The sequence below is a fragment of the Schistocerca piceifrons genome, chromosome 7 (genome assembly GCF_021461385.2).
Source record: "Schistocerca piceifrons isolate TAMUIC-IGC-003096 chromosome 7, iqSchPice1.1, whole genome shotgun sequence".
NCBI lineage: Eukaryota > Metazoa > Arthropoda > Insecta > Orthoptera > Acrididae > Schistocerca > Schistocerca piceifrons.
Genome location: NC_060144.1, coordinates 21,880,305 through 21,998,826, shown reverse-complemented (window position 1 = coordinate 21,998,826; position 118,522 = coordinate 21,880,305). Strand labels below are relative to the sequence as shown.

Below are 118,522 nucleotides of genomic sequence, written 5' to 3'. Positions count from 1 at the left end.
TTAGCCCGTGGTGACCACTCTTAGTTCTCCGAGGTTGGCAGCGACCTGAAAAACAATAGGTTCCGGACGAAGCATTCCGGGTGACGCCGAAGTTCAGCGGGAGATTATTTATGTTGTAGATCGGTCCGCACGTGTTTGCGTGCTCCGCCGAGGTCCGTGAACTAATTTGCTTGGTTTACTTAGCAATGCAGCCGACTGTTAAAAAACAAAGTTGTCAATTCACGAATGAATTGCAAAAGGGGTTCCCTTTTTTTTACAGAAGTCTACAACACCTTCAGAAGTGGGGTGCAAAAAGTGTAATGGGGTGTTCTCCGTTGCTCCCGGCGGTAAACACTATATACAACGTCATTCAACATCCGACAAACATAAAAGAGCGCATACTGCTGCATGTACTTCACCACTCTCAACTTATTTCCCCGAGGAAAACGTCACTGACTACAAAGAGCTTGCAAGAGCTTAAGGTTTGTGGCCTTTCAATTCGGTTAAGTCACAATCAGAGTTTTAGATCGGTGGAATGCACTTCTTAATTGATTCAAAAAGTGTTTCAAACGAATTTTCGCTCGGGGAAATTAAGTGCGAAGCAATGATATAGAATGTGATTGGGCCTTTTTCTTTAGATAACCTGTAGACAGAACTTGACGTTCCATTTATCTGTATGTGTAAGGACACTTCAAACCACAAAGACTTCAAAATATTTCCAATACTAGTGCGGTTCTTTAATCTAAAGACTGCAACTATTGTAAAAGTATTAGATATCCTGAAAATCCTTTGTAAAACTGCAGTTCTTATATACGATTCTTTAATGGACATTCGGGAAAAACATGGGCTTAAGGAGAAAGTCATTGGAATTTGTGCAAATAATGTCAATACAAATTTTGGCAGAGTTTAACGTGAAGGACAATGTAATGTTTTCGTCAAGCTTCATGAGATCTTAGGGAGAAAAATAGTTGGCGTGGGGAACGCAGCGCGTATTGCACACAACGCTATACAAACATCAGCAGATTCATTACCAATGGACGTCGAATGTATTGTTTCGAAAATTTATTCGCACTTCTGTGTATACACAGTACGTGTAGAAGCTCTCAAAAATATTTGAGAAGAAGCAGAAATATAGTACAAAAGAATCCTGGGATATAGTAAGACACGATAGCTTGCACTTTTGCCAGCGGTGGGGAGAGTCCTGCAAATGAATGTACCATTGAAATATTACTTTCTATCGCAACAAAAATGCCCAGATGTGCTACACGAATACTTTTCTAATGAATGTTCGGAGCTTCGGTTAAAATTTGTGCGTGTACAAGCCGCTTTGTTTAATGACTCTGTGAAGATGATGGAAGAAGATAAAATTTTCTTTACGGAAGTTTACCACTTGTTTACGGATCTCAAAAACAAGTACACAATGTGCTTGGAAAACGATTAAATTCCTCTGAGCATACGAAGTGAGTTAAGAAGTCTTGTGGAGAGTGGGAAAATCGATAAAAATTATTTTATCGGACATATACGTAGCTTCAAATACCTGCAGAAGTATATTCATCAGTACAATGAATTCAAAGTATATAACTCGAATGAGTTAAAAAATAGTATGAAATGGGTTGATGTGGAGCAGACATACCAACATTTAATTGTGCAGATGCCAACGATGGCAACTACAATAGCTGAAAATGGACTGTTTGACGAGGTAAAACGACATTTCGGATTACGTCAGTAGGGCGACAAGATTCGTGCCATCCCACTCTCCATTGTTGCCAAATTTATTCAAGTTGGGAGCGATGACGTCATCCAAGATGGCGGCATGTAGACTTGGCAACATCGCATCACGTCATCCAAGATGGCGGATTTTGGTGGGAGAATAGTCCAATTGTGCTACATCCACTAACCTAACCTCAAGAAAAAATGGCTGGAAGTTTGAATTTTGGCGGGAAAACAGGCCAATTGTGCTACGTCCACTAACCTAAGCCTCCAGAAGAAAAATGACGGCAAGTTTGAATTCCAACATGATAATGCATGCAAAGACTGCACTTGTCTTTATTATTATTATTCATTATTATTGATTATCATTATTTAACATTCATTTATCATTTATTATTATATATTATCATTCATTATTATTTATTATCATTTATTATTATTGACCTGCATCCACTAGAAAATTCCCTCCAAATTCAAATTCCAATGGCTGCAAAACCTTACTTTTGTTTACTAATCCTTAATTATCATTTATTAACATTCATTATCATTCATTGTCATTTATTATCATTCATTATCATTTATTATCATTCATTATCATTCACCATCATTTATTATTATTATTATTATTATTTATTATAGACCTACATCCACTAGAAAATTGCGCCAAATTCAAATTCCAACACGATAATATATCGAAAACTGTACTTCTATGCATTATTATTATTTATTATTTATTCAACATGTGCGATTTTCTCGGCGAGAAAGCCAGTTTCCTTATATCCACAACAAAAATCTATCACAAGTTCAAATCCCGACACCATAATTGATCACATGTACGAACTTTCTCCATCACTTATCTTTTTTCACTGGTAGCCTATTACAAACGCGACAAATAATAAACTGATCTTATAGTAACGTAAGTCATGTCCTTTGATTTTAAAGGGGGGGAGGGACTGAAGACTATTTCAAGCAGTACGGTCATCACTTGTTCTCCAACACAGTCAGCACACACAACTTTGATATCGCAGTGCAGTCACCACGACGTCCGCACTCCAACTGAATTATTTCAAATCCTCGCCACCCCCAGGCCAGAACGCGGAGACACTGCCTATGCCTGTCACGTAAGGCGGCTGGCCATTAGCGCGGGGGGCGAGCCCAGCGATCACTCCCACGTCGTAAACGTGTTTTTGCTGGACACGCTGGAACTTGTCGAGTTTGACGTCACAGCGGCCCCTTGTCCGCTCACCACGTGTATTCGTCGCCTCCGCACGTTTCCCGCCAAACTTGTCTGCCTCGGAGCTGAATCACACAACGGTCAACCGTTCGCTGCCACACTTTTGGCGCCACGTTCAAACCTGTCCGTGCCGACCGCTCACCGTCCACCACGTGTCCCTGTGCGAGCGAGAACGCAGTGCTACACTAATGGTGGCAAAGTCTGCTCGACAGTGGAATCTGCCATGACTATATAACAGCACGTTTGGACCGCACTAGAACCCCTGCTAATTGACTTGCTCTAGCGTGCGCGTAATAACTGTAGAATCACTGCGCCGCCGCGCCGCTTACGTCACACACCCTCCATACACGCGACGGACATAGCCTTCTGTAAATACCTGGACAATGACTCTTTATTTCAGACATTACGGTCATGCAGGTGTGTTCCAACTGACTTCTCCATGCTCACACAGCGAAACTCCAGAGGCCAGCTGTCGTACGCACGGCCGGCTGAGCCCGCTCCATCGGCAGCTCATTGGCCAGCTGACGTCAAGCGACCAACGGTGCCCCCACAGCCCCACGGCCAGCGCGCCAGCTAGGCGGCGAGCGGCGCCTAAGGGTCGCGCCACAAACGGCCAGCCTCAGAGTCCGACTACGTAAACATCTTTGCGCGCTCGCGAGCACTTAACCTCGAATACGATGGAACCTGCCGACCGCGTGCCGGACAAAGGATACGTTTGGTGCCAGAGTTTGACCGACAGTGTAATCCACCATGACCGTATAACAGCGCGTTTGCTCATCGCAAGAACGCTCACTAAGTCAATCTCACCACCCCGCTCTATTAAATAATTCAATTTACAATTTCATATACGTATGCAAACGTGTTCAACTCCGTAATTTCATCTACTTTTCGAGGACCAGACCGCCTCCTCCTCCTCGTAGGAACCAGCGCCAAGTTTGAAATCTGCCAGTAAACAAAGCTCACTTGCGCTTCCGCCACAAACCTAAGAAAATTGTTTCAAACTAAGCCACCGGCACTCAACCTCTTCCTACACGTTTCTGGTAAACGGACTCACCCTGCACTAGGTCCATGGACCGAGGAACGAATTTACTTTATTTAGGAATGGAGTAATGTGTCACACCGACATGTCGCACATCATACAGCCCTGCAAAACACTCCTACATAACTCATTTATAATGTTCTAGACACACGCTTGCTAATTGTAAACACTTAAAAATAACTCACAGCACAGCCTACAGACATGCGAACCGCTCGTAAATAATGCAAAACATTTACCTCCAAATAGGCAAACAACTGCCAATTTTCGGAAATATTTTCAGTGCATAGGCTGATGGAAGGAATAACGAGTGTACTTTATTTATTTGCGACATATCTTTTTGAAACTTTTACTTCTCATAGGTTTCGATATGTAAGGCTGACATAAGGCAGTTTCTGAACTCCAGTAGTGCACTACACTTGGCAACACAACCACACCCATCAAGATATTCATTCCAATCCAGACCTGTAACTCCTCTACAGATAAATTTGTCCAGTTATTTCTCTACTCACTCACATTCTGACCAGATTGCCGTTATTGCGCAAAAACAGCTCACACTGCGCTGTGCTGCTCGGGGAAGCAAGGAAGGGCTGCACTGTATTTATTTGGAGCCTTTTATTTAGTAGTGGAGTATATTTGTCACAAAACACAAGCACTGATACGACTGTGGTCATCTGACACAGGCCACAAACACGTAAACAACTCATAATTTCACCACACAATAGCAAACAGTTCTTAAATAATGCAGTACACAATATCAGCAGACAAGCTCTGTACTCTTAAACCCCCCAAAATAAAGCTCCGCACAGTGCAGAGACATGCTCGCAAAATAGTGCAACCGGCGCGCCCAAACACCACCAGCTGCCAAACCGACCAAAAGTCTCTGCTCGGCCTCCCCCAAACATGACCTCAACACAGTCGCATTCGCACCTATCACCGAAGACATTGATATCGCCTATGCTCCTTAGATTACGCTTCAAGGCAGGCGGCGCGCGCGTGCGGTCGGCGGGGAAGGGGATTCCAGAGTCTCAGGCCAAGTTCAGCTTCCGAGCGCTCGTGACAGCCGACACATTTCAAAGCTGCATTGTTCTTCTCATGTATATCGCCGGCGTCTCTGGTCTGGACCTGCCTTCACGTCTATTGGTAGAATAGCTCATAGCTCATTGACACACTCGATGAGTACTCGTAAACTATCCTAATAACGCATAGCAGAGCCTGCAGATCCGCTCGCAAAATAACTCAGCAGACGTGCGCAGGTAACCCCGCTGTCCACCCTGCCCACAGGATCGTCAAGTCACCCATCCGTCTGATTTCAGACCTCGCACAGCCCCTGCTCGGCTTCCGCAAGCGCTAGTTGGCGCGGTCAACGCGCTCGTCAGCGGTCAAAGCACACACATACGTCCGTCCAGGACCGCGATCCCGAGCCGCGACCACCGAACGTGGGTGAAAGTCAACTTTATATCAACGTAACATAATTCCAAAGCGCAGCCTCCATTCGCTAGACACATCATAGCAGCACATGTCTTTACCTCCTATGACACTGTAGCACACTGCGCATTGCTCCTCACACGACATTACACAGTCCTTTAACTAAACCATGCCCTTCAATCAATTTACCATTCTCATCCCCTCTTTTCGAATTACAAACGTAGCCTCTATCTAAACACCAATCAACTCATCTTTCTCGCACTTTCAACAGTAAAATTAATTTTACACACACACATCCCTGCTCTCGCCTCGTCGTGTGACCAGCCATCTAAAAACATTCTCGAAATTATTTTTACTTTACAACATTTTTTTTTAAAATAAGATCTAATTTACACCTCCCACCACACCTAACCTCACACCCGTCCCACCATCAACATATGCAAACGTCCTCAACCCTATCTTGACACTCATATATCACCCCACAAACCATGCCCTTCAATCAATTTACCATTCTCATCCCCTCTTTTCGAATTACAAACGTAGCCTCTATCTAAACACCAATCAACTCATCTTTCTCGCACTTTCAACAGTAAAATTAATTTTACACACACACATCCCTGCTCTCGCCTCGTCGTGTGACCAGCCATCTAAAAACATTCTCGAAATTATTTTTACTTTACAACATTTTTTTTAAAAATAAGATCTAATTTACACCTCCCACCACACCTAACCTCACACCCGTCCCACCATCAACATATGCAAACGTCCTCAACCCTATCTTGACACTCATATATCACCCCACAAACCATGCCCTTCAATCAATTTACCATTCTCATCCCCTCTTTTCGAATTACAAACGTAGCCTCTATCTAAACACCAATCAACTCATCTTTCTCGCACTTTCAACAGTAAAATTAATTTTACACACACACATCCCTGCTCTCGCCTCGTCGTGTGACCAGCCATCTAAAAACATTCTCGAAATTATTTTTATTTTACAACATTTTTTTAAAATAAGATCTAATTTTCACCTCCCACCACACCTAACCTCACACCCGTTCCACCATCAACATATGCAAACGTCCTCAACCCTATCTTGACACTCATATATCACCCCACAAACCATGCCCTTCAATCAATTTACCATTCTCATCCCCTCTTTTCGAATTACAAACGTAGCCTCTATCTAAACACCAATCAACTCATCTTTCTCGCACTTTCAACAGTAAAATTAATTTTACACCCACTCAGAAATACCAAACGCAATTAAAGACTCAAAAAACTTTTATACAAAGCATCAAGCACATACGACACTCACACCAATATTCAAAGCCTGGTCCATATTTACCACCTCCACCATCAATTAAATATTATTACCATTGTTGCAACATTCTACCAGAGCTCGATTTGTACCAATTTTTCCGCTCTTAACTGTTGTCACTAGCGATCGAATATCACTGTCTATAGATTGCATAAATTTCCACATAAAGAAAAATCTCGCCCCGCCGTTTAGAGACTCCTATATCCGAACACACAGCATCATTCAACTATCACTTGCTCTTATCTAATAACTCATCCATCAGGTCTGGGGGCAAGGTCATCCCTTTCTTTCTTTCTTTCCTTCTTTCAGCAGCAGACAGCTATTTTTTTACAGTGGTAGCTAAACTGCGCCATCAACTTAACATCACCATTCGCGAAACATATCTTCAAATACGTAAACACACTTACTCAATTACACAGCAGTCTCGCTGAGGACGTGACCTTCAATATTACAGTTCTTAATCCAATAACCACCGAAACAAGTACTAAATGCTCAGACTAATCCCATAGCGCCTTACAAAGCGAGTGTCCGAGCGCCGCCGGCGGCATGTCAAAGCCACATATCGATCCGTCTAAACAGCCGTCCACTCAGCCCCAGGACCAGAATGCTGAAGTGGGCTCACCCTATACCTGCTCTCCAGCTATTGTCTAACGACATACAGTGCACAAATGGATTCCTGAATAGCATAGATCTCTATCTTCCCCTTGCATCTCCAACAGGACATGTAAACAGTATCTCCCCCAGCCAGTCAACCCGACGTCATTCACCCTTCTCTGATAATTTCCACTCGCATATATAAAACCATATTCACTCCTCCCAAAACTCACTTAATAATAAAAAAGCATTCTCCCTTTCTAAGCATGGATGAGTGTGCATTTATTTGCACCCATCTGATCTCTGCAATTTAAGTCGGAGAAAGACGTAAGTATTACCTTCTGCAACTTGTCTATAAACAGAACGATCTCAGTTACTACAACAGGACCTTGTTTTGACCATTCGCCGGAAATGTGCGCAATGTTGTACGCCTAAAACTAGGTACAACACATCCTCAACACCCTATCATCTTTATCCTCTAGCATCAAACGGTGAAAAAGTCACGCACCAATGCGATCCATCTCCATCACAGACAAATGGAATTCACAATACTCCCCCCGAATAACTCAGAGTGCAACCATCCAAGAATTCCTAACAGCTCACCAAATCCAACACCTCAAACCACAAATGCCTATATGAACAAGATCATATTAAATATACATACACGCTGCAGAGACCCCTTTAAAGTTTGATCACCCATACTCTAAGTGAATGAGAAGCTGCCTCTGGCCCTTGTTCAAGCAGTGTTTTTTAACATGCTTTTGCACACTACCGAGCATTTCGTCTTTCTGCCGCGACTTCGAAGTCATTGTCTGATTCTAAACAGACATTAACACGGACTGATGCACGGTCTCTCACAGGAAACTATACCTTGCTCCTTATAAATCATATTCTTACAGTCGATAGCATAACATTGAATGATTTTAAATAAAGAACACCCACAACACAAGGAAAAAAGAAGAGCCTGCTGGCATTGTAGCCACTTCCCTCGAAAGTGATTGACCACCTCTACATTTAAACTCATATGTCGTAGTGACCGAATAGTTTATAACTCTGCATTCAATTTCTAGTGATTGGTCATTTTTGCACACAAGTACATGATCACCGTTTCCGGTGCTAGCAACCCTGGAAGTTGGGGTCCATCAACCAAAATTTCTCCCCCAACTCAAGCAAACATTGTCAGTCAATCATTATGTCGTGCCCAATGCACAGATGCGATGGATAAGACACCACTGATCTACTGTAAGATTATCCATCACAGCTGATATCGTGAAAAATTTTACAGTAAGTCCAACACTGGCCAATCATGTGACAGCTAAACCATACATCCTCTACTTTGCAAGTATCATTGCGACCATTCATAGATGACTGCTCAGCACGTCCATTCACACTTAATTGTCGAACACATAAAGACAATCAAATTACACCAGGCAACGATATACATATTTCTAAGACCTCACGCATAGTACTCGATCAATCTCTCTGCATATGGCGGTCGCAGAGCTATCTAGTCCTCTTACATTAAAAGACCATCCTCACCTCGGCATTGACCTACCTACCCCGCAACATCGCTACCCAATTATTCCTCAACCGAGCAGATGAATACAGCTACACTTCACCTCTCTTGACTGAATAGAGCTCTCATAGTCCTAATCCATCCAAGTGCACCACATTTCTGGAAATGTAACCAAGTCTTGGAGCTTAGCACAGCATATCGATCTAGAGTAATAGATCTCAAAGACCCTTAATTTAGTAGCATACAGTTAAGAAGAACAAGAATGGAGCGATATTTATACACAACGTAGTTCGATAGATTTTTAAGCAAATCATCCAATCTATCATGTGTAAAGTATTGTTCTAGAGTCCATGATCGGTGCATCGAAGGTTCCAGTAGGAGAGAGAGAGAGAGAGAGAGAGAGAGAGAGAGAGAGAGAGAGAGAGAGAGAGAGCGAGAGAACATAAACACACACTCCTGAGACTAGAATGTTCAGCACTTAAAAACGGGCAATAACCTTAGATCGCTTATTTTTCCGTCCTGTCAGACATACATCCTTCTCCCCGGTCACCTTACGCTGAGCTATCTCTACCCCAATCGTAAAACTTTTCCTTTCTATCATACGAGCCCAATATAGCCCTGCGGACACGTCTAGTGCCCAATGATCACACCAGATCACGAGTCAGAAGTAACACTATTACTCCATCAGGTCTATATAAAAAATTATAGTTATTAGCAGCCGGTACATCCTACAAGCAAACAGATACGTATAACAGCAGCGTCCAACATGTGAAAATTAAAAGTCATCCCGTCACCGACTGTAAACACCCGTCTGTTAGGTAAGTGTGTACACAATGATTGCAGCCCCTCACAAATACCCACAGCTAACTTAGTTATGACGCTGAAGTCTCGATTTTACACCAAGCATGCGACAGGGTGGGGATCGCGTAAATCAAAGTGCATTTAGAGAAATGTGTCAACCTTCATCACACATGAGATGGAAGTCCTCTGATGACCGACGGATTCACCGTTAACGATAGCAAGTAGACAGCGCTTTTAACCACGTACCAAACACGTATCCGCATACGACTAGAACGCTGGCTATATCACGTGACTAAAGCATCCAAATAGAATACTAGGAAAAAAAATCTACCTTCAGCAACTTGTCTTTCTCTAGAATAAATGAGTCAACGTTTGAATCGTACCTAGTTGCAGCTCTGGCTCAATCGATCATCCCATACACCCTCTGTTATGATTTAACACAGATGTGAGTAAGTTTAGACGTGAATGATTCTGTGTCCTCCTGAAAAGCATCAAATACAGTATTCAACTCGCGTGTATCACTGCTACCTCAGTGAACATTATAATACAAGAAAAAATTGACTGCCTTCCTTATTTGGCTCGCTTCGAAGTCACCGTTTTCCTGCATTCCTCTTGTTGTCACATACTTGACTCCATGTACAAATGCCCCCCTGCGAACCAGAAGATAAGCAAGTACGTTCTCATTGTCACCGCATTTCGGTGTATATTAGGTTAGTTTATATCTATGCACTAATCAGTTTTCGTATTTCTTTCGATTTTATGTCAGATCCGTCCATGCAACCGCGACATACGTTATCGTTCTGTGTTCTAAAATTGTCTCTAAATGTAACCAAGGTGTATCCAGTCACCTCCACATTCGGAGAGCGTTTGCTCTGCTTTCTGTATCTCTTTGCACATGCACGCCTCGCGGTTGGTGGCGGAAGCACAAGTGAGCTTTGTTTACTGGCAGATTTCAAGCTTGACGCTGGTTCCTAGGAGGAGGAGGTGGCGGTCTGGTCCTCGAAAAGTAGTTGAAATTAGGGAGTTGAACACGTTTGCATACGTATATGAAATCGTAAATTGAATTATTTAATATAGCGGGGTGGTGAGAATGACTTAGCGAGCGTTCTCGCGATGAGCAAACGCGCTGTTATACGGTCATGGTGGATTACACTGTCGGTCAAACTGGCGCCAAATGCATCCTTTGTACGGCACCCGGTCGACAGGTTCCATCGTGTCCGGCGTTAAGTGCTCGCGGGAGCGGAAAGATGTTTACGTAGTCGGACTCTGAGGCTGGCCGTTTGTGGCGCGACCCTTAGGCGCCGCTCGCCGCCTAGCTGGCGCGCTGGCCGTGGGGCTGTGCAGGCACCGTTGGTCATTTGGCGTCAGCTGGCCAATGAGCTGCTGATGGAGCGGGCTCAGCCGGCCGTGCGTACGTCAGCTGCCCTCTGGAGTTTCGCTGTGTGAGCATGGAGAAGTCAGTTGGAACACACCTGCATGACCGTAATGTCTGAAATAAAGAGTCATTTTCCAGGTATTTACAGAAGGCTATGTCCGTCGCGTGTATGGAGGGTGTGTGACGTAAGCGGGGCGGCGGCGTAGTGATTGTACAGTTATTTTGGTGGGAAAGGTGCAGAGGCGACGAATACACGTGATGAGCAGACAAGGGGCCGCTGTGACATCAAACTCAACAAGTTCCAGCGTGTCCAGCAAAAACATGTTTATGACGTGGGAGCGATCGCTGGGCTCGCCCTCCCCCCCCCCCCACCGCCCCCACGCGCTAGTAGCTGGCCGCGTCACGTGACAGGCGTAGGCAGTGTTTCCGCGCGCTGGCCTGGGGGTGGCGAGGATTTGAACTAATTCAGTTGGAGCGTGGACGTCGTGGTGACTGCACTGCGATATCAAAGATGTGTGTGGTGACTGTGTTGGAGAACAAGTGATGACCCTACTGCTTGAAATAAAGTCTTCAGTCCCTCCCCACCTGCAAAATCAAAGGACATGACTTACGTTACTATAAGAGCAGTTCATTATTTGACGCGATTATGATAGGCGACCAGTGACAAAAGATAAGTGAGGGAGAAAGTTCGTACGTGTTGGTATTTGAACTTGTGATAGATTTTTGCTGTGGATGTAAGGAAAATGGATTTCTCGTCGAGAAAATCGCACATCTTGAATAAATAATAAATGATAATAATACATAGAAGTACAGTTTTCGAGATACTATTGTGTTGGAATTTTAATTTGGCGCAATTTTCTAGTATATGTAGGTCTATAATAATAAATATTAATAATAACAATAATAATAAATGATAATGAATGATAATGAATGATAATAAATGATAATAAATGATAATGAATAATAATAAATGACAATGAATGATAATGAATGTTAATAAATGATAATTAATGAATAGTAAACAAAAGTAAGGTTTTGCAGCCATTATCATGTTGGAATTTGAATTTGAAGGGAATTTTCTAGTGGAGGCAGGTCAATAATAATAAATAATAATAAATAATAATAAATAATAGTGAATGATAATGAATGTTAATAAATGATAATCAATAATAATGAATAATAATAATAAAGCCAAGTGCGGTCTTTGCATGCATTTTCATGTTGGAATTCAAACTTGCCGCCATTTTTTCTTCTGGAGGCTTAGGTTAGTGGACGTAGCATAATTGGCCTATTTTCTGCCAAAATTCAAACTTCCCTTCATTTTTTCTTGAGGTTAGGTTAGTGGACGTAGCACAATTGGACTATTCTTCCGCCAAAATCCACCATCTTGGATGACGTCATGCGATGTTGCCAAGTCTACATGTTGCCATCTTGGATGACGTCATCGCCGCCATCTTGAATAAATTTGGCAACAATGGAGAGTGGGGTGGCACGAACCTTGTCCCCCTACTTACGTCAGTCACAATGTTCTGAAGACATGGAAAGATATGAAGAGCAGCACAGAGGAACGGTGGTTAGAGGTGTTCAAAAACCTTAATGAACAGCGCATGCCGCACACAAACCGCCTGGCCATCGTCCAATATGTACTCGGTTTGTCGGGGTCAACCGCACCTTCAGAACAAGTGATTTCGTTGTTGAATACTATGTGGACATCGGAAAAAACTTCACTTAAAACTGAAACACTGTGTGCAATTCAGAGTGTGTAATTCAATATGGGAACTTGTGAAAATTTTTATGAAATTCTAAATCAAAACCAAGATTTAGTAGAAAATTTCGCTCATGTCACAAATAAGATTTTAGAAATAAATGTAAAATTATTAAATTATGTTCCATTTCTAATTTTAGCACAGTCAGGATGCATGGTCACTCACTTCACCTCAGTTCCCACCCACATGCACAAAACGTCCTACATTGACCATGGCCGCCTTAGGCAAAAACCATTCAAAAATTACAAGAGTGAAAAATTTAATATAGGCTCTTGCGAAAATGTCTTGAAACTGTAATAAATATCCAGAATTAAAAATAGAACGTCATTTATGTTAGATATATTATTTTAAAAGTAAATGAGTTCTTTTGCCGCCTATGTTTCTTTCCTAGTTTCAGAGTAACCGACACACTGAGTCACGTGTTCATAGTCCCCATCCACATCCTCGAAACATCCCGCAATGGAATTTAAAACGTTGGCCGCCTTAGCATTTCTCAACAACAGAGGGCAGAAACAAAACAAATTTTCAGTAATATATAATTATTTTTGTCGCATTAAAAACATCATATAATTTTTATCTGGTGCAAACTGTCGTCATACGGGCAGATGCAGACAATTTTATGGAGTTTCGCCCTCAAGTTGCCACATAATTATGAGTTATTTAGTTTTATAATTGAAAAAAGTCTGCCACGCAAATATGTCGAACGAAATGATATAGCACTTTTGCGGCCTCGTCATGTAGACTTGGAAACGCTACCTGAGGAAGGCAACGTAGACGTGCTGCACAGTTTTAACGTTAAAAGTAATTGTCACTAAAACTGGAATTACCTTGCAGGTCAATTAGCTGCATGGGCACATGAACAGTGGCGCTTTCAGCTGAAATGGCAAACGGTCCAAAAAATAGCAAGGAAACAGGTGTGAGACTGAGGTTGTCCTCAAAAAGTTTATAAAACTATACTTGTAATTCTTTCAAAACCACAATGAATTCTCCAAATCTCGCGTATTCTTCAATGTCAGTGAATTTGTATTTGTCAAAATGTGTCCATTCTACTACACGATTTTCTTTTTAAATGCGCTCCCATCAGATAAGAACGAAGTTATCTTACTTACTGTGGGTGGTGTGCAGTCAAGTCCTCGTAAAATGCGAAGTCTGCAATCCATTCCGGAAGTTCCAATTTTCGTTCCTTCGTTTCCTTCATAAATTCAACAATATCGAGTTTTACATCGAAAAATCGTTCCAGTCATGCCCCTTGACTTAACCAACGCACTTTGCAGCGACTCACGACGTCTCCACGTTCTTTTCCACCGTAAATGGTTGTCATTAACAATGGAATAATGTGTGCGATTTCAGAAATTTTACTATTCGTTCGACCAATTTCTTCACGTGCTCCAGGCCTGCAAATTTAGCACAAGCCGTTTCTTTTTACTTACAGAACAATGAATTCCGTCTGTCGATCGTTACAATATTTTGTTCTTTTATTGTCTACTATATCTTTAGAATCCTTCTCCATAGTACTGTAATGTCGCTTCATAGCAAATGTGCAGTTCCTGTTGTCATGCGAATTGAGATGTCCCATCCTGTCACTCCCATTCATTTTAAAGGACTGTGACGATAGATTTCTACACTGCCTCTTTTTGTGCAAACAGTCACTGGGCTTCGTCCGTGGTACCACGAATGAATAGCGAAGGTTAAACATCGCTGACAGCACAGTCCTGCCGAATTCGAAGAGCTGTGTCGACTGAAAAGTGGCCATCGCAGTACTCGGTGAAATGTCGAGCTGCTACGGGTACTTCCGAGAAGGACCGAACAAAGGCGAGTGACAGCCCCGACTGATGCCCGCACATACTGCACGCGGCCGGCCCTGCTGTAAGCCAATAGTGGATCGCCAGATCATCCACGAAACTCAAGACTCAATGAGAGACTACTTCTGATTTCATTCAGCCCAACGCTGTACAAAAAATTAGGACGATCAACAACCACATCGAAACGTTGTCAGGAGCACCTTTGTTTGATGTAGCTGTAGCTGCATCAGAAGTTGAGCCGACAAGATTCGAACAGCTTCTACAATATGTCAGAAACTCTGTGAAGTAGCACACACCGATACTGGTAAGTTCTGCAGTCGCTGAAAAGAGGCAGAGTTAATTACCAGATAACCGATATCATGAGATAAGGTCACTGAGGGAGACTGCCAAATTCAATTTCATTCCAAGCGCGCTTCTGTGTATCACTGGCAATACAGACGCTATCCGTGGGACATCAACGAGCCGTTGTCTACAGCACTTAAAAATAACTCACTCTGGGTAGTAACAACAGCGAGTTGTAGCTGTTAGTTGGAACGATATAATGAAGAGCTTTTTTTCTTTTTGTCAATAATAATCCTAGTGGTGACCTCAGTAACCAATTCGCTGACGCACAGCTTAAGTGTACACCTCCTGTTTTCGATATCATAAAAGAAATCCTTCTCCACTCTATTTTGTACATTTATCGGCACATGACCATTTGACGAACAGAATATTATCTCGTTGTCTGTGAACAAAGATGATGATGGGGTAATCAAGCTATTCAAACCGTGTACGTATAGGCCTATATATATATACGTGTATCAGCCGAGAGAGCTGCAAGCGGCTATCGCGATGTGGGCGGCTGTTGTCTTCTCCGCCGCTGCGCTGGCTCTTGGGTATGCGCAGACCGCCGTCAACCGCTTCCCCGATGGCTTCATGCTGGGGACGGGTTCGAGTGCTTACCAGGTGGAAGGCGCCTGGAATGAAGACGGTGAGTTGTGATTCGCCCTCTACTGTCTGTGCGACAGCTCTCCCGATCTGTTTCCAAACTTGTCTAAAACAAAAACACAGGGATATGATTCGAACTATATCTCAAAATTATTTGCGTAGCACAATTCTGCCAAGAAGAAAACTAAAGGTTTACCGTTGGGCAGCCGCGCGGAGTGGCCGCGCGGTTAGTGGCGTCATGTCACTGATTGCGCGGCCTCTGCCACCGTAGGTTCGAGTCCTCCCTCGGGCATGGGCGTGTGTGTGTGTAGTTCTTAGCATAAGTTAGTTTGAGTAGTGTGTAAGTCTAGGGACCGATGATCTCAGCAGTTTGCTCCCTTAGGAATTCAGACAGACACATTTGAACCGTTGTGCACTTCAAATTAGTTAAAATTATCAAAATGGTCAAAATTACTGAAAGTACAGGTTTCGTTGGCATCAGTGTGATTAACTGAACGAATTATAACCGCATCCCCGTAACACATCTATAATGGTTCCAAAATGTTTTAGAAATAGTAACATGCTAAGTGCCGAACCAGGAGCGCCGAACCAGGACGATATATGTTTAACTGAACACGAAGACAAAAGGAAAATTTGGTGATGCGAACTATATGACTCGCTACCATTTCCCTTACGTTTGTAATGAGTGTCACGATTTGTTTGAGCACCACGATGATACACCATATGTACGTGCGAGAGCAGGCCTTAGAACAAGTTTCCTTCGCGATGGATCCATAATACTCTGACCGAAAAAAAAAAAAAAAAAAAAAAAAAAACGCAGCACCAATAATGAGTGCCATAAACGAAAATTGGTAGGCGTTTTCCTGCATCGGAAAGGTGACGTCTATTCAAATTTCGCACCAGACGTATACAGAGAGGTCCAAAAAATGTATCCACTGTTTAAAAGTCCATAATTGGCAAACTAATTGACGGAGTTGTCTCATCTTTGGTAGTGTAATAGTTTGTAGTTCCGGCAATCGCCACACAAGCGTTGTATTGCGTTGTTTTGTTTTGTCAGATGACAGTCGCCAAATAGTCAGTGTTTTGTTCTTAGTTGCACCAGTTACTCGAGTAAACATGGCTGGCGCAAGGCTTACATTCGACGAAAGGAAGTAAGTTTTGAAGCGGTATTTTAAGTAAGAAAACATTAATGAGGTTCAACGGCAATGGCGAAATGAGTATCAAACGGAGCCACCGACACGTTTAACGATTCGTCGCATTCGAGACAAATTTGAAGCCGAAGGCTGTTAACAAGTCCAGCTAACTCCCGTCGTGTGTTACAACAATTCACTCGCTCACCACAGAAGTCTGTGAGACAGTGTGCTCGTGAAACTGGAGTCAGTCGCTCAAGTGTTCGGTGAATTTTGAAGACAGCAAAGTGGAAGTGCTACATCCCACGATTGCTACACACAATGAATGAGGACGACCCATCATGGTGCGCAACGATGAAGAGTTTGCAGAGATGATTGTGTGGTCTGATGAGGCACAGTTCAAACTCAATGGTACAGCAAATCGCCACAGTTGCATCTACTGGCCCGCCGAAAATCCGAACGTCCATGTAGACAAAGCCGTGAATTTGCCAGGAGTAAATGGGTGGTGTGGGTTGTCTTACCGGGGCTTGATTGGGCCAGTCTTCTTTGACGGCACAGTTTCCGGTGAGGTGTACCTTCAGAAGCTTCAGACATCCATTTTATCTGCCATCCGAGACTTGTATGGAGACGGAAGAGTTTACTTTCAGCAAGATGGTGCCCCAGCCCACTACCAAAATCGTGTTAGGGCGTATCTCGACGAAAATCTACCAGGAAGATGGATAGGCCGTAGAGGTGCTGTGGAGTATCCACCACGTTCCCCAGACCTAACTCCTCTGGACTTTTACATGTGGGGAGCACTAAAGGACGTCGTTTATCGGCAAAAGCCACGCACATTGGATGAACTTCAAGAATCCTCGTACATTCATGTGTAAATATCCAACTGAACACGTTGCAGTCAGTAGTTCGTGCTGCAGTTCAGTGGCATCGTTTGTGTGTGGATGTTAATGGTGACCATTTCGAACACCTACAGTGATTTCTTTAAGTTCGACTTTTAGCTACACTTTCACCGAAAATGAGACAACTCCGTCAATTAGTTTACAAGTTATAGACTTTTAAACAGTGGATACATTTATTTTGGACCCTTCTGTAAGAGTGAAACGGGCAGCGCCACTTTGTGGATGTAAATCAGGTTTGCTTTAAATACATGCTGTAATGGCCGTGAGCGTTAGTTACATCAGAGATTCGATGTGGTGAGCTGACATTAGTCACGTATGCCTTCAAGGCGACAAAGACTCTATTACCAATAGGTCACTGAGTTTGAACGAGGTCGTGCAGCAGAGCTACGAGTAGCTGGACGTTTCTTCTGCGATATTACAGAAAGACTCGGCAGCAATGTGGACGCCGTACATGACTGCTGACAGCGGTGTTCACCAACTGTACGGTCGCGAGAAGACCGCGGGATCCGGACTGCCACGTGGGACTACCGCGAGGGAAGACCGTCGTATTCGGCGTGTGGCTCTGGCGCATCGTACTGCATCTAAATAACTGTTACAAATTGGTTACTTGAAGGTCAGGTCCGAGCCAGATACCCTGTAACGTGCGTTCCACTGACCGCAAACCACTGCCATTTGTGGCTTCAGTAGATTCAAGCGAGAGCTCACTGGAGGGCAGGGTGCAGGTCTGTCGTATTTTTCGATGAAAGCCTGTTCTGACTCGATGCCAGCGATGGCCGTGTGTTGGTTAGGAGGAGACGAGCTGACATCAGCCACCAATCTTTTTGTGTGATAGACACATTGGACCTACACCTGGAGTTATGGAGTGGGATGGGATTTCGTACGGCAGCAGGAACACTCTTGAGGTTATCCCACGCACTCTCACTGCAGTCGTTTGTTTCGGACCGCTGCCATTCATCAACAGCATTCCACGGCGTGTTTTCCAATAGGATAACGCTCACCCACATACCGCTGTTGCAGCCCAACACGCTCTACAGGGTGTCGACATGTTGCCATGGTCTGTTCGATCACCACATCTGTTTGCAATCGAGCACATGTGAGATATCATCACATAACAGCTCCAGCGTCATCCATAACCAGCGTTAACCGTCCCTGTACTGACCGACCAACTCCAGCCGCCGGCCGGGCTGACCGAGCGGTTCTAGCGCTTAGTCTGGAACCGCGCGACCGCTACGGTCGCAGGTTCGAATCCTGCCTCGGGCATGGATGTGGGTGATGTCCTTAGGTTAGTTAGGTTTAAGTAGTTCCAAGTTCTAGGGGACTGATGAGCTCAGATGTTAAGTCCCATAGTGCTCAGAGCCAACTCCAGCCCAGAAACTAACATCCAGCACCTGCAGAGCGCAACGCAAGGACGTTTGCATGCTTTCATTCAAGATTCTGCCGGTAACACTCGTTATTAATATACCAGCATATCACATTTTCAATGGCTTATCTCGCGCTTAACCTGTGATCTTGAAGCGTTAATCACTTCAGTATGTTACCTAGACAAATTTGTTCCACAAATTTCGTTACTCTTCATTAACTGTTTTTGTGGTATTACGATTTTTCCTCCGTCAGTATATTTCTCCCTGAATGATGTCCCAGCTCATAAACTATATGTCTCTTAGTACTTTTGGTAAGAGTTTAAAGAATTTAGTAGAACTAAAAATTCGTTAAAACTTAACTTTTTCATATGAGATGTTACTTATTTCTGGTGTTACACAACTTGTACAAACGTCGGAATGCAATTATGAACCGAAGGGTATGTAACGGAGGCAGTAACTGAGAAACGAGTCACACGTGGTTCTAGTGTACCCAACGTCCCCGCCGCTTCGTATTCGCTCCGTACAATGGGAAAGCAGTTATAGAGAAGAAAACTTCGGAAAGGGAAATAAATTTCAGGGAAAAAAAAAACATAAGCTTCTAAAAGTTTTCTGATAACACTACAATTCTAAATGGCTTTGAGCACTATGGGACTTAACAGCAGAGGTCATCAGTGCCCTAGAACTTAGATCTACTTAAACCTAACTAACCTAAGGACATCACACACATCCACGTTCGAGGCAGGATTCAAACCTGCGACCGTGGCGGTCACGCGGTTCCGGACTGAAGCGCCTAGAACCGCTCGGCCACTAAGGCCGGCACTACAATTCTGTGAGACTCTTTCAGTAGAACGACCAATTTAATGTTGGATAAGCTTGTTATTCAGCTAGCACTACAATCTAAGACGACGTACCTCTTCTTCGTCAGGTCGCGAGCGACACCTGTGAAGATCGTATCTCATCTGCTTCCGAAGATAATTCAATGATTACAGATTCTTGTCGCAATCGGATTTGTTAATTTCTCCGTTGCTGTATCAACTCAGAGATAACGCTTAACTGCGGTATTTTTACGATCTGTCAAGTGGGAAACGGAAGAGTCCTAGCGACTGTTCTCCGCGACGGTCGCTGACGCTGAAAAGACGAGCCTATCCTTGGCTCGAGGTGGTGCAGTTTAGACAAAAATTTGTCATTCCTGAGGTTCCTGTAAAAGAGAGAAACATATATTACCGCTCTTGTTGATTGGTCCTGGCTGGTATAACCTGAAATAAAGAAAAACACACTCTGGTGAGGGATTAGTAAAACTTAATCCTTCAGCAGGTCAGGCCAACGCGTGGTTGGCCTGTGATGAGGTTGTTGGCCCAGTCCACGGATGAGTCGGTTGCGGGAGCGTCCCGTCTTCTCGTAGAACTTCCTGGCGATGGCGCGAAACCTGTCTCGGAGAGTCAGGATCCCGGTGTCCTCGTGGAGTTGGCGCGTTGAGAAGCGCCTCGGAAGATGCATAGCAGTCTTCAGGGCGCGGTTCTGTATCCTCTGCAGAGTCACAATGTGAGCAATTGCGGCTTTACCCCAGACCACGGCCGTATTCTCTAACAGTGGGCGAACCAATCTTAGGTAAAGCGTGATGCCGTGTTGCGGTGACAATGACGACTGTGGGTTTAGCAGCGAATACAGGGCGCGAAGGCGTCCTATTGCTCTCCCTTTCACGTCACGGATGTGTTGCTTCCAGGTGAGCCTGCGGTCTAGGGTAACCCCTAGGTATTTCGCCGTTCCACCCCACGGGATAGGTTCTCGCAGGATTTCGACTGGCGTAAGCCCCGGCGGCAGAAGTCTTCGCGTGAAGACGACTGCCTGGCTCTTTGTGGCGCTGAATTTCAGACGCCACTTTGTTGCCCATGAGTCCAAGGCGTCGCACCCGCGTTGGAGGCGGTTTTTCAGCACGTGGGCGTTCATGCTGCTATTGAACAGGGCTGTATCATCAGCATACAGCGCCAGTTCGATTTCTGCCACTTTCGGCACGTCGCAGCGTACAGGGAGTACAGCGAGGGGCCGAGAACCGACCCCTGCGGCACCCCTGCACGTATCTGCCGGTCTGTGGACGTACCGTCGTCAGCCCTCACGTGGAAGGTTCGTTCGGACAGGTACGACCGCAGCAGCGTCATGTGGGACGTCGGTATCCCTTGTTCAAAAAGTTTGAACTCGAGACCGTCGTGCCACACCGAGTCAAACGCTCGGGAGACGTCGAGGAACACTGCCCCAAAGAATTCCCTTGTTTCCAGTGCCCTCATCGCCGGTTCCACCACCCGCAAGAGCTGGTGGGAAGTGGCACGTTCTTCTCGGAACCCGAACTGCTCGTCCGGTATGATGCCCTCCTGGGTAACGTGTCGCATCAGTCTTCTCGCGTACAGCCTCTCGAAAACTTTCGAGAGGAACGGGAGCAGGCTGATGGGTCGGTAGCTCGATGCCTGGCGTGGGTCCTTGCCGGATTTAAGAATGGCCACGACCTCCGCGTGTTTCCACGCAGAGGGGTAGACATCTGATCGGAGAATCTCGTTGAAAACATCGGCAAGTTGCCGGTGTAAGCCCGGCGGTACGTTCTTCAGCAGGAGGTTTTTGACGCCATCGCTGCCTCCAGCTTCCTTGGGGTTCAGCGAGCGAAGGTGCACAGCAACTTCCTCCTCCGTTATCGGCTCGATAACGTCGCCTTCCTCCCTTGCGGCGCGGAAGGTTGGTAGTGGCTCGTGGACACGCCGTATGTGGTCGTCGTCGATGGCGTCGGCCACCGGTGTGAAGTTCGCTGCAAATGCGTCAGCCAGGACGCTGGCTTTCGCGTCGGGGTAGCAGGCGATGTCGTTCCCGACCTGTAAAGGCGGTATTCGCTGTCGCCGGAGTAGGAAGGACTTTACCATCCTCCATCCACTGCCATCCTCAGGATTGAGGGTAGACACAAGGTCTTCCCATTCCTGGTTCCGGTGTTGCTCAACTGCTGCCTTAATTTCCCGTCTCATGCGGTCTAAGCTGCACTTCGTGTCTGGTTGGCGAGTGAGCTGCCATTCACGAAACAGTCGGTTCTTCTCAGTGATCGCGTCCAGGATAGGGCGCGGTAGCTGTCGCGAGAAGTCTCGTGGCACTCGGCGATGCCTCGGCGTGGCTTCCTCCGCTGCAGAATCGTAGGGCGGCGTTTGCCCCTACCACAGTGGGGTTTGGCGCGTCCTCGAGCAGTTGGAGGGCTTTCGTCTGAAAGCGCTCGGCGTCGAGCCTGCGATAGCACGGACGGCTGTCTGGAAGAGAAGCTCCGGCCACGTCGAGGCCAAAAATGAGAGGTACGTGGTCGGAGGGAGGTCGTTACGCGTCTCGGCGGTCGCGAAATGCCCGATGCCCTTCAGAAGAGCAGTATCGAGTACGTCCGGTTGTCCTCGTGCAGCTAAGATCGTGGGGTCAAACTGCCCCACGGTGATCGCGCCGTTGAGGTGAACAACGCAGGAGAGGCGGCGCCCGCTGCGGCTAACAGTTCGAGAATTCCATTCGGTGTGTTTGGCATTGAAATCCCCGGCAATGAACGTTCGCCCCTCAAGCAACAGCAGGGCGTCGAAGTCGGCTTCGTCTAGCGGCCTGCCAGGTTGCCGGTACACCGACACGAAGAGAACCTTTCCGGCGGTGGTGTTGACGGCCACTCCTGTGGCCTCCAGCGCGTTGAGCGCCGGCACTTGAGCCCGGTGGTGGCGCAGTGACTTCTTCACGTAGATGGCAGTGCCGCCCCCGTGGGTTGGTTCTGTCATCTCGGTAGCAGCAAAAATTTGCTGCTCGCACGTCGACCCCGGGTGTGAGGAAGGTCTCCTGCACAAGGCAAATGTCGACCGCGTAGGAATTGGCGAAACTCGCCCTGCTGGGGGTGGAGCCGTTTCGGGAAGGTTTGACTCCTTCGCGACGTTTCCCGTAGTCGGCAGCAGAGCGGCGTGCTGGGAACGCCCTGCGCGGGCGACAACCCTTCCTACAGCCGAGTGCGCCGGCAAGCCGGCATCCCAGACTGCAGGTGGTGCCGCGGGCGAGGGCAGCTGCGACGGCTGCGGTGTCGGTGCGGCCTCCCCTGCCAGCGGCCGTGGCTTCTCGGCGGGGGCGGCCGGCTTCCCCTTAACTACGTCCGCGAAGCTGCGGCTCGCGTTTACGCGGCTAGTGCGCTTCCCGCTCTCGAATGCGGTGCATCCCCGGTAACAGGTGACGTGGTCCCCGTTACAGTTGCAGCACGTCGGTCGGTCTTCTTTCTTCTCGGGGCAGTCCCGGGACGGGTGCTCCTCGGCGCACTTGCAGCAGCGTACAGGCATCCTGCAAAACTTTGCCGCGTGGTCCGTGCGCTGGCAGTTGAAGCACTGGCCTCGTCTGCCTTTTGCGCGGAGTGGCTCGACTTTCACGTCGAAATCGGCAATGTTTTCTACCTGAAAAATTTTCCGGGTACGACATTGTCGACCAAAACCACATGGAACAAGGGAAGAATGTCCCTGAGGGTCCTGGGGGATCTCATCAGGCCGACGTGGCGAGTCTGGAAGCCGAGTTCCTCCAGCTGCCGCTGTAGGAACGCCGGTTCCATCTTCTACATCTACATCTACATTTATACTCCGCAAGCCACCCAACGGTGTGTGGCGGAGGGCGCTTTACGTGCCACTGTCATTACCTCTGTTTCTGTTCCACTCGCGTATGGTTCGCGGGAAGAACGACTGTCTGAAAGCCTCCGTGCGCCCTCTAATCTCTCTAATTTTACATTCTTGATCTCCTCGGGAGTTATAAGTAGGGGAAGCAATATATTCGATACCTCATCCAGAAACGCAGCCTCTCGAAACCTGGCGAGCAAGCTACACCGCGATGCAGAGCGCCTCTCTTGCAGAGTCTGCCACTTGAGTTTGCTAAACATCTCCGTAACGCTATCACGCTTACCAAATAACCCTGTGACGAAACCCGCCGCTCTTCTTTGGATCTTCTCTATCTCCTCCGTCAACCCGATCTGGTACGGATCCCACACTGATAAGCAATACTCAAGTGAAGGTCGAACGAGTGTTTTGTAAGCCACCTCCTTTGTTGATGGACTACATTTTCTAAGGACTCTCCCAATGAATCTCAACCTGGCACCCGCCTTACCAACAATTAATTTTATATGATCATTCCACTTAAAATCGTTCCGCAAGCATACTCCCAGATATTTTACCGAAGTAACTGCTACCAGTGCTTGTTCCGCTATCATATAATCATACAATAAAGGATCCTTCTTTCTATGTATTCGCGATACATTACATTTGTCTATGTTAAGGATCAGATCCACTCCCTGCACCAAGTGCCTATCCGTTGCAGATCTTCCTACATTTCGCAACAATTTTCTAATGCTGCAACTTCTCTGTATACTACAGCATCATCCGCGAAAAGCCGCATGGAACTTCCGACACTATCTACTAGGTCATTTATACATATTGTGAAAAGAAATGGTCCCATAACACTCCCCTGTGGCACGCCAGAGGTTGCTTTAACGTCTGTAGACGTCTCTCCATTGATAACAACATGCTGTGTTCTGTTTGCTAAAAACTCTTCAATCCAGCCACACAGCTGGTCTGATATTCCGTAGGCTCTTACTTTGTTTATCAGGCGACAGTGCGGAACTGTATCGAACGCCTTCCGCAAGTCAAGGAAAATGGCATCTACCTGGGAGCCTGTATCTAATATTTTCTGGGTCTCATGAACAAATAAAGCGAGTTGGGTCTCACACGATCGCTGTTTCCGGAATCCATGTTGATTCCTACAGAGTAGATTCTGGGTTTCCAAAAACGACATGATACTCGAGCAAAAAACATGTTCTAAAATTCTACAACAGATCAACGTCAGAGATATAGGTCTATAGTTTTGCGCATCTGCTCGACGACCCTTCTTGAACACTGGGACTACCTGTGCTCTTTTCCAATCATTTGGAACCTTCAGTTCCTCTAGAGACTTGCGGTACACGGCTGTTAGAAGGGGGGCAAGTTCTTTCGCGTACTCTGTGTAGAATCGAATTGGTATCCCGTCAGGTCCAGTGGACTTTCCTCTGTTGAGTGATTCCAGTTGCTTTTCTATTCCTTGGACACTTATTTCGATGTCAGCCATTTTTTCGTTTGTGCGAGGATTTAGAGAAGGAACTACAGTGCGGTCTTCCTCTGTGAAACAGCTTTGGAAAAAGGTGTTTAGTATTTCAGCTCTACGCGTGTCATCCTCTGTTTCAATGCCATCATCATCCCGGAGTGTCTGGATATGCTGTTTCGATCCACTTACTGGTTTAACATAAGACCAGAACTTCCTAGGATTTTCTGTCAAGTCGGTACATAGAATTTTACTTTCTAATTCACTGAACGCTTCACGCATAGCCCTCCTTACGCTAACTTTGACATCGTTTAGCTTCTGTTTGTCTTAGAGGTTTTGGCTGCGTTTAAACTTGGAGTGAAGCTCTCTTTGCTTTCGCAGTAGTTTCCTAACTTTGTTGTTGAACCACGGTGGGTTTTTCTCGTCCCTCACAGTTTTACTCGGCACGTACCTGTCTAAAACGCATTTTACGATTGCCTTGAACTTTTTCCATAAACACTCAACATTGTCAGTGTCGGAACAGAAATTTTCGTTTTGATCTGTTAGGTAGTCTGAAATCTTCCGTCTATTACTCTTGCTAAACAGATAAACATTCCTCCCTTTTTTTATATTCCTATTAACTTCCATATTCAGGGATGCTGCAACGGCCTTATGATCACTGATTCCCTGTTCTGCACTTACAGAGTCGAGTAGTTCGGGTCTGTTTGTTATCAGTAGGTCCAAGATGTTATCTCCACGAGTCGGTTCTCTGTTTAATTGCTCGAGGTAATTTTCGGATAGTGCACTCAGTATAACGTCACTCGATGCTCTGTCCCAGACTATATCTGATAAATTGAAATCTCCGCCTAAGACTATAACATGCTGAGAAAATTTATGTGAAATGTATAACTAATTTTCTCTCAGTTGTTCTGCCACTAATGCTGCTGAGGCGGGAGGTCGGTAAAAGGAGCGAATTATTAACTTAGCTCGGTTGTTGAGTGTAACCTCCACCCATAATAATTCACAGGAACTATCCACTTCTACTTCACTACAGGATAAACTACTACTAACAGCGACACACACGCCACCACCGGTTGCATGCAATCTATCCTTTCTAAACACCGTCTTTGCCTTTGTAAAAATTTCGGCAGAATTAACTCTGGCTTCAGCCAGCTTTCTGTACCTTTAGCGGCAGGTGACGAAAAACGACCTTCAGCTGCTTCAGCTGCTCCGTGCTCTGCGTGAAGCAGTTCCAGTTCTCGGTCTCACAGAGTTGCACGAGTTCCGCGTGGTCCTCTATGCACTTTGCTCTGACCTTGTAAGTGTCGGTCCCCGCGATCATCTTCCGAGGTTTTGCGACGGAGTAGAGCTTCTCTCTGAGCTCGCTATAGCCCTCACTCCACTGGATGGTAATCAGCGGCGGGGCGTTTTCGTCGCCGTAGTCGGTGTGGTCCCGTCCCCGTCGGTCTCGGCTACTTCCGGCAGATCTGCAAACCGGTTTGCAGCCTCGACCTGTTCCGGTGTCACCGGTCCGAACGGCCTGGCTCTCGCTGTGTGGCGCCGGGAGGGCGCGATGAAGCCTTCTTCGTCGGGCTTCCTCGGCGATGCGGTCGTCGTCCTGCGACCTACCCTCCTCTTCTTCCGCCTGGCGCGACCAGAACTTGCCTGGGGGGAGGGAGTGTCCTCTACGGCCGCGGCTGGGCGCTTCCGTGAGGTTTGCTCGACCTCAGCAGGCACGTCGGGTGTTGCCAGCCTGGACGTCGATGAGGGCGTGGCGGCTTCTGTAGGCACCACGGCTGGTGCGACTGCTGGCGCGGCAGCTGTAGTGGCGACTGCGACAGGCAATTGCCTGTCGCGACCCACAGGCACCAGGGACCGGAGTATCGTCAGTACCTCCACCCTGTCCGCATCGGTGCCCACGGCCAGGCGTTGCATGCAGATGCAACTCTCCTCGGGCGATGGCGGCGGCAAATTCCTCCTTTGTCAGGGGGATCGGCGGCTCGATGCGTCGTCTCGGCACAGAAGTGTGCGGGCGCGGCGCCGTCCGTTCGCGGAAATTTCCACGGCCATCCGGCGGCCGCCAGCAACTCACTCGTCGTCCTCGTCCGTCGTCCGGGAAACTTCCCTTAGACACCCTGCGTCTCGCCGGAGCGATCGTCTCGTTCCGGCTCCTCCTCCATGTCGTAACCCCCAACACGACAACTTTGCCTCTTTAGAAAGACACGACAGTTTCTGCTTTCTCAGAGGGTGGGGTCACGCCACGTGGATTTTGCCGCACCGGTCCCTAAAGGCCCTTGCAGGCTGATGTCGACTCTGAAAGAAAGAGAGAAAACGCTGGTTAGCGAGAACACGCAAGGCTAGTAGCCACATGCGTGAACCCGCGCAACCGATGGCTACAAAATCACGAGCGAGAGGTTAGCCTCGGCAGCGTCAGCACAGGGCGTCCGCACACGTCGGCAGCCATAGCGCAACTGCGTCGCCGTGCGTGTGCCGCGACGGTCGAGAAGCAAGTCCTCTCTTCTCCCGCTGCGCAAAACCCTCCGAAAAACAGCCGTTCCCCCCGAGGTTGTTGAATAAACCTATCGTGGCCCAGCAGTGGCTACTGTGCCAATGACGTCTTCTAGCAAGGAGACCCGACCTTCCTCAACCAATCACTGCAGTGGAGTACACATTCTATTCTATGAAAAAACAGGACACAATGCCTGGAGGTCCTGCAGTGAAACCCCCAGCGCATTTCACAAGATGAGGGAAGCTTCCTAGTGAAAACAAGCTCCGTCTCGTCCATAAAACGATTTAGTGGGCGCCGTTTTGGCGAGGCGCGGCGGCAACTAAGAAACGCGACATCCAGAGAAATTCGTCGTCCCGTCTCACAGGGTACGCTGTTCTCGTAATAAACACATCAGCCGGGCGCCAGCCTGACGCCGCTATACCTGTACCCGCACACGGGATAAGGAGACCGGGCTCCCACATCACGTCCACTCGCTGATAAAGCGGTCAGGCTGGCGCCAGGATGCCCGGCGCCGCCAGTTTCTCGAAAAGCATCATTTCGCATTCAGCGTCGCCGTTCCCACCCTCTTGCTTGGCCGCTAGCGGAACAAGGCCGTCCGCCAGAATGGCGGCCCATAAACCACCGCCCTGCAGCGCCCACCGCCAGTATCGGTGAGTACAAAGGAATCCGCGAACTCGCTTGCTGCTCGGCGAAAGTTCTAAAGCAGGCCTTAATGCAATGGTCCCCTCCATCACATCTACATCTACATACATACTCCGCAATCCACCATACGTGGCGGAGTGTGCCTCGTACCACAATCTCGTTCCAAAATCTGTCTCTATAGCCGAGTTTAATTCTACTACTGCTGCTCAAGTCATGCATGTACTGTGAGGTCAGTCAGTGGTTTACCCTAACCCTAATAGTCCATCAGTTTAACATGAATCTTAGATGCACCAAAGGCGAATGAAATTGTATGATAATCACCGAAACAAAATGAAAGGGGAAGTACCTGACGGCTATTACCACCGGAAGGCATCGCCGTCTTTTAACCTGCTGTTTACTCAAATTACTGACTTATTTAATATCCATAATAATTAGCGGTTGCTTTTGCTGTGGCATAAGTGTCAACAATCGAGATAAAACTGAATTAATTGGCATTGTGTTTAACACTTAATGTGAAGCAGTATGCTAACCAGATTTTGCTTCTGGAATGGAAGAAAGGCTTACAAGAAGTAATAAATACGAGACAAAGTGAAAGCGCGAAACTGTGAAAACGCTATCTAAACTGTTTACTGTACAGGGTGGCCACAAAATCTCGTCCCCCTCCCCCCCCCCCCCCCTCCCCCGTCCTTAAAAACCAATATAATCCCCTGAAATTAAATAATTAACGTGAACAACAGTTCTTTAGATGAGTTTTCTTGAGTTATGAGGAGAGAGGAAATGCACCGTTACCAATGGAGCTCTACAACACTGGGCACTCCGAATCGCAAATGAGATGAACATTGTTGATTTCAGGTCTTCTTCGGTTAGGTTAACCAGGTTTAAGAAATCATACAATATGAGAAGTCGCAAGACAACAAAGTTTACTTCAAGTAAAAACGTAGAAGACACGCCATTAGTTCGTAGCTGATGTGACGACGAAGCTGGCTGTTATCCTGACATCTGTTGTGTCTAACGCCGGTCAGTCAGGTACCGTGAAAGAACTGTAAGCACACCGCACTTCTCTGGTATCGGGCTGCGTGGAATTTGACCGCCCGCGGGAATACACGGACCTCGATGGACGACAGAGGGCACTGTCTGTCGCCTCAGCGCTGCTCTCGCCTGGTGACTGCGCCACCGCCTCGCCACGTGAATACACCGGCTAGTAGTGTCCTTGGCAGCCGGCCGGCATAAACACCGCTGCACACCGACCGCTCACTTCCTTCTCGCGCCCGCCACGCCACACATTTTCTACGTCCTCTCCGTCCGACGGCTCGCCCCTTCCTTTTCCTCTCCTCCCCCTCTTTTCCCCCTCATCGGTCCGGGTCCTCCCACCCCGCCCCCATCTGCCGCCGTGTTTTCTATAGTGCTGTTGTGAGTGAATGCTCAGTGTTGCGCGTCCCCTGTCAGTGTTGCGAACAGCCGCCATACTGTCACTGGTTGTGTTTTTTATCTCGTGCGAACAGCAACCAGACTGTCGCCGTGGTTTTTTTTTTTTCTAATTGTGTCTGTCTACTTATTGTCAATCTTCATCCGCATCGTCAATTCCACAGCTCTCCGCCATTTAACAGTTTTTTACAATGTCACCGTTCTATCGCCTGTTTTTCTTGTTTGTTTATATTCTCATTATGTTTTTTAACTTCTCTGTAGGCTGTAGAGCTGCATATTACGCTGCTGCCAGCCCCCCCCCCCCCCGCCCCCTCCCGAGGAATGCAATAAAGAAAAAAAAAGGACCGCCCACTCAGTCGTGTACTTCATGTGATAGCGTTCATTACTCTCTCCAATGTACTGCTGACTACTCGTCGAGGACTGAGACACATGTTTCCATTCAGCGAAGCAACATTTAATGGGGTTTCATGTCATGAACGACTCATTGTAGCGGTCATCCTTTCTGTCAGATTTTTTTCTCCTCTGAAAAATGGTACCTCTAACCTGTCACCCTCTTCTTTCAGGAGATATACCTTCTTTTGGCTAGTTATTATTCCCAGCGGTACGATGTGGTTGCCTCCTGGCTAGAATTGCATCAATGCTATAAACAGCTCGGACAGTCATGCCATTTGTGAGTCACTGACTTGCAAGGACAGCCGAAAATGTGATTTCACTCGCGCCCATAAGGCTATAAGGTTTCCTACGCCGATGTGATGGTTCGACTGCCACCTGACCAAGGGGTTCACATGACGGCTTTGAAACTGGATAAACCGTCGTCAGAGGACATCTTGCGCATCGCTGATTCGTTCGGAATGACCTAGGCAGCTAACGAACGACACATGGTAAGGCAGTTCACCACGTGCGCCATCCCAGCGTCGTAAACGTAGGACGACCGCTAGGTAGCAGCAACGTCGTGATTCGTCTTTGTCCGATGTCTCTATGACTTCTAAGCCTGCAGTCGTCCCTCAACGATGGCTACATGGGCGGCTCCATGTCCACAGTGTTTTTTCTCTCGCTCCCGGGAAGACTGTATTGATCGCTGGGCGTCCTGTACACCCTGTGGAAAAGAGGGGCACCTCCGCCCAGTATGTTGCAGTCGCACGACCCACTCCACCCGTCCACTACCGCACGACCACACCAGGACACGGTACACATGCTGCAGACAGAAGTCCTCCAGGGCGACCACTCAGAAGCGGTTTCTCACGCTTTGCACGTTTCATCAAGACCAGTTTTCAGATAGACAATGGGGGCACTGTCTCTTCGATGAATCAGGCGACTTATGTCCGACTGGATTCACCTGACTCATCCACGCCCTCCCGATATTTGGTGGCATGTGGAGATAGTGCGATTCCTCTTCTCGGGCAGCTCTCGATTGCAGCAACTTACAACTACGTTACTCGGTTTTTCACGTTCTTTGTCGTCGACCATCCATCGGCTACCAAGATTTTTCGCCTCAACGCCTTTACAGCGTTTGGATTTTCTCTCTCAGATGAAGTCAAGGTGGTTTCCACTGTGATCCCTTTCCAGGAACTTTGGCGCCGTCTCCACAGTGTTTTCGCCTCTCTGTCAACCGGATTTCGGGTGTGGTTCAGACTTTCAGGCGCACATCACCCAGATGCCACGCCTCGTTTTTATCGCGCCAGACCAATTTTGGTGGCATTATGAGCTGCTGTGAAGCAGGAATTCGATCGTCTATAGGTTGCTGGGGTTATCGAACCTGTGGAACCTAGTGCATGGGCCACACTGCTAGTCATCATCCAGAAGCTGAATGCATCTCTTCTCTTGTGTGGGGATTTCCAGGTGGCCATTAATGTTCAATTACAGGTAGAAACCTGTCCCATTCCCTGGCAGGAAGACCTACTCATCAAACTGGCTGGGGGGGGGGGGATATTTATTCAAGACCGACATGCTGATGTATATGTCGAGCTACCCTTAGATGAGGCGTCTCAGACCACTGTCGTCCTTAATATACCATTTGTGGGTTGTGTAAGTACAGTCGACCCCCCCCCCCCTCCCCCTTTGGCATTTCCTCAGCCACTTCATTATTTCAGCGATTTCTGGAACAGTTGATATGGCATATTCCAGCTTGCGTCAATTACTTGGGTGAACTTATAGCCAGAGAACCCTCCCACCAGGGGCACTTGGAAAACCCCTGCACGCTGTTCATGACCCTGCAGGACGTGGGCTTGTGTTCTTTGAAGACGTGCAGATTTTTTTCACCCAGGAGTGGAATATCTGGGGCATTGGCTCACTGAATATGGAATCTGGCCTACTCACCAGAACGAGGCTGCCATCAGTTCTTTACCTTGCCAATGAACTTACAACAATCACAAGTATATTTGGGCAAGCACAACTATTAGGATAAATTCTTAGCCCAGGTAGCCCACATTGCACAACCTCTTAATCAGTTGTGTAAAAAGGGGTCCCTTATATCTGAACCCCCGACTGTGACGTCGATTTTGTCAAATTAAAAACAATGCTGACATGCGCACCCTGCCTCCCGATCGCCCATTGGTTGTTGCAGCCAATGCATCGGCCTATGGTATCGGACTGTGTGGAAGTTGAATGCCCGCTGGAGCAAATGGACTTTGATGGATGATAGAGGGCAGTGTCGCCTCAGCGCTGCTCTCGCCTAGAAGGTGTGCCACTGTCTTGCCACCTGAATACACGGGCCAGTATAAACACTGCCACACCTTGACCACTGAGCCCTCTCTCCCACATCCTCCATGTTATTTCCCAATGCAACTTTCAGCATCTACTCCTCCCAGATGATGAGCTTCCCCATGGTGGCTACCCTTCCTATCAACTCTAACCCCACCTTCCTCCTGCCTAGTCCTCTGGGCTCCCTCTCCTCCACCTCCCTTCCCCTCAGTGGCTTTCCCCCTTCTATGCCCCTCCCTCTTCTGTGCTCCCCTTCAGTGTCTCTGCACTCCCTCCTGCCTTGTCTTTTCATCTCCTGCCCTGCCCGTTTCCTACCTCTTGGTGCACCCCCTTTCCCCTCTTTTCCTCTTCCTCCCATCCCCCATTCCCTCTCTGCTCTTTTTTCCTCCTCTCCGACCTCCAGTCCTTCATCAGGTCCCCACCTGCATTTTTTATTCTTTGTGAGCGTTCTGTCATTTCCAGTGGTTTTGTTATTCAAAGTGTCTTGCTCTGTGTGATTTTTAAGCCAGCCAGTGTGGCCGAGTGGTTCTAGGCATGTCAGTCTGGAACCACGCGACTGCTATGGCCACAGGTTCGAATCCGGGCAATTAATGTGTGTGATGTCCATAGGTTAGTTAGGTTTACGTAGTTCCAAGTTCTAGGGGACTGATGGTCTCAGATGTAAAGTCCCATAGTGCTCAGAGCCATTTGAACCATTTGTGATTTTTATACTGTGGCCGACACTTAACTTGTGTTTGACTCCAGTGATTTTAAGTATGCAACAAATTGCCAGCTGTGTTCTTTTAACTCTGTGTCGAGTTTTTAATGTCCCTCAATGTCCGCATATTAGTGTATATTTTAACTCCCATCATCTCCATTTTCTGTATTTTATGTCCCCCTTTTTACCCCCATTTTTTATGTAAGAGTTCCCCTTGTTCTCGTATTTTTGTTAAAGCTATTTGGCTGAAGAGCGGTGGACTGTGCCACTGCCAGCCCTCCCCTGCCCCTATGGAGCAGGGGAATGAAATTACAATAAAGGAAAAAAAAGACCACTGAGTCCCGCTTTTTTATGTGTCCTCTCCCTCCATTGGCTCCCCCCTTTTTTCTTTTCCTCGCCCCCCATTTTTTCCCCTCATCTGTCCAGGTCCTCGCACCCCTCACCCCTCTGCCTTAAGCCGGCCACAGTGACCGAGCCGTTCTAGTCGCTTCAGTCCGGTTCCGCGCTACAGCTACGGTCACAGGTTCGAATCCTGCCTCAGGCATGGATGTGTGTGATGTCCTTAGGTTAGTTAGGTTTAAGTAGTTCTAATTCTAGGGGACTGATGACCTCAGATGATAAGTCCCATAGTGCTCAGAGCCATTTGAACCTCTGCCTTAGCCTGTGGTGTGTTATCTTCACGTCTACTCTACAGTACTGTGTTTAAGTGAGTGTTCAGTGCTGTGCGCCTCCTTTTTTAAGTGTTGCGAACAGAAACCATACTGTCGCTAGGTGTGCGAACGGAAACCAGTCTGTCGCTGTGTTCTTTAAATTGTGTCTCTCTTCATTAGCATCGCCAACCAGTGTTTTTCTATTTTAATTTCCACAACTTTCCGCCATTTTACAGTTTTTAAAAATGGTCACCGTTTTATAGCCTGTTTTTTATTGTTTGGTATCTTCTCATTATGTTTTTTAACTCTTCTGTAGCCTGTAGAGCGGCGTATTAAGCTATTACAACCCCGCCCCCTCTGAGAAGGAATCGAAATTCAATAAAGGAAAAAAAAAAAAGACCACTCAATCATGTACCTGGTCTGATAACATTCGTTACCGTCTCCTGCGTACTACTGACTACTCGTCGACTGCTTTGCTTTGGTATTGGTTTTCCTCTTTGGCCTCGATTAACATTTCGGCTCGTGCTTGACCTGTTCGCAGCGTTGTGTCGGACGTTCGTTGCACTTTATTACTGCATAGGTTGCTATTGACTTACCGATACTCTTGTTGTGTCGAGGCTGCCGTCCGGCCAGCCCCGTTGCTCGATTTCGACGTGAGTTTGTATTCCGTCCGTAGGCGGCTGTGCGTCGTCATCGTTCGTTCCTCTCCTGTATTTCTGACGTGAGCACCGGTATTCGGCTACTCACGGATATAGCAGCTTCATCATTTCGAGGCGGAGAAGAAGACAGTCTGTTGTGTAATCGATGAATGGTATAACACATCCGTACACAATAATGACAGTGTGATGAATATGAGTGGATTACTGCTTCTGCAGCTGTATTTGTGTCTTCGTGGACCTCAACGCATATTAGGATCAAAAATTAAAAAATCTTATAACAGACCTACCAAAATGTGAGGAGATTTTATTCGACACGGTTTCTAACCAGTTGCAGGAACTGATAGATTAATTCCTTCTGCTCTACCCTTGCCCTGTCTTTCTGCAGAACGAGAAAAAGACTGTTTATACAATTCAGATTCCACCCAGAACAACTAGCGTCTCTGGGGCATGGATGTGTGTGATGTCCTTAGGTTAGTTAGGTTTAAGTGGTTCTAAGTTCTAGGCGACTGATGACCTCAGAAGTTAAGTCGCATAGTGCTCAGAGCCATTTTTGAACTAGCGTCTCTCGATAAAGAATTTTTTCGACTGTAGAAAGTATTGTCGGACAATATAATTTCCGCTAGCTCTGTGTCATTCGATGTTTATCAGGAGAATAGTATCCTTAAAATACAGTCGTTTGTGCATTGTTTCCGTTGGCACATTTTACGAACTGCTGTGGGAATGCTCGGTGTGGAGCACAACAAGCAGAACAATGGGCACGAACATTTCTTACTCCACAACAATATTGTTAAATAAAACTAGTAATTAATGTGACGTGCCTGAAAGCATTTTTCTGTCGTCGGGTCTGCCTGGAATGCGAAAAATGTTTGTTTTCGTCATTCAAATGACACTTCGCTTTATTCTGACGGCTGTCGGGAATAAGTAAGGAACTTTCATTGTTACTAAAACGTACATTATTCAGAAATTATTATAAGAACTGCGTTGCAGGAATTATTGTTAAATGATGTATGTATGAGGAATATTTCATTTGAAAAAATTAAAGTCGCGATTCACGGAAGTCGTCTGAGATGCAAGTCAAACTCTAGCATTATATGTGCAACAGTTTAGCTGACTATATGAAGTGTCTCTCACTCAAAACATTAATGACAGGTTACCTTTCTTGTATGGTTAAGTGCTCCAGATTCGCGTGTGTCACTCTGTGTGTTAGCACTACGCGGCGGTGCGTTCTCTTGTCGCTGCCGAAGGAAGGAAGGAAGGGCTGTACAAACCGCTGTCATAAGCGGTTCTCTGTGCGGCAAAAACGAGTAACTTTAGCAATTGAAGAAAATACGTCTTAGCAGCTAAAATTTTCATAGTTCATTTTTTTCGTTGAATTCCTCCTACATAAAAAATTTCAGAGTGAGTTTCGACATGTCGGATTGGACCATTCCCGTGTGAGAGCTCAACAGCAGCAATAAAATACGGCTTTCAAATACGACTAAAGAACTTACAAGCTAAAATTGTAGACACTTGCTAATTATCAGCGGTGAATTAAAGTAAGTTAAAGGGACTATAACCAACGGAAGGATTTAAAAAAAAATTAAAGGGATTATCTACAGCCTAAAGAATTTAATTTTTTTTCCTTTTCGTAACTATTGACTTTTCTTGAATTCTGCTGTTATTGTCTTGTTTTGTATTTATATTAAAAAAATTAATCATTTGTGGAGTATTTCGTATTTTGTGCTGCACTTTTCCCCGTCCAAAGTACCAGCAACTCAAAATATAATTTTCTTTTGGCTTTAGAGCTCAATTTTATTGCGAAACGACAATTGATCCAATACGCAAATGTGACACTATTTACTGCTTTTTATATGAAACAATTTCAGCCTCTGAGCTTATTACAACGTTGCTGCTTTTCTGCATAGGAAAAGGGGAGAGCATCTGGGACCGGATGACGCACGAAAATCCGGAGTACGGCCTAGGCGACGGAAATGGTGACGTGGCGTGCGACTCGTACCACAAGTACAAGGAGGACGTGCAGCTGCTCAAGGCCCTGAACGTGAGTACCTCCGTACAGTGAGTGTCACTCACGGAATACCTGTTTAAGATTGTAGTTAACGTCTTAATTTCGACCACGGAGTTTCTAAGATTACCTGATTGCATGCTTCACGTCTTTTCTCCGAAGCAGCATCCGCCATAGGACGTTTTTTTGTGAAGTCTTACGTTATGTTATACGTGTATGTAATTAATAGGCTTTCCCAATAAATATCTCCAAAACAACAAAATCGATTAGGGATTCAGTGGTTTAAGAAATAAGCAAATATTTGAATATCCAAAGAGCGATAGTAACTATTTATTTAATCGTATGGTGATTTTATGCAATCACAGTTGATATAAGACAAGTGATTTTATATAATATACATATGATATAAGACAAGATTAAACTTTAAAGTCCGTGTTTTTTAACCAATTAATTAAGCTGGGTGTGAGAGTGAACAAGTCGTCGGGAATTTCAGCCTATGAATGAATTGGACAGCGTTGGACTAGATGTTCAGTTGTCTGCTCTTCTTGATTACATTCACACATTGGTGAACTAATCCAGCCCCATTTGTACCTGAAGTAGTTACAACAACCATGTCGTCCTTAACCTGCTGAGGCGGCACCAGAGGTTTCTCAGTAGGTCAAAACCTTTTGGCTTCTTTCTGGGATCAAGGTCATGGACTCTTGTTCCCAATGTTATTGTTGACCATTCATGCTTCCAGCTTTCATTTAGATCAAAACCATCCGCGATGAGTCCTGCAGTAACACTTGCTAGTGTTCTTGATCGCAGTCGTTGCTGTGGTGGATGACAGAATTCCTGGTGCAGTGGTAGAGAGGGTCATGCACAACTTTCTTGGCCTTCTTCAGTAGAGCTTGTTTCAGCCTTAAATCAGATGGAGGGATGTGACTCAATACAGGTTGGGGTTGGTTTGATGGAACCAGTGACGCAGCGCATTGTGTCGTTCAGTTTTGTGTCTGCCTTCTTCACATTTACACTTTCCAACCAGACACGTGCACAGTACTCGGCAGGAGAGTACACAAGACTGATGCCAGTTAAACGCAGACAGTCAGCAGAAGTTCCCCAGGTGGTACCACTGAGCCTATGTAGTATGTGGTCCCTTCCAGCAACTTTATGAGAAAGCTTGGTGATCTGCTCTTTGTAGCTCAGGGTTCTATCTAGAGCGATTCCGAGATATTTTGGGAAATGGTTGTGCCTCAACGTTTGTCCATTGAGCAGAACTCTTGGTTTGTACCTCGGAGCACGATTCGCTAGATGGAAACAAGTGACTTCAGTTTTTGATGTGCTTGGGATCAACCTCCAGGTCTTAAAGAAAGTTGACATCTTCTACAGATCCTCCGTAAGAATTTGTTCACCATCTTTGAAATTAGTGATCCGTGCTACCAGTGCGATGGCATCAGCATAAATGAATTCAGTTAATGTTGTGGTTCGTAAATCATTAATGAATAAACTGAATAGTGATGGGGCTGAAACAGATCCCTGTGGTAGTCCATTATTTAGTTTCCGTTTGTGGCTTATAGAGCTGCCTAGAAACACTAAGCATGCTGGATATTTGATCCACAATTTCTCAACTTGGTTCAACTTGCAGTAACTTGTAGATCAGTCCCTGTCGCCAGACAGTGTCGTACGTGGCTGTCAGGTCTATGAAGACAGCTGTTGATTTCAGATGGCCTTGAAAACCTGCTTAAATATGGGTAGTTAGGGCAAGAACTTGCTCGGTGCACCTGCGTCCTTTTCTGAAGCCAGCTTCTTCAGGAGGGGTAGCAGCCTCGACAAACGGTGCTTTTCTGGTTAGGAGGACTTGTTCCGAAAGTTTGAATGTACAACTGAACAGTGCTATAGGGCGATAGCTTTCAGGGCTGTCTTCAGCCTTGCCAGGTTTGAGAGTAGCTATAACTTTAGACAGTCTGAATTGTCAGGGAAGTTTGTTCTCTTTGATTGTGTAAGTGAAGAGCGAAGTGAGCCAGTGCATGCAGTGCGGGCCCATGTTTTTAATAAATTCATTATAGATGTTGTCGGGGCTATCAGCCTTACCGACTTTCAGTTCCTTGACAACACTTTCTACTTCCGCTATGGAGAAGGGCCTGGAAAGCGGCTCGTTTCTTGGGGCACTGCGCTTGACGTTAGAGAGGTTACATTTTACTACTCTGGCGTGATTCTTGTCTCTGTTTGCCCTTGTGAGGTCTGCGATCAGGTTGGCAATGAGGTCGGGACTCAATTTAGGATACGGCTTTTTGAGGTGTTGCTTGCCAATAAGCCCATTCAAGACTCTCCATGCTTTCCTACTTGACTCGGTAAAGTTCATTTCTTTGAGTGTTGCTTCCCATTTCTCTCGTCTGTTCTTGTTTAAAGAGTGGAGTAGCTGTGAACCCACTGTTTGATTGCTAGAACTTTGGTATTCTTGATATAAAGCCTCATTTTGTTGGTGGCACATATTCCTTTCTGTAACCTCTGGGAATGTTTGACTTAGCAGCTTCGATAACTAGTGTAACGAATTCATCGTAGTTGTTTGCTGTTGTCTATAAGTTCTTCGCAGCTAAGTTGGAGTCAAGGTCTTTTGAGAATCCATCCCAGTTAGCTCATTGAAAATTCCATGTGCGTAGGGGCATTGAGTTTACAAGGGGAATTTTTAAACCAATTTCTGTCATAACAGGACGGCGTTGGCAGTTTGGAAAGTTAGACAGAACAGTAAGAGTGGCGTTAAGTGGTTGATCTAGCTGATCTTTGGACAGAAATACCAAGTCTGGGTTGTAATCCTTATTCCAGCGCGCAGATTGGAAGGTTCCTTTGTCTTTCACATCAACGACCAAGTGCATGCTGGTAGTTTCTGCCCATTGAGCTAGTGACTCCCCACAGACATCCACGGTGTCGTACCGCCAATCCGTGTGATGGCTTTTAAAGTCTCGAGTGTATATACAAGGCTGATCGAAAGTCTGCAGAACTGTGGAAGTCCAATTCACACTTGGAGGCTTGTACAGGTTGACAATTTTTAAGTCGTTTATCTGGATTACTGTTGTGTAGATGTGGATCACTTCTGTAGAATCAATTACATGCACTCCGTTTAGGCTTGACTTCACATAAGTGGCTATTATATAATGTGGATGGTGGATAGCTTCGACCAGTGTATAACCAGGTATTCGTCCTCTACGCTGAAGATCTTGCTCATCTGTGGTATGTGTTTCCTGAATGTTGACAACATCAGTGTTAAGTTCATGCAGTTGTTTCTGTAGATACATTTGGCAGAGCTTATGCCTTCAATATTAAGCTGCATAATACGAACTAGGGGTTTCTCGTCTTAGTTGGACGATCCTGAAAAGGACGGTTATTAGTTATGTTTGCGGAGATATTGCATATCACCTATGAAACAATAACAATAATTCCGTGTGACCCCAAGGGCTGTCGCAACTCATTCAAACGGAAGTCCTTCGGCTACATGTTTGTCCCTAACCTGCCTAAAAAGTCCTACCAGGTAAGGGCATGCGGGAGCAGCTGCCGGTCAGAAACAATGAGAAACCAGTCCAAAGTTACAAATTGCAACCCTGGACCGATTTTTAGTTCTGCTGAAAGGGACCTACAGTCTTATGTGTTATCCAAAGTTTCGTTCCTGGTGAATCTTCAAATCATTGAGGGGTGAAGTCTAGGTTAAAGGCAGACTGAAATATTGCGTACTCCAATCGAGATTTGATACCACGAATTTTCGGTTTCAGGCACCCGCCTTACCACGAGACAACCAAGCCCAACATTCTGAGACAGGAAGCTGATGCAATGTCTTATCACTTGCCCTTATACTGCTCTAAAACTGTTAATCTCCTGTGGCTGCACAATGGTGTGACCATTGGAAAAAGGTCACAACATATACCGACTTAGTAAAGCGTTTGTAATATGAACCCCAACAAGAGTAAAACAAGAGTAATGGGATGTACTCGAATTAAATATGGTGGTGCTGAAGGAGTGAGATTGGAAAATAAGACACTAAAAGTAACCCACGAGTTTTTTTTATGTGGGCAGCAAAACAACTAATGATGGCCGAAGAAGGCATTTCTGAAAAAAAAAAAGAAATTCGTTAACATCGAATGTAAACTTGAGTGTTAGGAAGCGTTTTGTGAACGTGGACGATACGCTGTTCAGACGACAAGAGAACAGAAGCTTTTGAAATGTGGTGCAACAGACAAACGCTGACGAAACCACTTAACAAATGAGGAGTTGCTCAATATAACTGGAGAGACAAGAAATCTGTGGTACAACTTGACTAAAGGAATCGATCGTTTGATAGGGCATACCCTGACGCGTTAAGGAAGAGTCAGTTTTGTAATGTAGCGAATTGTTGGTGGGGTTCAAAAGTTTAGAGGGAGACCCATGGATGAGCCAACTAAGCAGGTTCAAAGGATGTAGGCTGCGGCAGTTATTCAGAATTTAAGAGGCTTGCACAAGGTTGAGTAGCCGGCCGGGCTGGCCGAGCGGTTCTAGACGCTACAGTCTGGAACCGTGTGACCGCTACGGTCGCAGGTTAGAATCCTGCCTCAGGCATGGATGTGTGTGATGTCCTTAGTTAGGTTTAAGTAGTTCTAAGTTCTAGGGGACTGATGACCTCAGAAGTTAAGTCTCAGTGCTCAGAGCCATTTTTGAAGAAGGTTGAGTAGCGTGCAGAGCTGCCTGTGTCCAGTCTTCGCACTGAAGACAACAACCACAACAATAACAACGACAACAGTAGCGTGTAGTATCCTGGTGACAGCGGCGATCCCACGATACTCTCAAAGTGCCATAGATTAATCCTGATCCAAGAACGCTCACAACAGCAACTAGATCAAAGTGGTACACACATATTGCACGACAACGGACCTAACGTGATGAATAAGGTTGAGTTATTGTGAGCTGTAGGGGACCACACAAACGCCTTCATCTCCGTGAACTATTCCTCAACCACGCTCACACAATTCGTATATAAGCGGATGAAGCATGGTAGAACCGAACATGCGGTTACCAAGAGGGGCGCCGTAGTGGAACAAATGTGTCCACGCGACCGGACCGTTAGGTCCTGTATAGTTCGTCAACGAGAGACGATGGCAGGCGTACCTGCCTACACTTTTCATTCTATTTTATTTGCCTGTACGAGAATACGTAGGCCATCTTCATAAACATTCTTCTGTTGACGGAAGAAATAGATCGCCAGATTTGCCTATCGATGTAGTGGTGCCATGCAGCGCCTGTGTCTACCAGCATGTTATACTACTCACCATTCCTGTTTCCATGCCTAGAGCACCCCGTGCCGACACCCATGAAAACATCTGTGCCCTGTGAGGTACAGTCGTGCTCAAAAGTATCCGAACGACCTCAATTTCATTTCGCCTGATTCGCATACAACCCTCATAACGCAGCTTTCTAGCAGGTTCTCCAATCGCTACTCGGTACAGTCCTTTCACTATTGAAAATGGTTCCAACAAATCACCACTAGAAAACACTGCTCTGTATCGCAACATCTCAAGATGTAAAGCAATACCACGATACTACAAATGTCAGGGAACACCTTATCACAGATAAGACTGTCCTTAAGGCCTGTAAGCTCACATTTATTACAATAAATGACATACCTGAAATGTTACCACTCTCATTATTACGTCAGATAGGTAATGCACGTAGTAAGTTCGTCGTATTCATGATTTCCTCTTCAAAGTAACATACCGTACTTATTATTTAACACTAACTAACATTAAAAATTTAAGTTATTCACGGCCTGCTAGTTGAGAATATGTATGACCTTCAAATGACACGACCAAACGCCTCGTTCTGCATTTGGATTCAAACCCAGGTCACGCAGACTAAGCAAAGATTTCATGACTAACGGAAACTAACAGTCATTCCTGACTAGGCATACAGAAAATGATATACCTCGATTTTAGACAGTATCAGTTAGGAAATATCAACTTTAAATTACCCAATGTAAAGATTTTTAACGGACGCGAATTCCTACCCAGTTAACAAAGTACGTGAGATGTTAAATATTGCTTCTTCACGAGTAATTTACTTGAAATGCCGTGAGGTAAAGCTTTGTGTTGGTCAGGGATTTGAACCCAGAACCTAATCGGATTGTAATCGAAGCACAACCAACTGTGACATATCGGAGTTTCTCGACAGTAACAAGATGTTTTAACTGAAATGACGAGACGAAACAATAATTTTTTCCTTCCCAGGACTCCAACCCAGCACCTATCTGTTATATTATAGAGCAAACGAACGTTAAATATGGGTTTGTTACTCCAGCAGCGACATGTAAGCATGTTTGAACTAGAAATAATATGACGAAGAGTTCAGTGCTGACTGGTAATCGAACCCCATGCATATCGTTGTTCGCTTCACACAAAGGCACGTCAGCTACCGAATGTTTCTCCTCCAGCAGCTCGGAATAACACCCTTGAACTTACAGTGTCTCACTGGGAGCCAAGAACGTCAGATATAGTTAGTGTTGACAACGAATGAAAATACATTAAAAATCAAAATTATTTTCCCCTTGTAGATAGGTGTTCTCATGCTAGAGCTTGATAATACATAATGGGAACTTAAGTGCTGGGGCAGGATTCGAACCCATTCTTGAGCAATATGTGAAGATGTTGAGGAATCTGCAGTTTTGAACAAACAAGAAATTGTCGTCGAACTGTATTGTCACGAAGGGATCCAATTCCGCGTTAAGGGCGGTCTGAGTTGCATTCCCAGTTCAGAACAAATTTATCAACATACAGAAGCTGAAATACGAGGTGGAATAAGCGTCCTGTGACCCTAAATAGCGTTTGTTTCGTCACTAGAAATAGATAACTAGTATAAGAAAGGTTACTGGTGATAGAATTTCTACATGTCGCCACTCCTGGCTTTATTGTGGTTCAACCTAATGTCTACTTGGTAGAGAAGGAATATCATGTTTAATGAGAATTTCAGATCACAATTCCATTATATCTTCTTCACGTGGCGTAGCCAGTAGAGAATAGAATATGTCTCTCGCTATCAAAAATCATCGGCAGAAGTTGGAATCGAGCCCAGACCATGAGCATATGAATCTATCAGCAGTTCAACAGACCACCGAGTCATCTTCTCTGTGGCACGTTTTTCAAGTGTAACGCCATTGCGCCACACTAGATAAGAATTCTGACACACAGGCTCCCTGTAGTGGTTTGCAGCATGTTCAGTACAATTTACTTGGTTGACCGAATCGCAATGAACTAGTTGCCTCAGCTACCCAGTGCATATTTTTGACTGTATTTTGTAATCACCGAGGTAAAATCACCTCACTGCCACCTACACAGAACTGCCAACAGTGTAGGATGCAGAAATTTAATTAGAAAGTGTTCCTTTCCACTTGATCTACTCTATTGCGCTATCTGTTTGTTGAAAACGTCGTGTAGTGTAAAAGAAAAGCTGTAACTGTCTGTCTCTCAGAAGTCTACATCCGGCCTTACGCATTATCTCAAACTACTATGGAATGTGGAAGTTCTGGAGGAATTGTTGTTGACTTCTGGAGACACTTGAGCTAAGGTTAAGCTAGTAGTGTAACAGTAAGTGTAGTGTGCTGTAGACAAAGCATCAAAATACGTCAGAAAAGTATTTTCTACGTTAGCTGTCGTGTGGTAGTGGGATTTTATTTTTTTTCAAACCTTGTTTGACAGCTTTAACTCAGAACAACTTTTCTACATGCATGTAATCAATAAACTACATTTGCATTGTCAGACTGTTATAAACAATATCAGAGAATTTGCATGTATCGTTGATGATTAATTTCTCTCTCATGTTTACTATTGTTTAAACAACACTAAAAATATCCTACGAAAATTGTGCACTGTATTATAAGAAATGAAATAAAACTACCCACAATAACCTTACGACGAAAGTCTGTTTTAATAAAGCTGAGTATCTGTACACAAGCGTGCCTCTATAGAACCAATTTAGTAAAATACTACTCACTCAGATTTCGGTTGGGTCTGTGTTTAATTGGTATGCTGTGTCATACTCAAGAGGTATGCAAATGTAGCATTTCATAAATAAAGTTATGTATTCCTAGAAACCCAAAATTTGCGTGTCAGCAACGGAAAGGGGCGTTACCTGTTGTGTAGCTCTGTAAGTTTTTCACCATTGCACTATGAGCCAAAAGTATTTTCTTGTGTTTTCCATATAGATGTTAGATCTGCCTGCTTCTATCTCTTTCACAGAATGGATAAAAATGTCAGTGATAGCGAGACCGGATCCACAAACCACAACAGACGCTTTTTACACGTCAGCAATGTTGAGTGTTAATTAAGTAAATAAATTAGTGAAATCAAAGTGAACTAAGAAAGTAGAATATAAATGGAAAACTTGGTTTAGTTTAGAGAGTTACATACTGGCATTCAGCGGGCAGAACAGAAGAAACAATGACCGTGGAGTCAGCGGGTTCCACATAAGCGGGCGCTGTCGATTCAGCCGTCAGGGCATCGCCCGACCGGCTCACGTGTTTCTAAGTTGTCGCATGAGCAAAGGCCCTCGCCTACATTCCAAGAGCCAATGACCGACGTTAAGAAGATTCTTCGAGAAGCCTTTCAACGTGACGGAAGAAGCAATGACCGGCTCACGTGTTTCTCAGTCGTCACCTGCGATCAGAGGCCCCCGCCTACATTCCAAGAGCCAATGACCGAGGTCAAGAAGATTCTTCGAGAAGCTTTTCAACGTGACAGAAGAGGCAATGGCCGTGAAGTCGTTCACCCCCAGTGAACTGAAGTGAATAAATACGCGAGACGCGGTGGGCCCGACAGATGAAGACAGATGAAGACAGGCGGAGACGAAGACGAGAGACGAAGGAAGAAAAGAAGAGTAGCAGTAGTTTTCAGTCAGTTTCGGTGCTGAAGACCGTCATACAAGAAGAGACTGCGTCATGCACAGACGCACCAAGTCCGCCGCTGTAATGGAATAGCAAGCAGCAGCCGCGGCGCCAGAAGACAGAAGTTAAAAGGTATTGGAAGTCTGGTTTTTACATACCCGGGTGACTCGTGAGGACGGGAAGGAGACGGCCTCACATCAGTAGTTACCTGTGAGCTGGGATGAAGACCTGACAGCCGAAGACTGGCAAGCGGGAGTCCGTGGTTCGAGTTCGGGACACTGGCCTTCCACCGCCGCGCCGCTCCGCTGGTCGACGCACAACACACGCGGCCGCTTAGAGAAGAGAAACACTGGGACGCCACATTCAAGGTATCACCATCCGATGCACGACGTCGCTCGCAATAATTAAACGGGCCACCTCGCGCTGCGCGTCTCCGGTCAGCTGGGCGAGACGGCGACACGAGATACACACCGCTACGCGTAATCAGACGCCGCCGCCGCCGCCGCCGCCGCCGCCGCTGTCGCAGCAGAAGGCTATGCAAACGACACGGCTGCCGCTCTCCGAACCAGAACGTCCCAGTAAGATACAGTTGTGCGAAACTTTCAATAAAAGTTAACTTATGTAAGAATGATGTTTCATTCGACCTCATACCCGAGCCAAGGAAGAACCCACCCTGCCCACATGTTAAGAGAGAAAAGTTAATTTATTTAATATTTTCACCCTGACAGAATGCTTTAGAATGCTCATCCTGACAATTGACAGCATCAAAAGAGAAAACACAGTTACATTGAGTGACAGAAGTGTCACATTTAGTAACACAATTGTTACATTTAGTGTCATAAGCCGTCAGAGCTAGTGCAGAGGTATGTGTTACAAATTCCTATTATGAGGCTAATAGTAGCTAGAACTCGTAAACCGCTATTTAAAGGACAAGATTAGTTGCGATTTCCACGTGCAATGACTTTCCTGGGCTGAAAACCGTAAATTTACAATCTTTTGTTACACCTCAAGCGATAATAACTGATTATTCAATGGAACTGACAGGAAAAGTCAAGTGAACTTTGAGGCTTAATTCCGTGCACTCCAGGAAGTAACTCGTCGATCACAGAGTTGCCAAACATACCTTGCCTTGTTGCTAAATCTCAGTTACAGTACCAGCAGGAAGAAGATGAACCGATGTGATCCTACAGCGGGCTGGGAACTGACCATAGCTGGTGTCTCAAAGATGCGGTTGCTACGGCCTGGAATACGTAATGCGTCTGATTCGCATTTCTGTAACTAGGTTTAGGGACTGGAGCGTAGTTGCTAATAATACTCAGAACTGACTATAAACTAAGCATCATACATCAGTAACTCTCATAGTTGTTTTTATATTTCTTTCGTAAGTGTACTCCAAACTAAGAAACTCATTCATGGACGTTTTCGTGCCTGGCCGATAGTCGTGCACAACAAACAAATAAAAATAAAAAAAGTTATATATATATATATATATATATATATATATATATATATATATATATATAGAGAGAGAGAGAGAGAGAGAGAGAGAGAGAGAGAGAGAGAGAGGAGAGATAGTAAAAAAATTGCATCATGCTATGTAAAGAAATCTTTCATTAAAATGACACGTTCCACATCATTACAAAATGTCGTATTCATGATCTATGGAACAAATATTAATCTAATCTAATCAAATCTAATCTGACCTAATGATATGAATTACCAAAATTTTCACCAATATCAGTAACGAGAACTAAACTTGAAAATAAAAGACGACAGTTTTTGTAATAAACTGGGACTCCTATGCAGACCCTTTTGTCCCTGTTAGCTAATCACAAAAGATGTCTGATATACCTCCATTCAGAAGTAACAAAGTGTGCATGCATTTAAAGATGAAGCACATGATGTGAAGTTCGCTGGCGGAGATACGAACCCAACACGTAATCATATTGTTAACTAAGTAAAATCAAATGTTACGTATCGGTTTTTCTTACCAGCTGCTAGGTGTTTGAATCTAAAATAAGGATACAAATATTTGAGCCTGAGCGACAATCGAACCGTACACCTACCGTTCTTCTTTATCATCCACGAATACAGCTTAAGTATCAACTTACCAACAGTAAGACGCGTGCGTGTTTGACCAGAAATAACGACACCTATTGCGAATGTTGGCAACACGTGAACAAACCTGAAAAATGCATGTTAATTTTCACTAGCAGGCCGGTGTGCACGTGATAGGGCTTGAAATGAAATTATATATTTTTTTGTACTGGATCAGTATTCGGACCCACATACTTACCTTTGGAGGAGACTTCGAGGATTTCAGTCTTGGGAAAAGGAACGAAATGACTGAACTATTCAGAGCCTCGAAAGAGGAGATACGAAACCAGATCACAGTCCAGCACCAAATTTTTCAACGTCTGTAGTTCAATCAAGTACAAGTAACATAAGAGCCTTGTTCCTTTAAATGGCTGTCCGTTCATCAAATAACATAAAATTTTCCAATGTAAGTAAGTTCACTGGCGACAGTATTTCTGTTTACCATGACTTCCGCCTATGTCATTTCCCAACGTAAACCGGCTCTGCCCAGTCGGTAATGAAGGAACGTGTTGTTTAATGCGGATTCTGAACTATAACGTCTTTCTCTTGAGGTTACCAGAGGTAAAGTAAATCTGTTTGCGCCTCTTAAAAGTAAATGCGTGAACCCACGCATTGCAACTGTGATAGTTCGTTCCACCAGACCACTGTGGCCACATTCCGCAGCCCCAGGAGTGTGCTGTAACGGATCATATGCTTAGCTTATAAAATTAGTCACGGTGGAACAAATGCGAGTCTATTAAATGGTTAAGTAGAAGCAAGCTTCTGACGCGGAGATTATGCTATTCTCATGTGAGCAGGACGTAAAGACTCTTCTAGGCATCATAGGCTCGATGTGAAGCCATTTTGATATTTTCACCAATTCAGCAAATTTCTTGGTTCGAGAAAATCCACTGTGGAGTGTGAAGTTACCGGATAATTCCATTATTACCGTCATTATTACCATCATTTTCTTCATACCGCTGCTGGAACACATGTGCTTGAAAATCATTTAATGCCTTTTGATCATCATAGAAGCAGTTGTCCAAGAACAGGTTCTTTCCCTGTCTACGGAATTCTTTTCATGTTAATATCAAACATCAGCAATTACTCGTAGATTACATTAAAACTAAAGTAATTTATGAAGATGTCACTTGATAACAAAAACTCTGTTTTTCTTCATTTACTTGCGCCTAGAAATGGCTGTCGAATACTGCCAAACCAAAAGCCAAGGGAACTTACTGCCTTCAGATATACGTCACCGTCTGTTCTTCCATATGATTTGGTCGACGTGAAACGTTTCAAGTTATGTATGACAGAGAATGTTTTAGAAAATCAGTTGTTTTTCTTTGCAGTAAACAGAAAGATTTTCGTTGTAAGCTATCCAAGTTCAAAATTTTCGCATTATAGTTAAAATTTAATATTCGCTTCTATAATATAGGAAAGTATTTCACAGTTGCAAAACCCACATCCGACACATTGATCTTACACTTAGTCGCTGACCATAAATTCTAGCTCAGAGTGACACCAGTTTAAGCAACCTACTGTAGCGAAGACTGTTTGCCAGTGCACTTTCTCACCGGAAAATACGCAACCAACCCGTTGCACTACATAAGTACACTGTAACAGTAATTTCTGTGTGCATGCAATTCATATGTATTGTAGGTTTTAGTGATGCTCTGTCTTAAACTTCAGTATACAATATGCCTGGTCTAAACTGACCCTTTATCATTAAAGGCCGTAGCCAGAGCAACACCATACTAACAGTAATGTGCTTTTACTGACAGCCTCATTGTTCGTTTTACCTGATTTTGTAATAATTTAAATGAAACATGACCTTCCAGTGTACGTTTTTTCTCATAAGACGCATAATGGCAATGAAGATTGAGGCATCAAAGAGAGACTGTTTATGGTGTCTAATTTTCCTCCTTTTCTGTTTAGGCCAACTTGAAGGCACTACATTCAATTTAGTTCTCTTTACTTTGGTGCAGGGACACGCCAACTCAGGTACAAACAAGAGATCCTTAATTTTAATGCTAGGCAGAAGCAACAGTGCTGGCTACATGGCGGCAAACACGAAGGTCTCGGGTTCGATACCGGGGCAATCACAGGAATTTTATCTCAGATTTTGCACTTATTTACCCTCGGGCAGCGTTTGTTGACGCGAAAAATGCCGAGTTGCACTGTGGTCCGAAAGCCACGTTAAACTTCCTGGTGTGCACGGAATTAACGCTCACAGTTCGCTTCATTTTTCCTGTCATTTCCATTGAATAATCAGAGTTATTATCGCTTGAGGTGGAACAAAAGATTGTAAATTTACGGTTTCCAACCCAAGAAAGTCGTTGCACTTGGAAATCGCAACTAATCTTGTCCTTTAAATAGCGGTTTACGAGTTCTAGCCACGATTAGCCTCGTAACAGGAACTCGCGACATAGTCCTCCTCACTAGCTCTGTGGTAACATGTTAACCTGTGAAACGCGTCTGTTGTGGTTTGCGGTTCCAGTCTCGCAGACCCTGGCGTTTTAATCCCAACTGTGAAAGAGCTACAAGGAGTCAGATAAAAATCGATAAGGAATACACAAGAACATACTTTCGGCTCTTAGGGCAATGGTGAAAAACTTAAAAAACTGCACAACAAGTAATACCGCTTTCCGTTGCTGACCAGATAATTTTGGGTTTCTAGGAATACATAACTTTATTTATGAAATGCTACATTTGCATACCTCTTGAGTATGACACAGCATACCAATTAAACACAGAGCCAATCGAAATCTAAGTGAGTAGTATTTTACTAAATCGGTTCTATAGAAGCACGCTTGTGTACAGATACTCAGCTTTATTAAAACAGACTTTCGTCATAAGGTTGTCGTGGGTAGTTTTATTTCATTTCTTATAGTACAGTGCACAATTTTCGTAGGGTTTCTTTTCGTGTTGTTTAAACAATAGTAAACATGAGAGAGAAATTAAACATCAACGATATATGCGAATCCACTGATGTTATCTATAACAGTCTGGGAATGCACTTGCAGTTTATTGATTACATGCATGTAGAAAAGTTGTTCTGAGTTAAAGCTGTCAAACAAGGTTTGAAGAAGAATAAAATGCCACTACCACACGACAGCTTATGTAGAAAATACTTTTCTGACGTACTTTGACATGATGCTTTCTCCCCACACATGATACAAAAGTTTCGAGATGCATCTGCTGCCTGGTCGTCTATTGAACCTGAGAAAACAAAATGTCGCAGTACTAGTTGTCCCTTTTTCCACATGCGACTATTTTCGGTTGAGAAGTGAAGGGACTTATGTTCAAAGTTTCATTAGATTGGTAACTTCAGCAGGCAGAGGAACTGCGTTTTAAAAAATGTATTTGAATTCGCGACGCTTTGTCTACAGCACACTACACTTACCGTTACACTACTAGCTGAATCCTAGCTCAAGCGTCTCCAGAAGTCAACAACAATTCCTCCAGAACTTCCACATTCCACAGTAGTGTGAGATAATGCGTAAGGCCGGATGTAAACTTCTGAGAGACAGACAGTTACAGCTTTTCTTTTACACTACACGACGTTTTCAACAAACAGATAGCGCAATAGAGTAGATCAAGTGGAAAGGAACACTTCCTAATTAAATTTCTGCATCCTACACTGTTGGCAGTTCTGTGTAGGTGGCAGTGAGGTGATTTTACCTCGGTGATAACAAAATAGAGTCAAAAATATGCACTGGGTAGCTGAGGCAACTAGTTTATAGCGATTCGGCCAACCAAGTAAATGAATGTACTGAACATGCTGCAAACCACTACAAGGAGCCTGTGTGTCAGAATTCTTATCCAGTGTGGGCAATGGCGTTACACTTGAAAAACGTGCCACAGAGAAGATGACTTGGTGGTTTATTGGATTGCTGATAGATTCATATGCTCATGGTCTGGGTTTGATTCCAACTTCTGTCGATGATTTTTGATAGTGAGAGACAGATTCTATCCTCCTTTGGCTACGCCACGTGAAGAAGATATAATGGCATTGTGGTCTGAAATTCACATTAAACATGATATTCCTTCTCTACCAAGTAGACATTAGGTTGAACCACAATAAAGCCAGGAGTGGCGACATGTAGAAATTCTATCACCAGTAACCTTTCTTATACTAGTTATTTATTTCTAGTGACGAAACAAACGCTATTTAGGGTCACAGGACGCTTATTCCACCTCGTATTTCAGCTTCTGTATGTTGATAAATTTGTTCTGAACTGGGAATGCAACTCAGACCGCCCTTAACGCGGAATTGGATCCCTTCGTGACGATACAGTTCGACGACAATTTCTTGTTTGTTCAAAACTGCAGATTCCTCAACATCTCCACATATTGCTCAAGAATGGGTTCGAATCCTGCCCCAGCACTAAAGTTCCCATTATGTATTATCAAGCTCTAGCATGAGAACACCTATCTACAAGGGGAAAATAATTTTGATTTTTAATGTATTTTCATTCGTTGTCAACACTAACTATATCTGACGTTCTTGACTCCCAGTGAGACACTGTAAGTTCAAGGGTGTTATTCCGAGCTGCTGGAGGAGAAACATTCGGTAGCTGACGTGTCTTTGTGTGTAGTCAATAACGATATGCGTGGGATTCGATTACCAGTCATCACTGAACTCTTCGTCATATTATTTCTAGATCAAACATGGTCACATGTCGCTTTTGGTGTAAGAAACCCATATTTAACGTTCGTTTTCTCTAGAATATAATAGCGAAATGTGCCGGGTTGGAATCCTGGGAAGAAGAAAAAAAAATGGCTCTGAGCACTATGGGACTTAACATCTGAGGTCATCAGTCCCCTAGAACATAGAACTACTTAAACCTAACAAACCTGAGGATATCACACACATCCATGGCCGAGGCAGGATTCGAACCTGCGACCGTAGCGGACGCGCGATTCCGGACTGGAACGCCTAGAACTATTCGGCCACGCCGGCCGGCTGGGAAGGAAAAAATTCATGTTTCGTCTCGTCATTTCAGTTAAAACATCCTGCTACTGCCGAGAAAATCCGATATGTCACAGTTGATTGTGCTTCGATTACAATCCGATTAGGTTCTGGGTTCAAATCCCTGTCCAACACAAAGCTTTACCTCACGGCATTTCATGTAAGTTACTTGTGAAGAAGCAATACTGAACATCTCTCGTACTTTGTTAATTGGGTAGGAATTCGTTTTCTCTGCCTCGTGATGACTGGATGTTGTGTGATGTCCTTAGGTTAGTTAGGTTTAAGTAGTTCTAAGTTCTAGGGGACTGATGACCATAGATGTTAAGTCCCATAGTGCCCAGAGCCATTTGAACCATTTAGGAATTCGCGTTCGTTAAAAATGTTACGTTGAGTAATTTAAAGTTAATATTTCCTAACTGATACTGTCTAAAATCGAGGTATATCACTTTCTGTATGGCTAGTCAGGAATGACTGTGTGTTTCCGTTAGTCATGAAATCTTTGCTTAGTCTGCATGACCTGCGTTTGAATCCAAATGCAGAACAAGACGTTTCATCGTGTCATTTGAAGGTCATACATATTCTCAACTAGCAGCTCGTGAATAACTTAAATTTTTAATATCATTTAGTGTTAAATAATAAGTACGGTATGTTACTTTGAAGAGGAAATCATGAATACGACGAACTTACTACGTGCATTACCTATCTGACGTAATAAGGAGAGTGGTAACATTTCAGGTATGTCATTTATTGTAATAAATGTGAGCTTACAAGCCTTAAGGACAGTGTTATCTGTGATAAGGTGTTCCTTGAGATGTGTAGTATCGTAGGATTACTTTAAATCTTGAGATGTCGCGATACAGAGCAGTGTTTTCTAGTGGTGATTTGTTGGAACCATTTTCAATAGTGAAAGGACTTACCGAGTAGCGATTAGAGAACTTGATAGAAAGCTGCGTTATGGGGGTTGTATGCGAATCAGGCGAAATGAAATTCAGGTCGTTCGGATACTTTTGAGCACGATTGTACCTAAAGAAGAGTTACGAATCATTCTGTAACTCATGGTGACGATGTAGGAGAGTAAGATTAACTGTGAGGAATTTTTTAAACGGCTATAGGTTAATGCAAATACTCTTCTGCTCTGCAGCAAAGTGTGTGCTGTTTTGACTCTTTCTGACATATAATAACTGTGTACTGGGCTGGGACGAAAACTAGAAATACGTGGAGGGCAATGCCTCAGAAAGGCAAGGTTCCGTATTCATGTTTTCGGCACATAGAGTTACTCTGTCAGGGACTTAAACAGGAAATCATTCGTAGCATTTTTGGGTGATCTAGTGACATCGACAATTCTCCACTGTTGATGGCATCTACCCTTCCACCCCTCCCCGCCCCCCGCCCCCGCCCCCCTGTGAGCGATACGTTTTTTCCCCCACAGCAGCAATGTGGCTGCGGCGATTTTTGCTCGAACCGAGGCAGTCACGATAAGACGTCACTCGCTACAACAGGTGACGTTGTAGGAGAGAGTCGGGTTAACTGTGACAAATTTTTAAAAACTGTTACAAGGCTCTTTCTATATGACTCACCTGCATTAAATTTTATAAGAAGTCTGGGTTACATGTTTTCTTTACAATGAGGTGTTCATGGGTTACGTGTTACCTCCAATTATTGTGCAATCTGAATTAATAATCTCATTTCCCAAGTGACAGTTTTACTTAACCGGTAAGGGTAACTAATCCAGTTAGTGAAATCAGTGGAAATACATTAAAACAATATAATTTTAACTTCAAAACATCGTGAAAGTGCATTGCAACAGCGTTTGATAGTTAGTCGTCGATGCTCCAAATACAACTGATTGAAGTTTTAATTGAAATCAGTCTTAGCAAATGCTGTACTCATACAAAACAAAATTGGTATGAAATACGTGTTCAGATCTTTGATGTAACTTCTTAAGATGTTTCGGGGACCATACTGAAGGAATGGAAGCAAGGTTTTACTAGGCACAAATAATTCAGCCTGGAGATCTTGGTTCTGAGGACATCAATGAATGAGATTATTAGCGGAGGTACGACAAACTAAAGGAACTGGATCAGTAGCAGTCGCCGGAGCAAATGGACGGATTTAACTTCTAACTGCAGTAGGGACATTTTCTGAAACTGCTCTCATTCTCGCATGGCTCAAAAGGACGGTCTGTTGCAGGTGAACACAGAAAGTCTAATGCACGAAATGTTTCATACTTATTACAAGTGGAATTACATAAAAGATTTTTTAAATTAAAAAGATATGTAATTCACAAAAGTAAATAGTTATATTGTGGTTAACTGGGCCAGCCTAATCAAGTTAAGTGCTTTTGGTGTCCAGTTAAGCTATCCACAATTTTTTGAGTTCACTGAAACAGTTGTTAAATTATAGTAAATCAAAAACAAAACAAGTTGCTGTAAGGCGTAAACACTTACAATTGTCATGGTTATTTGGCTTGTGCAAAACTCTTCAAGAAGTAACAAATAAACAATAAAGGAAATGTTGTTGTTGTTATGGTCTTCAGTCCTGAGACTGGTTTGATGCAGCTCTCCATGCTACTCTATCCTGTGCAAGTTTCTTCATCTCCAAGTACCTACTGCAACTTACATCCTTCTAAATCTGCTTAGTGCATTCATCTCTTGGTCTCCCTCTACGATTTTAACCTCCACTCTGCCCTCCAATGCTAAATTTGTGATCCATTTACGCCTCAGAACATGTCCTACCAATCGATCCGTTCTTCTAGTCAGGTTGTGCCACAAACTTCTCTTCTCCCCAATCCTATTCAATACCTCCTCATTAGTTATATGATCTACCCACCTAATCTTCAACGTTCTTCTGTAGCAGCACATTTCGAAAGCTTCTATTCTCTTCTTGTCCAAACTATTTATTGTCCATGTTTCACTCCCATACATGGCTACACTCCATACAAATACTTTCAGAAACGACTTCCTGACTCTTAAATCTATACTCGATGTTAACAAATTTCTCTTCTTCAGAAACGCTTTCCTTGCCATTGGCAGTCTACATTTTATATCCTCTCTACTTCGACCATCATCAGTTATTTTGCTCCCCAAATAGCAAAACTCCTTTACTACTTTAAGTGTCTCATTTCCTAATCTAATTCCCTCAGCATCACCTGACTTAATTCGACTACATTCCATTATCCTCGTTTTGCTTTTGTTGATGTTCATCTTATATCCTCCTTTCAAGACACTGTCCATTCCGTTCAACTCTTCTTCCAAGTCCTTTGCTGCCTCTGACAAAATTACAATGTCATCGGCAAACCTCAAAGTTTTTATTTCTTCTCCATTGAATTTCGTACCTACTCCGAATTTTTCTTTTGTTTCCTTTACTGCTTGCTCAATATACGGATTGAATAGCATCGGGGAGAGGCTACAGCCCTGTCTCACTCCCTTCCCAACCGCTGCTTCTCTTTCATGCTTCTCGACTCTTATAACTGCCATCTAGTTTCTGTACAAATTGTAAATAGCCTTTCGCTCCCTGTGTTTTACCCCTGCCACCTTCAGAATTTGAAAGAGAGTATTCCAATCAACATTGTCAAAAGCTTTCTCTAAGTCTACAAATGCTAGAAACGTAGGTTTGGCTTTCCTTAATCTAGCTTCTAAGATAAGTCGTAAGGTCAGTATTGCCACACGTGTTCCAACATTTCTACGGAATCCAAACGGATCTTTCCCGAGGTCGGCTTCTACGAGTTTTTCCATTCGTCTGTAAAGAATTCACGTTAGTATTTTGCAGCTGTGACCTATTAAACTGATAGTTCGGTAATTTTCACATCTGTCAACACCTGCTTTCTTTGGGATTGGAATTGTTATATTCTTCTTGAAGTCTGAGGTTATTTCGCCTGTTTCATACACCTTGCTCACCAGATGGTAGAGTTTTGTCAGGACTGGCTCTCCCGAGGCCGTCAGTAGTTCTAATGGAATGTTGTCTACTCCCGGAGCCTTGTTTCGACTCAGGTCTTTCAGTGCTCTGTCAAACTCTTCTCGCAGTATCGTATCTCCCATTTCATCGTCATCTACATCCTCTTCCATTTCCATAATATTGCCCTCAAGTACATCGCCCTTGTATAGAACCTCTATATTCTCCTTTCATCTTTCTGCTTTCCCTTCTTTGCTTAGAACTGGGTTTCCATCTGAGCTCTTGGTATTCATACAAGTGGCTTTCTTTTCTCCAAAGGTCTCTTTAATTTTCCTGTAGGCAGTATCTATCTTACCCCTAGTGAGATAAGCCTCTACATCCTCACATTTGTCCTCTAGCCATGCCTGCTTAGCCATTTTGCCCTTCCTGTCGATCTCATTTTTGAGACGTTTGTATTCCTTTTTGCCTGCTTCATTTACTGCATTTTTATATTTTCTCCTTTCATCAATTAAATTCAATATTTCTTCTGTTACCCAAGGATTTGTACTAGCCCTCGTCTTTTTACCTACTTGTTCCTCTGCTGCCTTCACTACTTCATCCCTCAGAGCTACTCATTCTTCTTCTACATTTCTTTCCCCCATTCCTGTCAATTGTTCCCTTGTGCTCTCCCTGAAAGTCTGTACAACCTCTGGTTTAGTCAGTTTATCCAGGTCCTATCTCCTTAAATTCCCACCTTCTTTTTTTTAAGAAAATGAGCAGCAAAAAATTCTGACATCAAGAGAAAAAAAACAAAAAGGACATACAAGAACTTCTTGTTGTTTTCAGGTGTTTCTAGTAGTCTAAGTTGCTAGACCTGAAGAGTTTCTTGAGCAACGTGTTGGAGAACATAGAAAACAACTCCTGCTAGAATTTAAGAGCAATGACCTGTCCAGTTGACTTAACCGTCCTCTGCCGGCCGTGGTGGCCGTGCGGTTCTAGGCGTTCCAGTCCGGAGCCGCGATGTTGCTACGGTCGCAGGTTCGAATCCTGTTTCGGGCATGGGTGTATGTGATGTCCTTAGGTTAGTTAGGTTTAAGTAGTTCTAAGTTCTAGGGGACTGATGACCACAGCATTTGAGTCCCATACTGCCCAGAGCCATTTTTTTAAACATCCTCTGACTGTCAAGCGACTTCCTGAATAAACGTTGCCTATCTAAATCGTATAAAAAGTTGTAACATATTGGCATGGGCTTATCACTTCATGAGTGTTTATTCAGTTCTCATTTCGGCTGCCAGTAATTGTGAACTTATCTCTAAAGCTTTTATGTCTACTGGAATTTCCTTTTCTTATTATTAGCAGTTTTTATACGGCTAGCTGCCCGGCCATACCTAATTACAAACTGACATTATCTCCAAATGTAGTACAATGAAATTTAGCTTTGCTTTGGTTTTCTTTCCCCGGGCATACATCATGACTCCTTCAGAAAAGGAGGATTAAAAATACTTTTATTTTACCAACAGGCGGACGTGTACCGTTTCTCCATCTCCTGGACACGCATCCTGCCCACTGGAGACCTCGACGTCATCAACCAGCCTGGTATCGATTACTACAATAACCTCATCAACGAGCTGCTAGCGAACGGAATCCAGCCCATGGTAAGAGAGAGTCACATCGTCTGCCACACCAGCAGAAGTCCTCTACAGAGATAACTATGTATTGTAATACACTGTAGACATTTGGTTGTCCAAAAATAGATGTTATCTGAAACACACTCTCCTGTAAGATGGGTAACGTTCCAACCATTTAACAGTCACATTCTATGAAATTAGCAAGACTTCTTTTACAAGATTTTAGTAAACATTTCTCACGTGAGTGTGTTTACTAATGCGATGCGATTTGGGAATGTAGGGATGAACATGGTTTGAACTGAATGCACAGCGAGAATCTCGTTGCCAACGTATGACCTACCATCATCGAGTGGCACCAAGGTCCACGATCTACACTGTCTTACCTTCTCAAATGTTGCAATACGCCAAAAAAGTTTGACACTTAAGACACAGAGACAAAGTTTGAAGATCGACAGCTTTGTAACGATCCCTTCCTTCTTATGGCCACCAAAATAGTGGCGATGAAAATCTGTTCTGTCAGTGGCATTTAACTGCCTGCTTTCGATCTGATGACTATAGATTGGATGAATATTGGACGTGAAAACTCCTGGAAGATTAAAACTATATGCCGGACCAAGACCCGAACTTGGGACGTTTGCGTTTCGCGAGCAACTGCTCTACCAGCTGAGATACCCAAGCACGGCTCACGACCCGTCCTCACAGCTGCACTTCCGCCAGTACCTCGTCTCCTACCTTCCAAACATCTCAGAAGCTCTCCTGCGAACCTGGCGGAAGTAGAGCAATGAGGACTCGACGTGAGTCGTGCTTGGGTAGCTCAGCGTACATTCGGCTCATGTCGGGATTCTGAGCAGGCCACACCGTTTCAGAAATGTTATTGTCCATTAGCGTTTGCGCCAAAGAGTGGCGGTGTGCCTGTCGGGCAGAATATGCAAAAAGATGTTCTTAGATTGATGGCCTAAATTCACACTTTCGAGATTCTGGCCCCACAACATATAAAGTCTAAACCAGGTGCGGAGCCTGCTAAAGGGGGGCTTCAAATGGTTCAGATGCCTCATAGCACTATGGGATTCAACATTTGAGGTCACCAGTCCCCTAGACTTGGAACTACGTAAATCTAACTAACCTAAGGACATCACACACATCCATGCCCGAGGCAGTGTTCGAACCTGCGACCGTAGCAGCCAAGTGGTTCCGGACTGAAGCGCCTAGAACCGCTCGGCCACAGGGGTCGGCAACAAAAGGGGGCTAATACACATCCCCAGTTTAAGTACAAGGTTCAGTTAAGATGTTGTAAATAACTAAAATCTTATCTGTACTGCGAGCAAACAAACAGCTTCGCCTAAGTCTCGGAAAGTGCAGTGTTCTCAAGAAATAAAATATTCGCTGCAAATTCACGTAATCAATCAGACTTCGAAATAACATTGTTCTACCTACAAAGCTTCAAGCAATAATCAAATCTAAATATTATCACTCAAAAACGTTCAGTCTGCCAAGTTCATATCTAACAATCTTACAAGTGCGAACGGTACAACATAATTCTTAATTTATTCTTCCAGGAAACACTGCAGGCTATGTGCCGTAATATTACTGGCTAACTTCCATTTCAGTAGTAAGTATAGTCTCGGCCTGACGCACCAATCGTACAAGATTACAGTACAATGGAGAATTCCACGTATATAACAATACGACTCATGTTTTTTTTTCACTCTACGGCAACGTTGATGAATGTCTTTGACGATCGCGATTGTAGCCCTGCCGGCGTCGCTCCCACCTTTTGCTATGAGGTACTGTTAACTGCCTGCGCATCAGGATACCATGAGACTCGTTCCTATTCATACCTTCTCTAACATATCTATATAAAATTTAAGATAAATAGATTTCCTCACTAATACCTCATCTGGTTCTTCAGTAGGGGCCATCGATAAAATTTCCATAACTATACGAGGCCTTAAATAAATATTGATGATTCACACTAGGCAAAAAATTACGTTCTTCCTCGCTAAGAGAAAGCGCAAAGCAAGGTAGTCTAACCTGCTCAAAAAACTACGAGGAGGGCGACTTGTAAGTGGCCTTATACACTCCTGGAAATTGAAATAAGAACACCGTGAATTCATTGTCCCAGGAAGGGGAAACTTTATTGACACATTCCTGGGGTCAGATACATCACATGATCACACTGACAGAACCACAGGCACATAGACACAGGCAACAGAGCATGCACAATGTCGGCACTAGTACAGTGTATATCCACCTTTCGCAGCAATGCAGGCTGCTATTCTCCCATGGAGACGATCGTAGAGATGCTGGATGTAGTCCTGTGGAACGGCTTGCCATGCCATTTCCACCTGGCGCCTCAGTTGGACCAGCGTTCGTGCTGGACGTGCAGACCGCGTGAGACGACGCTTCATCCAGTCCCAAACATGCTCAATGGGGGACAGATCCGGAGATCTTGCTGGCCAGGGTAGTTGACTTACACCTTCTAGAGCACGTTGGGTGGCACGGGATACATGCGGACGTGCATTGTCCTGTTGGAACAGCAAGTTCCCTTGCCGGTCTAGGAATGGTAGAACGATGGGTTCGATGACGGTTTGGATGTACCGTGCACTATTCAGTGTCCCCTCGACGATCACCAGTGGTGTACGGCCAGTGTAGGAGATCGCTCCCCACACCATGATGCCGGGTGTTGGCCCTGTGTGCCTCGGTCGTATGCAGTCCTGATTGTGGCGCTCACCTGCACGGCGCCAAACACGCATACGGCCATCATTGGCACCAAGGCAGAAGCGACTCTCATCGCTGAAGACGACACGTCTCAATTCGTCCCTCCGTTCACGCCTGTCGCGACACCACTGGAGGCGGGCTGCACGATGTTGGGGCGTGAGCGGAAGACGGCCTAACGGTGTGAGGGACCGTAGCCCAGCTTCATGGAGACGGTTGCGAATGGTCCTCGCCGATACCCCAGGAGCAACAGTGTCCCTAATTTGCTGGGAAGTGGCGGTGCGGTCCCCTACGGCACTGCGTAGGATCCTACGGTCTTGGCGTGCATCCGTGCGTCGCTGCGGTCCGGTCCCAGGTCGACGGGCACGTGCACCTTCCGCCGACCACTGGCGACAACATCGATGTACTGTGGAGACCTCACGCCCCACGTGTGGAGCAATTCGGCGGTACGTCCACCCGGCCTCCCGCATGCCCACTATACGCCCTCGCTCAAAGTCCGTCAATTGCACATACGGTTCACGTCCACGCTGTCGCGGCATGCTACCAGTGTTAAAGACAGCGATGGAGCTCCGTATGCCACGGCAAACTGGCTGACACTGACGGCGGCGGTGCACAAATGCTGCGCAGCTAGCGCCATTCGACGGCCAACACCGCGGTTCCTGGTGTGTCCGCTGTGCCGTGCGTGTGATCATTGCTTGTACAGCCCTCTCGCAGTGTTCGGAGCAAGTATGGTGGGTCTGATACACCGGTGTCAATGTGTTCTTTTTTCCATTTCCAGGAGTGTATATATGCTCATTTTCACTAAACTTTGAACCTAGTACTCATGTTATCGTCTTCACTCGTAATCACTCTTCCTTGACACACACTACGTTCAAGGCTTACAACTTATATATTTTTCACACTATATCTCACATTAGTCATACAATTTAGCACACTGACCGTGACACGCAAATGTTTTCTTAAACGCTACTTGAAACTAGTCTAAGGTTTTAATGTCACTTAGATATTTAGTATGCTGTACAGTTGCTTCTCCTCTTTAATGTCCAACCATAATACTATTTATTCTTACTTCCTGCCGATGCTTGGGTAACTGTCCCTCAACTAACTTTAAAAATACAACTGGGTGTATATTGCCCCGGAGTGGTATGTAACTTGCTTCAGAAGAAAGCTCATTGTTATTCACTGACTGCAGGTCTAATATAAACAGGTCTTCTACACCATGTTTAAGTTCCTTAGTTTGCGTTACACATGTCTCCCCTACTACCTCATTCATCACATTTCATCTTACTTAAATCAGCGGATTATGTTTGAATGATCAATTGGTGATGAAATTATTGAATTGGTTGTTCACAAAAATTCTCTATTTCAGAAGTTTTACTCTTAATGGCACCAGTAGCGTAATACTGTTCCTTCCTCAACCTATCTAAATGTCCCGAAATATCATTGGTTAATTATGAAGCTCCTCAGAGATTACCTCCTTAAATCTTAAAAAATTCTCATGACATGTATTCAACACTTCCTGCCCCGTCATTTCGACTGCATGTTCAATTACATTAAAATCGGCTTACAATTCATTCCTTACTTCACGAGTTTGAGTTTGTAAATCAGACTTCAGTTGTATACAGTTAGCCTCTGATATCTCCAAATCAGACTTCAGTACCATGTAATTAGCACTATCTTACCTTCAAAATTTTACAGCATTAGAATCTAATTTAGATGTTAATTCAGTGTGGTCAGCTCCCATTTCTCTATGCATGCTTTGTATAATATTACATAGTCCTGGTTTCTCTTCATCCTCACAATAACTTTTCCTTTTAGTAGTCTGCTCCACGAAGGAGACCTTATCAGTGATGTCTTTATCAGTATTACTTCGTGTAGTTCTTGATATTATCGCATAAATATCCTCTGCGCCATACTTGACATCCAGATGTTTCTTATTATCATTCTCCCTTTCCATGTTTACCTTAGTTAATTAGTGAAATAATGTCTTTATGACTACCTAAAATAAAAGTGATAAGACAAACAACGCAGCCAGTGGTGTGATCAGCTGCCAATGGAGCCATGGGTATTGGATTGCAGTCACAGCCCCTATACAGGACAGCCACTCGCAACCCCACCGTTGCTGAGCCGCCCAATGCACTGATGGGGCGACGCCCCGCCAGCTACCACTGACCACCACACACTAGGGATGCCTCCACTAGCTGCCGACAGCTGCTGTGCAAGCCTGAGACTCGCTCTGCGATATTTAGAGGTAGCACTGTGTACCCATGTTGTAGATGGAAAACCCACCACACACAGTACTACCTCGAACGGACCATCGAGAACAAGTGAGCGGGCAAACTTGCTCTAGACTGCTCAGTGAACTCAAGCGCCACACCACCCGCGATTTACCTGCCCACTGCTGCTCAACCTTTGACCTCTACTTAGATTTCCAGCTGCACATCGACTGCCCCAGACTTGGAAATTGCTGCCACAGACACCACGAGGTATGTGCTGCACTGCACCACACCTCGAGATGGGTCTAGCAGCACTTACAGGAGTGGCCACCTACCACCACTGAACACTCAGCACAGAATTAATACATTGCAAGAACGGTCCTGGCAGAAAAGGTCACCAGTGTGATGGTGTGTTGTCGGGGAGTAATGTAAAAAGGTGTTGTTAGATCGATCGCCCAAATTGACACCTTCCTGATTCCGGCCACTTAAGAGCTGAAAAGTGTAAACCAGCTGTGGATGGTTACAAAAGAGAATTTATATTCTTCCCCAGTTTAAGTGCAAATTTCAATTACATTGCTGGAAGTGACTAAAACCCTGTCCCTACTACAAACTATAGAACTGGCTTCGTCGCTGCACGCAAAAAAAAATTTGTTTTTTCCATTCCCAGAGATCACAGTGTTTTCAAACAAATGCTAATCCACATGATGAATCACACTTCCAAATAATACTGTTCAACCTATAAATCTTCAAGCAGTGATCAAATTGAATTACTGTCACTCAAAAACCTTCACTTCCATCAAGTTCTAATCCACCAAACATAAAAGTACAAATGCTGCAGGAAAATTCATCATATATTCTTCCATAAATTACTATTGGCTATCTTGGCATGGTGCACAAGTCGTACAAGGTGACAATACAGCAGCATGTACGTCACACTATTCCTCATGTGTTTTTTTTTTTTTTCGTTATACAGCAACGTCGCTGAACTACTTTGACGGTCGTGACTGTAGCCATATCGTCGCTGCTCGGATCTTACGATACTAAGTGCTGTTATCTACACCAACGCATCTGGATACCGCGATAATAGTTGTAATTTATAGCCTCTGTAACACATTTATACAATCATTAACAGAAACACATTCCCTCACTACTATTTTGCCTGTCCGCTCAGCAGGAGTCGTCGATAAAATTACCCTAACCTCACGACTTACTAGAGGGTTAAATAAACATTAATGGTCGAACTAGGTGGCCCTTACAGCAGATGCTGGTTTATGGCATGGTGTGATGTCACACTTCTACAATGAAATATCCCTCTACTGTGCGGGTACACAGTGCTGTGAAATGTCTCCATATCCTTCTGCTACGTGCGTATTCTTAAGAGCAATAACGGGACCACAGCCTAACGAAGAGAAACGTCCCATATGGTTACAACAGATCTTCTGTACTTCACTGTTGGCACTACATATGATGGCACTTAACATTCTCCAGGCGTTCACTCAAATCCTACCGCCACTTTGCCACAGAATATAGAATGATTTATCACTCCAAATGACTCGCTTCTAGTCATCCATTATCAAGCTGCGTCGTTCTTTAAACCAATTCCAGCATTCACTACAAAAATGTTTGGCTTATGAGGAGCTTCCCGGTCATTTTACACCATTGTTTTTAACTCCTCAAGCACATCCATTGTGCTAGCTGTGTTGTTAGTGGCTCTTTGCAACTCAAGACTGGTTCCTTGCACTGATATCATGCCATTACTTACGGTCGCAATTAAGAATATCAGTAATTCAACAAAAACAATTTTATAAAAGCGAGTTAGCAACTGGCGTGTAGACAGTCTGCTCTGAGCATCAGTACGTAATTGTTGCCTTCGCAACAATGGGCGTCAAATCGTATAGGTCATGGTATGATAATATTTCAATTTGTGAAATAATTGATTTGTATCATCAGTGCAAGTTGTTGTTGTGGCTTCAGTCCTGAGACTGGTTTGATGCAGCTCTCCATGCTACTCTATCCTGTGCAAGCTTCTTCATCTCCCAGTACCTACTGCAACCTACATCCTTCTGAATCTGCTTAGTGTATTCATCTCTTGGTCTCCCTCTACGATTTTTACCCCTCACACTGTCCTCCAATACTAAACTGGTGATCCCTTGATGCCTCAGAACATGTCCTACCAACCGATCCCTTCTCCTAGTCAAGTTGTTCCACAAACTTCTCTTCTCCCCAATCCTATTCAACACTTCCTCATTAGTTATATGATCTACCCATCTAATCTTCAGCATTCTTCTGTAGCAACACATTTCGAAAGCTTCTTGTCCAAACTGTTTATCGTTTCACTTCCATACATGGCTACACTCCGTACAAATACTTTCAGAAACGACTTCCTGACTCTTAAATCTATACTCGATGTTCACAAATTTCTCTTCTTCAGAAACGCTTTCCTTACCATTGCCAGTCTACATTTTATATCCTTCCTACTTCAACCATCATCAGTTATTATTCTCCCCAAATAGCAAAACTCCTTTACTACTTTAAGTGTCACATTTCCTAATCTAATTCCCTCAGCATCACCTGACTTAATTCGACTACATTCCATTATCCTCGTTTTGCTTTTTGTCCTTTCAAGACACTGTCCATTCCGTTCAACTGCTCCTCCAAGTCCTTTGCTGTCTCTGACAAAATTACAATGTCATCGGCGAACCTCAAAGTTTTTATTTCTTCTCCATGAATTTTAATACCTACTACGAATTTTTCTCTTGTTTCCTTTACATCTTGCTCAATATACAGATTGAATAACATCGGGGAGAGGCTACAACCCTGTCTCACTCCCTTCCCAACCACTGCTTCCCTTTCATGTCCCTCGACTCTTATAACTGTCATCTGGTTTCTGTACAAATTGTAAATAGCTTTTCGCTCCCTGTATTTTACCCCTGCTACCTTCAGAATTCGAAAGAGAGTATTCCAGTCAACATTGTCAAAAGCTTTCTCTAAGTCTACAAATGCTAGAAACGTAGGTTTGCCTTTCCTTAATCTAGCTTCTAAGAGAAGTCGTAAGGTCAGTATTGCCTCACGTGTTCCAACATTTCTACGGAATCCAAACGGATCTTCCCCGAGGTCGGCTTCTACTAGTTTTTCCATTCGTATGTAAAGAATTCGCGTTAGTATTTTGCAGCCGTGACTTATTAAACTGGTAGTTCGGTAATTTTCACATCTGTCAACACCTGCTTTCTTTGGAATTGGAATTATTATATTATTCTTGAAGTCTGAGGGTATTTCGCCTGTCTCATACATCTTGCTCACCAGATGGTAGAGTTTTGTCAGGACTGGCTCTCCCTAGGCTGTCGGTAGTTCTAATGGAATGTTGTCTACTTCCGGGGCTTTGTTTCGACTCAGGTCTTTCAGTGCTCTGTCGAACTCTTCACGCAGTATCATATCTCCCATTTCATCTTCGTCTACATCCTCTTCCATTTCCATAACATTATCCTCAAGTACATCACCCTTGTAAAGGCCCTCTATATACTCCTTCCACCTTTCTGCTTTCCCTTCTTTGCTTAGAACTGCGTTTCCATCTGAGCTCTTGATATTCATGCAAGTGGTTCTCTTTTCTCCAAATGGTTCAAATGGCTCTGAGCACTATGGGACTTAACTTCTAAGGTCATCAGTCCCCTAGAACTTAGAACTACTTAAACCTAACTAACCTAAGGACATCACACACATCCATGTCCGAGGCAGGATTCGAACCTGCGACCGTAGCGGCCGCGCGGTTCCAGAATGTAGCGCTTTTCTCCAAAGGTCTCTTTAATTTTCCTGTAGGCAGTATCTATCATACGCCTAGTGAGATAAGCCTCTTCATCCTTACATTTGTCCTCTAGCCATCCCTGCTTAGCCATTTTTGACTTCCTGTCGATCTCATTTTTGAGACGCTTGTATTCCTTTTTGCCTGCTTCATTTACTGCATTTTTATATTTTCTCCTTTCATCAATTAAATTCAGTATTTTTTCTGTTGCCCAAGGATTTCTACTAGCTCTCGTCTTTTTTCCTACTTGATCCTCTGCTGCCTTGACTACTTCATCCCTCAAAGCTACCCATTCTTCTTCTACTGTATATCTTTCGCCCATTCTTGTGAATTGTTCCCTTATGCTGTCCTTGAAACTCTGTACAACCGCTAGTTTAGTCAGTTTATCCAGGTCCCATCTCCTTTAATTCCCTCCTTTTTGCAGTTTCTTCGGTTTTAATCTACAGTTCATAACCAATAGATTGTGGTCAGAGTCAACATCTGCCCCTGGAAATGTCTTACAATTTAAAACCTGTTTCCTAAATCTCTGTCTTTCCATTATATAATCTATCTGAAACCTTTTAGTATCTCCAGGATTCTCCCATGTATACAAGCTTCTTGCATGATTCTTGAACCAAGTGTTAGCTATGATTAAGTTGTGCTCTGCGCAAAATTCTACCAGGCGGCTTCCTCTTTCATTTCTTACCCCCAATCCATATTCAACTACTACGTTTCTTTCTCTCCCTTTTCCTACTGACGAATTCCAGTCACCCATGACTATTAAATTTTCGTCTCCCTTCACTATCTGAATAATTTCTTTTATTTCATCATACATTTCTTCAATTGCTCCGTCATCTGCAGAGCTAGTTGGCATATAAACTTGTACTACTGTGGTAGGCGTGGGCTTCGTATCTATCTTGGCCACAATAATGTGTTCACTATGCTGTTTGTAGTAGCTGACCGGTATTCCTATTTTCCTATTCATTATTAAAACTACTCCTACATTACCCCTATTTGATTTTGTGTTTATAACCCTGTAGTCACCTGATCATAAGTCTTGTTCTTCCTGCCACCGAACTTCACTAATTCCCACTATATCTAACTTTAACCTATCCATTTCCCTTTTTAAATTTTCTAACCTACCTGCCCGATTAAGGGAATTGACATTCCACGCTCCGATCCGTAGAACGCCAGTTTTCTTTCTCCTGATAACGACATCCTCTTGAGTTGTCCCCTCCCGGAGATCCGAATGGGGGACTATTTTACATCCGGAATATTTTACCCAAGAGGACGCCATCATCATTTAACCATACAGTAAAGCTGCATGCCCTCGGGAAAAATTACGGCCGTAATTTCCCCTTACTTTCAGCCGTTCGCAGTACCAGCACAGCAAGGCCGTTTTGGTTGGTGTTGCAAGTCCAGATCAATCAATCATCCATACTGTTGCCCCTGAAACTACTGAAAAGGATGCTGCCCCTCTTCAGGAACCACACGTTTGTCTGGCCTCTCAACAGATACCCCTCCGTTGTGGTTGCACCTACGGTACGGCTATCTGTATCGCTGAGGCACGCAAGCCTCCCCACCAACGGCAAGGTCCATGGTTCATGGGGGGCAGTGCAAGTGTGGTGGAGTATATCACACACTCCTCAAAAATCTGCAAAGAAGCAATTAAGAGGTGTTAAACGAGGTGAACGTCCTGGACATCCAACAAATTCTTTCGTACCTATCCAAAAACCGCAAGGACAACACCTGGCTTTGTACGCATGCATCATCGCTGAAGCGAGCAGTGGCTCCAGAAGAACATTCTGTACCCAGAAAGCAGTGTTGCGTCCGCTAGTTCAGTAGGTGCGGTACACCGGCAGTGTAAGGGGCTAAGGTCCTTGGCGCTTTTCAGAAGTACAGATCGCTGTCTGCCCCTGGCTCAAACGTTCTCTGAAAACCCTCACTGGTGAGTTCTGTGATCGCATGTCGGTTCTAATTGTCCAAGATGTAACTTTTGTAGCTAAGCAGCATTTGTAAAATGGATGTCACCACCGAACTACAGGTGAACGCGGAGCACTGTCTAGTTATCATTTTATTGAACAAAAACGCCACCGAGAGAGGTGGTGCAGCAGTTAGCACACTGGAGGACGACGGTTCAAACCCGCGTCCGGCCATCCTGATTTAGGTTTGCCGTGATTTCCCTAAATCGCTCCAGGCAAATGCGGGGATGGTTACTTTGAAAGGGCACGGCCGACTTCCTTCCCAGACTTCCCCGACTTCCTTCCCCGTCCTTCCCTAACCCGATGAGACCGATGACCTCGATGTTTGGTCTCTTCCCCCAAAACAACCCAACTCCAACAAAAACGCTACATAAATCTTTTACGAGATGTAACGTCTAATGGTCTGGGTGTGTGTACACTCTGAAAGTGCTACGGAAGTGTGTTGTACTTGTGCAGTATCTCCAGACGGTTATTTTTCGTTTTGCCACTGAGTGACTCAGTGAGTGATTTGATCCGTTTACTGACTTTATGCAAGACAAAAACTTCTTACTATTTTACGTCAGATCGGACTTCAGCATAGTAATTCGCACAACTAACGATGTGCTAAAAAAAAAACAATGCCTCTGAGGACTATGGGACTTAACTTCTGAGGTCATCAGTCCCCTAGCACTTATAACTACTTAAACGTAACCTACCTAAGGACATCACACACACCCATGCCCGAGGCAGGATTCGAACCTGCGACCGTAGCGGTCACGCGGTTGCAGACTGTAGCGCCTAGAGCCGCTCGGCCACACCGGCCGGCTGATGTGCTCAGATTTGGCGGTTAACGTTGCGTTGGTGTTGGAATGTTGGAAACACATGTATATAACAGTGAAAGTTAGAAATTAATACTATACCACTGTTTAACATAAGAGACCTATATAACAATATTAATAGGGCACACGTGTACATACATATGTAATAGACTAAATGGGGAAATATCGGCAATAGCCTTTATGTCGTTAAGAAGAACAACAAAGGAGCAGAGAAGGAACATTAATAGTGACTGTGACAGCAAAAAATGTATGTCATGTAACAGTGTGTTGTAAACCGTGTGTTATTAGGAGATATGATAAACTTTCTGGCCTAAGACATACATACTTATCTACGATAAGTAAATCATTAGGATGTTAAGTAACATTTTATGATGAGCAACAGTAATTCCTTAGGATGTGAATAACAAACCGTAATTAATTATTGGAGGGTACTAACAAAAGTCACGACCCAGGCTTATCAAGTGCAGAGGATTGTAATTTCTGTGTTATGTGGTGTCTGTTAATGTCTTTCCTATGGAGAAAGTTAAAAAAATAAATCTTCGTACTGAACGTCCAGAGTTCTGTGTGGCCTGTCTTCTGCAGGTGACGATGTACCACTGGGACCTGCCACAGGCGCTGCAGTATATCGGGGGATGGACCAACCCACTGCTCGCTGACTACTTCGTGGAGTACGCGAGGGTGCTATTCGAAAACTTCGGAGACAGAGTGAGTAACGGCGCCGCGTTTCTCTGTTGCGGCACTCCCGGAGCAGAATGGTGTGTGTTGTGACGGCGTGCGCGGTGTGGCAGGTGAAGTGGTGGGTGACGTTCGGCGAGCCGGCCCAGTTCGTCAGCGGCTACGCGGACAACCGCGACTACGCGCCGTCGCAGAACGCGCCGGGCGTCGGCGACTACCTGGCCACGCACACCGTGCTCAGGGCGCACGGCCGCGCCTACCGCCTCTACGACCGGCAGTACAGGGCCGCGCAGAACGGTACGTGCCGCCGCGTCACCGACCAGCTCACTGTGGGCGCCGCTGTGTGTGCGTGTGTGTGTGCACGGCACGTATCTGAACGATTTACCAGAGCACAGAGGCACGGCGTGTTTGGGAGGAGTATTCTTAGTAGTGACGAGATCAATAGAAGGTACACTTTTTCTGTGCACTGGCATTGATATTCGTAACAGCGACGACTAGGGCTAGCTCTTATGTATTCAGAGAGAAGAAAATTAGCCCTTGAATGTGAATCTTCAGGTTTTGGCGGCGCAAAGACTGTTCCATTAAGTTTCGGGTGTTCACCCGCAAGAAATCTCCTTCTTCTCCTAATATTTCCGCTGTATAACGTTCAGCCATCTTCAGAGTGAGTCGCAAGACTGCCGCCCCAGTGCTCGCTTCGTCCCTTTATACTGTTGTACCGCGCGACTGCGCATGCGGCCACAGATGCAAATGCGCCAATGACGTTGGTCGGCGGCAGAGACGTGCAAAATGCGCGAGTTGCATCTATGACTCCGCAGTCGATCTGTGTTGGCATATCGATATATCATTGTGAGCTGCACTGTGACGACGTCTTTGTGAGTTTATTACAGCAAGTGCCGGATTCCATGATTTATCAAGATCCAGGCGAAGCTTGCGTAGAGCAGCCCTCTCCGCCAAAGATTTATTGCTCCTTTGTGGGCGAGCCTTCATAATTGCACGGCACGTTTCACGTCTTATTTCTCTCTGCTGAATCCGAGGGAAGTGGTCGAGCAGCGCCATTGAAGAAGCTGATCTTGATAAATCCGGCACTTGGTGTAATAAACTCACAAAGACGTCGTCACAGTGCAGCTCACAATGTTATATCGATATGCCAACACAGATCGACTGCGGAGTCATAGATATAACTCGCGCATTTTGCACGTCTTTGCCGCCGACCAACGTCTTTGGCGCATTTGCATCTGTGGCCACATGCGCAGTCCGCGGTACACGAGTAGAAAGGGACGAAGCGAGCACTGGAGCGGCAGTCTTGCGACTCTCTCTGAAGATCACTGGACGATATACAGCCGAAATATTAGAATAAGAAGGAGATTTCTTGCGGATGCACATCCGAAACTTAATGGAATAGCCCTTGAATGCTCCGCCTCTCCTAGAAACTTCTAATGAATTACACTTGTTTCTACAGTTTCTTAGAATGTTCTGTTCTATCTTCTTAATCAGACCAGACCCTGTCACACACCATCCGAGCAACCCTATAGATTCGAGGTTAACATCTGTCGTTCTCAGCCATTTTATGTAATACACTTTCCGTCCTCATTCCTAACGCTGTGCATCCGAACGGCGTTTTAACATGACACTAACGTACCGTTAGTGAGTCATATATCAGTCAAGTTTGAATTTAATTCCTCCTATCCTTCACTGATTCTGTTCCTTTTACGAGCTGCATCAATAAGTAATGCAAGATTATTTTTCTCGGCCAATTTCGGTTGAAACAATACGGAACTTGACATCGTGGAATCTGTCCTCTTCATTCAATTTAGTTTCATGAACTTACGTGGCGGCGCTATGCGTAGACTTCAAAATGGCGTCTGTAACGGAGCTGCGTCCTACCAAGGGAACCTCCCCATCGCACACCCCTCAGATTTTGTTATAATTTGGCACAGTGGATAGGCCTTGAAAAACTGAACACAGATCAATTGAGAAAACAGGAAGACGTTGTATGGAACTATGAAAAAATAAGCAAAATATACAAACTGAGTAGTCCATGCGCAAGATAGGCAACATCAAGCATAGCGTCAGCTCAGGAACGCCGTGGTCCCGTGGTTAGCGTGAGCAGCTGCAGAACGACAGGTCCTTGGTTCGAGTCTTCCCTCGAGTGAAAAGTTTAATTTTTATTTTCAGACAATTATCAAAGTTCAGGCACTCACACATAATCAACTTCGCTCTCCAAAATTCCAGGACATGTTCAGATTTGCTTGGACATATGCAGCATTTGACGGTCTACATAAGGAAAAATTTGAAAACGTTGAAAACGTATGTTTTGACAGAGCACAGGGAAAACTGTGAAACTGTTGCATTCATTTGTTGCAGTTGATGTGACAAACTCTTATGTTTTCATTACTTTTTTGGGAGTGGTTACCACATCTACAAGAAAAGCTAAATCGGGAAAGGTAGGAGAATCTATTTACCCATTCGCCAAGTGTGCAAGTTAGGTGTGTCGACAACATATTCCTGTCATGTGACGGACATGCCGTCACCTGTGTCGTATAGGATATATCGGACGTGTTTCCCTGTTGAGGAATCGGTTGACCTATGACCTTGCGATCAACTGTTTTCGGTTCCAATTCGAGAGGCATGTCCTTTCGTCTACTAATCGCACGGTTTTGCGGTGCGGTCGCAAAACACAGACACTAAACTTACGGTGAACAGAGACGTCAATGAACGAACGATCATAACTTTTCGAAAAAAAAAAGTAAACTTTTCACACGCGGGAAGACTTGAACCAAGGACCTCTCGCTCCACAGCTGCTCACGCTAACCACGAGACCATGGCACTTCTGAGCTCACATCCTCCTTGATGTTGCCTATCTTGCGCATGGACTACTGAGTTTGTATATTTTGCTTATTTTTTCATAGTTCCACACAACGTCTTCCTGTTTTCTCAACTGATCTGTGTTCAGTTTTTCAAGGCCTATCCACTGTGCCAACTTCTCCTTCTTCATGAAAACGCAAGGCCTCACCCAAGTCTGCGCACCCGAGAGGAGCCCACAGAACTCCATTGGGCTGTTCTTCCTCATCCACCCTATAGTCCTGAATTGGCACCTTCCGACTTCTATCTGTTTGTCGCCACTAAGCATGAACTCTACAGCGATCAGTACACGGATGACAGGGAGGCTACTGATGCAGCAAGACGTTGGCTCAGACGTCGACCTGTAGAGTGCTACTGTGTGGGCATACAGGCTCTCCCATTAAGGTGGCGTAACGACGTCGTACTCAACGGAGATCATATTGAGAAACAGGGCCGGCCGGAGTGGCCGAGCGGTTCTAGGCGCTACAGTTTGGAACCGCGCGACCGCTACGGTCGCAGGTTCGAATCTTGCCTCGGGCATGGATGTGTGTGATGTCCTTAGGTTAGTGAGGTTTAACTAGTTCAAGCCCGTGGTCTACGGGTAGCGTCTTTGATTCATAATCATACCGTCTGCGGTCCCGGGTTCGATCCCCGCCACTGCCTAAATTCTGATAAATAATCAGCATTGGCGGCCGAAGACTTCCGGCATAAGAAGTCAGCCTCTTTCTGCCAACGGCCTTGTCAAAGAGGGCGGAGGAGCGGATAGAGGTTCAGGGCACTCTCTTGTCCTAGGGGTCGGAAACTGCCCCTAAAGGCGGAAGAATCAGCAATGATCAACGACACGAGGATGCAGAAGGCAATGGAAACCACTGCATTAAAGACACGTAACGTGTATCCACAGGACATGTGGCCTGTAATTGAAGAAGTGTCATGATGATCTCTCCATTGGCAAAAGATTCCGGAATAGTCCCCCATTCGGATCTCCGGGAGGGGACTGCCAAGGGGGAGGTTACCATGAGAAAAAGATTGAATAATCAAAGAAAGGATAACGTTCTACGAGTCGGGGTGTGGAATGTCAGAAGCCTGAACGTGGTAGGGAAACTAGAAAATCTGAAAATGGAAATGCAAAGGCTCAACCTAGGTATAGTAGGGGTCAGTGAAGTGAAGTGGAAGGAAGACAAGAATTTCTGGTCAGATGAGTATCGGGTAATATCAACAGCAGCAGAAAATGGTATAACAGGTGTAGGATTCGTTATGAACAGGAAGGTAGGGCAGAGGGTGTGTTACTGTGAACAGTTCAGTGACCGGGTTGTTCTAATCAGAATCGACAGCAGACCAACACCGACAACGATAGTTCAGGTATACATGCCGACGTCGCAAGCTGAAGATGAACAGATAGGGAAAGTGTATGAGGATATTGAAAGGGTAATGCAGTATGTAAAGGGGGACGAAAATCTAATAGTCATGGGCGACTGGAATGCAGTTGTAGGGAAAGGAGTAGAAGAAAAGGTTACAGGAGAATATGGGCTTGGGACAAGGAATGAAAGAGGAGAGAGACTAATTGAGTTCTGTAACAAGTTTCAGCTAGTAATAGCGAATACCCTGTTCCAGAATCACAAGAGGAGGAGGTATACTTGGAAAAGGCCGGGAGATACGGGAAGATTTCAATTAGATTACATCATGGTCAGACAGAGATTCCGAAATCAGATACTGGATTGTAAGGCGTACCCAGAAGCAGATATAGACTCAGATCACAATATAGAAGTGATGAAGAGTAGGCTGAAGTTCAAGACATTAGTCAGGAAGAATCAATACGCAAAGAAGTGGGATACGGAAGTACTAAGGAATGACGAGATACGTTTGAAGTTCTCTAACGCTATAGATACAGCAATAAGGAATAGCGCAGTAGGCAGTACAGTTGAAGAGGAATGGACATCTCTAAAAAGGGCCATCACAGAAGTTGGGAAGGAAAACATAGGTACAAAGAACGTAGCTGCGAAGAAACCATGGGTAACAGAAGAAATACTTCAGTTGATTGAAGGAAGTACAAACATGTTCCGGGAAAATCAGGAATACAGAAATACAAGTCGCTGAGGAATGAAATAAATAGGAAGTGCAGGCAAGCTAAGACGAAATGGCTGCAGGAAAAATGTGAAGACATCGAAAAAGATATGATTGTCGGAAGGACAGACTCAGCATACAGGAAAGCCAAAACAACCTTTGGTGACATTAAAAGCAACGGTGGTAACATTAAGAGTGTAACGGGAATTCCACTGCTAAATGCAGAGGAGAGAGCAGATAGGTGGAAAGAATACATTGAAAGCCTCTATGAGGGTGAAGATTTGTCTGATGTGATAGAAGAAGAAACAGGAGTCGATTTAGAAGAGATAGGGGATCCAGTATTAGAATCGGAATTTAAAAGAGCTTTGGAGGACTTACGGTCAAATAAGGCAGAAGGGATAGATAACATTCCATCAGAATTTCTAAAATCATTGGGGGAAGTGGCAACAAAACGACTATTCACGTTGGTGTGTAGAATATATGAGTCTGGCGATATACCATCTGACTTTCGGAAAAGTATCATCCACACAATTCCGAAGACGGCAAGAGCTGACAAGTGCGAGAATTATCGCACAATCAACGACTCATGCATCGAAGCTGCTTACAAGAATAATATACAGAAGAATGGAAAAGAAAATTGAGAATGCGCTAGGTGACGATCACTTTGGCTTTAGGAAAAGTAAAGGGACGAGAGAGGCAATTCTGACGTTACGACTAATAATGGAAGCAAGGCTAAAAAAAAAATCAAGACACTTTCATAGGATTTGTGGACCTGGTGAAAGCGTTCGACAATATAAAATGGTGCAAGCAGTTCGAGATTCTGAAAAAAGTAGGGGTAAGCTGTAGGGAGAAACGGGTCATATACAATATGTACAACAATCAAGAGGGAATAATAAGAGTGGACGATCAATAACGAAGTGCTCGTATTAAGAAGGGTGTAAGGCAAGGCTGTAGCCTTTCGCCCCTACTCTTCAATCTGTACATCGAGGAAGCAATGATGGAAATAAAAGAAGGGTTCAGGAGTGGAATTAAAATACAAGGTGAAAGGATATCAATCATACAATTCGCTGATGACATTGCTATCCTGAGTGAAAGTGAAGAAGAATTAAATGATCTGCTGAACGGAATGAACAGTCTAATGAGTACACAGTATGGTGTGAGAGTAAATCGGAGAAAGACGAAGGTAATGAGAAGTAGTACAAATGAGAACAGCGAGAAACTTAACATCAGGATTGATGGTCACGAAGTCAATGAAGTTAAGGAATTCTGCTACCTAGGCAGTAAAATAACCAATGACGGACGGAGAAAGGAGGACATCAAAAGCAGACTCGCTATGGCAAAAAAGGTATTTCTGGCCAAGAGAAGTCTAATAATATCAAATACCGGCCTTAATCTGAGGAAGAAATTTCTGAGGATGTACGCCTGGAGTACAGCATTGTATGGTAGTGAAACATGGACTGTGGGAAAACCGGAACAGAAGAGAATCGAAGCATTTGAGATGTGGTGCTATAGACGAATGTTGAAAATTAGGTGGACTGATAAGGTAAGGAATGAGGAGGTTCTACGCAGAATCGGAGAGGAAAGGAATATGTGGAAAACATTGATAAGGAGAAGGGACAGGATGATAGGACATCTGCTAAGACATGAGGGAATGACTTGCATGATACTAGAGGGAGCTGTAGAAGGCAAAAACTGTAGAGGAAGACAGAGATTGGAATACGTCAAGCAAATAATTGAGGACGTAGTGCTACTCTGAGATGAAGAGGTTAGTACAGGAAAGGAATTCGTGGCGGGCCGCATCAAACCAGTCAGTACTGATGACAAAAAAAAAATTAAAAAAAAAATTCTAGGGGACTGATGACCTCAGAAGTTAAGTCCCACAGTGCTCAGAGTCATTTGAACCACTTTTGAGAAACAGGATTTTGTAGCGAAAAGAGTGGGGAATAATATGGTGTTCCGGAATCCCGAATAGAACCAACTTCCTTATAAACAAAAATGTTTTGCATTACTTGTTGACTGCCACTGACAATTGTTACCCTTTTTCTACCTCCTACCCCACTCGCTGGAGTATCACATTAACGCTAGCACGTTACACTATCTGGTCATAGATATCTGGACAGCTATTAGTAGACATTAATATGTGACAGCTTGAATGCTGAGGATGCTTTCAGTGAGCTGTCTGAATGACTGTTGACGTACTGTGGTCCATTCTTTCTTAAGAGCCGAAAATAAAGGAAGTACTGATGTTGGACGCTGGGATCTGGACGGGAGTCGACATTCTAACTCATTCTATACCTGTTCCATTGCATTCGGTTTGGGACTCTGTGCAGGCCCATACGCTTCAGTAACGTTGTTGGCCACAAACCATTGCTTCACAGATGTTGCTGTATGACAGGACAAGTTGTCATGCTGACACAGTCATCGTCTCTGTACTGTATCTCAACCGTGCACCATACACAGTGCTGTTAAATATTTCTGTGTGTCAGCATTTAGTACTACGCGCAAGAATGGGACCACACCATAATCACGAAAACACTGCCATACCCTAACACCACCTCCTCCGTATTTCACTGGTGGCACTACACATGATTACAGGTGCAAGACTATGCCGGTCTCACGGTATGATCTGAAAGAGTTTCGGTGGCTGTGAGTTTATGCCCTGACAGCAATCACTTTAACTAGTAAGCCTGCCACTTGGCTACCTGGACGATGCATCTGCTAAACTGATTTTGCCCTTTGACCTGCGGTTGTTGTTGTTAGCCTGTATTAGAGTTTATCACTTTCATCAGAATCTAAATGAACTTGAATTCAGAAATAATTTAATGAAAACGTGACCCTTTCATTATTGTTGTCAATATTGACGGGAGATTAATATATCATCATGGCAATGATCTCTTATAAAAATTATGGCACAGGTTTATTGATCATAAAATAAGACAAATAACACAATTTAAGCGTGATGACAAATAAATCATGATTTGTTGGCAACACAAATAGATGTAACAAATAGTTAACACTCCACTGTGTGGGGATTTGTTGGCAAAGATTAAGGTTTGTCTGAATAAACTATTTACTCTGGCTCAAAATGTGGTGTCACCGCCAGACACCACACTTGCTAGGTGGTAGCCTTTAAATCGGCCGCGGTCCGTTAGTATACGTCTGACCCGCGTGTCGCCACTATCAGTGATTGCAGACCGAGCGCCGCCACACGGCAGGTCTAGAGAGACTTCCTAGCACTCGCCCCAGTTGTACAACCGACTTTGCTAGCGATGGTTCACTGACAAAATACGTTCTCATTTGCCGAGACGATAGTTAGCATAGCCTTCAGCTACGTCATTTGCTACGACCTAGCAAAGCGCCATTACCACTTACTATTGATGCTGTAAAACATGTACCGTCAAGAGCGATGTTCACCAATTATGGATTAAAGTTAAGTATTCTACCAGTTACCTTCTTTTTTCTAATTACCTTGTCCTGTTCCAGACCTCACGCCAGCCTGCGTGAGCTTAAACGCGTGCCTTTCGGCTTCCTCTCAATTTAGTGGGTTGGTCTCCTGCCAATCCACAACACAAAACATGGGTAACGTAGCCTGAAATTATCTAACACTGAATATACTTTGATGGATTTATTCCACACATAAGTTGTACTACGTTGGGACAGCTGAGATCGATTCTGTTTGCCCTAACATGCTGGAGCAGCAATACTGTACGCCATTCTCGATGTGTAGCATTGTTTCACGTGACAGTCGTGGTTCGAGCGTCTGCAGAATCCAGAAAATACACACATCAAAGAAAGTATTGCATCACCCCGGTTCCCAGAACTCCTGAAGATAGACGTTGACTATGGGTATTGTATCACAAACACAGTCCCTTTTACTGTTCAGAGGTGTCACTAAACCCGCCCAAAGATGTAAACAACCATGCATGAGCAGCGCCTATTAGACGGAGGGGGTCCGACAGCCGATCAGTTCCAGTCATTCCACCAGGAAGCAGGTACACGGCTCGTGTTGTCTGGAGTTCAGCCATGCCTAAGACGGCCAATACCGCGGTTTGATCACGTGCGCATTGTTACTTTATTTCAGGAAGGGCTCTCAACAAGGAAGTGTCCACGCGTCCCGGGGTGAAACAAAGCGATGTTGTTCGGAAATGGAGGAAATGCAGAGAGACAGGAACTGTCGATGTAATGCCTCTCTTAGGCCGCCCAAGGGCTGCTACTGCAGTGGATAACCACTACCTACGGATTACGGCTCGCAGGAACCCTGACAGCAACGCCACCATGTTTAAAAATGATTTTCGTGCAGCCACAGGACGTCGTGTTACGACTCAACCTGTGCGCAATAGGCTGCATGATGCACAACTTCATTCCCGACGTCTATGGCGGGGTCCATCTTTGCAACCACGACACCATGCAGGGCGGTACAGATGGGCCCAAGAACATGCAGAATGCATCGCTCAGGATTGATATCACATTCTCTTCACCGATGAGTGTCGCATATGCCTTCAAGCAGACAATTGTCGGAGACGTGTTTGGAGGCAACCCGGCCAGGCTGAACGTCTTAGACACACTGTCCAGCGAGTGCAGCTAGGTGGAGGTTCCCTGATGTTTTGGAGTGACATTATGTGGGACCGACGTACGCCGCCGATGGTCATGGAAGGCGCCTTCATTGCTGTACGATACGTGAATGCCATCCTCCGACCGATAGTGCAACCATATCGGCAGCATATTGGTGAGGCATTCGTCTTCATGGACGACAATTCGCGCCTCCAACGTGCTCATATTGTGAATGGCTTCCTTCAGGATAACGACATCACTCGACTAGAGTGGCCAGCATGTTCTTCAGACATGAACCCTATCGAACATACTTGCGAGTGGGGACAATCTGGACCAACAGTACCTTGATGAACTTGTGGATAGTATGCCACGACGAATACAGGCATGTATCAATGCAAGAGGACGTGCTACACGGTATTAGAGGTACCGGTGTGTACAGCAATTTGGAACTCCACCTCTGAAGGTCTCGGTGTATGGTTGTAGAACGTGCAATGTGTGGTTTTTTTGAGCAACAAAAAGGGCGGAAATGATGTTTATGTTAACCTCTATTTCAACTCTTGGAACCGAGATGATGGAAAACATTTTTTGATGTGTGTATTATTTCTTACATCTATGGTAATCTTTGTCTGCATATGGCACCTACTGCTTACGTCTTATCTGATATGACGTGGTCCATATGACATATTTGAGTGTAAATGTCGGCTGTCTTTTTATTACGATATGATTACGCTATTAATATGTTTACTTTTTATTTGCGTGATCTTGTAAAGCTATTTTTAACAACTTCGGCTCCAGCGATGCTATATGTTTACAATGGAATTTCTATTTCGCGGAAAGTTCGCGATTCCGTTAATTTTTCACAAATAGTATTTTTGTAGTTTTTACGTACACGATTAGTATTCTATTGTTCTGTGATTCTTTTGTAACGTTGCGAGGTACTGGGGCGGAGAAGAGTTTGTGCCTGTTTAATTCTGACAAATTTTGCATGAGAACGAGACATGCACTCGACCGTCTCCTTACCTATCACCCAATTAATTATGCGCACAATGGTAACGAAAGGAAATGTTGGTGGACCCTGCTAGTTGGTAAAATAAGGAGAGCACACTCACAATAATTTAATAAAAATCGTAATCTACTCAGAGAAAAAAAAGGAGAACTTGAATAAACAAGAGGAAATGGGATTCTGCATATATCTACGAAACGATATGTGGATTAAATATTACAATGAGATTTATTATACATCAGAACATAAAGCCACATGATTGTCGACACAAACAGTAGGTTAAAGGATATTGTATACTGAACTATTATGAGAATAAGAGTTGGCTCGAGAACAAGGGACTCCTACTCTCTGTGATGAAATGGATTGACGATAATGACTGGAGGCCCTAATGAATCAAATATTACTCTGTCTATATTGCAGCATCGCGATTAGTAGTGAGAGCTCAAATGGGACCACATGGAGAAACAGTCAAGGTGGACTTGCAACAAAGCGAACACGCGTGCTGTTGAGGACTTCAGTATAAAATTGATAGGTCCTACAATGCCAGAGTCGCAAAATACTCTACCGATCCAGAAATCTGTAGCAGGTCGTCGGTAGGCAGCGTTCTGATGATGTAGGCGCCGACTTCTGTTGTGCAGCAACTCTGTTTCAACCCCTGGCCTCGAAGGCTGTCCGAGAATTCTAAGTTCTGCCGAGAAAGTGCGACTAAGTCGCAAGACCGTCCGACTCCGATGAAGATCAGATCCCCAAATGCCTGAGCCCGCGCAACGCAAGAGCGAAGCCAACATTGCTTAACTCCCTACCATCGCGAATCAGCATTCAGTGCTGATTCCAAAATTCCCCCACACTGTCTCAGACATCATTCGTGCCAATAGCGTCCATTCCTTCCAATTTCGAGCAGGGCTTAATGACGTCCACTAGCCTCTTGACCAATCATACCTCTGCTACTCAGGTGAGGGCACTGAACTTGCCGTTTGACTGGCTACGAAAACAATCTGCCTAGACCACCGACCATCTGGCGCCAGACAGTCGCACCCAGCAGGACACAGTCCGCAAGTCTTCTCAGAATCAAGAGGACAATGCAGTCAGTCGGTGCCGGGAGTCTAGGAGTCTTCGTTCCGGACGCGCCAGAATGGTAAACACATAAACTGCGGCGACAGACGGCTCGCAGGTCGTTTCGCCCTGCAGACAATAGACGAAACTCGACCGACATCAGTCGTTCCGCCAGGCGCTTAAGCCCATTGTACCGGAAATGCAGTGTGCCGCGTCCTACGATACTCCCCTCGCACAGGCCACACAGGGAAGTAAAACAACATGCATAGGAATCAAGTGAAAAGTATTTTGAGCTCTGAGTACAAATACTCTCATTACAATAACCTTATTTGGCCTGTTACCACTGTGCAATAACATTAATAAAGCTGATGAAAATGAGAGGCGACATGCAAAAGAGCGCATGGAACCCTCTCAATGTCAGTAAAGTTTTCGAGGCATTTTTATGTTTAAAATCTGTTTGTTCGTTGACGATGTCCTCCGCGTATTTTTCTGTATGAGTGTAAATTTCCATTTCGTCCAAAATGTTCATTGTATGCCCTTTGTGTACTTCTTATAGGATTTTTAAGGTACTTTCAGTTTTATGTTCTTTGGCTTTTTAAATGCACCTAGATAGTGGACTGGTTGCTTTTGCAGACTGGCGTGTGTTCCATACATCCGATTCCAAAATCCCTGCCTGCTTGTGCTACAGGGTGTTTCAAAAATGACCGGTATATTTGAAACGGCAATACAAACTAAGCGAGCAGCGATAGAAATACACCGTTTGTTGCAATATGCTTGGGACAACAGTACATTTTCAGGCGGACAAACTTTCGAAATTACAGTAGTTACAATTGTCAACAACAGATGGCGCTGCGGTCTGGGAAACTCTATAGTACGATATTTTCCACATATCCACCATGCGTAGCAATAATATGGCATAGTCTCTGAATGAAATTATCCGAAACATTTGACAACGTGTCTGGCGGAATGGCTTCACATGCAGATGAGATGTACTGCTTCAGCTGTTCAATTGTTTCTGGATTCTGGCGGTACACCTGGTCTTTCAAGTGTCCCCACAGAAAGAAGTCACAGGGGTTCATGTCTGGCGAATAGGGAGGCCAATCCACGCCGCCTCCTGTATGTTTCGGATAGCCCAAAGCAATCACACGATCATCGAAATATTCATTCAGGAAATTAAAGACGTCGGCCGTGCGATGTGACCGGGCACCATCTTGCATAAACCACGAGGTGTTCGCAGTGTCGTCTAAGGCAGTTTGTACCGCCACAAATTCACGAAGAATGTCCAGATAGCGTGATGCAGTAATCGTTTCGGATCTGGAAAATGGGCCACTGATTCCTTTGGAAGAAATGGCGGCCCAGACCAGTACTTTTTGAGGATGCAGGGACGATGGGACTGCAACATGGGGCTTTTCGGTTCCCCATATGCGCCAGTGCTGTTTATTGACAAAGCCGTCCAGGTAAAAATAAGCTTCGTCAGTAAACCAAATGCAGCCCACATGCATATCGCCGTCATCTATCCTGTGCACTATATCGTTAGCGAATGTCTCTCGTGCAGCAATGGTAGCGGCGCTGAGGGGTTGCCGCGTTTGAATTTTGTATGGATAGAGGTGTAAACTCTGGCGCATGAGACGATACGTGGACGTTGGCGTCATTTGGACCGCAGCTGCAACACGGCGAACGGAAACCCGAGGCCGCTGTTGGATCACCTGCTGCACTAGCTGCGCGTTGCCCTCTGTGGTTGCCGTACGCGGTCGCCCTACCTTTCCAGCACGTTCATCCATCACGTTCCCAGTCTGTTGAAATTTTTCAAACAGATCCTTTATTGTATCGCTTTTCGGTCCTTTGGTTACATTAAATCCCCGTTGAAAACTTCGTCTTGTTGCAACAACACTGTGTTCTAGGCGGTGGAATTCCAACACCAGAAAAATCCTTTGTTCTAAGGAATAAACCATGTTGTCCACAGCACACTTGCACGTTGTGAACAGCACACGCTTACAGCAGAAAGACGACGTACAGAATGGCGCACCCACAGACTGCGTTGTCTTCTATATATGTCACATCACTTGCAGCGCCATCTGTTGTTGAAAATTGTAACTACTGTAATTTCGAAAGTTTGTCCGCCTGAAAATGTACTGTTGTCCCAAGCATATTGCAACAAACGGTGTATTTCTATCGCTGCTCGTTTAGTTTTTATTGCCGTTTCAAATATACCGGTCATTTTTGAAACACCCTGTATATACCGTTTATTGCAGTCGTCACAAAATAAATACAAAACAATAAAAAACATTATTTTTATTTTCTTTAGCATTTAGAACGCTTCTAATTTACGTAAAAACACGGAAGTAAAAAAAGAAGGGATATGGGACTGTTACTTAGGCTGTACATCGTTTTGAAGCCAGAGTAGACGGGGACTGCCTCCATCTTAAACGACCGAAACATTAGCGGCACACGACAAATGTTTTAAACACTAAACATTACAGTGCTTGCATGTTCTTAAAGGCATATTTGTTCTAGTAATACCGCACATTTGGCCTATTTAAGGTAACTTGTTATTTGCTGATGTATTTCAATTAACCAGGAAGAGAAGGAATGACATGAAAGGTATGGTTCCGTACTCCATTTACATCCACTTTTATTAAGTCTGTACCGATAGTAAATGAAGCTGGAATTCCGAAACCAGTGCTTGTTTGCTTACTGGTACTGCTATCATTACATTTTTAGCTTGCAGCTCGTATGCACAACATTTTTAACGTTCAAGTTTGCAAAAAGCTTACATACCTGTTCTTTGCTAGCCCATAAACGTGTGCACAACATTTTTAACGTTCAACTTTGCAAAAAACTTACATGCCTGTTCTTTGCTAGCCCATAAACGTGTGCAATGAGGAAAGAAGAAAGGCACGCTATCATATCTTCTGCTTGTCAACAAAGTGAATGATTACGGAAATGTCAAAGAAGCAGAACTGAATCTAGAATATTTGTTTTATTAGACTGGTAGTGCATTAGTTTCACTATAACTTACGTATCTTCTGACTTTGAGTGTGTTACCAATAATAGTAATTTATAGGGTAAAAAATGATATAATTTTTTTAAACATGTTCGAGCATTGTGCAAGATCGTAAATGTGATTAAGGGGATAGACTCAAACACTTAGAGCCTGTAAAATGGATATTTTGTTTTAACGTGTACGGTATGTAAGTCATTTTGTAATGGTAACCTAACCTGTGTAACATTTCCGATAGCAGGCCATTGGCTTCCTTTCCCGGAAAAATTCTTGCCATTAACTTTGTCAGTTTTCAGGAATAGCCAAATATATCACAATTGGAATGTGCCTTTACTTTGATCATATGCTTCATTTTACTCACGAATTTCATTTGGAGGTTTTCAAAGTATCTAACTCTATACCATGCTTTGTGATATACCAACAGTTAGTTAGTTTCACATTCCACGTATGGTTTGCACGATAAATACTAATGATGTGGAGCGCGTCGTTTTATATTAAAATCAATTTTCTGTTGTAAATATGAGTCCATACTGATAATTTATTAGTTTTGTTTTTTAGGTGAGGTCAAACAGATGTTAATAATTACTGCCCATCACTATATACACACTACAGTAGAAGATAGTGTTCTGTTAAATAGGAGGAGTTGACAAACAGAAAAGTTTACAGTTTAGTTTCAAATTTTGCTTTGCTGTCTGTCAGACATTTTATATCACTGGATAAGTAGTCAGAACTTTTGGTTACGCAATGTGAACCCCTGTTTGTGCTGAGCCATTTTTTCTTATGGTACTATAATTAAGTACGTCACTGTTCGTTTCGAAGTACAGCGGATTATGCACACTGAACCGCCAAAGACTCCGGTACAGGCATGCGTATTCAAATACAGAGATATGTAAACAGGCAGAATACGGCGCTGCGGTCGGCAACCCCTACATAAGACAAGAAGTCTCTGGCGCAGTTGTTAGATCGGCAACTGCTCTCGCAGGCAGCGATAAAGTGGGCATTTTCCCGTACGACCATTTCACGAGGGTACCGTAAATATTAGGAATCTGGTAAAACATCAAATCACCGACATCGCTGCGGCCGGAAAAAGAACGTTCAAGAACGGGACCGACGACGACTGAAGAGAATCTTTCAACGTGACAGAAGTGCAACCCTTCCGCATATTGCTCCAGGTTTCAATGCTGGGCCATCAACGAAACATCATCGATATGGGCTTTCGGAGTCGAAGGCCCACTCGTGTACCCTTGATGAACACACGACACAAAGTTTTACGTCTCGCCTGGGCCCGTCAACACCGACATTGGACTGTTGATGCTTGGGAACGTGTTGCCTGGTCGGCCGAGTCTCGTTTTAATTGTAACAAGCGTGTACGGGTATGGAGACAATCTCATGAATCCATGGACTTGCATGTCAGCAGGGGATTGATCAAGCTGGTGGAGGCTCTAATACGGTGTGGAGCGTGTGCAGGTGGAGTGATATGGGACCCCTGATACGTCTAGATACGATTCTGACAGGTGACACATAGGTAATCATTCTGTCTGACCACCTGCATCCATTCATGTCCATTGTGCATTCCTACGGACTTGGGCAATTCCAGCAGGTCAATGCGGCACCCCACACGTCCATAATAGCTACAGAGTGACTCCAGGAACAATCTTCTGAGTTTCAACACTTCCGCTGGCCACCAAATTCCCCAGACATGAACGTTATCGAGCACATCTGGGAAGCCTTGGAATGTGCTGTTCAAAAGAGATCTCGACCCCCTCGTACTCTTATGGATTTGTGGACAGCCTTGCAGAATTCATGGCGTCAGTTCCCTCCAGCACTGAGTCCATGGCACGTCGTCTTGCGGCACTTCTCCATGCTCTTGGATGCCCCTACACGATATTACGCAGGTGAACCACTTTCTTTGGCTCTACAGTGTATAATAATAATGTGACTTCATGGAATTACTATGCTGTGAAGTGACTAGACTGCAACTCACAGACCGAGCAGCAGGCAGGCTCGGCGAAAAGAGAGTTCACATAAGTTTTCGGCCAAATCCTTCTTCAGAAGAGGAGCAAAGCACACACACACATTCATATAATCACGCATGCAAAACTCATACATACATGACTGCTATCTTCGGTTGCTCTAGTCAGAATACTTTTTAAAGAAGGAAAAATGTGAGCAATCAATAATTATCCACGGGAGGAATTTAGGGCATGAGATGCTGCCCCAGCAGTCAACGCAGTCATGTAGCCGTGTGTTGTTCGGGAACTAGACCGTTGTTGATACTGTGTGCCCCGGATGTCGGAGAGTTTGCGGTTAGAAGCCAGTGAAAAACACAGGAAAGAATAAATGGAAACAGCGCAACCATAATACACGTATAAAAAGAAAATATTGCTTCAGCGGCTCCACATACGAATGGATCGTGATGCCTTTAAACATCAAATGACGATCGGATCGATTAGTCACTCGTAAAAGACGCAAGCTTGCATTTTTGATGAAACGACTACGTCTCCACACAATCAAAACACCAGATACTGTTTGGGGTACGACCACAGAAGTGAACAGATATTTCTAACGGTCGAAACTGAGCAGGGGGACATCAGAGTGACATGACGGGGTAGCATCAACGCGGTGAACCATGCAGGCATAAATGCGGTGAACCTTACATTTTGGAGTAGGAAGATGGCACATACCGGCATTTTGCGACGTAATTGGAACTTCCTTCTTTCGTTTACCTGCATCTAAACACAACAAAAATAGTATGTCTGAATAATTAAAGGTAATCACTGACTTTCTGCCGAATAGAAATTCCGTAGTAAACATATAGTTGCAGGTATCAGAAAGCTGTCAAAAGTAACTTTACAAGATCACGCAAATAAAAGGTAAATATATAAATAACGTGATCAAATCATAATAAAATGACATTTAGGCTCCAAGATGCCATATGGACCATACCAGCTAAGACGTAACCGTAAGGTGCTACATGTAAACATAGACCAATATAGAAGTAAGGAACAGTATTAGCCTATACTTGTTATACCGCCTTCACAGGTACACATCAGCAGAACGCCGAAACGAGCTCATCGTGGAACTTTTATCATTAAAACTAAAACTAAACTCTGTCCGAACAGGCCTCGGAAAGCCCAACGGTACCGACCGACCACCGTGTCATCCTCAACACACAGGCGTCAGAGGACGCGCATATGAAGGGGGATGTGGCCAGCACACCGCTCTCCCGTCCGTATGTCAGTTTACGAGACCGGAGCCGCTACTTCTCAATCAAGTAGCTCCTCAGTTTGCCTCACAAGGGCTGAGTGCACCCCACTTGCCAACAGCGCTCGGCAGACCGGATAGTCACACATGCAAATGCTAGCACAGACCGACAGCGCTTAACTTCGGAGATCTGACGGGAACCGGTGTTACCACTGCGGCAACTTGTATCACTACGAGTAAGTAAATAGATAGCGCAGCAAAAAACGTGTACTGAAAGTATGTCGTTCTTCGACCACTTGTGAGCTGTGGGCGCATTAGAAATGAAATTATTTGATCTTTTCCTAGCGTTGTACTGCCGTTTATTTGCGGAAAGAGTGTAAGGACTCGTTGAATCTTTGTCAAACAGAAACGTTGCTGTATATGTCGTTCCATAGACGGATGCACACGTCATCAAGAAAGTCGTCATAATGTTGTGGCTCATCAGTTGACACTGGTGTTCAAAATCAAAGCAACAAACTGCTAATTCCCCATCCAATGTCTAATTCACGATTTAATCATACAAAATCTCAACAGACGTCCGTACTGTTTGTGTTCTACACGCAAGTTGGCAGTCCGATCAACGGACAACGACGTCAACGTCAGGGCACCTATGAAACGGGTTAGTGTTCGCGGTGTAGTCCCACAGAAACAATCGCTGTGTGCACAGCACAGACGGTGCAGTACGACACAGAGAAGACTCTCTCCAGTGGAGGACCATAGGAAGAATGGAAGCAGGACAGTCGCAGACTGATGTCGCCCAATGGCTTAATGCGAATCGTCGTGTTGTTTCTCGGATGAGGCGAAAGTTTATAGGGACCGACACTATTTCCCGAAGGCCAGGGTAGGGTTGACAACGTGATGCATCAGAAAGAGAGGACTGTTATTTGGCTGTAAGGGCACGACGGTGCCGCCTTAGTACCGCACGGCAACTGGCATCCGGCCTCGCAGCGTCCTTTTGACGTGCTGTGTCGAGGCAAACGATGTACAGAAGGCTTCGACAGAGTGGCCTTTATTGTCGGAGATCTGCTGTATGTGTGGCTCTGACACGCCTTCACAGAAGGGAACATATAGAGTGGAGTCGTGAACGTGCCACGCAGACGGTGAAAATGTGGTGTCACCGCCAGACACCACACTTGCTAGGTGGTAGCCTTTAAATCGGCCGCGGTCCATTAGTATACGTCGGATCCGCGTGTGACCACTATCAGTGATTGCAGACCGAGCGCCGCCACACGGCAGGTCTAGAGAGACTTCCTAGCACTCGCCCCAGTTGTACAGCCGACTTTGCTAGCGATGGTTCACTGACAAAATACGATCTCATTTGCCGAGACGATGGTTAGCGTAGCCTTCAGCTATGTCATTTGCTACGACCTAGCAAGGCGCCATTATCATTTGCTATTTATCTTGTGATCCATGCACCGTCAGATCGATGTTCACCAATTATGGATTAAAGTTAAGTATTCCACTATCTGCGTCCGTTTTTCTAAATTCCTTGTCCTGTTCCAGACCTCACGCCAGCCTGCGTGAGCTAAACGCGTGCCTTTAGGCTTCCTCTAAATTTAGTGGGTTGGTCTCCTGCCAGCCCACAACAGAAACAATGGGTCAATGTTCTTTTCACCTGGAGGGGACGTGGAAGACGATTTCGGGAGCCAGACATTGTGGAAAGAGACCAATATCGAGGAGGATGCCTTATGATGTTGACCATTCGAATATCTCTTCATGAACTTCTGTGGGTCGATCGGCAGGTGTATAGTAACGAGTTCTTGAGACCTCATGTGCGGCTATTGCGAGGAGCTGTGGGCCCAGACCTCGTATTGATGGAACATAATGCTCGACCACGTAGAGCACGGGTGGTTGATGTTTTCTTGGAAACGGAAGATACTGCGCGCACGGCGCGGCCTGCTCGCTCTCCCGATTTGAATCCCATAGAGCACGTCTGGGATGCACTAGAGAGACGGGCTGCATCGCGTCATCATCCACCAACAACTCTTCTAGACTTGCAAACAGCTCTGCAGGAAGAATGGGCCTTACTGCCTCGATATAAGATTGATGACATCATACACAGCATTCCCCGTCGTTGTCATGGTTGTATTGCTGAGGTTTGTGTTGTGGATTGGCAAGAGGGCCAACCCACTAATGTAAGAGGAAGCCGAAAGGCACGCGTTTTAGCTCACGCAGGCTGGCGTGAGGTCTGGAACAGGACAAGGATTTTATACTAGAAAAAAAGGATGTAGCTGGTGGAGTACTTAACTTTAATCCATTAATGTTGAACGTAGCTCTTGTGTGTACATTCTTTACAATATCAATAGCAACTGATAATGGAGCCTTGCTATGTCGTAGCACATGACGTAGCTGAAGGCTATGCTAACTGTCGTCTCGGCAAATGAGAACGTATTTTGTCAGTGAACCATCGCTAGCAAAGTCGGCTGTACAACTGGGGCGAGTGCTAGGAAATCTCTCTAGACCTGCCGTGTGGCGGCGCTCGGTCTGCAATCACTGATAGTGGCGACACGCGGGTCCGACGTATACTAACGGACCGCGGCCGATTTAAAGGCTACTACCTAGCAAGTGTGGTGTCTGGTGGTGACACCACAGTTTCCACACTCCATACTGATTACATTAACCAGTTGTCGGTGTGTGCAAATTATTAAGTTGAGGAAAAACGAACAACATTTTTGTCTACAGTTATGCGTGTTACAGTTGTTTACATTCTTTATTCTTTACATTATTTCTACTCTTCTAAGACTTGTTAATGATGTCTTGTGGCAAAATAAACGCAACCTTGCAAAATGTCCGTTTGTTGCTATAATTTTGGACACCAAAGTACTTCAGTTCTAAAAGAATGCGCAACGATAATCTTCGAAAAAACTTTTATATTTCAGTGGATTACATTAATCAATGACGCAATAAAATTTAAATACTTGCAGGCAGTGTGGGGATCGTGCTGGACATACAGTTTGCCGAGCCGGCGGTGAACGACAGCGAGCACCGGGCCGCCGCAGACAGGGAGCTGCAGTTCAACGTGAGTATCCTCAGCGTGGGCGGCAACTCGGCGGGTCGTGCGAGGCAGGACTGGCCGGGATGCCGAAGGTGCCGGGATACCGGTTGTGGCCAGCCCTTCCATCGCTACCTTGCCAACTTAAACTGAGAGTTCTGTGCGTAGGGTGCATGTCGTGGAAGTGGAGCGACAGTTGAAAGGTCTCTGTTGGATCCCTTTCATGTTAATTTTTTAAAACTGTGGTCATTTACGGCATACATTCCACTTCTAAATTTACTGTGGTGTTTCCGACTATCTGGGAGGAGACTGAGCAGTGGAACGTGCTACTTTTACACATAATCAACAGTTGCAACAATATCCCGTATACTTTACTGGTAATTTATAAGTTAACAAGCTTGTTGCAAAACTGGGTGGCTAACGAAATTATCATTTAGCCAGGGTACCAACAGCATTCGAACAGAAGCTGGTTTACATGAAACGTAATGACATTACATTTGAAGTTGGAAGATTGCCCAAAACGTGTCTTACCAGAAATGAAATTCATTATGAGTCTGATCGCAGAATTTTTTGCAACTGAAATGCTAAAATGAAGATGGAGTTACTACCATATTGCGAACTGTCAGGCGCAGTGACAAGTCAGATTCGCAATATTTGAGAAAAATGGGCCTATAGAATTCTATAAAACATGTATTGAAATAGTAAAAGCTTCCTTTAAATTTCAGACAAGTATGTCTGGTATTACATTCCATCATTTCTATACAACAGTAATATGGATATTAATATTTGTTCATGTCGGGTGTGAGATGTGAAGAGGTAGTTATTAATTAGGTCTTGTAGTTCTGTCACGCTTCTTGTTTATCTCAAAACTTTTTTGATTTTGTTCTGACCCTTAATGTAATACTTCTGCCTCTTTTCCACCCCAGATTATTTATATACGGGTGAAGCACCTCAAACTTCTACAAAAATATGACGGAAATGGAAAGTGCTATTGATACGCGGTTTTCACAGCCTGGACTGACACTCAGTGCTTCGTATTGTTAGCCAAACAAGAGAGTGTAATAATAGAAAATGTATTTTTTATGCAAACATACACTTTTTTTAAATATTGACATTAACGAACTAAAGAAGGGTAAATTAGGATGTCATTGGTGTTTGTTGCAGGATTCAAGTGCGAGTCATTTATGAGAGATCGTACACTATTGGCCATTAAAACTGCTACACCAAGAAGAAATGCAGATGATAAGCGGGTATTCATTGGACAAATATGTTACACTACAACTGACATGTGATTACATTTTCACGCAATTTCGGTGCATAGATCCTGAGAAATCAGTACCCAGAACAACCACGTCTGGCCGTAATAACGGTCATGATACGCCTGGGCATTGAGTCAAACACAGCTTGGATGGCATGTACAGGTACAGCTGCCCATGCAGCTTCAACACGATACCACAGTTCATCAAGAGTAGTGACTGGCTTATTGCAACGAGCCAGTTGCTCGGCCACCATTGACCAGACGTTTCCAATTGGTGAGAGATCTGGAGAATGTGCTAGCCAGGGCAACAGTCGAACATTTTCTGTATCCAGAAAGGCCCGTACAGGACCTGCAACATGCGGTAGTGCATTATCCTGCTGAAATGTAAGGTTTCGCAGGGATCGAATGAATGGTGGAGCCACGGGTCGTATCACATCTGAAATGTAACATCCACTATTCGAAGTGCCTTCAATGCGCACAAGAGGTGTGTAACCAATGGCACCCCATACCATCACGCCGGGTGATACGCCAGTATGGCGATGACGAATACACGCTTCCAATGTGCGTTCACCGCGATGTCGCTAAACAAGGATGCGACCATCATGATGCTGTAAACAGAACTTGGATTCATTCCAAACAATGTTTTGCCATTCGTGCACCCACGTTCGTCGTTGAGTACACCGTCGTAGGCACTCCTGTCTGTGATGCAGCGTCAAGGGTAACCGCAGCCATGGTCTTCGAGCTGATAGTCCATGCTGCTGCAAACGTCGTCGAACTGTTCGTGCAGATGGTTGTTTTCTTGCAAACGTCCCCATCTGTTGACTCAGGGATCGAGACGTGGCTGCACGACCCGTTACAGCTATGCGGATAAGATGTCTGTCATCTCGACTGCTAGTGATACGAGGCCGTTGGGATCCAACACGGCGTTTCGTATTATCCTCCTGAACCCACCGATTCCATATTCTGTTAACAGTCATTGGATCTCGACCAACGCGAGCAGCAATGTCGCGATACGATAAACCGCAATCGCGATAGGCTACAATCCGACCTTTATCAAAGTCGAAAACATTCAGATGGTTCAAATGGCTCTGAGCACTATGGGACTTAACATCTGAGGTCATCAGTCCCCTAGAACTTAGAACTGCTTAAACCAAACTAACCTAAGGATATCACACACATCCATGCCCGAGGCAGGATTCGAACCTGCGGCCGTAGCAGTCGCGCGGTTCCTGACTGAAGCGCCTAGAACTGCTAGGGCACAACGGCCGGCTCGGAAACGTGATGGTACGCATTTCTCCTCCTTACACGAGGCATCACAACAACGTTTCACCAGGCAACGCCGGTCAAGTGCTGCTTGTGTATGAGAAATCGGTTGGAAACTTTCCTCATGTCAGCACGTTGTAGGTGTAGCCACCGGCGCCAACCTTTGGTAAATGCTTTGAAAAGCTAATCATTTGCATATCACAGTATCTTCTTCCTGTCGGTTAAATTTCGCGTCTGTAGCACGTCATCTTCGTGGTGTAGCAATTTTAATGGCCAGTAGTGTATTTTGAAAAGTTCCCACCGGCGCTTGTACAATAGCTGTGGTAGCACACACTAAAGAACAATAAAAGTTCATAAGCTAGGTATGTGGATTCTTTTGGTGGATTCTGATCAATACGAGACAATCGACCATCACAGCTTGTGTTCAAAACGACCACCGGAAGTGGCAATACAGTCTTCCATTCTGGTATGGAACGACTTCTGCACACGCGCTAGCCTTTCTGGGGAGATGTCCGAGGATGTCGTCTTGATGGAGAGAGATGTGATGGGGATGGAACCTATGTCGATGGGGAAGGCGCAGGTCCCTTGCCTGACTCATTCCACTTCCTTGTGCGATTGCGAGGGAGATGACTTGCGGATGATCTGCAACAGCAGCAAGAACATTACTTTCCACCCTTCTGTCGTCACTTGTTTCCTTCTGGTAAGTCACCTACTTGTCAGGCTACTTCTTACACGTAACTGGTTGAAGAGGCTGATAAATAATGGCGGAGATGGTTAACGTCTACTGCGATATCTCGCCGCATGTACCGTACAATGACAAACTACATTCTTCCTACATTCTGCATACACCGTGAGAATTTAGGCTTTTGCTGCATTGGTAAATCTTATTGTCTGCTGACGACCTCCTGCTTGGACTATCAAGTCGCAGTGCACTCAAGGAACGCAGAAGCACACTGTAAGCAAACATTACAACAGTGTACTCAGCAACTACTCAGGTTGAATGGCACAAACAGGTGTCGGTGTGGAAACTTTTCAAAATACGATATCTCGTAAATAAATCGTACTATAATCCTGTAACAAACATTCCAATTTATCCCAATCGTAGTTTGTTAATGGCAATAGGCATTGTTCCAATTTAAAAAACTGTATGTTTTCACAAAAATATTCCTTCTAATATTATTGCAATTTCTTTATTGGCTAAAATACGAGCACCTTTGCGCCAATCCATACATATATTCACTTACTGTGGTTTTATGGTATATTCGAACGTCTATCAGACAAAATTAGTAATTAAGTTAGAATAAAAAATGAAAAGAAAGTTGAGATTGTTTTTTTGAAAAGATACAAAATGGAAAATTATCATTTATAAAAATTTTTACAATTTAATAAGGAACACCATCAGGTACAATTTAAGGAATACAATTTACAAAAACATGAAATCATAATTGGGCTGATATATTGTAGTAATACATGTCACCGAGATCAAGGACTCAGTATGAGCTTTCCTTATAGCAGAAATATTCTTTTTTTTGTTATACGCAGCAATGCACTGCATTGCAGAGACGTTCAGTTGTTTTACCAGTAACGTATATACATCCTACATGCTAAGTTTTATACAGTGTCTGTATGTTACATTAAAATATCCTTTAGCCATACATGCATATGTGAATGAACACACATTGTTTTGACGATTACAGCTGTTACAAATATTACGAAATTTTCGTTAAAAATTACATACAACTTACCTGATACACGAGTAGTGTCGCAGTTCTCAGAATGTGCGGCTCTTCTTGAATGACCCATGCACACGCCCACCAGCAGGAACGCTGAAGCGACACTGTTCATTTCGTGGCGAATCAGTACCCTACAACGAAGTGACACAACTGCCCTTAAGTGGAGAAATTGCTAGATAGAGAGGTGACTTTTTTCGTGCACCTGGGGACGTTTCATATGTATTTTTCATGGACATAAACAAAATATTGCCGTTTTTCGACTTGCGTCACTTTTATTGCCGGTGTGCCGTATGAGTGTTATGTGCGCGGGTAAAACCAGGGTTGACTCTATTATAAAATGTGCTTCATGCCGGCTATTATCCTGTGATATAAGGAGGGAATGTAAAAATTTGAATAATCCCTTGGTTAAAGATAGGGATCGTTGAAAGGACACAGCCCGAGGCATCGAGGAATAGTGAATCTGGTAACTGAAGGAAGCGTGGGGCTAAAAACTGTAGGGTAACACGAGGAACTGGCTAGCGTAAAGAACTTCAGATGCATGCACCTGCCATAGCTATGCAGAGATGAAGAGACTTACACGCGACGGAATAACGTAGAAAGATGAATTAAGCCAGTCTTAGAATGGAAAACCAGAACACCAACCATCATATAATAAGTCAAGAGCCCTCTGAACACGGAGCATTTCCATTTCAGCGGCATTAGAGGAAAATACGTTTGTTTCACAGATCATAAATCATAGATTATCGCTCACCCAGACAACCGCCAGGGAGTTCGAATCTAATTGCTAGCATCCAGAGAACAACATGCTGTATTTTCAGACCAAGTAAACTCCATCTTGGAGCAATATATGGACCGTATAGGATTTCGTCAAAATGAAATAAACACTTAATATAAACTCCTAATTTCCGAAGCTTTTATTCTTACTAATCTGCAACACAGCGGCGTATTTTGTTTTTCCCCTGCACTGTGATATACCTAAATATGCTCTGAGCCTCCAGTGGTTCTGTTGTTGCAATGATTCTTTTTCCCTGGGATCCTAAACAGATTCGCAATGAGGAAAAACTATCGGTGCCCTCCTCTTTAGCGCAATCGAAAAAGTTAATACTGTATAAAGGGCTAAAGTTTCGAGTGTCACTAGGTTTGAACCTCTTGTCACCAGGTAAATCTGGAGGAGAGGCTTTGGGGATGAATAGGAAAGTATGACTACCGACCAATGAGAATGTGTAATGTAGCCCTTCAAGTCTGGTTTTGCACTCCTCCATTAAACAGAATGTACCTGCATATGAGAAACAAACTTTTAAATTTTAAGTGTGTTAGTGTTCTCGTTACATTTAGGACGTTATGTCGTGTTTTCCAATGTTTTTGGTTACAATGAAAGGAGTCATTTTACGCAGCCAAATTCCTTGTGTGTCACTGGCATCAAAGTCAGCAGACATCCTGCAACATGATGGTACTCCTACGTCTCAGTAAGCGTCCGATAACGATTAAGTGGGTTTGAATAAGCTTAGGACCGAAATAACCTCTCTAATTTCACTCTCACAAATTTCAGTCTTTCCGTCTGTTTCAGAGCTACACCGCGCCAACAAAAGTCGTAGGATGCCTCCTGACGCTGTGTCGTACCGCATTTTGCTCGTCGTAGGGCAACGACTGGACGTGGCGTGGATTCAGCAGGTCTCTAGAAGTCCACTGTAGAACTACTGAGCCGTGCTGGCTCTGTTACCGCTCATAATTTCAAAACTGTTGCAGTGCAGGATTTTATACACGAACTAACCTCTCGATATGTCCCATTAATAGTCGATGAGATTCACATTGGGCGATCTGGGTGGCTGTATCATTCACTCACATTGTCCAGAATGTTCTCCAAACCAACAGCGAACAACTGTGACCCTGTGACATGGCCCACTGTCATCCATAAAATTTCCATCGTTGTTTGGGAACTTGAAGTCTATGAATGGTTGAAAATGGTGTCCAAGTAGCCGAACACAACCATTTCCAATCAATCATCAGTTCAGTTTGACCAGAGGACTCAGTCTGTTCCATGAAAACAGAGTCTACACCATTATGGAGGCACCACTACACTGCAAAGAGACTTGTTGACAACTTGCGTCCATGGCTCCGAGTTGCCTGTGTCACACTCGAACCCTAGCATCAGTTCTCACCAACTGAAATTGGGACTCATCTGACCAGCCCACCGTTCCCCAGGCGTATAAGGTTTAACCAATATGGTCACGAGTTGCCTGTGTCACACTCGAACCCTAGCATCAGTTCTCACCAACTGAAATTGGGACTCATCTGACCAGCCCACCGTTCCCCAGGCGTATAAGGTTTAACCAATATGGTCACGAGTTGCCTGTGTCACACTCGAACCCTAGCATCAGTTCTCACCAACTGAAATTGGGACTCATCTGACCAGCCCACCGTTCCCCAGGCGTATAAGGTTTAACCAATATGGTCACGAGGCCAGAAGAGGCACGGCAGGCGATGTCGTGCTGTTAGTAAATGCATTCGTGTCGGTGGTCTGCTGCTATAGCCCATTAACGCCAAATTTCGCCGCATCGTCCTGACGGATACGTTCCTCGTACGTCCCACATTGATTTGAGCGGTTATTTCAAGCAGTGTTGCTTGTCTGTTAGCACCGACAACTCTCTGCAAACGACGCAGCTCTCAGTCGTTAAGTGAAGGCCGTCAGCCACTGCTTTGTCCCTGGTGAGAGGTATTGCTTGAAACTTGGTATTCTGGGCCCACTATTGACGCTGTGGATCTTGGAACACTGAAAAGAAGTATCCCATGCCTTCACCTGTAGTTACCATTCCGCGTTAAAAGTCTCTTAATTGCCCAACGTCAGCAACAATCACGTCGGAAACCTTTTCACATGAATTACCCGAGTACAAATGAGAGCTCTGCCGGAATACATAGCTTTTCATCTACATCTACATCTACAGTTATACTCCGCAAGCCACCCAACGGTGTGTGGCGGAGGGCACTTTACGTGCCACTGTCATTACCTCCCTTTCCTGTTCCACTCGCGTATGGTTCACGGGAAGAACGACTGCCGGAAAGCCTCCGTGCGCGCTCGAATCTCTCTAATTTTGCATTCGTGATCTCCTCGGGAGGTATAAGTAGGGGGAAGCAATATACTCGATACCTCATCCAGAAACCCACCCTCTCGAAACCTGGACAGCAAGCTACACCGCGATGCAGAGCGCCTCTCTTGCAGAGTCTGCCACTTGAGTTGCTAAACATCTCCGTAACGCTATCACGCTTACCTAATAACCCTGTGACGAAACGTGCCGCTCTTCTTTGGATCTTCTCTATTTCCTCCGTCAAACCGATCTGGTACGGATCCCACACTGATGAGCAATACTCAAGTATAGATCGAACGAGTGTTTTTATACCTTGTGTACTCGATACTACCGCCAACACTATATGTACATATCCTTACCCGACGATCAGTGTACAATGAAGGAGCTGCTACAGTTTTCAGTATCTCTCGAGAAATTATGACGCTTCCATTGTGAGGATGGAGGAAAATTTCAGTAACAGACATTCAGGATTTCTGTACACTGATCCCCAGGAGCACGCAGTTTACTTCCACATCTAAAAGCTGGCTGTACTGTCTCATAATCCATTTGAAGCTGCTACAAAAGTTTCGTGGTCAGTATCTTGATGTATACAACTCTTGTTGTGCGTTGCCTTACCACAAGAAAATCTCAATTTTTATATTTACACGTTCTTTACGCTAGTAAATGTAATAAATTATAGTATTTTCCTTCTACTATAAGTTGTGCAATAATTTTTGCTGATGTATTTGTCACTTCAGTTTGTTGCGACGTAGTATTCTTTCAACATTTTATATATGCATGATCTAAAGTGGGAAAGACAAATCAGTGGTAGCAACGGCTCCTATGCAGTTCATATTTATTACTTTCGGCTGTAAGTAAAAAACGAATGCAGATATAACAGAAGTTAATGTAATGAAAGCTTAACCGTATGTTTCTCTTATTGACCAGGCTGGAATATTTGCACACCCCATCTTCACCAAAGAAGGCGATTACCCAGCAGTGGTTCGGCAGAGGGTGGATGCCAACAGCGCAGCAGAGGGGAGGCCCCGGTCACGGTTGCCAACTTTTACACAGGAAGAAATTGATTACGTCAGAGGTAAACTTGTGTCGTTACACTGTTGTCAGCTGTCCGTATCAAAACAGCAGTCGTAAATGTTTAGGTTACTTGTTTTCAATATGTTGTCGGCGTTAAAATTACTCGTATTGGGATTAGGCATGTGGTATGCCCTGTACTCCTAAGGTCAGCGATAGAGTTTATGTGGTTCATTGAGGCTTATTTCATTCAATGTTATCTTCTTCATCTTCTTTCTTTCTTTCATCCCAGGCATGTCTGTTTGATGTAATGTTCTCCTGAATTAAGCATATCCCAGAGCAAAATAAGTAGCCGCGGTATACTAAGAGGCAGTTATTTGTTTCATCCGCAAATATGTACTTACGTAGGCTAAACCTGTGTCGTTTTCCTGACGTACTTTCGCCATACATAGAATAAAGTTCGCCTCCTACGAGCAGTACCCTGACATGCGCCAAGAATTTCAATGCGAAACAGTGTTTAAGAAAATAATTATGAGCCGTTGTCACCTGTAACATGATAATTCTTCACTTTAACTTTACATTTTTCAATAGTTTTTTGTACTGAATCTGTCTTCATATCAACATTCTGTGGGAAGCGATGTTAAGAATATAATCAGGACTCGATGTCACCTGTAAGAAGATACTGTTACGCTGCAAACTGCATGACATTTTTCAGTATATTTTTGTAATGATACCGTCTTGATATCAATATTCTGTCCTGTATTTTAAACGCCCATTTTATGGTTCTGAATCTATAGAAGCAATTCAAAGGAACAAAGCGTATGAGTGTCCAGTTGCACTGTGGATCTGTTAAGCCGACGACATTCGCTGCGTTCTTCTCATGTCCACCAGGTCCACATGAGTGAGTAACAACAATTACTTTCTAGGTTCCGCTGACTTCTTCGGAGTGAACAACTTTCGCACTGGCTACGTGTCTCCATCTGACATTGGAATATCGCCATCGAAAGCCAAGGACACAGGCGTTATTGTCGGCACTGGTGAGGTGAGTTCCAGACGTTACCTGTAACATATTTTCGAGACACGGCCGCTTGCTGCAGTGCAAACTTTTGGATAAAATCAGTTCAAAACTTTTTTTCAGAAGCATTTGAATACTATGTCAATTTTATTAAAGCGTGTAATAACTTAAATTACTAATTTCGGATTTTTGTTGTGAATGAATATTACATTTCGTTGTCATTAACGAATATCCTACTTTGTTAACGTCCTAGTCTGCTGTTATGGTCTTCTCCACTATGATTTACTATGACGAGAGCTCCGACAGATCTGTGGACTTACATAAGATAAACAGGTTAAGTTCTATCACATAATAGTGAGATGGAACGTAACATGTGGCTAGAACCATGCCGCCTATAAATATAATTATGTAAAAAGCGATAGAAATGAACAATATAAGTAAAGATACATTGTTACTTACGGTAGAGATGACTCTTAAGTTGCAGACAAGCACAACAAAGAGACACTTGTACATTAACTTACCGCCACCGCCTTCGTCAGAAAACGAAACACGTACACATTCATTCACACGAGCAAGCACACATGACCGCAGGTGATGGCAGTCATGTGTGCGTGAGGTGTGTGCTTGCTCGTGTGAATGAATGGATACGTGTTTCGTTTTCTGACGAAGGCTGTGGCCAAAACCTAATGCACAAGTGTCTTTTCGTTGTGCTTGTCTGCAGCTTAACGAGTCATCTTTATGGTAAGTAGCAATCTACCTTTTCCTTATATTGTTGATATTCAAAAGTGGGATTTCTTTTGTTTGAAACATAGAAATGAAACATATTAAAGACACTTTCGAAACAATTTCGGACTACTATCATTAAGTTTTAGAGGAAAAGAAAGTGCAATAACATGCAGTATTTTAGCGTTGTTCGTTGTTACAGTTGTCAATTACTAGCAGCACTTCAGTCACGTGCTCATGGAATATGAGAAATGGTTAACAGTAAGGACGTGATGTGCAAACAGCGCATTAGTGAAACCAACAATAAAACTATTTTCTAAGTAAAATATCTTTTTTATGATCAAACGTACCTTACTTTTCGAATACGCATCGTAGTTCAATCTTGCGGGTTACACGAATGTGTACCACACCAATTCCCCCATAGTATAGTGCATCACTCATACATCGACAACGAGCTTTCAGTCGGTAAGCGTGCCTTCGTGTTGAATCCGCTGTGATGTCATTATAGAACCAAACGGTCATCGTGACGTTTAAAAAAACATTAACCGTTGCCAGTCAAAATTGGATTACGTATTAAATACCCAATTTCTATCGGATATAACAATGAACAAGGTCCGATTATAACGGCAATGATGGTCGACGAGTGGTGTTGCTTGTGTGCTGGAAATACGCCGAACACTACTGTCAAACATCTTGTTACTATTAACACTAGTTTTCTGCAGTGATTTTACACCGGGTGTCACTGACTGACCAAAGACTGCCAAGAGGTAGAACTACATGGTTTCCATGTACCCACGACTGCATGGTCTCTTGCTTTGCGACGAAGAGATCAGAATACTCCTGAAATAAAACAGGAACGATGAGAATCAACACCAAGGAGAAAACGTGCTGAAAAACTGGGACAGCTAGTGCGAAACGTGCAAGAACAGGTAACAGGAAGGAGGGAAGGAAGAATTATGTTTAAATCCCCTCGACAATGATGTCGTTACAGACGGAGCCCTAGCTGTGATTAGCAAAGGAAGTCGGTCGTGGCCTTTTAGAGGAACCATCGCAGCATTTCCGTTAATTAATTTCGGAAAACCATAGAACACCTAAATCTGCAAGACCGGACAGGGACTGGAACCATCGTCCTCGCGAATGGGAGTCCAGTGCGCTAACCACTACGCCACCTCGTTCGGTTAGTTAACAGCATAACAGAAGGAGCGGCACAGGAAAAACGGCGAGGTGGACGAATTTTAGGGCACTTAACGCGGATCATTGTGGACGCTGGATGCTTTAGCAATATAGATGAAAACGTTAGATGAAGGTGCACTGCACAACACAATTAAAAGGTCGCTTTTTACAAAACCCGTAATTCCCACCCACAACGACGCAGAAGTTTGGAATTTGGCTCAAAGGTGCTTACGACCGTCCTGTGTTATGTCGCAAAAGCAAAGCGGTCGGAGACGTCATGCTGGCTCAGCGACACTTCAAATGGCAACGTATCAACGCATGCGGGAAAAAAGGTCAGAGCTATGAAGTTCATGCGACTTGTAAGGTAGGTTATGATCTCACATTTACACCAAATTTTACCACAATTCTGCCGAACGGCATCGCGGATGTGTCACATGATGGTAATGTCACAACACCGCCTCTTAACCACACTTGACCCCTTCTTTTGAGGCCAGCCGGGGTGGCCGAGCGGTTCTAGGCGCTACAGTCTGGAACCGCGCGACCGCTACGTTCGCAGGTTCGAATCCTGCCTCGGGCATGGATGTGGGTGATGTCCTTAGGTTAGTTAGGTTTAACTAGTTCTAAGTTCTAGGGGACTGATGACCTCAGAGTGATCAGAGCCATTTGAACCATTTACTGTAGCGCTTAGAACCGCTCGGTCACACCGGCCGGCTTTGAACCTTCTTTTGACACTTCTGCGATGGAGGTCAGAACAGCGAGGCCTAGAATTGAAATCAAGCCGTTAACTTTTGTGTGGCCGACCCAAATATTATAGACATATTGCCGTTCAGAATCTACATGAAGAAGGCTCAGAATGGTGGCGTGAAGGGCGTCAACGAACCACCCCTTCCCTTGGGGCCTTGATTCCTACACATTTCACGGGCGAAAACGACAGTTTACAGTGCGACGGGCAACACAACGACATCCTTAACAACCTGACATTGTGTGGTAAACCTTTTGCATTTCTTTTGTGTTTTCGTCTTCTTTAAAGGCAAAGAGAAAAGATGAAGCGGTAGCCCATCATAGAGCCGATGCCTACCGTCAGGTATTTTTGATTTTCAGTTGTTAAAAAAGAGAGGAGTTTTTCTTGTACCAGTATGAGGAAGGGAGGATTCGCGTTCAGCTAGTGAACGAGTGAGAAGCACGCCATTTTTAGCGAGTAATTGTAGACCGCCATTTTGGGGTCGCTATGAATAAGTGAGGAGTATGTATTTCATATGTGCACCGTTTATAAAAATACAGTATTGTTTTATTAACAGAAAGGTCGTGTGAGTTGTTATTTCAACTAGTACGATAATTACAGGAACTGAAGCCCACCTGTGTACTTTGGAAAATTACGAAGATCCGATAAGCTTAATGGGAACACGGTCAAGACTTCAAAGGTGAACACGGCGACCAAACGTAGCCTTATAAAGAATGGTAAGCACAAATTTACAGCGGAGAAAGAAACTACGTCGCCCTGCAAAATACTATGAACTAATACGAACTTATTTCCAGGCATAGCTCAGCTTATTGTGCTTGTCATTCATGCCGGAAAATTAATCTCATTAATTCAATACATTTAAAAAAAGCCACGCATTTCAACATTTTATTATCATCTATTCCATTATTTTATTATATTATAAAGTGGTGACCGTGACTGTCGGAAATAAGTCTCTTTATTTCGGGAGACAGTGTAGTTGTTACCGAACTGTATATTTCTTCTCTAAAGACATTATGGGGCTGCATCTCCACTGAGCATGATCTGATCCCTTAGGAGAGTAGTGCGACCGCAATTTTTGCTTTGGTATACAGCACGCAACCGTTAGGCACCTTTCGGAACCGTTCGACAAAATTTGAACGTCACCCGAAGCAGCAAAGGGCGCGTATGCTTTTCAGCCCTCAAGTTTCACGCCCTCGTGTAGCGTGAAAAGGGCGGGGCCGAGGGGTGTGCAACGTTGACACACGCATGAAGGAAACAGCGAGGAGTACGCCTAAGAACCGCCAGTTCGGTAACACCCTCGGTGCCAAACGCGCACCTTTGTTGCGCACTTTAAGAAAGTTCCTGTGCAGAGGCAGCCATTTACGGATAGGTGCCAACGAAACAGGCATTCCTTTCGACAACCCTTACATTTCGCACGCGGTCAGCGGGCATTAAGTGTGCGACATTGCGTCACTGAGCTGGGATGTGTCGCAATGTTACACTAGCAACTAGGAATCAGTGAATGGCTGTCTGAGTACAGTGACAGTTTCGAAGTGGCCAGCAAAAGTGCACGATTGGCACTGGGAGTGACGCAGCGCCGGGTGTTCTTAGCGGTACCGTTTGCTGTCTCCTTGGTGGGTGCGTCAGTGCAGCACTGTGGTGTCCTTAGAGAAGGGTTCAACCGTCCAGCGCGCGTCAGGGGAGCCAGGTTTCCAGGAGTGTTGCTACGTTCCACATCGCACTGTAAACTGTCGTTTTCGCCCACGAAATGTGTCGAATCAAGGCCACAGAGTTTCACTGATACCATGCATGCCACCTCCTGAGACCTCTTCGTGTCGATTCTGAGCGACCGTTTTTCTGAAACGTTTCGGTAGGCCACCCAGAAGGTAACCGCTTGATTTCAACTCTGGACGTCGCTGTTCTGATCTCCATCGCAGAGGAGTCAAAAGAAGAGCTGAAACGGGGTAAGAAGGGGTGCGTTCCAATAGGATCCAATTTGACGTCATTGTTGTTGTTGTTGTAGTCTTCAGTCCTGAGACTGGTTTGATGCAGCTGTCCATGCCACTCCATCCTGTGTAAGCTTCTTCATCTCCCAGTACCTACTGCAGCCTACATCCTTCTGAATCTCCTAGTGTATTCATCTCTTGCTCTCCCTCTACGATTTTTACCCTCCACGCTGCCCTCCAGTACTAAATTGGTGATCCCTTGATGCCTCAGAACATGTCCTACCAGCCGATCCCTTCTTCTGGTCAAATTGTGCCACAAACTCTTCCCCAATTCTATTCAATACCTCCTCATTAGTTATGTGATCTGCCCATCTAGTCTTCAGTATTCTTCTGTAGCACCACATTTCAAAAGCTTCTATTATCTTCTTGTCTAAACTATTATCGTCCATGTTTTACTTCCATACATGGCTACACTCTATACAAATACTTTCAGAAACGACTTCCTGACACTTAAATCTATGCTCGATGTTAACAAATTTCTCTTCTTCAGAAACGCTTTCCTTGCCATTGCCAGTCTACATTTTATATTCTCTCTACTTCGACCATCATCAGTTATTTTACTCCCCAAGTAGCAAAACTCCTTTACTACTTTAAGTGTCTCATTTCCCAATCTAATACCCTCAGCATCACCCGACTTAACTCGACTACATTCCATTATCCTCGTTTTGCTTTTGTTGATGTTCATCTTATATCCTCCTTTCAAGACACTGTTCATTCCGTTCAACTGCTCTTCCAAGTCCTTTGCTGTCTCTGGCAGAATTACGATGTCTTCTCCATGGATTTTTAAATACCTACTCCGAACTTTTCTTTTTTTTCCTTTACTGCTTGCTCAATATACAGATTGAATAACATCGGGGATAGGCTACAACCCTGTCTCACTCCCTTCCCAACCACTGCTTCCCTTTCATACCCCTCGACTCCTATAACTGCCATCTGGTTTCTGTACAAATTGTAAATAGCCATTCCCCCCCCCCCCCCCCCCTGTATTTTACCCCTGCCACCTTCAGAATTTGAAAGAGAGTATTCCAGTCAACATTGTCAAAAGCTTTCTCTAAGTCTACAAATGCTAGAAACGTAGGTTTGCCTTTCCTTAATCTTTCTTCTAATCTAAATGGTAGGGTCAGTATTGCCTCACGTGTTCCAACATTTAACGCACCTTATTCCTCACATGAACTTCTGAGCTTTTGGTCTCCTTTTTACGATGTGTCAACACCCTGTTTGAAGAGCGGCCGAGCCCTAGGACGCCGTCGAGGTGAGCCACGGTTTTGCAACATAATATAGGAACGTTGCAGGCAGCTTTGAGCCAAATTTCAAACTTCTGTGTTGCAGTGGGAGACATTTACGGAGTTTCCAAAAAGAATACTTTAAATTGTGTTGCGCAGTGTAGTATGTAAGAGATACTTGCACCTTATCAAAAGTATAATGACGTAGCAAATTTCCAACTATGTTGCTCCTAACCCTGGTGATAATAAATTGGTGACGTTTATTTCTACTTTTCCAGCGTAGTGCAGAAGGATTCCGAAAGCTGCTCAACTGGATTGCTGCTGAATATCCAGGCTACCCGATTATCGTGACAGCGAATGGACTGCCAGACTCTGGAGGTGTTAACGACCAGAACAGAATTTATACTTACACAGTAAGATCAGCTAGATTACCTAAGACAAGAATTGCGTTAAATCCCAACTGCAAGAAGATGCATGTATTGACAAACCAAATTTTCCTGTTGCAGAGATTTTTGACGGCGTTGCTTCAGGCTGTCAACACGGATGGAGTTCCAGTAGTTGGTTATCATGCTTGGAGCCTTATGGACAGCTTCGAATGGAACTACAGATTCGAGTGAGTTTTTTAACAGTGTAACTGCTTTCTGCCTTTACTCATGATGGAAATTTGAGTTTACCCAAGTGCTAAACACTAAAATACCGTCCTTGATTCCTCAAAACAGACAGTTTCTTATATGTTCCGTGGGTCGCTTGCAGCGCAGGACATGTGACGCGGTGTCGGATGCACCGACGTTCAAATGGTCTCATTTAAGAGGGCGTGCTGAAACGGCCTCCGTTCTTTTCATGTGAATCACCTAAAACTTTTTAAACACAACAAACATTATTAACATTCTACATCTATATTATTCATGTCTACAAATATGTTGCTCAACATAGTCATCCGTGCGACGAACACATTTCTCCCAACGAGAGACCATTTTGTTGAAACCGTCACTGTAGAAAGTTTGGCTTTGCTGACGAAGTCACAACCTCTCCTCTGCATGCGCCGCTTCGCTTCAGTGAAAGACAAGCCCTCAACGTGTGCTTTAAGTTTTGAAAACTCGGATGGGACCAACTCGGGACTCTATGAGGGATGATCGATGACAGTGAACCCAAAGCGTCGGATTGTTGCAGAGGAAGTAGCGCCCATGTGTGGTTTGGGATTGTTATGTTGATAGAAAGCCAGCTCCAAGTGTGAATGAACTCTTCGAATTCGAAACTCGATTACAGGACGCTGTTTCCCACGCACTGACAACACCCAGCCATCACGAGGCAGAGAAAATCCCTGACCCCGCCGGGAATCGAACCCGGGAACCTGGGCGTGGGAAGCGAGAACGCTACCGCACGACCACGAGATGCGGGCTTGAAAAGTAGAAATAAAAACTTTAAGCTATGTCGATGGCATTGTTATTCCGTTAGGGACAACAAAGGATCTGGAAGAGCAGTTTAGCGGAACGGGTAGTGTCATGAAAAGAGGACATAACGGTATGGGGATTAAATTAGCTAAATAAGACATTAATAGCAGCAGCTGAGCTTTGCTATTGCTGCAGCAAAATAAGTGATGATGCAGGAAGTAGAGAATATAAATTACTGCTCTTCTATATTTACGAAAGCAGTTTTGAAAAAAAGGGATTGTTAACACAAATATAAATATTAGTGTTAGAAAGTCTTTTTTGAAGGTATTCGTGTAGATTTGTACGGAAGCGAATGGTGGACAATAAGCAGTTCAGACAAGGAATTAGAAGCTTTCTGAAATTTCGTGCTATAGAAGAATCTGGAGGATTAGATTTGTAGATGGCGCAGCTAATGCGAAGGTAATGAATAGATTGGAGAGAAAAGAAATTTATGGTGCAGCTTGACTAAAAGAAGGGATCGTTATATAGGACAGACTCTAAGGCGTCAGAGAATTATGTTTGGTAATACAGGGAAGTGTATGGGGTAAAAACTGTAGAACGAGACCAAGAGATGAATATACCAAATAAATTCAGAAAATTGTAAGTTGCAGTAGTTATTCGGAGATGAAGAGGCTTGCACAGGACAGAGCGGATGGATAGCTGCATCAAAGGCATCTTCGGATGGCGACTAAAATATACGCACAGAATTTTTTTCCACACATAACGTTAAAACGTTTTTTTCGTCATTTCCTCTAGTTTTCCAAGCATCAGATACATTTGACTGCTGTAGTAGGTGGCAGCTGCTCACGTTGCAACTGTATATCAGAGGACATCCTGAAGACATTTGCTAATCTCTGTCTATAAATCTAAAACAGTGCGTACCGAGGACTGGGGGGAGGGGGGGGGGGGGAGGAGTGGGGATTACATTCAACTGAAGCATGATGCAGTGTGTCCAAGCAGTTATTGTACGCGTGACGAATGAAGAAAAAGATCTGTACAGGGAGGGGATCCTCGAACAAGTAACATAGTTATTGCGGAGAGTTTACGGTACCAGAGGACAGGTCCCAGCTCAGGAAACTCAGTTTTACCAAAACGGTAGCCTCCCAGCGATTACTGCACTGCCTGACTGACTGGAGGTTCGTGTAGCTCATTCAGTCTCACTGACGCACTGGACACCCACCTAGAGACGATGTTGGACTACATTCTTTGCTTATGACACGGTTGTTTTCTTTAAACTTTTTTTTTTCTTCTTCTTGCCAAAGGTAGTATACATGTATACTGTTGCGCTTCAAGACATTTGAAGTGCTTTCGTGTAAAAACATTCTTTTATGGTGCGTTTCTTCATGTTCCTCGTGTTTTCCCGCTTCTCTTGAACTGGTAGTCTAACTGCACTAATAGATTCAAAAATATTTGGGTTTTGAGCAACAGTTTTGTTTGCAGACACACTATTAACCAGAACATTAATCTCTCTCTCTCTCTCTCTCTCTCTCTCTCTCTCTCTCTCTCTCTCTCTCTCTCTCTCACCGAGCGAGGTGGCGCAGTGGTTAGCACACTGGACTCGCATTCGGGAGGACGACGGTTCAATCCCGTCTCTGGCCAACCTGATTTAGGTTTTCCGTGATTTCCCTAAATCGCTTCAGGCAAATGCCGGGATGGTTCCTTTGAAAGGGCATGGCCGATTTCCTTCCCCATCCTTCCCTAACCCGAGCTTGCGCTCCGTCTCTAATGACCTCGTTGTCGACGGGACGTTAAACACTAATCTCCTCCTCCTCCTCCTCCTCTCTCTCTCTCTCTCTCTCTCTCTCTCTCTCTCTCTCACACACACACACACACACACACAAACACATACACACAAAACATACACGGAATGTTGTAAAACAATCTTCTAGGGGTAGTACATGGTATCGTGAGTAACAAATTGAGGGCGGGGTAACCGCGCGGTCTTGCACGCCTTGCCACGGTTCACGCGGCTGCCCCCCTCCCCCCCCCCCCCTTACTCCCGTCGGAGGTTCGAGAATACACTCGGGCATAGGTGTGTGTGTTGTCCTTGGCGTAAGTTAGTTTAAATTAGATCAAGTAATGTGTAAGCCTAGGGAGCGATGATCTCAGCAGTTTGGCCCCACCACCACCGGAAACGTCGTCCAACGACGCTGGCGACCCTCGGAGTTAGAAGCGCCGGCGGCTGCCGCTAGACCATAACTTCGGCAGCAACAGTGACTTTATGCGCTAACGGGGCCACTGATGGTACGCCTCGCAATGTTGTTTGTTGTTCTGTGATTGCGACTGACTTCCACGACTGGCATTGGAGAAGATGGATCTAGCTGCTGAGTAAGCAAGCCTTGCCTGCTATGAATGCGATGCTCTGTTGCCTCGGTGTATGACGGTCTCATACACAGGTTTCGATCCACAGTTTATTTTTCCCCCGGAACCCTCTAAAATATCCATTGCTTCTCGGTATACAGGACACACTCTACAACTCATCGATGTTTGTCGGTAGCGTTTCGTAACACCCTTTATATCAACCCCCGTCGCGTTTTTCGGTTCTGAATTGAAGACTAACCTCAGAAACTGTTGAGATTTTGATATACGAGGTGTTGGAACTGTAGTAGTGGCAACTATTTAGTTACAGCTCGTACAAAATAGATACGTGTTTCAAAGTTTTCTTGATCTTCAAAGTACTCACCAGCATTGTGTATAACCCGTTGCCAGCGTTGTGGAAGTTGTAGGATACTCTTAGCATTGCCAGTTGTGTTGACAGTTCGAGCGGCGCGGTCCATTGCCCGACGAGTTTGTAGCAGTTCTGAAGCGAATGCCGTGAAGTGTTTAGTTCAGTTTAGAAATCGTGTTGAACTTACGAGGGCTTAAGTCAGGGCAGTGCAGTAGGTGGTACAGCACTTAGCAGCCCCATCAGTCAAACAAATCAGTAACAGCTTGCACTGTATGTGCTTGAACAGTGTCCTGCAGAATGATGGTCAGGTCCTGCAGTGTCATCACTTCTGTCCTAAGCTGGTGGCAGGTTGTGTTCCAAAAATGAACAGTATAGAGACAGAAGTGTTGAAACTTTCTGCAGGACCTGACCATCATTTTGCAGGACAATGCTTTGAAACACGTATCTATTTTGTACAAGCTATAAATAAATAGTTGCCACTACTAAAGTTCCAACCTTCTTAGTTTTCACTAACAGATTCACGAGGAAAGTTTGTGTACTTAATTTTATTACGTCTACGCTATACACTTATGCAGACTGATTCCCGAAGATATGCAAATATTTTAATATGTTATTCTACAAGTAAACCTAAAGAAAAAATTTCATATAAAAATAGGTCCGCAAATGTTTAGTTACAGACTTACGACTAATAAAAGAGTTTGCCTGAAATTTAGCAATTTCGCTAACATGAAGCCATTGCTAAACTGTACGACTTTAAAGTAAAGCACGATTTCCATTGCCTTTCTTGTTATTGATGTGGCGAATCTAATAAAACATGTCCCAGACGTGTGTCTGCAGTAATAGGCTAGGCAGAGAAACTGTCTCCCGTAACATTCGAAATACTCCACTAATGGTTTGTGCATTCGGAAACTTCTGAGAAGGATAATGTACGCGGTATTCGTTAACTGCAGCCGTAGCATTACCATCACATTTACCATAAATAAACACCATATCGGCGTGTTCTTCTGTCGTAAATTTGAAAGGAATCCCTATTTGGTTCAAATGGCTCTGAGTACTATGGGACTTAACATCTTAGGTCATCAGTCCCCTAGAACTTAGAACTACTTAAACCTAACTAACCTAAGGACATCACACACATCCATGCACGAGGCAGGATTCGAACCTGCGACCGTAGTAGAATCCCTATTTCATAAATAATCTAAAAACCATAACAGTCATTATGTGGTTTCACTTAAGTACACTGTTGCTATTATGTTCTTTCACTGAACAATACGGGAAACTAACTCGTTTCAAGGTTAGGATACGACTGAAACAACTCACTAACGGTTGCCAACAATGACATAAACGTCTCTACATTCTTAACGGAAAGTAATCAAATTTACTTGTATAATAATCTTTGCTTCTCTGGATGTTGTGGAAGCTACTGCAGATACACGACATGTTCTACTAGATTCACAACTAACAACAAAATACATGAAAATAGTCCTTTACTTTAACCTCGTACAGTTTTGACATAGCTTCATATTCGTGAAGTTGCTAAAATTTCAGGCTAAATCTTTTATTAGCCGTAACTCCGTACCTAAACATTTGACTAGCAATGTTTATATGGACTTTTCTCTTTAGTTTTACTTGTAGCATAAATAAATATTAAAATATTTGCATATCTTCGTGAATCACCCTGTATATTCAAGAATATATAAGAAACAAATACAAGGAATTCTTAGCTTGGAGAAATTTTTCTACTACAAAGCCTACGAGCTTCCGCTTTCAGTAGTGCAGTTTACAGCTAAATGCCACATCGAATATTAGTTTCTTATTACACTTAACCTTAATGTGTTTCTACATTTAGACACAACGAAATCGTATCAGGGGCTCAATAACGTAGGAATTATCTGTAACTTAATGTCGGAAATAATAGTTGAAAGACCGTTAATCTATACACAGTGACTTGTTTTCACTTTTCCTTTGTAGTAGGTTAACAACTAGAAAAGAAGGTAAATTCATCTTCTGCCAAGCTATTGCATACATGTCAGCCTCATCTTTTTCTTATAATTTTTTTTAATTCAACGTAATCTGTGTGGTTGTTACTCTGTTCATCCAGAAAATATTCAAAGAATATATACAATACTTTTTCGAACCTGATATAATTTTTTTCGGTTTTCAGAGTAAAACGCGGGCTGTATGAAGTTGACTTTGAAAGTGCAAACAAAACCAGAACGCCGAAAGCATCGTTGGCCTTCATGTCGCAGATCTACAAGAGCAGAGAACTGCCCCTGGAGCACTTCCAGTAGACGTTTCCGGAGTCGCTACTGCAGCTTGCGAAGATTCATATTTTATGTACTCTGTCTTCAGTAAATAAAGTACTATCATCAATCTGTACAAGATCATAACCTGTGGTTTTTTCCTTATACGATATAATTATTATATGACTGGACAACTTGATTGAGCATTTCGAAACGCATTCTGATCTGAGATTTGTGTAATACTAGAGTTATACCCACCGAAATTATTTTATTTTGGTTATTTTATTTACTTATTTGGCCATCAGGTCTTCTCTTACATCGGACCAGGGTTTCAAACAATTAATTTTTTAGATCATACTTGCCTAAGAAATAATAATTTTAATATCTCAAATTGTATTAAAATGATCTGAGTATCTATAGAGACCAATGAGAATCACGAAATCCTTTATATCTTCTCTAGATGTGTAAATGATTATGTGGTGCACATACTTTTCTCCTAGGCAACGGATCACAAGGTGCTGCCTTTCAGTCTCACATCAAGCAGTGATAGTATTATATAGTATTTGTCACGTCTCTTGAGACTATGTGTGGAAAATACTGTAATATATCTGTGGTATAGGGGTAAGGTTTTTGGTCAGTATTGAAAACGTCCTCGACCCATGATTCGAACGCTGCACTGCTTAAATTACGAATAAAAATCAACAGCAATAGCAGTCAGTGATAGTATTTGTATTTGTCACGTCTCTTGCGTCTGTGTGTGGCCAATACTGTAGTATATGGTTAGGGGTAGGGCTTTTGATCAGTAATCAAAACGTGCTCGGCCGAGATTCGAGCCGTGCACTGCTTAAATTCTGAATAAAAATCAACAGCAATAGCAGCAGAAGACTTCCGGTACAAGAAGTCACTCTCATCCTGCCAACGGCCTTGTCGAGAAGGGCGGAGGAGCAGACAGACTTCCAGGTCACTCTCTTCTCCTAGGGGTGGCGGAAGTGTCATCAATGATCAACGGCACCAAGATTCAGAAGGCTTTGGAGACCACAGCACTAGCGACGCATAACGTGTATCCAGAAGCCATGTGGCCTGAAACTGAAAAAGTGTACTGATGATCTCTCCATCGGCAAAGATTTCGGACTAGGACCCCATTCAGGTCTCCGGAAGGGTACTGCCAAGGGTGAGGTGACCATAAGAAAAAGATTGAAGAATCAACGAAAGGATAACGTTCTATGAGTCGGGGCGTGGAATGTCAGAAGTTTGACATGGTAGGGAAGCTAGAATATCTGAAAAGGGAGAAGCTAAGGTTCATTCTAGATATAGTGGGCGTCAGTGAAGTGAAACGGAAAGAAGACAAGGATTTCTGGTCAGACGAAGACAGGGTAATATCAACAGCAGCGGAAAATGGCATAACAGGATGAGATGAATAGGAACGTTATGAATAGGAAGATGGGACAGAGAATGAATTTCTGTGAACAAGTGAGTGATAGGATTGTTCTCATGAGAATCGACAGCAAAGTTCAGGTATAAATGTCGACGTCGCAAGCAGTGGATGAGGAGACAGAGAAACTATATGAGGATATTGAACAGGTAATTGTGTGCCTAAAGGGATATGAAAATGTAATAGTCGTGATAGCCATGAGCGATTGGAATTCGGTTGTAGGGGAAGGAGCAGAAGAAAGGGTTACGGGAGAATATCGGCTTCGTAATAGGGTCGAGAGACAAAAAAGACTGATTTGAGTTCTACAATAAATTTCAGATGGTAATAGTGAATACTCTGTTGAAGAATCGGAAGAGGAGAAGGAGGAGATATACTTGGGAAAGGCCATGAGGTACAGGAAGGTTTTAGTTAGATTCCATCACTATCGGGCAGAGATTCTGAAATCAGATGCTCTACGGTAAGGCGTGAGTCAACGCAGATGCAGATATAGACTCAGATCACAATTTGGCAATGCTGAAGAGTAGGGTAAGTTTCAGAGACTAGCCAGAAAGAATTAATGCGAAAAGAAGTGGGATACTGAAGTAATAAGGAATTAAAAGACATGCTTGAAGCTCTCTGAGGCTGTAGATACTGCGATAATGAGTAGCTCAGTAGGTTGTTCAGTTGAAGAAGAAAGGACACCTCTAAAAAGGGAAATCACAGAATTGGAGAGAAAAACGTAGGTGTAATGAAGGTAACTGCGAACCGTGGGTAACCATAGGTAAGAGAAGAAATACTTCATTTGATCGACGAAAGAAGGAGGTACAACAATGTGCAGGGAAATTCAGGAATAAAGAAATTCAAGTCACTTAGAAATGCGGTAAATAGGAAGAGTAGGGATGTTCAGACGAAATGGCTACATGAAAAATGTGAAGAAATCCAAAAAAAAATTGACTGTCGGAAGGACTGACTCCGCGCGGAGAGCGTACGTTGAGGGCTTCTGTGAGGGGAGAACATACCTGATGACACTACAGAAGAAGAAACAGGAGTCAATATGGAAGAGATAGGGGATCGAGTATTAGCATCTCTATTAAGTAGAGATTTGGAAGACCTAAAATCAAGTAGGGCAAAAGGTATAGATAGAATTCCAGTGGAATTTGTAAAATCATTGGTTGAAATGGCAACAAAACAGTAACTCACGTTGCTGTATAGAATGCATGAGACTGGAGATGTACCATCAGAGTTTCAGAAAAACATGATCCACACAATTCTGAAGATGGTAAGAGCCTACAAGTGTGAGAATCATCGCACAATCATCTTAACAGGCATACAAGTTACTGATAAGAATAATATGCAGAAGAGTGGAAAACTAAAGATGTGTTAGATGACTACTAGTCTTGCTTTAGGAAAGGTAAAGGCAGCAGAGAGGCAATTCTGACGCTGCGGTTGATAATGGAGGAAAGACTGAAGAAAAACACGTTCATAGGATTTGTTGACCTAGAGAAAGCGTTTGACAATGTAAAATGATGAAAGCTGTTCCGAATCCTCAGAAAAATAGGGGAAAGCTGTAGGGAAAGACAAGTAATATACAATATGAACGAGAACCAAGCTGGAACAATAAGACTGGAAGACCAAGAACGAAGTGCTCGGATTAAAAATGGTGAAATAACAGGGGTATAGTCTTTCTCTCCTGCTGCTGAATTTATACGCCGAAGAAGCAATGACGAAAATAAAATAAAGGTTCAAGAGTGAAATTAAAATTCAAGGTGAAAGGATATCAATGATAAGATTCGCTGATGACATTGCTATTCTAATTGAAAGTGAAGAAGAATTACAGAATCTGTTGAATGGAATGGAGAGACTAACAAGTACAGAATATGGATTAAGAGTAAATCAAAGAATGACGAAAGAAATGAGAGGCAGTAGGAACAGCGATAAACTTGTCGTAAGTGGTGATCACGAAGTAGATGAAGTAAAGGAATTCTGCTATTTAGGCAGCGAAATAAGCCGTGACAACGGAGCAAGAAGGACATAAAAATCAGACTAGCACCAGCGAAAAATGGTTTCTTAACTAAGAGGAGTCTACTAGTATCAAACCTAGGTCTTAATTTGAGGAAGACGTTTCTGAGAATGTATGTTTGGATCACAGTATTGTATGGCAGTGACACAATGAGTGTGAAAAAATCGGAACAGAAGAGAACAGAGACATCTGAGATGTGGTGCTACAGAAGAATGTTGAATATTAGGTGGACGGATAAGGTAAGCGACGAGAAGGTTCTTCGCAGAATCTGCGAGGACAGGAATATACGGAAAACACTGACAAGAAGAAGGGACAGGATGATAGAGCACCTGTTAAGACATCAGGGAATAACTTCCATGGTACTAGAGGCAGTTGTAGAGGGTAAAAACTGTAGATGAAGACGGAGATCGGGATACGTACAGCAAATAACTGAGAACGTAGTTTACAAGTGCTACTCTGAGATATGAACGCTGGCTCAGGACAGGGATTCGTGGCGGGCCGTATCAATCCAGTCGTAAGACAGATGACTCAAAATAAATAAATAAACAAATAAAATAACTAACGAAGTAAATACTGGCAATTTTTCTATTACAACTGCTGCTACCACAAAAGGTGATGATGATAATGGTAATTATAATAGTAATCTATCAATAACAACAATAACGATAGTGACAGAGAAAAACAGAATTTATAGGTGTCGAAAATAGATGTTTTCTGATACAGCGACTTCTGGGGAAAGGAAATTTAAGGGGACTCCACCAACTAAGAATTCTGGTAAATGAGGAAGGTTTGTTTGGAAAGAAGGTTATACAGGGGTGGTCAGTAACTGTCTTCAGAAGATGGAGATGTTATTCTGTTCTTTAATATAAAGCGGGAGGTTATTCCACACTCGGGTTCATGTTAATGAGAAGAAATTCGAGAAAGCGGATGAAAGATGGTGTAGGCTGGAAAGGATTTTGCTCTGATTAAAAGAGTGTTTCCCTCGTATTCTTCACACAAGAATGTTAAGGTCAAAGGAGGATATGAACGACAGTGTACGTTGGTAAGACGATAGAGAAGGCGGTGTGGAAATGTCTGCGCTTGTCTCCACACAGCTAGAATACTTGTGCACATGATGGAGAAATGTGATCAAAGCATCGAACATCAAAGATATGACGAACACAGGCATTCGTAACCACTTCCAGAGGCCGTGATCTCTCCTGAGACAGACCTTACAGGATAATACCGCGGTAATCAATAATTGGAAGTTTAATAATTGAAGACATAAAGTCTGTAAATGAGTTCGCAATAATTTTTGGAACTTTACTTTCACAAGTCCGTCTTGATCACAAAGATTTCTTAGACTTCATTACTGGTTTCGGCTTACTGCCGTCCTCAGATCTGTTACAAAGACAAGTATTGTGTAAGCGACAGGTTCAATCAGCTAGCGCTAAATATAAAATTATAAAATGTTTATAACCGCATATATCAGCCATTCATACGATTAAAATATTCTGATGTAAATCATCGTCGCGTTAAACATGTGACTACATGGCATTTGCTGGTAATACTCAAATTGCGTCTGGTATTTATACAAGACACTAATGCCAGCAGAGCGCAATTTAGGTAGAGCGCATACTAAACCAGTGTCGCTAATGTCATGATGAAATTGCAGCATGTACAGTCATTAGTTGAAAATTTCTTAAAATTGCTTCTCATAGCAAAACGAGCGTCTGACAATAAAACGTAACTGATGTGAAATTGGTGAAGTCTAAGAAGCACATGATAGTGGACTCTTGTGCGTCCCTGGCAAGTTTCAGGTCTTCTTTAACCTTTATAAAGGCCGATGTCGTGCTGCGATGTTGACGACAAACTCAATGATATTCGTCCAGTAGGTAGTTTGTAGTTAGATTTTTTTCTTAGCAGGACGTGGAGTATATATTCTTAGGCGTTGGACAGTGCCGGAAGAATGCAAATAGGTCGGTAATCAGAGAGTGGTGCGTCAACGTCCTTCTCAGATAGTGGCTTAACTAGTCCTTGTTCCCAAGCCCGAGTGATAACACACTTGTGGTTAACGCGTGGTTGAATATATCTGTTATAATGGGATAAACTTCATCATTTGGAATGAGAGGACATAGCATCCAGTAGATGCTGATCTGATACGCATGATGGATTTTTTGACGATATTGCGAGTAATTTGCTTTAGATAGAATTTTTTGTGGTTACAGTCTTCTATCACCATGAAGTAATTAAAGTATTTCTTCTTCGCTTGCGGTTCACTTGTGGTTGTGGGTAATGTGAAGTACCGGTTCAGTTCTTCGGCTGGGACGATGGGATCAGCTGCAGCTTTTACTTTGCCTTTACGAGGACCTTGCAGGCTTTTCCATACGACAGCTGGTCTACTTCTGTTGTCGCTTAATCTACGGGAATAGCTGAGTTTAGCATTTCTCACAGCTTGACTGACTCTGGTCCGCTTCTGCTTGTAAGCAATGCGATTTTCAGGCATAAGGCGTAGTTTGTATGCCCAATGCGCAGCGTCTTTGAGATTCATGAGCTGGTTTAGTTCTTCAGTTAGCCAATGTGCAGGTGCAGGTTTTCATGTTACTTTTACGGTCTTTAGTGGCTCGCATTTGCCGTGTAGTTGAGTAAGTTTGTTAGTAATCCATGAATGTTTTAGTTATGTCCGAGAAGGGAACAGAAGACGTCCCACAAGCTATTTCTTGCTCCTCAGTTGCAACTTCAGATAAATTAACGCATTTGAAGTCCAGGTACGTACTCGCGGTTCCTTTCCGGGACGTTCTAGCTATTACGTCATGAAAATTGTCATAGACAGACATGCAAGGTGCAGATATTTGAGAGGCACGAATATCCTTAACATCAATTTGCTGCCGAATCCTTGGACATATTCTCCGTCATCATCAACTCAGCCTTTTTCATGTGGTGTCGGTGTGGACACATTCTCAATCTACATATAATAAATTTCTTT

The 118,522-nt window shown here is 44.2% G+C and overlaps 1 protein-coding gene across 1 annotated transcript; it reads left to right on the top strand.

The window, feature by feature from the left end:
• The first annotated feature begins 15,393 nt into the window (after positions 1-15,393).
• On the top strand, positions 15,394-112,174 carry LOC124805394 (myrosinase 1-like). The gene is made up of 11 exons (XM_047265956.1): positions 15,394-15,532; positions 36,132-36,265; positions 57,543-57,677; positions 69,739-69,861; positions 69,945-70,176; positions 90,509-90,603; positions 98,841-98,988; positions 99,851-99,966; positions 106,064-106,198; positions 106,292-106,398; positions 112,048-112,174. The coding sequence occupies exons 1-11, from the start codon at positions 15,394-15,396 to the stop codon at positions 112,172-112,174; spliced, it is 1,491 nt and encodes a 496-aa protein (XP_047121912.1).
• The last annotated feature ends 6,348 nt before the right edge of the window (positions 112,175-118,522 follow it).

What these genes read in the sequence shown, in the direction of transcription:
- LOC124805394 (XM_047265956.1), top strand. Translation starts at nt 15,394, where the DNA reads ATGTGGGCGGCTGTTGTCTTCTCCGCCGCTGCGCTGGCTCTTGGGTAT. An exon ending in TCGAAAACTTCGGAGACAGA is followed by an intron (nt 69,862 to 69,944) that starts GTGAGTAACGGC and finishes GCGGTGTGGCAG; the next exon opens with GTGAAGTGGTGGGTGACGTT. An exon ending in CACTGTGGGCGCCGCTGTGT is followed by an intron (nt 70,177 to 90,508) that starts GTGCGTGTGTGT and finishes AAATACTTGCAG; the next exon opens with GCAGTGTGGGGATCGTGCTG.